Source organism: Ranitomeya imitator, chromosome 4, assembly GCF_032444005.1.
Source record: "Ranitomeya imitator isolate aRanImi1 chromosome 4, aRanImi1.pri, whole genome shotgun sequence".
Lineage (NCBI taxonomy): Eukaryota > Metazoa > Chordata > Amphibia > Anura > Dendrobatidae > Ranitomeya > Ranitomeya imitator.
This window is the reverse complement of record NC_091285.1, coordinates 91,062,785-91,206,963: the sequence shown is the minus strand read 5'-3', so window position 1 is coordinate 91,206,963 and position 144,179 is coordinate 91,062,785. Positions and strand designations below refer to the sequence as shown.

The window sequence follows — 144,179 nt, the reverse complement described above, 5'->3', positions numbered from 1 at the left end:
TGTGTTGTGCCAGCCAGATGTTTCGCTTCCGTTTCAGGTTGAGGTTGATGCCTCTGAGATTGGGGCAGGGGCTGTTTTGTCGCAAAGAAGTTCTGATGGCTCGGGAATGAAGCCATGTGCTTTCTTTTCTAGAAAGTTTTCGCCTGCTGAGCGCAATTATGATGTTGGTAATCGAGAGTTGTTGGCCATGAAGTGGGCATTCGAGGAGTGGCGTCATTGGTTTGAAGGAGCCAAGCATCGCGTGGTGGTCTTGACAGATCACAAAAATTTGACTTATCTTGAGTCATGCCTAACGGTTGAATCCGAGACAGGCTCGATGGGCTTTATTTTTCTCCCGTTTTGATTTTGTGGTTTCGTACCTTCCGGGCTCTAAGAATGTGAAGGCTGATGCCCTGTCAAGGAGTTTTGTGCCTGACTCTCCGGGTGTTTCTGAGCCGGCAGGTATTCTCAAAGAGGGGATAATTTTGTCTGCCATCTCCCCTGATTTGCGGCGGGTGCTGCAGAAATTTCAGGCTGATAAACCTGACCGTTGCCCAGCAGAGAAACTGTTTGTCCCTGATAAATGGACTAGTAGAGTTATCTCTGAGCTTCATTGTTCAGTGTTGGCTGGGCATCCTGGAATCTTTGGTACCAGAGATTTGGTGGCTAGATCCTTTTGGTGGCCGTCTTTGTCACGGGATGTGCGTTCTTTTGTGCAGTCCTGTGGGACTTGTGCTCGGGCTAAGCCCTGCTGTTCTCGTGCTAGTGGGTTGCTTTTGCCCTTGCCGGTCCCGAAGAGGCCCTGGACGCATATTTCTATGGATTTTATTTCGGATCTCCCCGTCTCTCAAAAGATGTCAGTCATTTGGGTGGTTTGTGATCGCTTTTCTAAGATGGTCCATTTGGTACCCTTGTCTAAATTGCCTTCCTCCTCTGATTTGGTGCCATTGTTTTTCCAGCATGTGGTTCGTTTACATGGCATCCCGGAGAACATCGTTTCGGACAGAGGTTCCCAATTTGTTTCGAGGTTTTGGCGATCCTTTTGTGCAAGGATGGGCATTGATTTGTCTTTTTCCTCGGCTTTCCATCCTCAGACAAATGGCCAAACCGAACGAACTAATCAGACGTTGGAAACATATCTGAGATGCTTTGTTTCTGCTGATCAGGATAATTCGGTGTTCTTTTTGCCTTTGCTGAGTTCGCCCTTAATAATCGGGCCAGCTCGGCTGCTTTGGTTTCGCCGTTTTTCTGCAATTCTGGTTTCCATCCTCGTTTCTATTCAGGGCAGGTTGAGTCTTCGGACTGTCCTGGTGTAGATACTGTGGTGGATAGGTTGCAGCAGATTTGGACTCATGTGGTAGACAATTTGACATTGTCCCAGGAAAAGGCTCAACGTTTCGCTAACCGCCGGCGCTGTGTTGGTCCCCGACTTCGTGTTGGGGATTTAGTTTGGTTGTCGTCTCGTTATGTTCCTATGAAGGTTTCCTCTCCTAAGTTTAAGCCTCGTTTCATTGGTCCGTATAAAATTTCGAAGGTTATCAATCCTGTGTCATTTCGTTTGGCCCTTCCTGATTCTTTTGCCATCCATAATGTGTTCCATAGGTCATTATTGCGGAGATACGTGGCGCCTGTGGTTCCATCCGTTGACCCTCCTGCTCAGGTGTTTTGTTAGAGGGGGAGTTGGAGTACGTGGTGGAGAAGATTTTGGATTCTCGTATTTCGAGACGGAAACTCCAGTACTTGGTCAAGTGGAAGGGTTATGGTCAGGAGGATAATTCCTGGGTTTTTGCCTCTGATGTTCATGCTGCTGATCTGGTTCGTGCCTTTCATTTGGCTCATCCTGGTCGGCCTGGGGGCTCTCGTGAGGGTTCGGTGACCCCTCCTCAAGGGGGGGGTACTGTTGTGAATTCTGTTGTCGTGCATCCTCCTGTGGTCATGAATGGTACTTCGGCTGGTTCTGTCCATGGACTTTCTCTGGTGCCTCTGGGTGTTTCTGAGTTTCCTTCCACAGGTGACGAGGCTAATTCGTTAGTGGGCTGCTCTATTTAACTCCACTTAGATCTTTGCCCCATGCCAGCTCCAATGTTGTACTATGGCTCTAGTTCGCTCCTGGATCGTTCTGAGTTCCTGTTGCTCCAGCAGAAGCTAAGTTTCTCTGTGCTATTTTGCTTGTTTGCTATTTTTTCTGTCAAGCTTGCTTTTGTCAATATTGCCTTGCTTGCTGGAAGCTCTGGGACGCAGAGGGGCGCCTCCCGCACAGTGAGTCGGTGCGGAAGGTATTTTTCCCTGCACTCTCTGCGTGGTCTTTTGTAGGTTTTTGTGCTGACCGTAAAGTAACCTTTTCTATCCTCGGTTTGTTCAGTAAGTCGGGCCTCACTTTGCTAAATCTATTTCATCACTGTGTTTGTATTTTCATCATTACTCACAGTCATTATATGTGGGGGGCTGCCTTTTCCTTTGGGGAATTTCTCTGAGGCAAGGTAGGCTTTATTTTTCTATCTTCAGGGCTAGCTAGTTTCTTAGGCTGTGCCGAGTTGCATAGGGAGCGTTAGGCGCAATCCACGGCTATTTCTAGTGTGATTTGATAGGTTTAGGGATTGCGGTCAGCAGAGTTCCCACGTCCCAGAGCTCGTCCTTATTATCAGTAACTATCAGGTCCATTATTTGTCCAAACCACCGGATCATAACAGGATAACCTGGAAAAAGGTGTTCTAGGTTAAGGCCTCCTCTGCCTCCAGTGTTATGATCTGGTGGCCTAGGAGCAGCATGAGACGTACTCTGGAGAAGGTGGTACCTGTACTGACCGCAAACCCTGAACTTAGCAGCGCAACTAGAAGTAGCCATGGGGGGTAACTAACACTCCCTAGACCCCTCGACACAGCCTAAGAACTAACTTCCCCTAAAGACAGAAACGGGAAAACTATCTTGCCTCAGAGAAAATCCCCAAAGGATAGACAGCCCCCCACAAATATTGACTGTGAGAGGAGAGGGAAATAACATACGCAGACATGAAATCAGGATTTAGCATAGGAGGCCATACTAGCTAAAAAGAAAGAATAGGACAGAGTACTATGCGGTCAGTATTAAAACACTAGAAAATATCCACCACAGAAAATACAAATCACCACATCTGACTAAAGACATTGGAGGGTATATCTGCATCTCCAGAGAGACAGCTTGGCTGCAAAAAATCCTTCACAGACAAAGCTGGACAAGACAAAACATGAAAATGCACAGAACTATAAGGTCCACAGCAGGTGGACAGCAAAAACAAAGCCAGAACTTATCTTGGTTGAAAAGAACAGCAGAACAGGAGAGACCAGGTATGGATGTGAATCCTCCAAAAACAATGGACAACTGGCACTGACTAAAGGATAAGCAGGACTAAATAGTCCAGCCCAAATTGCAAAAAAATGGATACACCTGATAAATGCTGCGATCCAACTACCGCAGCACTACCACTCATAACCACTGGAGGAAGCCCAAGAGCAGAATTCACAACAGTACCTCCCCCTTGAGGAGGGGTCACCGAACCCTCACCAGAGCCCCCAGGCCAATCAGGATGAGCCAAATGAAAGGCACGAACCAAATCGTCAGCATGAACATCGGAGGCAACAACTCAAGAATTAACCTCCTGGCCTTAACCCTTCCACTTGACAAGACACTGAAGCCTCCGCCTCGAAAAATGAGAATCCAAAATTTTCTCAACCTCATATTCCAACTCCCCATCAATCAACACCGGGGCCGGAGGATCAACAGAGGGAACAACGGGCACCACATACTTCCACAACAAAGATCTATGGAACACATTATGGATGGAAAAAGAGGCTGGAAGGGCCAAACGAAAAGACACTGGATTGATAATCTCAGAAATCGTATAAGGACCAATAAACCGAGGCTTGAACTTAGGGGAAGAAACCTTCATAGGAACATGACGGGAAGACAACCAGACCAAATCCCCAACCTGAAGCCGGGAACCAACACACCGACGACGGTTAGCAAAACGCTGAGCCTCCTCCTGAGACAACACCAAATTGTCCACCACATGAGCCCAAATCTGCTGCAGCCTGTCAACCACAGAATCCACACCAGGACAATCAGAAGGCTCAACCTGCCCTGAAGAAAAACGAGGATGAAAACCAGAATTACAAAAAAAAGGCGAAACCAAGGTAGCAGAACTGGCCCGATTATTAAGGGCAAACTCTGCCAATGGCAAGAAAGCCACCCAATCATCCTGATCAGCAGACACAAAGCATCTCAAATAAGTTTCCAAAGTCTGATTAGTTCGCTCGGTCTGGCCATTTGTCTGAGGATGAAATGCGGAAGAAAAAGACAAATCAATGCCCAGACTAGCACAAAAGGCCCGTCAAAACCTAGAAACAAACTGGGAACCTCTATCGGACACAATATTCTCCGGAATGCCATGCAAACGAACCACATGCTGAAAAAACAACGGAATCAAATCAGAAGAGAAAGGCAATTTAGGCAAAGGTACCAAATGAACCATCTTAGAAAACTGGTCACAAACCACCCAGATAACCTACATCCTCTGGAAAACCGGAAGATCTGAAATAAAATCCATAGAAATATGTGTCCAAGGTGTCTCAGGGACCGGCAAAGGCAGAAGCAACCCACTAGCGCGGGAACAGCAAGGCTTAGCCCGCGCACAAATCCCACAGGACTGCACAAAAGAACGCACATCCTGCGACAAAGAAGGCCACCAAAAGGACCTACCAACCAAATCTCTGGTACCAAAAATCCCAGGATGGCCAGCCAACACAGAACAATGAACCTCAGAAATCACTTTACTAGTCCATCTATCAGGGACAAACAGTTTCCTCACTGGACAGCGGTCAGGTTTATTAGCCTGAAATTCCTGAAGAACCCGTCGTAAATCAGGGGAGATGGCAGAAAGAATCACCTCTTCCTTCAGAATGCCGACCGGCTCAAGAACCCCAGGGGAATCAGGAAAAAAACTCCTAGAGAGGGCATCCGCCTTAACATTCTTAGTACCAGGAAGGTACGAGACCACAAAATCAAAATGGGAGAAAAACAGAGACCAACGAGCCTGTCTCGGATCAGTCGTTTGGCAGACTCGAGGTAAATCAGATTCTTATGATCGGTCATAACCACAATACGGTGCTTGGCCCCCTTAAGCCAATGACGCCACTCCTCAAATGCCCACTTCATAGCCAACAACTCCCGATTGCCGACATCATAATTGCGTTCCGCAGGCGAAAACTTCGAGAAAAGAAGGCACACGGTTTCATCAAGGAACCATCAGAATTCCTCTGAGACAAAACGGCCCCTGCCCCAATCTTAGACGCGTCAACCTCAACCTGAAATGGAAGAGAAACATCCGGCTGACGCAACACAGGGGCAGAAGTAAATCGGCGTTTAAGCTCCTGAAAGGCAGAAACAGCCGTAGAGGACCAATTCGTCACATCAGCGCCTTTCTTCGTCAAATCGGTCAGAGGTTTAACCACAATGGAGAAGTTGGCAATGAAATGACGATAAAAATGAGCAAAGCCCAAGAATTTCTGAAGGCTCTTCACAGATGTGGGCTGAATCCAATCATGAATGGCCTGAACCTTAACCAGATCCATTTCTATAGATGAGGGAGAAAAAATAAAGCCCAAAAAAGAAACCTTCTGCACTCCAAAGAGGCACTTCGACCCCTTCACAAATAAATCATTATCACGGAGGATCTGAAATACCATCCTGACCTGTTTCACATGAGACTCCCAATCATCGGAAAAAATCTAAATTTCATCCAAATATACAACCATGAATTTATCAAGATAACTCCAAAAGATATCATCCATGAAGGATTGGAACACAGATGGGGCATTAGAGAGTCCGAATGGCATCACAAGGTATTCAAAATGGCCTTCGGGCGTACTAAATGCAGTTTTCCATTCGTCACCCTGTTTAATACGAATAAGATTATATGCCCCTCGAAGGTCAATCTTAGTAAACCAGCTAGCCCCCTTAATCCTAGGAAACAAATCAGTAAGAAAAGGCAAAGGGTATTGAAATTTGACCGTGATCTTGTTCAAGAGGCGATAATCAATACACGGTCTCAAGGAGCCTTCCTTCTTGGCAACAAAAAAAAACCTGCTCCCAATGGTGAAGAAGATGGCCGAATATGCCCCTTCTCCAAAGACTCCTTAATATAGCTCCGCATGGCGGCATGTTCTGGCACAGACAGGTTGAAAAGTCGACCCTTAGGGAACTTACAACCTGGAATCAAGTCAATAGCACAATCATAGTCCCTATGTGGTGGAAGGGAACTGGATTTGGGCTCATCGAATACATCCTGAAAATCTGACATAAACTCAGGAATTTCAGAAGAGGGGGAAGAGGAAATTGACATCAAAGGAACGTGACCATGAACCCCCTGACAACCCCAACTAGTCACAGATATAGATTTCCAATCTAACACCGGATTATGTAGTTGTAACCATGGAAAACCCAGCACAATATCATCATGCAAATTATGCAACACCAGAAAACGACAATCTTCCTGATGGGCTGGCGCCATGCGCATGGTCAGCTGTGTCCAAAACTGAGGTTTATTTTTAGCCAACGGTGTAGCATCAATCCCCCTTAAAGGAATAGGGTTCTGTTATGAACTGGTGGTTTAGGAGCAACATGGGACGAGCTCTGAAGGAGGTGGTACCTGTACTGACCGCAGTTCCTAAGCTTAACAAAACACTAGCAGTAGCCGTGGGATGTTCCTGTCACTCCCTAGACACCTCGTCACAGCCGGAGAACTAACTACCCCTAAAGATAGAAACAGGAAAGCTATCTTGCCTCAGAGAAAATCCCCAAAGGATAGACAGCCCCCCACAAATAATGACTGTGAGTAGAGAGGGAAATGACATACGTAGAATGAAACCAGGATGTAGCAAAGGAGGCCAGTCTAGCTAGATAGATAGAACAGGACAGAATACTGTGCGGTCAGTATTAAAAGAATAGAAAAATCCACACAGAGTTTACAAAAATCTACACACATGACTAAAGGTGTGGTGGGTAAATCTGCTTCCCAGAGCTTCCAGCTTAACTGAATAAATCCATACTGACAAGCTGGACAAAAAACATAGAATGTACAGAACAATAAGTCCACAACATGTGGACAGAAAAGAGCAAAGCAAGGACTTATCTTTGCTGAACTGGTCAGGATATCAGGGAAATCCAAGCAGAGATGTGAATCCAACCAGGAACCATTGACAAGTGGCACTGGCTGAAGGAAAGAGCCAGGCATAAATAGCCGAGCAGAAAGGCAATCAGTGGAAGCAGCTGCAGACTGCTAAATCCAAGGAGCAGCCATTCCACTTAAAACCACCGGAGGGAGCCCAAGAGCGGAATTCACAACAGGGTTCTGCAAAGTCTGCAAGGGGAAACCACAACGTCTGGCAAATTCTAAGTCCATTAACCCCTTCCCAACCTTTGACGCCATGTAGGCGTCATGAAAGTCGGTGCCAATCCGACCCATGACGCCTATGTGGCGTCATGGAAAGATCGCGTCCCTGCAGATCCGGTGAAAGGGTTAACTCCCATTTCACCCGATCTGCAGGGACAGGGGGAGTGGTAGTTTTGCCCAGGGGGGGTGGCTTCACCCCCCCCGTGGCTACGATCACTCTGATTGGCTGTTGAAAGTGAAACTGCCAATCAGAGCGATTTGTAATATTTCACCTATTAAAACTGGTGAAATATTACAATCCAGCCATGGCCGATGCTGCAATATCATCGGCCATGGCTGGAAACACTAATGTGCCCCCACCCCACCGATCGCCCCCCCCCAGCCCTCCGATCTGTCCGGTACACTGCTCCGGCTCCCCTCCGTCCTGTGCTCCGCTCCCCCTGTGCTCTTGTCCGCTCCCCCCAGGCTCCAATCACCCCCCGTGCTCCAATCACCCCCCCTCCTGCACTCCAATCCACCCCCCGTGCTCCGACCCACCCCCCCGTGCTCCGTTCCACCCCCCCATGCTCCGTTCCACCCCCGCGCTCCGATCACAGTGATCAAAATAAAAAAAATAATAAATGACCCCCCCCTTTGTCACCCCCATAGGTAGGGACAATAAAAAAATAAAGAATTTTTTTTTTCCACTAATGTTAGAATAGGGTTAGGGTTAGGGCTAGGGTTAGGGTTAGGGCTACGGTTAGAGCTAGGGTTATGGCTAGGGTTAGGGCTAGGGTTAGGGTTACGGTTAGGGCTAGGGTTAGGGTTTCGGTATGTGCACACGTATTATGGTCTTCTGCGGATTTTTCCGCTGCGGATTTGATAAATCCGCAGTGCTAAACTGCTGCGGATTTATGGCGGATTTACCGCGTTTTTTCTGCGCATTTCACTGCGGTTTTACAACTGCGATTTTCTATTGGAGCAGTTGTAAAACCGCTGCGGAATCCGCACAAAGAAGTGACATGCTGCAGAATGTAAACCGCTGCGTTTCCGTGCAGTTTTTCTGCAGCATGTGTACAGCGATTTTTGTTTCCCATAGGTTTACATTGAACTGTAAACTCATGGGAAACTGCTGCGGATCCGCAGCGTGTGCACATACCTTTAGAATTAGTCTATGTGCACACGGTGCGGATTGGCCGCTGCCGATTTGCAGCAGTGTTCCATCAGGTTTACAGTACCATGTAAACCTATGGAAAACCAAATCCGCTGTGCCCATGGTGCGGAAAATACCGTGCGGAAACGCTGCGTTGTATTTTCCACAGCATGTCAATTCCTTGTGCGGATTCCGCAGCGTTTTACACCTGTTCCTCAATAGGAATCCGCAGGTGAAATCCGCACAAAAAACACTGGAAATCCGCGGTAAATCCGCAGGTAAAACGCAGTGCTTTTTACCCGCAGATTTTTCAAAAATGATGCTGAAAAATCTCACACGAATCCGCAACGTGGGCGCATAGCCTTAGGGTTAGGGTTGGAATTAGGGTTGTGGTTAGGGTTGTGATTAGGGTTGTGGCTACAATTGGGATTAGGGTTAGGGGTGTGGGGGGGTTAGTGTTGGAGGTAGAATTGAGGGGTTACCACTGTTTGGGCACATCAGGGGTCTCCAAACGCAACATGGCGCCACCATTGATTCCAGCCAATCTCGTATTCAAAAAGTCAAATGGTGCTCCCTCAATTCCGAGCCCCGACGTGTGCCCAAACAGTGGTTTACCCCCACATATGGGGTACCAGCATACTCAGGATAAACTGCGCAACAATTACTGGGGTCCAATTTCTCCTGTTACCCTTGTGAAAATAAAAAAATGTTTGCTAAAACATCATTTTTGAGGAAAGAAAAATGATTTTTTATTTTCACGGCTCTGCGTTGTAAACGTCTGTGAAGCACTTGGGGGTTCAAAGTGCTCACCACATATCTAGATAAGTTCCTTGGGGGTCTAGTTTCTAAAATAGGGTCACTTGTGGGGGGTTTCTACTGTTTAGGCACACCAGGGGCTCTGCAAACGCAACGTGACGCCCGCAGACCATTCCATCAAAGTCTGCATTTTAAAAGTCACTACTTCCCTTCTGAGCCCCGACGTGTGCCCAAACAGTGGTTTACCCCCACACATGGGGTATCAGCGTACTCAGGAGAAACTGGACAACAACTTTTGTGGTCCAATTTCTCCTGTAACCCTTGGGAAAATAAAAAATTCTGGGCTAAATAATTATTTTTGAGGAAAGAGAATGTATTAATTTCACGGCTCGGCATTATAAACTTCTATGAAGCACTTGGGGGTTCAAAGTGCTCACCACACATCTAGATAAGTTCCTTTCGGGGTCTAGTTTCCAAAATGGGGTCACTTGTGGGGGGTTTCTACTGTTTAGCCACATCAGGGGCTCTGCAAATGCAACGTGACGCCCACAGAGCATTCCATCAAAGTCTGCATTTCAAAACGTCACTACTTCACTTCCGAGCCCCGGCATGTGCCCAAACAGTGGTTTACCCCCACATATGGGGTATCAGCGTACTCAGGAGAAACTGGACAACAACTTTTGGGGTCAAATTTCTCCTGTTACCCTTGGGAAAATAAAAAATTGCAGGCTAAAAGATCATTTTTGAGAAAATATTTGTTTTTTAATTTTCATGGCTCTGCGTTATAAACTTCTGTGAAGCACTTGGGGGTTCAAAGTCCTCACCACACATCTAGATTAGTTCCTTTGGGGGTCTAGTTTCCAAAATGGGGTCATTTGTAGGGGATCTCCAATGTTTTGGCACACAGGGGCTCTCCAAACCTGACATGGTGTCCGCTAATGATTGGAACTAATTTTCCATTTAAAAAGCCAAATGGCGTGCCTTCCCTTCTGAGCCTTGCCGTGCGCCCAAACAGTGGTTTACCCCCACATATGGGGTATCAGCGTACTCAGGACAAACTGGACAACAACTCTTGGGGTCCAATTTTTCCTATTACCCTTGGCAAAATAGGAAATTCCAGGCTAAAAAATCATTTTTTATTTTCATGGCTCTGCGTTATAAACTTCTGTGAAGCACCTGGGGGTTTAAAGTGCTCAATATGCATCTAGATAAGTTCCATGGGGGGTCTAGTTTCCAAAATGGGGTCACTTGTGGGGGAGCGCCAATGTTTAGGCACACAGGGGCTCTCCAAACGCGACATGGTGTCCGCTAACGATGGAGATAATTTTTCATTCAAAAAGTCAAATGGCGCTCCTTCCCTTCCGAGCCTTACCATGTGCCCAAACAGTGGTTTACCCCCACATGTAAGGTATTGGTGTACTCAGGAGAAATTGCCCAACAAATTTTAGGATCCATTTTATCCTGTTGCCCATGTGAAAATGAAAAAATTGAGGCTAAAATAATTTTTTGTGAAAAAAAAAGTACTTTTTCATTTTTACGGATCAATTTGTGAAGCACCTGGGGGTTCAAAGTGCTCACTATGCATCTAGATAAGTTCCTTGGGGCATCTAGTTTCCAAAATGGGGTCACTTGTGGGGGGGCTCCAATTTTTAGGCACACGGGGGCTCTCCAAACGTGACATGGTGTCCGCTAAAGAGTGGAGCCAATTTTTCATTCAAAAAGTCAAATGGCGCTCCTTCCCTTCCAAGCCCTGCCGTGCGCCCAAACAGTGGTTTACCCCCACATATGAGGTATCAGCGTACTCAGGACAAATTGGACAACAACTTTCGTTGTTCAGTTTCTCCTTTTACCATTGGGAAAATAAAAAAATTGTTGCTAAAAGATAATTTTTGTGACTAAAAAGTTAAATGTTCATTTTTTCCTTCCATGTTGCTTCTGCTGTTGTGAAGTACCTGAAGGGTTAATAAACTTCTTGAATGTGGTTTTGAGTACCTTGAGGGGTGGACTTTTTAGAATGGTATCACTTTTGGGTATTTTCAGCCATATAGACCCCTCAAACTGACTTCAAATGTGAGGTGGTCCCTAAAAAAATGGTTTTCTAAATTTCGTTGTAAAAATGAGAAATCGCTGGTCAAATTTTAACCCTTATAACTTCCTAGCAAAAAAAAATTTTGTTTCCAAAATTGTGCTGATGTAAAGTATACATGTGGGAAATGTTATTTATTAACTATTTTGTGTCACATAACTCTCTGGTTTAACAGAATAAAAATTCAAAATGTGAATATTGCGAAATTTTCAATATTTTCGCCAAATTTCCGTTTTTATCACAAATAAACGCAGAATTTATTGACCTACATTTACCACTACCATGAAGCCCAATATGTCATGAAAAAACAATCTCAGAACCACTAGGATCCGTTGAAGCGTTCCTGAGTTATTACCTCATAAAGGGACACTGGTCAGAATTGCAAAAAACGGCAAGGTCTTTAAGGTCAAAATAGGCTGGGTCATGAAGGGGTTAAGTTCAGAGCGGCGCCTGAATCCACAAATGCCATGACAGAGAATGACGATAATGAGCAGATCAAGGTCACAGATAACAGAAATTTAGGTTGTACAGTAGGGTTGAGCGACCTTGACCTTTTTAGAGTCGAGCCGTGTTTCGCGAAACACGACTATCTTAAAAGTCGAGTCGAGTGGAATCGGCCGATTATCGCGAAAAGTCGGGTATCGACCGAAACACGAAACCCAATGCAAGTCAATGGGGGAGCATAGTCGGCAGTGAGTGGAGGCCAGGAAAACACCTACACTGCCCATTTTAATGGCAAAAACATCCATTCTTGTTACAGAAGCTTGTCAATCGTAATTTAGCTTATAATAATTGGAAGGCATTTGAAATTGGGGGTCATTTGGCTAAAGTTGTGGGGGGTAGGGCTAGTTCAAGTAATTAGTGGGCCCAGTAAATCTGGACCACGTCACGGCAGTGGAGCAGGGAGAGGTAAGTATTTCAACTTTGCAAGTGCTGTGATCCTGAGCAAGCAGGGGGGGCCCACTCGTTGGCATTGGCACTGGCACAGGGCCCCTCAAAGTACAGCGGTGTGTTTGCACGGCGGGGGCGCCTCCCACCGGCAGCAACACTTTTGCGTACTATGAGAGGCCCTGTGCCAGTGACGTCGCCAACTAGTATTCCTCCCCCCCACCTGATGAAGGAACCTGCACTTTCATCTGCACCTTACTCTTTGTCCCCGTGTAAGGTGGTATGGTATGCGGGAAGAGGAACCTGACTTTCAGCAGGGTCACAATCTTGCTGTGTAGCGTGCACGGGGAATGTTGCGTTATGGGTCAATGTACCAGCAGACTCATCTATCACTGGCTGGGCAATGGGCAGAATGAGGAGGAAACACAGATATAGGCCCAAAGAATAAAGTGGGCTAAATGCAGTTAAAAATTGGTAACACAGGACTAACCAGGGGACATTGCAGTGGAGGACAATTGGAATGAGAGGCTGACACAGAGAGTAGGCCCAAATCAGTAAGTAGTAGAAATGCAGTTCAAAATTGGCAACAGTAGTAAACAGGCGGCACAGCTTTGTTCAGTGGAGGAGAACAGCAAGGAGTGGCAGACACCGATAGTAGGCCCCAACCCAACTAGTAGGCCAAATGCAGTCTAACATTAACAACTACTTAACGAGAGCCTGAAAATGGAATTTCAGGACAGGAAACCAGGAGAACAGCAAGGAGCGGCAGACACTGTTAGTAGGCCCCAAACCAACTAGTACGCCAAATGCAGTTGTTCCATTTAACAACTATTTAACAAGAGCCTGAAGATAGAAGCTCAGGAAAGGCAACCTGGAGAACACCTTGGAGCGGAAGACACCGTCTCTACAACCCAGACCCAACTTGTAGGCCTAATGCAGTGTAGTTTTCAACAACAACTAAACGAGAGTAGGAAGATCGAAGCAATGGCGAGGAAACCTGGGGAACACCTTGGAGTGGGACACACCATCTACACCACATACCCAATTTGTAGGTCTAATGCAGTGTAGATTGCAGCAACTACTAAACGAGAGTCGGAAGACCGAAGCAATGGCGAGGAAACCTGGGGAACACCTTGGAGTGGGACACACCGTCTCTACACCCCATTCCTAATTTGCAGGCCTAATGCAGTGTAGTTTGCAACAACTACTAAACGAGAGTCGGAAGACCGAAGCAATGGCGAGGAAACCTGGGGAACACCTTGGAGTGGGACACACCGTCTCTACACCCCATACCCAATTTGTAGGCCTAATGCAGTGTAGTTTGCAACAACTACTAAACGAGAGTAGGAAGATCGAAGCAATGTGGACGAAACCTGGGGAACACCTTGGAGTGTAACACACCGTCTCTCTACACCCCATACCCAATTTGTAGGCCTAATGCAGTGTAGTTTGCAACAACTACTAAACGAGAGTCGGAAGACCGAAGCAATGGCAAGGAAACCTGGGGAACACCTTGGAGTGGGACACACCGTCTCTACACCCCATACCCAATTTGTAGGCCTAATGCAGTTTAGTTTGCAACAACTACTAAACGAGAGTCGGAAGACCGAAGCAATGGCGAGGAAACCTGGGGAACACCTTGGAGTGGGACACACCGTCTCTACACCCCATACCCAATTTGTAGGCCTAATGCAGTGTAGTTTGCAACAACTACTAAACGAGAGTCGGAAGACCGAAGCAATGGCAAGGAAACCTGGGGAACACCTTGGAGTGGGACACACCGTCTCTACACCCCATACACAATTTGTAGGCCTAATGCAGTTTAGTTTGCAACAACTACTAAACGAGAGTCGGAAGACCGAAACAATGGCGAGGAAACCTGGGGAACACCTTGGAGTGGGACACACCGTCTCTACACCCCATACCCAATTTGTAGGCCTAATGCAGTGCAGTTTGCAACAACTACTAAACGAGAGTCGGAAGATCGAAGCAATGGAGAGGAAACCTGGGGCACACCTTGGGGCGGCAGACACCGTTAGTAGGCCCTACCAAAGTAGTAGCCCCAATGCAGTTTTAAAATTCCTAGAGGCTGAAAAGAAGACTATTGAGGCTCTGCTTTTTTCAAAGGAGGACAGCTGTATTGAGTGGCGCAGACAGACACAGGTAGTAGGCCTTAAACCAAAAATGTGGCTCACTGCAGTTTAAAAAAGGTTACAGGGGTACACAGGCAGCATTGCTCTGGGCAGTGGAGGACAATTTCAATAGTGGACCGCAGACAGACTTTGTACGCCTACTATTAAAAAAAGGATGCTCTATGCAATTAAAAATAGGTTCCAGGGGTCCACGGGCAGCAGTGGTGTGGTCAGTGGACGAGTATTGGAAGGAGGGACCGCAGACAGGCTTAGTAGGCCTAACATAACAAAATTAGGTTGTAGGCACTTTAAAATTGGTTCCAGGGGTACACGTGCAGCAGTGGTGTGGTCAGCGGAGGACAATTTGAATTAGGGACTGCAGACAGACTTTGTAGGCTGTCCCCTGTGGACCATGCATCCAACACATTAACCCAGTGCGCCGTAATGGACACGTAACTTTTTGTGGACATGCCTACTCGTCCATGCGTCTCTTGTCAGGTGTGCCTTTCTACTGTTTGATTGCCTGAGTGCTATGACAATGCAGACTTTTTCATGCCGGTGGAGGGCTGGGATGGCTTTTCTCGCAAAAGAAATGATGACTGGGTAGCTTGAACCGTGGTACAGCGTAGTTCATCTGGGCTTTCTAAATATAAAACAAAGAAAAAAAGGAGGCTCCATGCACTTTCAGCTGGGTTCCAGGGGTACACGGCCAGCATTGGTCTGGTCAGTGGAGAACTATTGGAAGGAAGGACCGCAGACAGGCTTTGAACGCCTAACATAATAAAATTGGGCTGTAGGCACTTTATAATTGGTTCCAGGGGTACACGGGCAGCAGTGGTGTGGTCAGTGGAGGAGTAGTAGAAAGGAGGGAACGCAGACAGGCTTCGAAGGCCTAACATAAAAAAATTGGGCTGTAGGCACTTTTAAATAGGTTCCAGGGGTACACGGGCAGCAGTGGTCTGGTCAGTGGAGGAGTAGTAGAAAGAACGGGCCGCAGACAGGCTTCGAAGGCCTAACATATTAAACTATGGCTGTAGGCAATTTTGAATTGGTTCCAGGGGTGCACGGGCAGCAGTAGACTGGTCAGTGGAGGCCTAGTAGAAGGAGTGACCGCAGACAGGCTTCGAAGGCCTAACATAAAAAAATTGGGCTGTAGGCACTTTTAAATAGGTTCCAGGGGTACACGGGCAGCAGTGGTCTGGTCAGTGGAGGAGTAGTAGAAAGAAGGGACCGCAGACAGGCTTCGAAGGCCTAACATAAAAAAATTGGGCTGTAGGCACTTTTAAATAGGTTCCAGGGGAACACGGGCAGCAGTGGTCTGGTCAGTGGAGGAGTAGTAGAAAGAACGGACCGCAGACAGGTTTCGAAGGCCTAACATAATAAAATATGGCTGTAGGCACTTTAGAATTGGTTCCAGGGGTGCACAGGCAGCAGTAGACTGGTCAGTGGAGGCCTAGTGGAAGGAGGGACCGCAGACAGGCTTCGAAAGCCTAACATAAAAAAATTGGGCTGTAGGCACTTTTAAATAGGTTCCAGGGGTACACGGGCAGCAGTGGTCTGGTCAGTGGAGGAGTAGTAGAAAGAAGGGACCGCAGACAGGCTTCGAAGGCCTAACATAAAAAAATTGGGCTGTAGGCACTTTATAATTGGTTCCAGGGGTACACGGGCAGCAGTGGTCTGGTCAGTGGAGGAGTAGTAGAAAGAACGGACCGCAGACAGGCTTCGAAGGCCTAACATAATAAAATATGGCTTTAGGCACTTTAGAATTGGTTCCAGGGGTGCACGGGCAGCAGTAGACTGGTCAGTGGAGGCCTAGTGGAAGGAGGGACCGCAGACAGGCTTCGAAGGCCTAACATAAAAAAAATTGGGCTGTAGGCACTTTTAAATAGGTTCCAGGGGTACACGGGCAGCAGTGGTCTGGTCAGTGGAGGAGTAGTAGAAAGAAGGGACCGCAGACAGGCTTCGAAGGCCTAACATAAAAAAATTGGGCTGTAGGCACTTTATAATTGGTTCCAGGGGTACACGGGCAGCAGTGGTCTGGTCAGTGGAGGAGTAGTAGAAAGAACGGACCGCAGACAGGCTTCGAAGGCCTAACATAATAAAATATGGCTTTAGGCACTTTAGAATTGGTTCCAGGGGTGCACGGGCAGCAGTAGACTGGTCAGTGGAGGCCTAGTGGTAGGAGGGACCGCAGACAGGCTTCGAAGGCCTAACATAAAAAAATTGGGCTGTAGGCACTTTTAAATAGTTTCCAGGGGTACATGGGCAGCAGTGGTCTGGTCAGTGGAGGCCTAGAGGAAGGAGGGACCGCAGACAGGCTTCGAAGGCCTAACATAATAAAATTTGGATGTAAGCACTTTAAAATTGGTTCCAGGGGTACATGGGCAGCAGTAGACAGGTCAGTGGAGGCCTAGTGGAAGGAGGGACCGCAGACAGGCTTCGAAGGCCTAACATAAAAAAATTGGGCTGTAGGCACTTTATAATTGGTTCCAGGGGTACACGGGCAGCAATAGACTGGTCAGTGGAGGCCTAGTGGAAGGAGGGACCGCAGACAGGCTTCGAAGGCCTAACTTTATAAAATTGGGCTGTAGGCACTTTATAATTGGTTCCAGGTGTGCACGGGCAGCAGTAGACTGGTCAGTGGAGGCCTAGTGGAAGGAGGGACCGCAGACAGGCTTCGAAGGCCTAACATAATAAAATTGGGCTGTAGGCACTTCAGAATTGGTTCCAGGGGTGCACGTGCAGCAGTAGACTTGTCAGAGGAGGACTAGTGGAAGGAGGGACCGCAGACAGGCTTCGAAGGCCTAACATAAAATTTGGCTGTGGGCACTTTAAAATTGGTTCCAGGTGTACACGGGCAGCAGTAGACAAGTCAGTGGATGCCTAGTGGAAGGAGGGACCGCAGACAGGCTTCGAAGGCCTAACATAATAAAATTTGGCTGTAGGCACTTTAAAATTGGTTCCAGGGGTACACGGGCAGCAGTAAACAGGTCAGTGGATGCCTAGTGGAAGGAGGGACCGCAGACAGGCTTCGAAGGCCTAACATAAAAAAATTGGGCTGTAGGCACTTTTAAATAGGTTCCAGGGGTACACGGGCAGCAGTGGTCTGGTCAGTGGAGGAGTAGTAGAAAGAAGGGACCGCAGACAGGCTTCAAAGGCCTAACATAAAAAAATTGGGCTGTAGGCACTTTTAAATAGGTTCCAGGGGTACACGGGCAGCAGTGGTCTGGTCAGTGGAGGCCTAGTGGAAGGAGGGACCGCAGACAGGCTTCGAAGGCCTAACATAATAAAATTGGGCTGTAGGCACTTTAGAACTGGTTCCAGGGGTGCACGGGCAGCAGTAGACTGGTCAGTGGAGGCCTAGTGGAAGGAGGGACCGCAGACAGGCTCCGAAGGCCTAACATAATAAAATTGGGCTGTAGGCACTTTATAATTGGTTCCAGGGGTGCACGGGCAGCAAGAGACTGCTCAGTGGAGGCCTATTGGAAGGAGGGACCGCAGACAGGCTTCGAAGGCCTAACATAATAAATTAGGGCTGTGGGCACTTTAACATTGGTTCCAGGGGAACACGGGCAGCAGTAGACTGGTCAGTGGAGGCCTAGTGGAAGGAGGGACCGCAGACAGGCTTTGAAGGCCTAACATAATAAATTATGGCTGTAGACACTTTAACATTGGTTCCAGGGATACACGGGCAGCAGTAGACTGGTCAGTGGAGGCCTAGTGGAAGGAGGGACCGCAGATAAGCTTCGAAGGCCTAACATAATAAATTAGGGCTGTGGGCACTTTAACATTGGTTCCAGGGATACATGGGCAGCAGTAGACTGGTCAGTGGAGGCCTAGTGGAAGGAGGGACCGCAGACAGGCTTTGAAGGCCTAACATAATAAAATTGGGCTGTAGGCACTTTGAATTCTCTTGCAGGGGTACACAGGCAGTGGGCACCATTGGTGTTGTCAGCGGCGGCTGATTGTAATGAGTGTCTGCCAGTTAGTTGTCCCAAAAAATCAATACATGTTCATGTCTCGCATTACAACAAAAAGAAAAACCAAAAGGGTGCAATCATTAGGTACAGGGTTGGGCTCCTCTGCGTAGTTTCAGACCTAGTAATTTTGCACAAAGTATTTACTTGGGTAAATATAGGACACTGCCCCTGACTATGTTAAGTACCATCATACATGTCAACACAATGGTATTGTCAGTGGCAGTAATTTATGGATGTCAGCGCATAGACTAAACATAGGTGTAACTGTGAGAGATAATTGTGCAAGTGGTAGAGCAATGTTTGAGCTGGGGGTGGGTGAACTCTCTTGTGGCCGGCGGTACATGCCCAGGGCCCCTCATGTTACAACAGTGTGTCTGACGTTGGGTGCGCACCACCACCGCCAGAGACAATTTATTGTACTATGAGGGACCCAGTGGCAGTGCCGTAGACCAAAAGCGGGCACACCCACCTCTTCAGACAAACAGCACTCTCACGGGTGCTTGCGCCAAGTGGCAATACCATGGCCCCGTGTGGGGAGTTTGACCATTTAGGGAGGTGTAAACATGTCGTATGCTGGACAATCAGTTGCTGCAAATTACGAGATTGGTTAAGTCATTCAGGGTAGTCCACAGGCAATACCTTTTCATAGGAATGCTAGGTGTCGGCCGGGCAAGGTGGGGCAAAAGAATTCGAAATCCAGTTGTGGTTCATTTTAATGAAGGTTAGATCATCAACATTTTGGGTGGCCAGACGAGTTCTTTTTTCGGTTAATATTGAACCTGCAGCACTGAATACTCTTTCTGATAGGACACTAGCTGCCGGGCAAGCAAGCTCCTGCAATGCATATTCTGCCAATTCTGGCCAGGTGTCTAATTTGGATGCCCAGTAATCAAATGGGAATGACGGTTGAGGTAGAACATCGATAAGTGATGAAAAATAGTTAGTAACCATGCTGGACAAATGTTGTCTCCTGTCACTTTGAATTGATGCAGCAGTACCTGTCCTGTCTGCGATCATAGCAAAATCACTCCACAACCTGGTCAGAAAACCCCTCTGTCCAACGCCACTTCGGATTTCTGCACCTCTAACACTTCTGTTCTGCTGCCCCCTGCTGCTCGTGTGAGAACGATCACGGGCGCTGTGTGCTGGGAATGCCTGAAGCAAACGGTCAACAAGAGTTGATTGTTTGGTTGCTAATATTAGTTCCAAGTTCTCATGTGGCATTATATTTTGCAATTTGCCTTTATAGCGAGGATCAAGGAGGCAGGCCAACCAGTAATCGTCATCGTTCATCATTTTAGTAATGCGTGTGTCCCTTTTGAGGATACGTAAGGCATAATCCGCCATGTGGGCCAAAGTTCCAGTTGTCAAATCTGCGGTTGTGCTGGGTTGAGGGGCAGTTTCAGGCAAATCTATGTCACTTGTGTCCCTCAAAAAACCAGAACCCGGCCTTGCCACGCCACCAATTTCCAGTGGCCCCGGAAAAGCTTCCTCATTAAAAATATACTCATTCCCATCATCCTCCTCGTCCTCCTCCTCATCGCCCGCTACCTCGTCCTGTACACTGCCCTGACCAGACAATGGCTGACTGTCATCAAGGCTTTCCTGTTCCTCTGCTGCAGACGCCTGATTTTTTATGTGCGTCAAACTTTGCATCAGCAGACGCATTAGGAGGATGCTCATGCTTATTATGGCGTTGTCTGCACTAACCAGCCGTGTGCATTCCTCAAAACACTGAAGGACTTGACACATGTCTTGTATCTTCGACCACTGCACACCTGACAACTCCATGTCTGCCATCCTACTGCCTGCCCGTGTATGCGTATCCTCCCACAAAAACATTACAGCCCGCCACTGTTCGCACAGTCTCTGAAGCATGTGCAGTGTTGAGTTCCACCTTGTTGCAACGTCTATGATTAGGCGATGCTGGGGAAGGTTCAAAGACCGCTGAAAGGTCTGCATACGGCTGGAGTGTACGGGCGAACGGCGGATATGTGAGCAAAGTCCGCGCACTTTGAGGAGCAGGTCGGATAACCCCGGATAAGTTTTCAGGAAGCACTGCACCACCAGGTTTAAGGTGTGAGCCAGGCAAGGAATGTGTTTCAGTTGGGAAAGGGAGATGGCAGCCATGAAATTCCTTCCGTTATCACTCACTACCTTGCCTGCCTCAAGATCTACTGTGCCCAGCCACGACTGCATTTCTTTCTGCAAGAACTCGGACAGAACTTCCGCAGTGTGTCTGTTGTCGCCCAAACACTTCATAGCCAATACAGCCTGCTGACGCTTGCAAGTAGCTGCCCCATAATGGGACAACTGGTGTGCAACAGTGGCAGCTACGGATGGAGCGATTGGGTAACTGCGATCTGTGGACGAGCTCTCGCTTCTGCAGGAGGACGAGGAGGAGGAGGAGGGGGTGCGAACGCCTACAGCCAACTGTTTCCTAGACCGTGGGCTAGGCAGAACTGTCCCGAAATTGCTGTCCCCTGTGGACCCTGCATCCACCACATTTACCCAGTGTGCCGTGATGGACACGTAACGTCCCTGGCCATGCCTACTGGTCCATGCATCTGTTGTCAGGTGCACCTTTGTACTCACAGATTGCCTGAGTGCATGGACGATGCGCTCTTTAACATGCTGGTGGAGGGCTGGGATGGCTTTTCTCGAAAAGAAGTGTCGAGTGGGTAGCTCGTATCATGGTACAGCGTAGTCCATCAGGGCTTTGAAAGCTTCACTTTCAACTAACCGGTAGGGCATCATCTCTAACGAGATTAGTCTAGCTATGTGGGCGTTCAAACCCTGTGTACGCGGATGCGAGGATAAGTACTTCCTTTTTCTAACTAGAGTCTCATGTAGGGTGAGCTGGACTGGAGAGCTGGAGATCGTGGAACTAGCGGGTGTGCCGGTGGACATGGCAGACTGAGAGACGGTTGGAGACGGTATTGTTTCCGCCTGTGCCCTAGATGCAGTGTTTCCTACTACGAAACTGGTGATTCCCTGACCCTGACTGCTTTGGCCTGGCAAAGAAACCTGCACAGATACTGCAGGTGGTGCGGAAAATGGTGGCCTTACAGTGACGGCAGGGATGTAGCGTTGGTGACTAGCTTCATTGGCCGAGTGTGCTACAACCTTAAAGGACGTTTGGTAGTTAGTCCAGGCTTGCAAATGCATGGTGGTTAAATGTCTATGCATGCAACTTGTATTCAGACTTTTCAGATTCTGACCTCTGCTTAAGGTAGTTGAACATTTTTGACAGATGACTTTGTGCGGATCAATTGGATGTTGTTTAAAAAAATGCCAGACTGAACTCTTTCGAGCCTCGGATCCCTTTTCAGGCATTGCAGACTGAGCTTTAACCGGATGGACACGCTGTCCTCCAACAGTTTTTGGCTTTGCCACGCTTTTTGTCCCATCTACGGGCCCGGCAGATGGAACCTGTTGCGATGTTGATGCCTGCTGCGGCCCCTCCTCCTCCGCTTCAGAACTACTGCCGCCTGCACCCTGTTCCCCCAATGGCTGCCAATCGGGGTCAACAACTGGGTCATCTATAACCTCCTCTTCTAGCTCGTGCGCAACTTTGTCTGTGTCACCATGTAAGTCAGTGGTAGAGCGTTTGTGACGGGGCAACATAGTCTCATCAGGGTCTGATTCTGGATCAGTACCCTGCGAGGGCAATGTTGTGGTCTGAGTCAAAGGACCAGCATAGTAGTCTGGCTGTGGCTGTGCATCAGTGCACTCCATGTCAGATTCAACTTGTAATGGGCATGGCCTATTAACTGCTTCACTTTCTAAGCCAGGGACGGTGTTATGTCTGCTAATGAAAGGTGTAATGAAGGCAATCCAGAGACACAGTGTGCCTAGCGATCAGAGCGCACACAGTGATCTGACAAATACCCAAAAACAAAAGAACGAGCTCTGAGACGTGGAAACTCTGTAGACTGCACACCTGATCCTATCCTAAACACAACTAAAAGTGGCTGTGGATTGCGCCTAACCACTACCTATGCAACTCGGCACAGCCTAAGAAACTAGCTAGCCTGAAGATAGAAAAATAGGCCTGACTTGCCCCCAGAGAAATACCCCAAAGGAAAAGGCAGCCCCCCACATATAATGACTGTGAGTAAGATGAAAAGACAAAACGTAGGGATGAAATAGATTCAGCAAAGTGGGGCCCGATATTCTTAGACAGAGCGAGGACAGTAAAGCGAACTTTGCAGTCTACAAAAAACCCTAAAGCAAAACCCACGCAAAGGGGCAAAAAAGACCCACCGTGCCGGACTAACGGCACGGCGGTACACCCTTTGCGTCTCAGAGCTTCCAGCAAAACAAAAGACAAGCTGGACAGAAAAAAGGCAACAAAATAGCAAAAAAGCACTTAGCTATACAGGGCAGCAGGTCACAGGAACAATCAGGAGAAGCTCAGATCCAACACTGGAACATTGACTAGGAGCAAGGATAGCAGCATCAGGTGGAGTTAAGTAACGAAGCAGCTAATGAGCTCACCAGAACACCTGAGGAAGGAAGCTCAGAAGCTGCAGTACCACTTGTGACCACAGGAGTGAATTCAGCCACAGAATTCACAACAGTACCCCCCCCTTGAGGAGGGGTCACCGAACCCTCACCAGAGCCCCCAGGCCTACCAGGATGAGCCGCATGAAAGGCACGAACAAGATCGGGAGCATGAACATCAGAGGCAAAAACCCAGGAATTATCTTCCTGAGCATAACCCTTCCATTTAACCAGATACTGGAGTTTCCGTCTAGAAACACGAGAATCCAAAATCTTCTCCACAATATACTCCAATTCCCCCTCCACCAAAACCGGGGCAGGAGGCTCAACAGATGGAACCATAGGTGCCACGTATCTCCGCAACAATGACCTATGGAATACATTATGTATGGAAAAGAAGTCTGGGAGGGTCAGACGAAAAGACACAGGATTGAGAACCTCAGAAATCCTATACGGACCAATAAAACGAGGTTTAAATTTAGGAGAGGAAACCTTCATAGGAATATGACGAGAAGATAACCAAACCAGATCCCCAACACGAAGTCGGGGACCCACACTGCGTCTGCGATTAGCGAAAAGTTGAGCCTTCTCCTGGGACAAGGTCAAATTGTCCACTACCTGAGTCCAGATCTGCTGCAACCTGTCCACCACAGAATCCACACCAGGACAGTCCGAAGACTCAACCTGTCCTGAAGAGAAATGAGGATGGAACCCAGAATTGCAGAAAAATGGAGAAACCAAGGTAGCCGAGCTGGCCCGATTATTAAGGGCGAACTCAGCCAACGGCAAAAAGGACACCCAATCATCTTGGTCTGCAGAAACAAAACATCTCAGATATGTTTCCAAGGTCTGATTGGTTCGTTCGGTCTGGCCATTAGTCTGAGGATGGAAAGCCGAGGAAAAGGATAGGTCAATGCCCATCCTACCACAAAAGGCTCGCCAGAACCTTGAAACAAACTGGGAACCTCTGTCAGAAACAATATTCTCAGGAATGCCATGCAACCGAACCACATGCTGAAAGAACAAAGGTACCAAATCAGAGGAGGAAGGCAATTTAGCCAAGGGCACCAGATGGACCATTTTAGAAAAGCGATCACAGACCACCCAAATGACTGACATCTTTTGAGAAACGGGAAGGTCAGAAATGAAATCCATCGAAATATGTGTCCAAGGCCTCTTTGGGACCGGCAAGGGCAAAAGCAACCCACTGGCACGAGAACAGGAGGGCTTAGCCCTAGCACAAATCCCACAGGACTGCACAAAAGTACGTACATCCCGTGACAGAGATGGCCACCAGAAGGATCTAGCCACTAACTCTCTGGTACCAAAGATTCCAGGATGACCAGCCAACACCGAACAATGAAGTTCAGAGATAAGTTTATTAGTCCACCTATCAGGGACTAACAGTTTCTCCGCTGGACAACGATCAGGTTTATTCACCTGAAATTTTTGCAGCACCCGCCGCAAATCAGGGGAGATGGCAGACACAATGACTCCTTCCTTGAGGATACCCGCTGGCTCAGATAAACCCGGAGAGTCGGGCACAAAACTCCTAGACAGAGCATCCGCCTTCACATTTTTAGAGCCCGGAAGGTACGAAATCACAAAGTCGAAGCGGGCAAAAAATAACGACCAACGGGCCTGTCTAGGATTCAAGCGCTTGGCAGACTCGAGATAAGTCAAGTTCTTATGATCAGTCAATACCACCACGCGATGCTTAGCTCCTTCAAGCCAATGACGCCACTCCTCGAATGCCCACTTCATGGCCAGCAACTCTCGGTTGCCCACATCATAATTACGCTCAGCGGGCGAAAACTTCCTGGTAAAGAAAGCACATGGTTTCATCACTGAGCAATCAGAACCTCTCTGTGACAAAACCGCCCCTGCTCCAATCTCAGAAGCATCAACCTCGACCTGGAACGGAAGAGAAACATCTGGCTGACACAACACAGGGGCAGAACAAAAACGACGCTTCAACTCCTGAAAAGCTTCCACAGCAGCAGAAGACCAATTGACCAAATCAGCACCCTTCTTGGTCAAATCGGTCAATGGTTTGGCAATGCTAGAAAAATTACAGATGAAGCGACGATAAAAATTAGCAAAGCCCAGGAACTTTTGCAGACTTTTCAGAGATGTCGGCTGAATCCAATCCTGGATGGCTTGGACCTTAACTGGATCCATCTCGATAGTAGAAGGGGAAAAGATGAATCCCAAAAATGAAACTTTCTGCACACCGAAGAGACACTTTGATCCCTTCACAAACAAAGAGTTAGCACGCAGGACCTGAAAAACCATTCTGACCTGCTTCACATGAGACTCCCAATCATCTGAGAAGATCAAAATGTCATCCAAGTAAACAATCAGGAATTTATCCAGGTACTCACGGAAGATGTCATGCATAAAGGATTGAAACACTGATGGAGCATTGGCAAGTCCGAACGGCATCACTAGATACTCAAAATGACCCTCGGGCGTATTGAATGCAGTTTTCCATTCATCTCCTTGCCTGATTCTCACCAGATTATACGCACCACGAAGATCTATCTTAGTGAACCAACTAGCCCCCTTAATCCGAGCAAACAAGTCAGATAACAATGGCAAGGGATACTGAAATTTAACAGTGATCTTATTAAGAAGGCGGTAATCAATACACGGTCTCAGCGAACCATCCTTCTTAGCTACAAAGAAGAACCCTGCTCCCAGTGGTGATGACGATGGGCGAATATGTCCCTTCTCTAGGGATTCCTTCACATAACTGCGCATAGCGGCGTGTTCGGGCACGGATAAATTAAATAATCGACCTTTAGGGAATTTACTACCAGGAATCAAATTGATAGCACAATCACAATCCCTATGCGTAGGTAGGGCATCGGACTTGGGCTCTTCAAATACATCCTGATAATCAGACAAGAACTCTGGGACCTCAGAAGGGGTGGATGACGAAATCGACAAAAATGGAACATCACCATGTACCCCCTGACAACCCCAGCTGGATACCGACATGGAATTCCAATCCAATACTGGATTATGGGTTTGTAGCCATGGCAACCCCAACACGACCACATCATGCAGATTATGCAACACCAGAAAGCGAATAACTTCCTGATGTGCAGGAGCCATGCACATGGTCAGCTGGGCCCAGTACTGAGGTTTATTCTTGGCCAAAGGTGTAGCATCAATTCCTCTCAATGGAATAGGACACCGCAAAGGCTCCAAGAAAAACCCACAACGTTTAGCATAATCCAAATCCATCAGATTTAGGGCAGCGCCTGAAACCACAAACGCCATGACAGAAAACGACGACAAAGAGCATATCAAGGTAATGGACAGAAGGAATTTGGACTGTACAGTACCAATGACGGCAGACCTAGCGGACCGCTTAGTGCGCTTAGGACAATCAGAAATAGCATGAGTGGAATCACCACAGTAGAAACATAGCCCATTCAGACGTCTGTATTCCTGCCATTCCACTCTGGTCATAGTCCTATCGCACTGCATAGGCTCAGGTTTAACCTCAGGCAATACCGCCAAATGGTGCACAGATTTACGCTCGCGCAAGCGTCTACCGATCTGAATGGCTAAAGACAAAGACTCATTCAAACCAGCAGGCATAGGAAATCCCACCATGACATCCTTAACCCCTTCCCGACCCATGACGCCACGTAGGCGTCATGAAAGTCGGTGCCATTCCGACCCATGACGCCTATGCGGCGTCATGGAAAGATCGCGTCCCTGCAGATCGGGTGAAAGGGTTAACTCCCATTTCACCCGATCTGCAGGGACAGGGGGAGTGGTAGTTTAGCCCAGGGGGGGTGGCTTCACCCCCTCGTGGCTACGATCGCTCTGATTGGCTGTTGAAAGTGAAACTGCCAATCAGAGCGATTTGTAATATTTCACCCATTATAACGGGTGAAATTTTACAATCCAGCCATGGCCGATGCTGAAATATCATCGGCCATGGCTGGAAATACTAGTGTGCCCCCACCCCACCCCTCCGATCGCCCCCCCACCCCCCCGATCTAGCCGGTACACTGCTCCGGCTCCCCTCCGCCCTGTGCTCCGCTCCCCCCCGTGCTCGTGTCCGCTCCCCCCGTGCTCCAATCACCCCCCCGTGCTCCAATCACCCCCCCTGCACTCCGATCCACCCCCCCCGTGCTCCGTTCCACCCCCCGTGCTCCATTCCAGCCCCCCCGTGCTCCGTTCCACGCCCCCCGCGCTCCGTTCCACACCTCCCGCGCTCCGATTCCCCCCCGTGCTCCGATCCCCCCCCCCGTGGTCCCCCCCCACCCTATCATACTTACCGATCCAGCCGTGGTCCCGTCCGTCTTCTCCCGGGCGCCGCCATCTTCCAAAATGGCGGGCGCATGCGCAGTGCGCCCGCCGAATCTGCCGGCCGGCAGATTCGTTCCAAAGTGCATTTTGATCACTGAGATATAATCTATCTCAGTGATCAAAATAAAAAAAATAATAAATGACCCCCCCCCTTTGTCACCCCCATAGGTAGGGACAATAAAAAAATAAAGAAATTTTTTTTCCACTAATGTTAGAATAGGGTTAGGGTTAGGGGTAGGGTTAGGGTTAGGGGTAGGGTTAGGGTTAAGGTTAGGGCTAGGGGTAGGGGGTAGGGGTAGGGTTAGGGGTAGGGTTAGGGTTAGGGGTAGGGGGTAGGGGGTAGGGGTAGGGTTAGGGGTAGGGTTAGGGTTAGGGGTAGGGTTAGGGGTAGGGGTAGGGTTAGGGTTAGGGGTAGGGTTAGGGGTAGGGTTAGGGTTAGGGCTAGGGTTAGGGTTAGGAATGTGCACACGTATTCTGGTCCTCTGCGGATTTTTCCGCTGCGGATTTGATAAATCCGCAGTGCTAAACCACTGCGGATTTATGGCGGATTTACCGCGTTTTTTCTGCGCATTTCACTGCGGTTTTACAATTGCGATTTTCTATTGGAGCAGTTGTAAAACCGCTGCGGAATCCGCACAAAGAAGTGACATGCTGCGGAATGTAAACCGCTGCGTTTCCGTGCAGTTTTTCTGCAGCATGTGTACAGCGATTTTTGTTTCCCATAGGTTTACATTGAACTGTAAACTCATGGGAAACTGCTGCGGATCCGCAGCGTTTTCCGCAGCGTGTGCACACACCTTTAGAATTAGTCTATGTGCACACGGTGCGGATTTGGCTGCGGATCCGCAGCAGTGTTCCATCAGGTTTACAGTACCATGTAAACATATGAAAAACCAAATCCGCTGTGCCCATGGTGCGGAAAATACCGCGCGGAAACGCTGCGTTGTATTTTCCGCAGCATGTCAATTCTTTGTGCGGATTCCGCAGCGTTTTACACCTGTTCCTCAATAGGAATCCGCAGGTGAAATCCGCACAAAAAACACTGGAAATCCGCGGAAAATCCGCAGGTAAAACGCAGTGCCTTTTACCCGCAGATTTTTCAAAAATGGTGCGGAAATATCTCACACGAATCCGCAACGTGGGCACATAGCCTTAGGGTTAGGGTTGGAATTAGGGTTGTGGTTAGGGTTAGGGGTGTGTTGGGGTTAGTGTTGTGGTTAGGGGTGTGTTGGGGTTAGGGTTGTGATTAGGATTATGGCTACAGTTGGGATTAGGGTTAGGGGTGTGTTGGGGTTAGTGTTGGAGTTAGAATTGAGGGGTTTCCACTGTTTAGGCACATCAGGGGTCTCCAAACGCAACATGGCGCCACCATTGATTCCAGCCAATCTCGTATTCAAAAAGTCAAATGGTGCTCCCTCACTTCCGAGCCCTGACGTGTGCCCAAACAGTGGTTTACCCCCACATATGGGGTACCAGCATACTCAGGACAAACTGCGCAACAATTACTGGGGTCCAATTTCTCCTGTTACCCTTGTGAATCTAAAAAAATGCTTGCTAAAACATAATTTTTGAGGAAAGAAAAATGATTTTTTATTTTCACGGCTCTGTGTTGTAAACGTCTGTGAAGCACTTGGGGGTTCAAAGTGCTCACCACATATCTAGATAAGTTCCTTGGGGGGTCTAGTTTCTAAAATGGGGTCACTTGTGGGGGTTTCTACTGTTTAGGCACACCAGGGGCTCTGCAAACGCAACGTGACACCCGCAGACCATTCCATCAAAGTCTGCATTTCAAAAGTCACTACTTCCCTTCTGAGCCCCGACGTGTGCCCAAACAGTGGTTTACCCCCACATATGGGGTGTCAGCGTACTCAGGAGAAACTGGACAACAACTTTTGGGGTCCAATTTCTCCTGTAACCCTTGGGAAAATAAAAAATTCTGGGCTAAATAATTATTTTTGAGGAAAGAAAACGTATTTATTATTTTCACGGCTCTGCATTATAAACTTCTATGAAGCACTTGGGGGTTCAAAGTGCTCACCACACATCTAGATAAGTTCCTTTCAGGGTCTAGTTTCCAAAATGGGGTCACTTGTGGGGGGTTTCTACTGTTTAGGCACATCAGGGGCTCTGCAAACGCAACGTGACGCCCGCAGAGCATTCCATCAAAGTCTGCATTTCAAAACGTCACTACTTCAATTCCAAGCCCCGGCATGTGCCCAAACAGTAGTTTACCCCCACATATGGGGTATCACCGTACTCAGGAGAAACTGGACAACAAATATTGGGGTCAAATTTCTCCTGTTACCCTTGGGAAAATTAAAAAATTCTGGGCTAAATAATTATTTTTGAGGAAAGAAAACGTATTTATTATTTTCACGGCTCTGCATTATAAACTTCTATGAAGCACTTGGGGGTTCAAAGTGCTCACCACACATCTAGATAAGTTCCTTTGGGGGTCTAGTTTCCAAAATGGGGTCACTTGTGGGGGGTTTCTACTGTTAAGCCACATCAGGGGCTCTGCAAACGCAACGTGACGCCCACAGAGCATTCCATCAAAGTCTGCATTTCAAAACGTCACTACTTCACTTCCGAGCCCCGGCATGTGCCCAAACAGTGATTTACCCCCACATATGGGGTATCAGCGTACTCAGGAGAAACTGGACAACAACTTTTGGGGTCAAATTTCTCCTGTTACCCTTGGGAAAATAAAAAATTGCAGGCTAAAAGATCATTTTTGAGAAAATAATTTTTTTTTTTATTTTCATGGCTCTGCGTTATAAACTTCTGTGAAGCACTTGGGGGTTCAAAGTCCTCACCACACATCTAGATTAGTTCCTTTGGGGGTCTAGTTTCTAAAATGGTGTCATTTCTGGGGGATCTCCAATGTTTAGGCACACAGGGGCTCTCCAAATGTGACATGGTGTCCGCTAATGATTGGAGCTAATTTTCCATTTAAAAAGCCAAATGGCTTGCCATCCCTTCCGAGCCCTGCCGTGCGCCCAAACAGTGGTTTACCCCCACATATGGGGTATCAGCGTACTCAGGACAAACTGGACAACAATATTTGGGGTCCAATTTCTCCTATTATCCTTGGCAAAATAGGAAATTCCAGGCTAAAAAATCATTTTTGAGGAAAGAAAAATTATTTTTTATTTTCATGGCTCTGCGTTATAAACTTCTGTGAAGCACTTGGGGGTTTAAAGTGCTCAATATGCATCTAGATAAGTTCCTTGGGGGGTCTAGTTTCCAAAATGGGGTCACTTGTGGGGGAGCTCCAATGTTTAGGCACACAGGGGCTCTCCAAACGCGACATGGTGTCCGCTAACAATTGGAGCTAATTTTCCATTCAAAAAGTCAAATGGCGCGCCTTCTCTTCCGAGCCCTGCCGAGTGCCCAAACAGTGGTTTACCCCCACATATGAGGTATCGGCGTACTCGGGAGAAATTGCCCAACAAATTTTATGATCCATTTTATCCTACTGCCCATGTGAAAATGAAAAAATTGAGGCGAAAAGAATTTTTTTGTGAAAAAAAATTACTTTTTCATTTTTACAGATCAATTTGTGAAGCACCTGAGGGTTTAAAGTGCTCACTAGGCATCTAAATTAGTTCCTTGGGGGGTCTAGTTTCCAAAATGGGGTCACTTGTGGGGGAGCGCCAATGTTTAGGCACACAGGAGCTATCCAAACGCGACATGGTGTCCGCTAACGATGGAAATAATTTTTCATTCAAAAAGTCAAATGGCGCTCCTTCCCTTCCGAGCCTTACCATGTGCCCAAACAGTGGTTTACCTCCACATGTGAGGTATTGGTGTACTCAGGAGAAATTGCCCAACACATTTTATGATCCATTTTATCCTGTTGCCCATGTGAAAATGAAAAAATTGAGGCTAAAAGAATTTTTTTGCGAAAAAAAAGTACTTTTTCATTTTTACGGATCAATTTGTGAAGCACCTGGGGGTTCAAAGTGCTCACTATGCATCTAGATAAGTTCCTTGGGGCGTCTAGTTTCCAAAATGGGGTCACTTGTGGGGGAGCTCCAATTTTTAGGCACACGGGGGCTCTCCAAACGTGACATGGTGTCCGCTAAAGAGTGGAGCCAATTTTTGATTCAAAAAGTCAAATGGCGCTCCTTCCCTTCCAAGCCCTGCCGTGCGCCAAAACAGTGGTTTACCCCCACATATGAGGTATCAGCGTACTCAGGACAAATTGGACAACAACTTTCGTGGTTCAGTTTCTCCTTTTACCATTGGGAAAATAAAAAAATTGTTGCTAAAAGATAATTTTTGTGACTAAAAAGTTAAATGTTCATTTTTTCCTTCCATGTTGCTTCTGCTTCTGTGAAGCACCTGAAGGGTTAATAAACTTCTTGAATGTGGTTTTGAGTACCTTGAGGGGTGCAGTTTTTAGAATGGTGTCACTTTTGGGTATTTTCAGCCATATAGACCCCTCAAACTGACTTCAAATGTGAGGTGGTCCCTAAAAAAAATGGTTTTGTAAATTTCGTTGTAAAAATGACAAATCGCTGGTCGAATTTTAACCCTTATAACTTCCTAACAAAAAAAAATTTTGTTTCCAAAATTGTGCTGATGTAAAGTAAACATGTGGGAAATGTTATTTATTAACTATTTTGTGTCACATATCTCTCTGGTTTAACAGAATAAAAATTCAAAATGTGAAAATTGCGAAATTTTCAAAATTTTCGCCAAATTTCCGTGTTTATCACAAATAAATGCAGAATTTATTGACCTAAATTTACCACTAACATGAAGCCCAATATGTCACGAAAAAACAATCTCAGAACCGCTAGGATCCGTTGAAGCGTTCCTGAGTTATTACCTCATAAAGGGACACTGGTCAGAATTGCAAAAAACGGCAAGGTCTTTAAGGTCAAAATAGGCTGGGTCTTGAAGGGGTTAAGAGCCTCAGAGAGACCCTTTCTGAACAAAGCTGCCAGCGCAGATTCATTCCACTGAGTGAGTACTGACCATTTCCTAAATTTCTGACAATATACTTCTATATCATCCTGACCCTGGCACAAAGCCAGCAAATTTTTCCCAGCCTGATCCACTGAATTAGGCTCATCGTACAGTAATCCGAGTGCCAGGAAAAACGCATCTACACTACTCAATGCAGGGTCTCCTGGCGCAAGAGAAAATGCCCAGTCTTGAGGGTCGCCGCGCAAAAAAGAAATAATAATCAAAACCTGTTGAATAGGATTACCAGAAGAATGAGGTTTCAAGGCCAGAAATAGCTTACAATTATTTTTGAAACTTGGAAACTTAGTTCTATCTCCAAAAAACAAATCAGGAATAGGAATTCTTGGTTCTAACATAGATTTCTGATCAATAGTATCTTGAATCTTTTGTACATTTATAACAAGATTATCCATTGAAGAGCACAGACCCTGAAAATCCATGTCCACACCTGTGTCCAGAAACACCCAAATGTCTAGGGGAAAAAAAAAAAAAAAAAAGTGAACACAGAGCAGAGAAAAAAAAAAAAATGATGTCAGAACTTTTTCTTTCCCTCTATTGAGAATCATTAGTTGGCTCCTAGTACTGTTATGTCTGCTAATGAAAGGTGTAATGAAGGCAATCCAGAGACACAGTGTGCCTAGCGATCAGAGCGCACACAGTGATCTGACAAATACCCAAAAACAAAAGAACGAGCTCTGAGACGTGGAAACTCTGTAGACTGCACACCTGATCCTATCCTAAACACAACTAAAAGTGGCTGTGGATTGCGCCTAACCACTACCTATGCAACTCGGCACAGCCTAAGAAACTAGCTAGCCTGAAGATAGAAAAATAGGCCTGACTTGCCCCCAGAGAAATACCCCAAAGGAAAAGGCAGCCCCCCACATATAATGACTGTGAGTAAGATGAAAAGACAAAACGTAGGGATGAAATAGATTCAGCAAAGTGGGGCCCGATATTCTTAGACAGAGCGAGGACAGTAAAGCGAACTTTGCAGTCTACAAAAAACCCTAAAGCAAAACCCACGCAAAGGGGCAAAAAAGACCCACCGTGCCGGACTAACGGCACGGCGGTACACCCTTTGCGTCTCAGAGCTTCCAGCAAAACAAAAGACAAGCTGGACAGAAAAAAGGCAACAAAATAGCAAAAAAGCACTTAGCTATACAGAGCAGCAGGTCACAGGAACAATCAGGAGAAGCTCAGATCCAACACTGGAACATTGACTAGGAGCAAGGATAGCAGCATCAGGTGGAGTTAAGTAACGAAGCAGCTAATGAGCTCACCAGAACACCTGAGGAAGGAAGCTCAGAAGCTGCAGTACCACTTGTGACCACAGGAGTGAATTCAGCCACAGAATTCACAACAGGACGGTATGTGTAAAGAGCTCCATGGAGTAACCCGGAACCAAGTGTGAATAGTTGTAATTAAAAACCAGATGGTTAAGGGAGGAGTGCGCAGTCAGTAAGCTAACATAGAAATGACAGAAAAAAGACTGGCACATCCAAACTAGTGTGAATAGTTGCATACCAGGAGCAGCTACCTCCATATACAATATACAAAAAAAGGTTGCACTCTATCATGCCAAAACACGTCAAATATGAAATACATGAAATTTGAATAGCAAAATTGCTTTTTGAACATTAAGAAAAATTTTTTTTTGAGACGCTTAGCATAGAATTTGGCCAAATAGTGGACGATGGTTGATGGGCTCACACTATTTGGCCAAATTCTGTGCTAAGCGTCTCAAAAAACATTTTTTTCCTAATGTTCAAAAAGCAATTTTGCTATTCAAATTTCATGTATTTCATATTTGACGTGTTTTGGCATGATAGAGTGAAACCTTTTTTTGTATATTATATATGGAAGTAGCTGCTCCTTGTATGCACCTATTCACACTAGTTTGGATGTGCCAGTCTTTTTTCTGTCATTTCTATGTTACCTTACTGACTGCGCACTCCTCCCTTCACCATCTGGTTTTTAATTACAACTATTCACACTTGGTTCCAGCCAACCCATATGTAGGCTTTGCTGAGAGAGGTGTCCATATTCACCCAAGCATGCAGACATTAGCCTTCGGTAAGTGTTCACATTTGGACAGGGAAGTCAGGTACCCATCAGTTTTTTAATGAGACCACCTTGACGATGGTTGATAGGCTCACCCTATTTGGCCAAATTCTCTGCTAAGCGTCTCAAAAAAAATATTTTTTCCTAATGTTCAAAAAGCAATTTTGCTATTCAAATTTCATGAATTTCATATTTGACGTGTTTTGGCATGATGGAGTGCAACCTTTTTTTGTATATTATATATGGAGGTAGCTGTTCCTGGTATGCACCTATTCACACTAGTTTGGATGTGCCAGTCTTTTTTCTGTCATTCAAACTTACACGGTGAGCTATAACTTCAGTATGATTTAGATATCCCTTTACAGGTGGGTGAGACCGCAAGGAAAATCAGGCACAATGTTACACACTCTGTTTTCGGTGGCACCAAATGAGAGAGATGCCACACACGCAGGACTGTCACTCAAGCAGAAATGTCAATATTGATCTCCCACTTTTTTTTTTTTATTTGTTCAGGGAGAATTTAGAAACCAAATTAAAAAAAAATAGGCTTTCAATGGCCCACTATTTGAGAGAGAGAGGCACACCCAGGAGTCAAGACTGGCACACAAGCAGAAAGGGCAATATTAATCTCCCACTGATTTTTTTTTTTCAGGGAGACTTTAGAAACCAAATAAAATAAAATGATTTTTTAAGGGAGAATTTAGAAACCAAATAAAAAAAATAGCCTTTCTATGGCCCAGTGCCCACTATTTGAGAGAGAGAGATGGCACACCAAAGGAGTCAAGACTGGCACACAAGCAGAAAGGGCAATATTAATCTCCCACTGATTTATTTTTGATTTTTTCAGGGAAAATTTAGAAACACAATAAAAAAAATAGGCTTTCTATGACCCAGTGCCCACTATTTGAAAGAGAGAGATGGCACACCCAGGAGTCAGGAGTGGCACACAAACAGCAGAAAGGGCAATATTAATCTCCCACTGATTTCTTTTTGATTTTTTCAGGGAGAATTTAGAAACACAATAAAAAAAAAAATAGGCTTTCTATGGCCCACTATTTGAGAGAGAGAGATGGCACACCCAGGAGTCAAGACTGGCACACAAGCAGAAAGGGCAATATTAATCTCCCACTGATTTTTTTTTTTCAGGGAGACTTTAGAAACAAAATAAAAAAAAAATAGGCTTTCTATGGCCCACTATTTGAGAGAGAGAGATGGCACACCCAGGAGTCAAGACTGGCACACAAGCAGAAAGGGCAATATTAATCTCCCACTGATTTTTGTTTTTCAGGGAGAATTTAGAAACACAATAAAAAAAAAAATAGGCTTTCTATGGCCCACTATTTGAGAGAGAGAGATGGCACACCCAGGAGTCAGGAGTGGCACACAAGCAGAAAGGGCAATATTAATCTCCCACTGATTTCTTTTTTATTTTTTCAGGGAGAATTTAGAAACACAATAAAAAAAAATAGGCTTTCTATGGCCCACTATTTGAGAGAGAGAGATGGCACACCCAGGAGTCAAGACTGGCACACAAGCAGAAAGGGCAATATTAATCTCCCACTGATTTTTTTTTTTTCAGGGAGACTTTAGAAACAAAATAAAATAAAATGATTTTTTCAGGAAGAATTTAGAAACCAAATAAAATAAAATGATTTTTTTTAAGGGAGAATTTAGAAACCAAATAAAAAAAAATAGCCTTTCTATGGCCCAGTGCCCAATATTTGAGAGAGAGAGATGGCACCACCATAATGAGCTCACCAGAACACCTGAGGAAGGAAGCTCAGAAGCTGCAGTACCACTTGTGACCACAGGAGTGAATTCAGCCACAGAATTCACAACAGGACGGTATGTGTAAAGAGCTCCATGGAGTAACCCGGAACCAAGTGTGAATAGTTGTAATTAAAAACCAGATGGTGAAGGGAGGAGTGCGCAGTCAGTAAGCTAACATAGAAATGACAGAAAAAAGACTGGCACATCCAAACTAGTGTGAATAGTTGCATACCAGGAGCAGCTACCTCCATATACAATATACAAAAAAAGGTTGCACTCTATCATGCCAAAACACGTCAAATATGAAATACATGAAATTTGAATAGCAAAATTGCTTTTTGAACATTAAGAAAAAATTTTTTTTGAGACGCTTAGCATAGAATTTGGCCAAATAGTGGACGATGGTTGATGGGCTCACACTATTTGGCCAAATTCTGTGCTAAGCGTCTCAAAAAACATTTTTTTCCTAATGTTCAAAAAGCAATTTTGCTATTCAAATTTCATGTATTTCATATTTGACGTGTTTTGGCATGATAGAGTGAAACCTTTTTTTGTATATAATATATGGAGGTAGCTGCTCCTTGTATGCACCTATTCACACTAGTTTGGATGTGCCAGTCTTTTTTCTGTCATTTCTATGTTACCTTACTGACTGCGCACTCCTCCCTTCACCATCTGGTTTTTAATTACAACTATTCACACTTGGTTCCAGCCAACCCATATGTAGGCTTTGCTGAGAGAGGTGTCCATATTCACCCAAGCATGCAGACATTAGCCTTCGGTAAGTGTTCACATTTGGACAGGGAAGTCAGGTACCCATCAGTTTTTTAATGAGACCACCTTGACGATGGTTGATAGGCTCACCCTATTTGGCCAAATTCTCTGCTAAGCGTCTCAAAAAAAATATTTTTTCCTAATGTTCAAAAAGCAATTTTGCTATTCAAATTTCATGAATTTCATATTTGACGTGTTTTGGCATGATGGAGTGCAACCTTTTTTTGTATATTATATATGGAGGTAGCTGTTCCTGGTATGCACCTATTCACACTAGTTTGGATGTGCCAGTCTTTTTTCTGTCATTCAAACTTACACGGTGAGCTATAACTTCAGTATGATTTAGATATCCCTTTACAGGTGGGTGAGACCGCAAGGAAAATCAGGCACAATGTTACACACTCTGTTTTCGGTGGCACCAAATGAGAGAGATGCCACACACGCAGGACTGTCACTCAAGCAGAAATGTCAATATTGATCTCCCACTTTTTTTTTTTTATTTGTTCAGGGAGAATTTAGAAACCAAATTAAAAAAAAATAGGCTTTCAATGGCCCACTATTTGAGAGAGAGAGAGGCACACCCAGGAGTCAAGACTGGCACACAAGCAGAAAGGGCAATATTAATCTCCCACTGATTTTTTTTTTTCAGGGAGACTTTAGAAACAAAATAAAATAAAATGATTTTTTCAGGAAGAATTTAGAAACCAAATAAAATAAAATGATTTTTTAAGGGAGAATTTAGAAACCAAATTAAAAAAATAGCCTTTCTATGGCCCAGTGCCCACTATTTGAGAGAGAGAGATGGCACACCAAAGGAGTCAAGACTGGCACACAAGCAGAAAGGGCAATATTAATCTCCCACTGATTTATTTTTGATTTTTTCAGGGAAAATTTAGAAACACAATAAAAAAAATAGGCTTTCTATGACCCAGTGCCCACTATTTGAGAGAGAGAGATGGCACACCCAGGAGTCAGGAGTGGCACACAAACAGCAGAAAGGGCAATATTAATCTCCCACTGATTTCTTTTTGATTTTTTCAGGGAGAATTTAGAAACACAATAAAAAAAAAAATAGGCTTTCTATGGCCCACTATTTGAGAGAGAGAGATGGCACACCCAGGAGTCAAGACTGGCACACAAGCAGAAAGGGCAATATTAATCTCCCACTGATTTTTTTTTTTCAGGGAGACTTTAGAAACAAAATAAAAAAAAAAAAATAGGCTTTCTATGGCCCACTATTTGAGAGAGAGAGATGGCACACCCAGGAGTCAAGACTGGCACACAAGCAGAAAGGGCAATATTAATCTCCCACTGATTTTTGTTTTTCAGGGAGAATTTAGAAACACAATAAAAAAAAAAATAGGCTTTCTATGGCCCACTATTTGAGAGAGAGAGATGGCACACCCAGGAGTCAGGAGTGGCACACAAGCAGAAAGGGCAATATTAATCTCCCACTGATTTCTTTTTATTTTTTCAGGGAGAATTTAGAAACACAATAAAAAAAATAGGCTTTCTATGGCCCACTATTTGAGAGAGAGAGATGGCACACCCAGGAGTCAAGACTGGCACACAAGCAGAAAGGGCAATATTAATCTCCCACTGATTTTTTTTTTTCAGGGAGACTTTAGAAACAAAATAAAATAAAATGATTTTTTCAGGAAGAATTTAGAAACCAAATAAAATAAAATGATTTTTTTTAAGGGAGAATTTAGAAACCAAATAAAAAAAAATAGCCTTTCTATGGCCCAGTGCCCAATATTTGAGAGAGAGAGATGGCACACCCAGGAGTCAAGACTGGCACACAAGCAGAAAGGGTAATATTAATCTCCCACTGATTTCTTTTTTTTTCAGGGAGACTTTAGAAACAAAATAAAATAAAATGATTTTTTCAGGAAGAATTTAGAAACCAAATAAAATAGAATGATTTTTTAAGGGAGAATTTAGAAACCAAATAAAAAAAATAGCCTTTCTATGGCCCAGTGCCCACTATTTGAGAGAGAGAGATGGCACACCCAGGAGTCAAGACTGGCACACAAGCAGAAAGGGCAATATTAATCTCCCACTGATTTTTTTTTTTCAGGGAGACTTTAGAAACAAAATAAAATAAAATGATTTTTTAAGGGAGAATTTAGAAACCAAATAAAAAAAAAAAATAGCCTTTCTATGGCCCAGTGCCCACTATTTGAGAGAGAGAGATGGCACACCCAGGAGACAAGACTGGCACACAAGCAGAAAAGGCAATATTAATCTCCCACTGATTTTTTTTTTTTTTCAGGGAGAATTTAGAAACACAATAAAAAAAAATAGCCTTTCTATGGCCCAGTGCCCACTATTTGAGAGAGAGAGATGGCACACCCAGGAGTCAAGACTGGCACACAAGCAGAAAGGGCAATATTAATCTCCCACTGATTTCTTTTTGATTTTTTCAGGGAAAATTTAGAAACACAATAAAAAAAAATAGGCTTTCTATGGCCCAGTGCCCACTATTTGAAAGAGAGAGATGGAACACCCAGGAGTCAGGAGTGGCACACAAGCAGAAAGGGCAATATTAATCTCACACTGATTTCTTTTTGATTTTTTCAGGGAGAATTTAGAAACACAATAAAAAAAAAAATAGGCTTTCTATGGCCCAGTGCCCACTATTTGAAAGAGAGAGATGGCACACCCAGGAGTCAGGAGTGGCACACAAGCAGAAAGGGCAATATTAATCTCCCACTGATTTCTTTTTGATTTTTTCAGGGAGAATTTAGAAACACAATAAAAAAAATAGGCTTTCTATGGCCCACTATTTGAGAGAGAGATGGCACACCCAGGAGTCAGGAGTGGCACACAAGCAGAAAGGGCAATATTAATCTCCCACGGATTTTTTTTTTTTCTGGGAGTATTTAGAAACCCAATAAAAAAAAATTAATAGGCTTTCTATGGCCCACTATTTGAGAGAGAGATGGCACACTCAGGACTGGCACACAAGCCCAAAGGCCAATATTAATCTCCCACTGTATTTTTTTTTATCAGGGAGAATTTATAAACCCCACAAAAAAAACAGAAAAATGAAAAGGCTTTCTATGGCCCACTATGTGAGAGAGATGGCACACACAGGGATGGCACTCTAACAGAAATGCCAATCTTAATCTCCCACAAAAAAAAAAAAAAAACAGGGACTGTCTTACAATTACTATCTCCCTGCAGTAATCTCAGCCAGGTATGGCAGGCAGCAATAATGAGTGGACTGATGCACAAATTAAATAAAAAGTGTGGACAAACAAACAAGATAGCTGTGCAGAAAGGAAGGAACAACAGGATTTGTGCTTTGAAAAAAGCAGTTGGCTTGCACAGCGGCGTACACACAGCAATGCAGCTATCAGGGAGCCTTCTAGGGCAGCCCAATGAGCTACAGCGCTGAGGAAAAAAAAATGTAGCTTCCACTGTCCCTTCAAACAAAAGGTGGTGTTGGACAGTGGAAATCGCTACAGCACAAGCGGTTTGGTGGTTAATGGACCCTGCCTAACGCTATCCCTGCTTCTGACGAAGCGGCAGCAACCTCTCCCTAGGCTCAGATAAGCAGCAGTAAGATGGCGGTCGGCGGGAACGCCCCTTTATAGCCCCTGTGACGCCGCAGACAGCAAGCCAATCACTGCAATGCCCTTCTCTAAGATGGTGGGGACCAGGACCTATGTCATCACGCTGCCCACACTGCGTCCTTCATTGGCTGAGAAATGGCGCTGTTCGCATCATTGAAACGCGACTTTGGCGCGAAAGTCGCGTACCGCATGGCCGACCCCACACAAGGGTCGGATCGGGTTTCATGAAACCCGACTTTGCCAAAAGTCGGCGACTTTTAAAAATGAACGATCCGTTTCGCTCAACCCTATTGTACAGTACTGATGGTAACAGAACTAGCGATTCTCTTTGTACGCTTAGGGCAATCAGAAATAACATGAGCAGAATCGCCGCAGTAATAACACAACCTATTCTGATGCCTAAATCCTTGTCGTTCAGCTCTAGACAAAATCCTATCACACTGCATAGGCTCAGGGCTCTGCTTGGAGGACAACACCACAGTGTACACAACTCTGCGCTCGCGCAAGCGCCGATCAATCTGAATGGCCAGAGACATATAATCATTCAGACCAGCAGGCGTTGGGAACCCCACCATAACATCTTTAACGGATTCAGAAAGACCCTTTCTGAAAATTGCCGCCAAGGCATCCTCATTCCATTTAGTCAGTACAGACCATTTTCTAAATTTCTGGCAATACAATTCTGCCGCTTCTTGACCCTGACACAGGGCCAACAAGATCTTCTCAGCTTGATCCACAGAATTAGGCTCATCATACAATGACCCTAATGCTTGAAAGAAAGAATCAACATTAAGCAAAGCAGGATTGCCAGATTCCAGTGAAAATGCCCAATCCTGTGGGTCACCACGCAGCAGGGATATGATGATTTTAACCTGCTGAATGGGATCACCAGAGGACTGGGGTCTCAATGCAAAAAACAGTTTACAGTTATTTTTGAAGCTCAAAAATTTGGATCTATCACCAAAAAATAAATCAGGAGTGGGAATCTTAGGTTCTAAGGCAGGAGTCTGAATAATATAATCTGAAATACCCTGTACCCTAGCAGAAAGCTGATCCACCCGAGAAACTAACTCCTGAACATTCATGTTATTACTAGGTTCCGTAGCCACCCAGAGATTAAGAGGGAGGAAAAGACAAAACAGGCTAAGGAAAAAAAATGGCTCAAAACCTTTCCTCCCTTCTTCTGAGATGCAATTAACTCATTGTGGGCCAGTTGTACTGTTATGATCTGGTGGCCTAGGAGCAGCATGAGACGTACTCTGGAGAAGGTGGTTCCTGTACTGACCGCAAACCCTGAACTTAGCAGTGCAACTAGAAGTAGCCGTGGGGGGTACCTAACACTCCCTAGACCCCTCAACACAGCCTAAGAACTAACTTCCCCTAAAGACAGAAATGGGAAAACTATCTTGCCTCAGAGAAAATCCCCAAAGGATAGATAGCCGCCCACAAATATTGACTGTGAGAGGAGAGGGAAATAACATGCGCAGACATGAAATCAGGATTTAGCATAGGAGGCCATACTAGCTAAAAAGAAAGAATAGGACAGAGTACTATGCGGTCAGTATTAAAACACTACAAAATATCCACCACAGAAAATACAAATCACCACATCTGACTAAAGACATGGAGGGTATATCTGCATCTCCAGAGACACAGCTTGGCTGCAAAAAATCCTTCACAGACAAAGCTGGACAAGACAAAACATGAAAATGCACAGAACTATAAGGGCCACAGCAGGTGGACAGCAAAAACAAAGCCAGAACTTATCTTGGTTGAAAAGAACAGCAGAACAGGAGAGACCAGGAATGGATGTGAATCCTCCAAAAACAATGGACAACTGGCACTGACTAAAGGATAAGCAAGACTAAATAGTCCAGCCCAAATTGCAAAAAATGGATACATCTGATAAATGCTGCGATCCAACTACCGCAGCACTACCACTCATAACCACCGGAGGGAGCCCAAGAGCAAAATTCACAACACTCCAGCCAGCGATGACATATTTGTTTGAGTCTATGAGCATATATCTTAAAAGACACTTCCCCATCACAGGCTAAAGTACTGAGTCCTGTAAGTGTCTGGCGTCACAGCATAATATTCTAGAACAGTCTGTTTAATCGATGCATACTCACAGTTCCCCCGAGGGTCCATAGCTCTATAGGCTTCAGCAGCTCCACCCCCTAAGAGCCCCACAAGATGTTGAACTCGCTCCTTTTCCGGGACTTCCATTAATTGACACTGATGCTCAAAGTCCTGGAAGAAGCCCTCAATGTCGCATGCAGCCTCATTAAAGGGCTTAAAGTCTTTGTGGGACACTCTGGGGAGTTCCCTCATGGTGGGTGCTGAGGTTACAGTCTTTCTGGAGCTTCTAGCTGCTTCCAAAGCAATCTGCCTCTCCAGCAATGCCATCAACTGAGCTCTGTGAATGGCCTCCCTCTTATCGTCTACGGTGGCCTCTTCTCCCAGAAATGCCAACTCCTCCTCATACCACACAACCCACTGACTTTTTTGGGTATTAACCTCTGGCTGCAGTCTTTCCTCCATTTGCTGTGAGGATCCTTCCTCAGCGTCATCTTGCAGGCGAACTCCTTCCAAAGCCTCAATTAGCTGCTCCTCGGAGAGTCCTTTAAAACGGACTCCTACTTCTGCTCTGATCCCACTGCTGCCAACCAGTTTGTGACGGGGTGTACGGCAGAGCAGGAAGGGACAACAGGCCGAGGGACGATCCAACAAGATTTATTAAAGCAGAGAGCATACAACATCAAATATCCATAATGTCCTTTAAGTCCACCAGAAGTCCACAATAAGTCCAAGTAAAGAAACAGATCTGGAGGTGCTTTCCAGTAATCCCACACCCGATAAACGAAACAATAGTCCTTCCACGAGTCCAACAGAACAGATTCGGGGGCACCTCCCGATAATCCTTGTGCCAGCTAACAAAGCAATATTCCGCATGAGTCCAAGGGATCCAAAAACAATCTCACGAACGACGAGATATGTCCTCAGCTCAAGTCTCGCCCAGTTCGCTTCCGCAGTCACAGATGGACGTGAGGTCTTGCCTCAGCTAAGAATCCTCACTCCTTCCCCTTTAAGGATCAACTCACATCTGATCTCAAAAATAAGAATGGATTGTCTGAGCTCCTGGGATCCGCCCATGAAGGGGGGTAGGGGTCACACCTTCTATTCAATGGTTGGGTCCACCTGAAGATTCTAGACTGGTCGGCTCCGCTTAGTCTATCTAGTATGTACATTTGACTAGCCACCTGCTGTGAGGAAGAATGGCTATTCTTTACTAGTGGTGTTAACAAACCTTAATTACATTATAGCTTAGGGCTGCAAGTATTGGGGGAAGGAGACATATTGTTACAGGTGAACTCCCAGCACAAGAAAATACATAAATTACAGCTAATAGAAACCAGAGAACAGTTACATACATCAAATGGCATATTATTCAAATACAGGACAGGGCAAAAGTACATATCATGACAGACTTGTCTCTAAATATTAGGAAAAAACAATAATTCTATCAACTGTTTTTATCTTAACCAGAAAGAAAACTTAAGCAAATACAAAACAAGATTAAAAAACATGTAAGTTTGTATGTTAGCAAAATCATAAGAGTAAGTTCAAAACATTTTCAAGCACATATCATACTGGCAGCAGTGGGATGAAAGCACATGCAAATTTTGTCTGTTATCATAATTATAAGAATAAGATCAAAAGATTTTCAAGAACTCATACTGCTGAGTCATACTCAGCATGATTAAGTATAGGCTTCCTTAGAGTAAATGAAGTACATTTGACAACATTTAAAATTAGTGCATGTTGGAAAAAGGGCATGTCTCTAAACATTAGGAAAAACCAATGATTCTATCAACGGTCTTTATCTTAACTGAAAACCGAAAAATCATACAAATACAAAAGAAGATTAAATCTCATGCTAATGTGCATGTTAGCAAAATCCTAAGAATAAGTACAAAAACATTTCAAGACCTCATAATACTGGCAGCAGTGGGATTAAAGCATATGGTAATTTTGTATGTTAGCATAATTATTAGAATAAGATAACAAGGTTTTAAGGAACTCTTACTACTGGCAGCAGTGGGATTTAAACCTACAGGTCTGTTGTAAAATGGTTGTCTCTAAACAATAGGAAAAACCAATGATTCTATCAACTGTCTATTCCTAAACAGAAACCCACACATTCATGCAAATACAAAATAATAACAATTAGATCAAAAGGTTCTGAAGACCTACTGGCAGCAGTGAGATTTGAACCCACGCCTCAGAAGAGACTGGAGCCTTAATCCAGCGCCTTAGACCGCTCGGCCATGCTACCTTAACATGCTGAATTAAAAAAGCTTCCTTAGAGCAAGTTTAGTGTATTTTCCTACATTTCAACTTCTACAAGGTGGAAAATGGATAGGTCTCTAAGCAAAAAGGAAAAAGCAATGATTCTATCTACTGTCTTTTGCAAAACAGCAAAGCATGCACTCATACAAATACAAAATAATACAGCACATGCTAATTTTTCTATTAGTAAAATCATAAATATAAGCTAAAAAGTTTCAAAGTCAAAAACCAAAGGCAGCAGTGGGATTTGAACCCACACCTCCAAAGAGACTGGAGTCTAAATCCAGCAGCTTAGACCACTCGGCCATGCTACCTTTAACAGAATGAATTTTAAGATTCCTTATCTTAACTGAAAACCGCAAAATTATACAAATTCAAAAGAAGATTAATTCACATGCTAATTTGCATGTTAGCAAAATCATAAAAATAAGTACAAAAACATTTCAAGACCTCATAATACTGGCAGCAGTGGGATTAAAGCATATGCTAATTTTGTATGTTAGCATAATTATAAGAATAAGATAACAAGGTTTTAAGGAACTCTTACTACAGGCAGCAGTGGGATTTAAACCTACAGGTCTGTTGTAAAATGGTTAAGTCTCTAAACAATAGGAGAAACCAATGATTCTATCAACTGTCTTTTCCTAAACAGAAATCCAAATCCAAATCCACTCATGCAAATACAAAATAATAACAATTAGATCAAAAGGTTCTGGCAGCAGTGGTGTTTGAACCCATGCCTCTGAAGAGACTGGAGCCTTAATCCAGCACCTTAGACCACTCGGCCATGCTACCTTACCATGCTACATTAAAAAAGCTTCCTTAGAGCAAGTTTAGTGTATTTTCCTACATTTTAACTTCTACAAGGTGGAAAATGGATAGGTCTCTAAGCAAAAAGGAAAAAGCAATGATTCTATCTTCTGTCTTTTGCAAAACAGCAAAGCATGCACTAATACAAATACAAAATAATAAAGCACATGCTAATTTTTCTATTAGCAAAATCATAAATATAAGCTAAAAAGTTTCAAAGTAAAAAAAAAACTGGCATTTGAACCCATGCATCCAAAGAGACTGGAGCCTAAATCCAGAACCTTAGACCACTCAGCCATACTTCCTCTAACAGCATGATTTTTAAGATTCCTTATCTTAACTGAAAACTGCAAAATTATACAAATACAAAAGAAGATTAAATCACATGCTAATTTGCATGTTAGCAAAATCATAAGAATAAGTATAAAAAGATTTCAAGATCTCATAATACTGGCAGCAGTGGGATTAAAGCATATGCTAATTTTGTATGTTAGCATAGTTATAAGAATAAGATAACAAGGTTTTAAGGAACTCTTACTACTGGCAGCAGTGGGATTTAAACCTACAGGTCTGTTGTAAAATGGTTAAGTCTCTAAACAATAGGAAAAACCAATGATTCTATCAACTGTCTATTCCTAAACAGAAACCCACACATTCATGCAAATACAAAATCATAAGAATTAGATCAAAAGGTTCTGAAGACCTACTGGCAGCAGTGGGATTTGAACCCACGCCTCTGAAGAGACTGGAGCCTTAATCGAGCGCCTTAGACCACTCGGCCATGCTACCTTACCATGCTACACTAAAAAAGCTTCCTTAGAGCAAGTTTAGTTTAAACTTCTGCAAGGTGGAAAATGGATAGGTCTCTAAACAAAAAGGAAAAAGCAATGATTCTATCTACTGTCTTTTGCAAAACAGCAAAGCATGCACTCATACAAATACAAAATATTAAAGCACATGCTAATTTTTCTATTCGCAAAATCATAAATATAAGCTAAAAAGTTTGAAAGTCAAAATACACAGACATTTGAACCCACGCCTCCGAAGAGACTGGAGCCTAAATCCAGCACCTTAGACCACTCGGCCAGCATAATTATAAGAATAAGATTAAAAGGTTTTAAAGATCTCTTACTACTGGCAGCAGTGGGATTTAAAACCTACAGGTCTGTTGTAAAATGGTTAAGTCTCTAAACAATAGGAAAAATCAATGATTCTATCAACTGTCTTTTCCTAAACAGAAATCCACACCCTCATGCAAATACAAAATCATAAAAATTAGATCAAAAGGTTCAGAAGACCTCATAATACTGGCAGCAGTGGGATTTGAACCCACACCTCCGAAAACACTGAAGCCTTAACCCATCACCTTAGACCGCTCAGCCATGCTACCTTAACATGCTACATTCAAAAAGCTTCCTTAGAGTAAGTGAAGAACATAGCATAATGTTCTAGAATAGTCTGTTTAATCGCCGCATACTCACAGTTCCCCCGAGGGTCCATAGCTCTATAGGCTTCAGCAGCTCCACCCTCTAAGAGCCCCACAAGATGTCGAACTCGCTCCCTTTCCGGGACTTCCATTAATCAACACTGATGCTCAAAGTCCTGGAAGAAGCCCTCAATGTCGCCTGCAGCCTCATTAAAGGGCTTAAAGTCTTTGTGGGACACTTTGGGGAGTTCCCTCATGGTGGGTGCTGAGGTTACAGTCTGTCTGGAGCTTCTAGCTGCTTCCAAAGCGATCTGCTCCAGCAATGCCATCTCCTGAGCTCTGTGAATGGCCTCCCTCTTATCGTCTATGGTGGTTTCTTCTCCCAGAAATGCCAACTCCTCCTTGTACCACACAACCCACTGACTTTTTTGGGTATTTACCTCCGGCTGCAGTCTTTCCTCCGTTTGCTGTGAGGATCCTTCCTCAGCGTCATCTTGCAGGCGAACTCCTTCCAAAGCCTCAATTAGCTGCTCCTTGGAGAGTCCTTTAAAACGGACTCCTACTTCATGGGCCTTTGCTTGTAGGTTCATCGCAGTCCAGTTCTTGTACTCTGCGGTGCTGGTTCCCGATGTTGATGGGCCTTTGTCCTCCATTCCTTCTGCTCTGATCCCACTGCTGCCAACCAGTTTGTGACGGGGTGTACGGCAGAGCAGGAAGGGACAACAGGCCGAGGGATGATCCAATGAGATTTATTAAAGCAGGGAGCATACAACATCAAATATCCATAATGTCCTTCAAGTCCACCAGAAGTCCACAATAAGTCCAAGTAAAGAAACAGATCTGGAGGTGCTTTCCAGTAATCCCGCACCCGATAAACGAAACAATAGTCCTTCCACGAGTCCAACAGAACAGATTCGGGGACACCTCCCGATAATCCTTGTGCCAGCTAACAAAGCAATAGTCCACATGAGTCCAAGGGATCCCAAAACAATCTCACGAACGACGAGATATGTCCTCAGCTCAAGTCTCATCCCGTTCGCTTCCGCAGTCACAGATGGACGTGGGGTCTTGCCTCAGCTAAGAATCCCCACTCCTTCCCCTTTAAGGATCAACTCACATCTGATCTCAAAAATAAGAATGGATTGTCTGAGCTCCTGGGATCTGCCCATGAAGTGGGGTAGGGGTCACACCTTCTATTCAATGGTCGGGTCCACCTGAAGATTCTAGACTGGTCGACTCCGCTTAGTCTATCTAGTATGTACATATGACTAGCCACCTGCTGTGAGGAAGAATGGCTATTCTTCACTAGTGGTGTTGACAAACCTTAATTACATTATAGCTTAGGGCTGCAAGTATTGGGGGAAGGAGACATATTGTTACAGGTGAACTCCCAGCACAAGAAAATACATAAATTACAGCTAATAGAAACCACAGAACAGTTACATACATCAAATGGCATATTATTCAAATACAGGACAGGGCAAAAGTACATATCATGACAGACATGTCTCTAAATATTAGGAAAAAACAATAATTCTATCAACTGTTTTTATCTTAACCAGAAAGAAAACACTTAAGCAAATACAAAAGAAGATTAAAAAACATGTAAGTTTGTATGTTAGCAAAATCATAAGAGTAAGTTCAAAACAATTTTCAAGCACATATCATACTGGCAGCAGTGGGATGAAAGCACATGCAAATTTTGTCTGTTATCATAATTATAAGAATAAGATCAAAAGATTTTCAAGAACTCGTACTGCTGAGTCATACTCAGCATGATTAAGTAGGCTTCCTTAGAGTAAGTGACGTACATTTGACAACATTTAAAATTAGTTCATGTTGGAAAAAGGGCATGTCGACGATGGACTCCTCGCCAGAGACGGACTACACCTCAACAAACCTGGGAAACACACATTCGCCAGAAGACTCGCTACACTCATCAGGAGGGCGTTAAACTAGAAGAAGAGGGGACGGGAAGAAAAACATTAGACTTGAACAAAGAAGATCCAGGAAAACATACTCAGAAGGGAGGTAAGAACATTTCTAAAACAATCCACAGCGAGGAGATTGGAACAAAACAAAATCCTCTAAACTGCATGCTCGCAAACGCCAGAAGCCTGACAAACAAGATGGAAGAACTAGAAGCAGAAATATCTACAGGTAACTTTGACATAGTGGGAATAACCGAGACATGGTTAGATGAAAGCTATGACTGGGCAGTTAACTTACAGGGTTACAGTCTGTTTAGAAAGGATCGTAAAAATCGGAGAGGAGGAGGGGTTTGTCTCTATGTAAAGTCTTGTCTAAAGTCCACTTTAAGGGAGGATATTAGCGAAGGAAATGAGGATGTCGAGTCCATATGGGTCGAAATTCATGGAGGGAAAAATGGTAACAAAATTCTCATTGGGGTCTGTTACAAACCCCCAAATATAACAGAAAGCATGGAAAGTCTACTTCTAAAGCAGATAGATGAAGCTGCAACCCATAATGAGGTCCTGGTTATGGGGGACTTTAACTACCCGGATATTAACTGGGAAACAGAAACTTGTGAAACCCATAAAGGCAACAGGTTTCTGCTAATAACCAAGAAAAATTATCTTTCACAATTGGTGCAGAATCCAACCAGAGGAGCAGCACTTTTAGACCTAATACTATCTAATAGACCTGACAGAATAACAAATCTGCAGGTGGTCGGGCATCTAGGTAATAGCGACCACAATATTGTACAGTTTCACCTGTCTTTCACTAGGGGGACTTGTCAGGGAGTCACAAAAACACTGAACTTTAGGAAGGCAAAGTTTGACCAGCTTAGAGGTGCCCTTAATCTGGTAGACTGGGACAATATCCTCAGAAATAAGAATACAGATAATAAATGGGAAATGTTTAAGAACATCCTAAATAGGCAGTGTAAGCGGTTTATACCTTGTGGGAATAAAAGGACTAGAAATAGGAAAAACCCAATGTGGCTAAACAAAGAAGTAAGACAGGCAATTAACAGTAAAAAGAAAGCATTTGCACTACTAAAGCAGGATGGCACCATTGAAGCTCTAAAAAACTATAGGGAGAAAAATACTTTATCTAAAAAACTAATTAAAGCTGCCAAAAAGGAAACAGAGAAGCACATTGCTAAGGAGAGTAAAACTAATCCCAAACTGTTCTTCAACTATATCAATAGTAAAAGAATAAAAACTGAAAATGTAGGCCCCTTAAAAAATAGTGAGGAAAGAATGGTTGTAGATGACGAGGAAAAAGCTAACATATTAAACACCTTCTTCTCCACGGTATTCACGGTGGAAAATGAAATGCTAGGTGAAATCCCAAGAAACAATGAAAACCCTATATTAAGGGTCACCAATCTAACCCAAGAAGAGGTGCGAAACCGGCTAAATAAGATTAAAATAGATAAATCTCCGAGTCCGGATGGCATACACCCACGAGTACTAAGAGAACTAAGTAATGTAATAGATAAACCATTATTTCTTATTTTTAGGGACTCTATAGCGACAGGGTCTGTTCCGCAGGACTGGCGCATAGCAAATGTGGTGCCAATATTCAAAAAGGGCTCTAAAAGTGAACCTGGAAATTATAGGCCAGTAAGTCTAACCTCTATTGTTGGTAAAATATTTGAAGGGTTTCTGAGGGATGTTATTCTGGATTATCTCAATGAGAATAACTGTTTAACTCCATATCAGCATGGGTTTATGAGAAATCGCTCCTGTCAAACCAATCTAATCAGTTTTTATGAAGAGGTAAGCTATAGGCTGGACCACGGTGAGTCATTGGACGTGGTATATCTCGATTTTTCCAAAGCGTTTGATACCGTGCCGCACAAGAGGTTGGTACACAAAATGAGAATGCTTGGTCTGGGGGAAATTGTGTGTAAATGGGTTAGTAACTGGCTTAGTGATAGAAAGCAGAGGGTGGTTATAAATGGCATAGTCTCTAACTCGGTCGCTGTGACCAGTGGGGTACCGCAGGGGTCAGTATTGGGACCTGTTCTCTTCAACATATTCATTAATGATCTGGTAGAAGGTTTACACAGTAAAATATTGATATTTGCAGATGATACAAAACTATGTAAAGCAGTTAATACAAGAGAAGATAGTATTCTGCTACAGATGGATCTGGATAAGTTGGAAACTTGGGCTGAAAGGTGGCAGATGAGGTTTAACAATGATAAATGTAAGGTTATACACATGGGAAGAAGGAATCAATGTCACCATTACACACTGAATGGGAAACCACTGGGTAAATCTGACAGGGAGAAGGACTTGGGGATCCTAGTTAATGATAAACTTACCTGGAGCAGCCAGTGCCAGGCAGCAGCTGCCAAGGCAAACAGGATCATGGGGTGCATTAAAAGAGGTCTGGATACACATGATGAGAGCATTATACTGCCTCTGTACAAATCCCTAGTTAGACCGCACATGGAGTACTGTGTCCAGTTTTGGGCACCGGTGCTCAGGAAGGATATAATGGAACTAGAGAGAGTACAAAGGAGGGCAACAAAATTAATAAAGGGGATGGGAGAACTACAATACCCAGATAGATTAGCGAAATTAGGATTATTTAGTCTAGAAAAAAGACGACTGAGGGGCGATCTAATAACCATGTATAAGTATATAAGGGGACAATACAAATATCTCGCTGAGGATCTGTTTATACCAAGGAAGGTGACGGGCACAAGGGGGCATTCTTTGCGTCTGGAGGAGAGAAGGTTTTTCCACCAACATAGAAGAGGATTCTTTACTGTTAGGGCAGTGAGAATCTGGAATTGCTTGCCTGAGGAGGTGGTGATGGCGAACTCAGTCGAGGGGTTCAAGAGAGGCCTGGATGTCTTCCTGGAGCAGAACAATATTGTATCATACAATTATTAGGTTCTGTAGAAGGACGTAGATCTGGGGATTTATTATGATGGAATATTGGCTGAACTGGATGGACAAATGTCTTTTTTCGGCCTTACTAACTATGTTACTATGTTTGTTACTATGTCTCTAAACATTAGGAAAAACCAATGATTCTATCAACGGTCTTTATCTTAACTGAAAACCGAAAAATCATACAAATACAAAAGAAGATTAGATCACATGCTAATTTGCATGTTAGCAAAATCATAAGAATAAGTACAAAAACATTTCAAGACCTCATAATACTGGCAGCAGTGGGATTAAAGCATATGCTAATTTTGTATGTTAGCATAGTTATAAGAATAAGATTAAAAGGTTTTAAGGAACTCTTACTACTGGCATCAGTGGGATTTGAACCTACAGGTCTGTTGTAAAATGGTTAAGTCTCTAAACAATAGGAAAAACCAATGATTCTATCAACTGTCTTTTCCTAAACAGAAATCCACACACTCATGCAAATACAAAATCATAAAAATTAGATCAAAAGGTTCTGAAGACCTACTGGCAGCAGTGGGATTTGAACCCACGCCTCTGAAGAGACTGGAGCCTTAATCCAGTGCCTTAGACCGCTCGGCCATGCTACATTAAGAAAGCTTCCTTAGAGTAAGTTTAGTGTATTTTTCTACATTTTAACTTCTGCAAGGTGGAAAATGGATAGGTCTCTAAACAAAAAGGAAAAAGCAATGATTCTATCTACTGTCTTTTGCAAAACAGCAAAGCATGCACTCATACAAATACAAAATAATAAAGCACATGCTAATTTTTCTATTAGCAAAATCATAAATATAAGCTAAAAAGTTTCAAAGTCAAAATACACTGGCAGCAGTGGGATTTGAACCCACACCTCCAAACAGACTGGAGCCTAAATCCAGCACCTTAGACCACTCAGCCATGCTACCTTTAACTGCATGATTTTTAAGATTCCTTATCTTAACTGAAAACCGCAAAATTATACAAATACAAAAGAAGATTAAATCACATGCTAATTTGCATGTTAGCAAAATCATAAGAATAAGTACAAAAACATTTCAAGACCTCATAATACTGGCAGCAGTGGGATTAAAGCATATGCTAATTTTGTATGTTAGCATAATTATAAGAATAAGATAACAAGGTTTTAAGGAACTCTTACTACTGGCAGCAGTATGATTTAAACCTACAGGTCTGTTGTAAAATGGTTAAGTCTCTAAACAATAGAAAAAACCAATGATTCTATCAACTGTCTTTTCCTAAACAGAAACCCACACACTCATGCAAATACAAAATCATAAGAATTAGATCACAAGGTTCTGAAGACCTACTGGCAGCAGTGGGATTTGAACCAACATCTCTGAAGAGACTGGAGCCTTAATCCAGCGCTTTAGACTGCTCGTCCATGCTATCTTATTATGCTACATTAAAAAAGCTTCCTTAGAGTAAGTTTAGTGTATTTTCCTACATTTTAACTTCTGCAAGGTGGAAAATGGATAGGTCTCTAAACAAAAAGGAAAAAGCAATGATTCTATCTTCTGTCTTTTGCAAAACAGCAAAGCATGCACTCATACAAATACAAAATGATAAAGCACATGCTAATTTTTCTATTAGCAAAATCATAAATTTTGATCAAATATGATCATGTATGTATGTAAATATCAATATGATCAAAATCATAAAGCAAAAAACATAAAAACTAAAAAGTTTCAAAGTCAAAATACACTGGCAGCAGTGGGATTTGAACCCACACCTCCAAAGAGACTGGAGCCTAAATCCAGCACCTTAGACCACTCAGCCATGCTACCTTTAACTGCATGATTTTTAAGATTCCTTATCTTAACTGAAAACCGCAAAATTATACAAATACAAAAGAAGATTAAATCACAAGTTAATTTGCATGTTAGCAAAATCATAAGAATAAGTACAAAAACATTTCAAGACCGCATAATACTGGCAGCAGTGGGATTAAAGCATATGCTAATTTTGTATGTTAGCGTATGTATAAGAATAAGATAAAAAGGTTTTAAGGAACTCTCACTACTGGCAGCAGTGGGATTTAAACCTACAGGTCTGTTTTAAAATGGTTAAGTCTCTAAACAATAGGAAAAAACAATGATTCTATCAACTGTCTTTTCCTAAACAGAAACCCACACACTCATGCAAATACAAAATCATTTGAATTAGATCAAAAGGTTTTGAAGACCTACTGGCAGCAGTGGGATTTGAACCCACACCTCTGAAAAGATTGGAGCTTTAATACAGCACCTTAGACCGCTCGGCCATGCTACCTTAATATACTACATGAGCGTCAGTGTTGATTAATGGAAATCCCGGAAAGGGAGCGAGTTCGACATCTTGTGGGGCTCTTAGAGGGTGGAGCTGCTGAAGCCTATAGAGCTATAGACCCTCGGGGGAACTGTGAGTATGCGGCGATTAAACAGACTATTCTAGAACATTGTGCTATGTTAAACCTTGTTATCTTATTCTTATAATTATGCTAACATACAAAATTAGTATATGCTTTAATCCCACTGCTGCCAGTATTATGCGGTCTTGAAATGTTTTTGTATTTATTCTTATGATTTTGCTAACATGCAAATTAACTTGTGATTTAATCTTCTTTTGTATTTGTATAATTTTGCGGTTTTCATTTAAGATAAGGAATCTTAAAAATCATGCTGTTAAAGGTAGCATGGCCGAGTGGTCAAAGGTGCTGGATTTAGGCTCCAGTCTCTTTGGAGGTGTGGGTTCAAATCCCACTGCTGCCAATGTATTTTGACTTTTTAGCTTATATTTATGATTTTGCTAATAGAAAAATTAGCATGTGCTTTATTATTTTGTATTTATATGAGTGCATGCTTTGCTGTTTTGCAAAAGACAGTAGATAGAATTATTGCTTTTTCCTTTTTGCTTAGAGACCTATCCATTTTCCACCTTGAAGAAGTTAAAATGTAGGAAAATTCACTAAACTTACTCTAAGGAAGCTTTTTTCATGTAGTATATTAAGGTAGCATGGCCGAGCGGTCTAAGGTGCTGTATTAAAGCTCCAGTCTTTTCAGAGGCGTGGGTTCAAATCCCACTGCTGCCAGTAGGTCTTCAGAACATTTTGATCTAATTCAAATGATTTTGTATTTGCATGAGTGTGTGGGTTTCTGTTTAGGAAAAGACAGTTGATAGAATCATTGTTTTTTCCTATTGTTTAGAGACTTAACCATTTTAAAACAGACCTGTAGGTTTAAATCCCACTGCTGCCAGTAGTGAGAGTTCCTTAAAACCTTTTTATCTTATTCTTATACATACGCTAACATACAAAATTAGCATATGCTTTAATCCCACTGCTGCCAGTATTATGCGGTCTTGAAATGTTTTTGTACTTATTCTTATGATTTTGCTAACATGCAAATTAACTTGTGATTTAATCTTCTTTTGTATTTGTATAATTTTGCGGTTTTCAGTTAAGATAAGGAATCTTAAAAATCATGCAGTTAAAGGTAGCATGGCTGAGTGGTCTAAGGTGCTGGATTTAGGCTCCAGTCTCTTTGGAGGTGTGGGTTCAAATCCCACTGCTGCCAGTGTATTTTGACTTTGAAACTTTTTAGTTTTTATGTTTTTTGCTTTATGATTTTGATCATATTGATATTTACATACATACATGATCATATTTGATCAAAATTTATGATTTTGCTAATAGAAAAATTAGCATGTGCTTTATCATTTTGTATTTGTATGAGTGCATGCTTTGCTGTTTTGCAAAAGACAGAAGATAGAATCATTGCTTTTTCCTTTTTGTTTAGAGACCTATCCATTTTCCACCTTGCAGAAGTTAAAATGTAGGAAAATACACTAAACTTACTCTAAGGAAGCTTTTTTAATGTAGCATAATAAGATAGCATGGACGAGCAGTCTAAAGTGCTGGATTAAGGCTCCAGTCTCTTCAGAGATGTTGGTTCAAATCCCACTGCTGCCAGTAGGTCTTCAGAACCTTGTGATCTAATTCTTATGATTTTGTATTTGCATGAGTGTGTGGGTTTCTGTTTAGGAAAAGACAGTTGATAGAATCATTGGTTTTTTCTATTGTTTAGAGACTTAACCATTTTACAACAGACCTGTAGGTTTAAATCACACTGCTGCCAGTAGTAAGAGTTCCTTAAAACCTTGTTATCTTATTCTTATAATTATGCTAACATACAAAATTAGCATATGCTTTAATCCCACTGCTGCCAGTATTATGAGGTCTTGAAATGTTTTTGTACTTATTCTTATGATTTTGCTAACATGCAAATTAGCATGTAACATAGTAACATAGTAACATAGTTAGTAAGGCCGAAAAAAGACATTTGTCCATCCAGTTCAGCCTATATTCCATCATAATAAATACCCAGATCTACGTCCTTCTACAGAACCTAATAATTGTATGATACAATATTGTTCTGCTCCAGGAAGACATCCAGGCCTCTCTTGAACCCCTCAACTGAGTTCGCCATCACCACCTCCTCAGGCAAGCAATTCCAGATTCTCACTGCCCTAACAGTAAAGAATCCTCTTCTATGTTGGTGGAAAAACCTTCTCTCCTCCAGACGCAAAGAATGCCCCCTTGTGCCCGTCACCTTCCTTGGTATAAACAGATCCTCAGCGAGATATTTGTATTGTCCCCTTATATACTTATACATGGTTATTAGATCGCCCCTCAGTCGTCTTTTTTCTAGACTAAATAATCCTAATTTCGCTAATCTATCTGGGTATTGTAGTTCTCCCATCCCCTTTATTAATTTTGTTGCCCTCCTTTGTACTCTCTCTAGTTCCATTATATCCTTCCTGAGCACCGGTGCCCAAAACTGGACACAGTACTCCATGTGCGGTCTAACTAGGGATTTGTACAGAGGCAGTATAATGCTCTCATCATGTGTATCCAGACCTCTTTTAATGCACCCCATGATCCTGTTTGCCTTGGCAGCTGCTGCCTGGCACTGGCTGCTCCAGGTAAGTTTATCATTAACTAGGATCCCCAAGTCCTTCTCCCTGTCAGATTTACCCAGTGGTTTCCCGTTCAGTGTGTAATGGTGATATTGATTCCCTCTTCCCATGTGTATAACCTTACATTTATCATTGTTAAACCTCATCTGCCACCTTTCAGCCCAAGTTTCCAACTTATCCAGATCCATCTGTAGCAGAATACTATCTTCTCTTGTATTAACTGCTTTACATAGTTTTGTATCATCTGCAAATATCGATATTTTACTGTGTAAACCTTCTACCAGATCATTAATGAATATGTTGAAGAGAACAGGTCCCAATACTGACCCCTGCGGTACCCCACTGGTCACAGCGACCCAGTTAGAGACTATACCATTTATAACCACCCTCTGCTTTCTATCACTAAGCCAGTTACTAACCCATTTACACACATTTTCCCCCAGACCAAGCATTCTCATTTTGTGTACCAACCTCTTGTGCGGCACGGTATCAAACGCTTTGGAAAAATCGAGATATACCACGTCCAATGACTCACCGTGGTCCAGTCTATAGCTTACCTCTTCATAAAAACTGATTAGATTGGTTTGACAGGAGCGATTTCTCATAAACCCATGCTGATATGGAGTTAAACAGTTATTCTCATTGAGATAATCCAGAATAACATCCCTCAGAAACCCTTCAAATATTTTACCAACAATAGAGGTTAGACTTACTGGCCTATAATTTCCAGGTTCACTTTTAGAGCCCTTTTTGAATATTGGCACCACATTTGCTATGCGCCAGTCCTGCGGAACAGACCCTGTCGCTATAGAGTCACTAAAAATAAGAAATAATGGTTTATCTATTACATTACTTAGTTCTCTTAGTACTCGTGGGTGTATGCCATCCGGACCCGGAGATTTATCTATTTTAATCTTATTTAGCCGGTTTCGCACCTCTTCTTGGGTTAGATTGGTGACCCTTAATATAGGGTTTTCATTGTTTCTTGGGATTTCACCTAGCATTTCATTTTCCACCGTGAATACCGTGGAGAAGAAGGTGTTTAATATGTTAGCTTTTTCCTCGTCATCTACAACCATTCTTTCCTCACTATTTTTTAAGGGGCCTACATTTTCAGTTTTTATTCTTTTACTATTGATATAGTTGAAGAACAGTTTGGGATTAGTTTTACTCTCCTTAGCAATGTGCTTCTCTGTTTCCTTTTTGGCAGCTTTAATTAGTTTTTTAGATAAAGTATTTTTCTCCCTATAGTTTTTTAGAGCTTCAATGGTGCCATCCTGCTTTAGTAGTGCAAATGCATTCTTTTTACTGTTAATTGCCTGTCTTACTTCTTTGTTTAGCCACATTGGGTTTTTCCTATTTCTAGTCCTTTTATTCCCACAAGGTATAAACCGCTTACACTGCCTATTTAGGATGTTCTTAAACATTTCCCATTTATTATCTGTATTCTCATTTCTGAGGATATTGTCCCAGTCTACCAGATTAAGGGCATCTCTAAGCTGGTCAAACTTTGCCTTCCTAAAGTTCAATGTTTTTGTGACTCCCTGACAAGTCCCCCTAGTGAAAGACAGGTGAAACTGCACAATATTGTGGTCGCTATTTCCTAAATGCCCAACCACCTGCAGATTTGTTATTCTGTCAGGTCTATTAGATAGTATTAGGTCTAAAAGTGCTGCTCCTCTGGTTGGATTCTGCACCAATTGTGAAAGATAATTTTTCTTGGTTATTAGCAGGAACCTGTTGCCTTTATGGGTTTCACAGGTTTCTGTTTCCCAGTTAATATCCGGGTAGTTAAAGTCCCCCATAACCAGGACCTCATTATGGGTTGCAGCTTCATCTATCTGCTTTAGAAGTAGACTTTCCATGCTTTCTGTTATATTTGGGGGTTTGTAACAGACCCCAATGAGAATTTTGTTACCATTTTTCCCTCCATGAATTTCAACCCATATGGACTCGACATCCTCATTCCCTTCGCTAATATCCTCCCTTAAAGTGGACTTTAGACAAGACTTTACATAGAGACAAACCCCTCCTCCTCTCCGATTTTTACGATCCTTTCTAAACAGACTGTAACCCTGTAAGTTAACTGCCCAGTCATAGCTTTCATCTAACCATGTCTCGGTTATTCCCACTATGTCAAAGTTACCTGTAGATATTTCTGCTTCTAGTTCTTCCATCTTGTTTGTCAGGCTTCTGGCGTTTGCGAGCATGCAGTTTAGAGGATTTTGTTTTGTTCCAATCTCCTCACTGTGGATTGTTTTAGAAATGTTCTTACCTCCCTTCTGAGTATGTTTTCCTGGGTCGTCTTTGTTCGAGTCTAATGTTTTTCTTCCCGTCCCCTCTTCTTCTAGTTTAACGCCCTCCTGATGAGTGTAGCGAGTCTTCTGGCGAATGTGTGTTTCCCAGGTTTGTTGAGGTGTAGTCCGTCTCTGGCGAGGAGTCCATCATACCAGTAATTCACACCGTGGTCCAGGAATCCAAATCCTTGTTGTCTGCACCATCGTCTTAGCCAGTTGTTTGCATCAAGGATCCTGTTCCATCTCCTGGTGCCATGCCCGTCTACTGGAAGGATAGAAGAAAAAACTACCTGTGCATCCAGTTCCTTTACTTTCTTCCCCAACTCTTCAAAGTCCTTGCAGATTGTCGGTAGGTCCTTCCTTGCCGTGTCATTGGTGCCAACATGTATCAGAAGAAATGGGTGGACGTCCTTGGAGCTGAAGAGCTTTGGTATCCTATCGGTCACATCCTTGATCATCGCACCTGGAAGGCAGCATACTTCTCTTGCAGTTATGTCCGGTCTGCAGATGGCTGCTTCGGTGCCTCTCAGTAGTGAGTCTCCCACCACCACCACTCTTCGTTGCTTCTTGGCTGTACTTTTTGCTGTCACTTGTTGCTGTGTGCCCTTTTCTTTTTTGCTTGCTGGTATTGCTTCATTCTTAGGTGTGCCATCTTCATCCTCTACAAAGATTTGATATCGGTTCTTCAGTTGTGTGGTTGGTGATTTCTCCATGGTCTTCTTGCTTCTTTTGGTCACATGCTTCCACTCATCTGCTTTTGGAGGTTCTCTGACACTTTTTGCACCTTCTGTGACCAGTAGAGATGCTTCTGTTCTGTCTAGAAAGTCTTCATTCTCTTTGATGAGTTTCAAAGTTGCTATTCTTTCTTCCAGACCCCGCACCTTTTCTTCTAAAAGGGCCACTAGTCTACACTTCTGACAGGTGAAATTGGATTCTTCTTCTGGTCGATCTGTGAACATGTAGCACATGCTGCAGCTCACCATGTAGGTTGTCACATCTGCCATGTTGCTCCTAGATCCTGCTGACTTGCTGTGTGTTTTCCTTCTTGTGTAATCTACTCAGCCAAGCTCTCTTGCAATAATGTCCTACAGGCAAAAATTACGGCGCGCGGTTTGGTGATGCTTTCGAAGCAGCTGGTCCCGGCTGTACCCAACGATCTTCTAGCTTAGGGAGACTTCGCTTCTCCCAGAAGGCACCTGGAATATGCAAATTAGCCTCCTGAAGCTTGAATCCCTGGTTTGGTGATGCTTTCGAAGCAGCTGGTCCCGGCTGTACCCAACGATCTTCTAGCTTAGGGAGACTTCGCTTCTCCCAGAAGGCACCTGGAATATGCAAATTAGCCTCCTGAAGCTTGAATCCCTGGTTATTTAATTGTGATTTAATCTTCTTTTGTATTTGTATAATTTTGCGGTTTTCAGTTAAGATAAGGAATCTTAAAAATCATGCAGTTAAAGGTAGCATGGCTGAGTGGTCTAAGGTGCTGGATTTAGGCTCCAGTCTGTTTGGAGGTGTGGGTTCAAATCCCACTGCTGCCAGTGTATTTTGACTTTGAAACTTTTTAGCTTATATTTATGATTTTGCTAATAGAAAAATTAGCATGTGCTTTATTATTTTGTATTTGTATGAGTGCATGCTTTGCTGTTTTGCAAAAGACAGTAGATAGAATCATTGCTTTTTCCTTTTTGTTTAGAGACCTATCCATTTTCCACCTTGCAGAAGTTAAAATGTAGAAAAATACACTAAACTTACTCTAAGGAAGCTTTCTTAATGTAGCATGGCCGAGCGGTCTAAGGCACTGGATTAAGGCTCCAGTCTCTTCAGAGGCGTGGGTTCAAATCCCACTGCTGCCAGTAGGTCTTCAGAACCTTTTGATCTAATTTTTATGATTTTGTATTTGCATGAGTGTGTGGATTTCTGTTTAGGAAAAGACAGTTGATAGAATCATTGGTTTTTCCTATTGTTTAGAGACTTAACCATTTTACAACAGACCTGTAGGTTCAAATCCCACTGATGCCAGTAGTAAGAGTTCCTTAAAACCTTTTAATCTTATTCTTATAACTATGCTAACATACAAAATTAGCATATGCTTTAATCCCACTGCTGCCAGTATTATGAGGTCTTGAAATGTTTTTGTACTTATTCTTATGATTTTGCTAACATGCAAATTAGCATGTGATCTAATCTTCTTTTGTATTTGTATGATTTTTCGGTTTTCAGTTAAGATAAAGACCGTTGATAGAATCATTGGTTTTTCCTAATGTTTAGAGACATAGTAACAAACATAGTAACATAGTTAGAAAGGCCGAAAAAAGACATTTGTCCATCCAGTTCAGCCAATATTCCATCATAATAAATCCCCAGATCTACGTCCTTCTACAGAACCTAATAATTGTATGATACAATATTGTTCTGCTCCAGGAAGACATCCAGGCCTCTCTTGAACCCCTCGACTGAGTTCGCCATCACCACCTCCTCAGGCAAGCAATTCCAGATTCTCACTGCCCTAACAGTAAAGAATCCTCTTCTATGTTGGTGGAAAAACCTTCTCTCCTCCAGACGCAAAGAATGCCCCCTTGTGCCCGTCACCTTCCTTGGTATAAACAGATCCTCAGCGAGATATTTGTATTGTCCCCTTATATACTTATACATGGTTATTAGATCGCCCCTCAGTCGTCTTTTTTCTAGACTAAATAATCCTAATTTCGCTAATCTATCTGGGTATTGTAGTTCTCCCATCCCCTTTATTAATTTTGTTGCCCTCCTTTGTACTCTCTCTAGTTCCATTATATCCTTCCTGAGCACCGGTGCCCAAAACTGGACACAGTACTCCATGTGCGGTCTAACTAGGGATTTGTACAGAGGCAGTATAATGCTCTCATCATGTGTATCCAGACCTCTTTTAATGCACCCCATGATCCTGTTTGCCTTGGCAGCTGCTGCCTGGCACTGGCTGCTCCAGGTAAGTTTATCATTAACTAGGATCCCCAAGTCCTTCTCCCTGTCAGATTTACCCAGTGGTTTCCCATTCAGTGTGTAATGGTGACATTGATTCCTTCTTCCCATGTGTATAACCTTACATTTATCATTGTTAAACCTCATCTGCCACCTTTAAGCCCAAGTTTCCAACTTATCCAGATCCATCTGTAGCAGAATACTATCTTCTCTTGTATTAACTGCTTTACATAGTTTTGTATCATCTGCAAATATCGATATTTTACTGTGTAAACCTTCTACCAGATCATTAATGAATATGTTGAAGAGAACAGGTCCCAATACTGACCCCTGCGGTACCCCACTGGTCACAGCGACCCAGTTAGAGACTATGCCATTTATAATCACCCTCTGCTTTCTATCACTAAGCCAGTTACTAACCCATTTACACACAATTTCCCCCAGACCAAGCATTCTCATTTTGTGTACCAACCTCTTGTGCGGCACGGTATCAAACGCTTTGGAAAAATCGAGGATTTTTGTCATCGTGGGATTTCCCATGCCTGCTGGTCTGAATGAGTCTATGTCTTTGGCCATTCAGATCGATTGACGCTTACGTGAGCGTAAAACTGTGCACCATTTGGCGGTATTATCTGAACATAAACCTGAGCCTATGCAATGTGATAGGACTTTGACCAGAGCTGAACGGCAAGAACACAGACGTCGGAATGGGCTGTGTTTTTACTGTGGTGATTCCACTCATGCTATTTCCGATTGTCCTAAGCGCACTAAGCGGTTCGCTAGGTCTGCCACCATTGGTACGGTACAGTCGAAATTTCTTTTGTCCGTTACTTTGATCTGCTCTTTGTCGTCCTATTCTGTCATGGCATTTGTGGATTCAGGTGCTGCCCTGAATTTGATGGACTTGGAGTTTGCTAGGCGCTGTGGGTTTTTCTTGGAGCCCTTGCAGTATCCTATTCCACTGAGAGGAATTGATGCTACGCCTTTGGCCAAGAATAAGCCTCAGTACTGGACCCAACTGACCATGTGCATGGCTCCTGCGCACCAGGAGGATATTCGCTTTTTGGTATTGCATAATCTGCATGATGTGGTCGTGTTGGGGTTGCCATGGCTACAAGTCCATAACCCAGTATTGGATTCGAAATCTATGTCTGTGTCCAGCTGGGGTTGTCAGGTGGTGCATGGTGATGTTCCGTTTCTGTCTGTTTTGTCATCCACCCCTTCTGAGGTCCCAGAGTTCTTGTCAGATTATCGGGGTGTATTTGATGAGCCCAAAGCCAGTGCCCTACCTCCGCATAGGGATTGCGATTGTGCTATCAATTTGATTCCTGGTAGTAAGTTTCCTAAAGGTCGACTGTTTAATTTGTCTGTGCCTGAGCACGCCGCTATGCGGAGTTACGTAAATGAATCCTTGGAGAAGGGTCATATTCGCCCGTCGTCATTACCATTGGGAGCAGGGTTCTTTTTTGTGGCCAAGAAGGATGGTTCGCTGAGACCTTGTATTGATTACCGCCTTATAAATAAAATCACAGTCAAATTTCAGTACCCCTTGCCGCTGCTGTCTGATTTGTTTGCTCGGATTAAGGGGGCTAGTTGGTTCACCAAGATAGATCTTCGAGGTGCGTATAATCTTGTGCGTATTAAACAGGGCGATGAATGGAAAACAGCATTTAATACGCCCGAGGGCCATTTTGAGTACCTGGTTATACCATTCGGGCTTTCTAATGCTCCATCAGTATTTCAGTCCTTTATGCATAACATCTTCCGAGAGTACCTGGATAAATTCCTGATTGTATACTTGGATGATATTTTGGTCTTCTCGGATGATTGGGAGTCTCACGTGAAGCAGGTTAGAATGGTGTTCCAGGTCCTGCGTGCTAATTCTTTGTTTGTGAAGGGGTCAAAGTGTCTCTTTGGGGTTCAAAAGGTTTCATTTTTGGGTTTCATTTTTTCCCCTTCTACTATCGAGATGGACCCTGTTAAAGTTCAGGCCATTTATGAGTGGACTCAGGCAACATCTCTGAAGAGTCTGCAAAAGTTCCTGGGCTTTGCTAATTTTTATCGTCGCTTCATCAATAATTTTTCTAGTATTGATAAACCTTTGACTGATTTAACCAAGAAGGGTGCTGATGTGGTCAATTGGTCTTCTGCTGCTGTGGAAGCTTTTCAGGAGTTGAAGCGTCGTTTTTCTTCTGCCCCTGTGTTGTGCCAGCCAGATGTTTCGCTCCCGTTCCAGGTCGAGGTTGATGCTTTTGAGATTGGAGCAGGGGCTGTTTTGTCGCAATGAAGTTCTGATGGCTCGGTGATGAAACCATGTGCCTTCTTTTCCAGGAAGTTTTCGCCTGCTGAGCGTAATTATGATGTTGGCAATCGAGAGTTGCTGGCCATGAAGTGGGCATTCGAGGAGTGGCGTCATTGGCTAGAAGGAGCTAAGCATCGCGTGGTGGTCTTGACTGATCACAAGAACTTGACTTATCTCGAGTCTGCCAAACGGTTGAATCCGAGACAGGCTCGTTGGTCGCTGTTTTTTCCCGTTTTGACTTTGTGGTTTCGTACCCTCCGGGCTCTAAGAATGTGAAGGCAGATGCCCTTTCTAGGAGTTTTGTGCCCGACTCTCCGGGTTTGCCTGAGCCGGCGGGTATTCTCAAAGAGGGGGTAATTTTGTCTGCCATCTCCCCTGATTTGCGGCGGGTGCTGCAAAAATTTCATGCTAATAGATCTGACCGTTGCCCAGCGGAGAAACTGTTTGTCCCTGATAAATGGACGAGTAGAGTTATCTCTGAGGTTCATTGTTCGGTGTTGGCTGGTCATCCTAGAATCTTTGGTACCAGAGATTTGGTGGCTAGATCCTTTTGGTGGCCGTCTCTGTCGCTGGATGTGCAATCGTTTGTGCAGTCCTGTGGGATTTGTGCTCGGGCTAAGCCCTGCTGTTCTCGTGCCAGTGGGTTGCTTTTGCCCTTGCCGATCCCGAAGAGGCCCTGGACACATATCTCTATGGATTTTATTTCGGATCTCCCCGTCTCTCAAAAGATGTCGGTCATTTGGGTGGTTTGTGATCGCTTCTCTAAGATGGTCCATTTGGTACCCTTGTCTAAATTGCCTTTCTCCTCTGATTTGGTGCCATTGTTTTTCCAACATGTGGTTCGATTACATGGCATTCCGGAGAACATCGTTTCTGACAGAGGTTCCCAGTTTGTTTCGAGGTTTTGGCGAGCCTTTTGTGCTAGGATGGGCATTGATTTGTCTTTTTCCTCGGCTTTCCATCCTCAGACAAATGGCCAAACTGAACGAACCAATCAGACCTTGGAAACATCTGAGATGTTTTGTTTCTGCTGATCAGGATGATTGGGTGTCCTTTTTGCCTTTGGCTGAGTTCGCCCTTAATAATCGGGCCAGCTCGGCTACTTTGGTTTCGCCGTTTTTCTGCAATTCTGGTTTCCATCCTCGTTTCTCTTCAGGGCAGGTTGAGTCTTCGGACTGTCCTGGTGTGGATACTGTGGTGGATAGGTTGCAGCAGATTTGGACTCATGTAGTGGACAATTTGACATTGTTCCAGGAGAAGGCTCAACGTTTCGCTAACCGCAGGCGCTGTGTGGGTCCCCGACTTCGTGTTAGGGATTTGATTTGGTTGTCGTCTCGTTATATTCCTATGAAAGTTTCCTCTCCTAAGTTTAAGCCTCGTTTCATTGGTCCGTATAGGATTTCTGAGGTTCTTAATCCTGTGTCTTTTCGTTTGACCCTTCCAGCTTCTTTTTCCATCCATAATGTATTCCATAGGTCATTGTTGCGGAGATACGTGGCACCTGTGGTTCCATCCGTTGATCCTCCTGCTCCGGTTTTGGTTGAAGGGGAGTTGGAGTATATAGTGGAGAAGATTTTGGATTCTCGTATTTCGAGACGGAAACTCCAGTACCTGGTTAAGTGGAAGGGTTATGGTCAGGAAGATAATTCCTGGGTCTTTGCCTCTGATGTTCATGCTGCCGATCTGGTTTGTGCCTTTCATTTGGCTCATCCTGGTTGGCCTGGGGGCTCTGGTGAGGGTTCGGTGACCCCTCCTCAAGGGGGGGTACTGTTGTGAATTCTGTGGTCAAGCTCCCTCCTGTGGTCATGAGTGGTACTTCGGCTGGTTCTGTCCATGAGCTTCATCTGGTGGATGTGAGTGGGGCTGCGGCTTCTGAGTTTCCTTCCTCAGGTGACAAGGTTAGGTCGTTAGGTGCTGCTCTATTTAACTCCACCTAGTTCTTTGTTCCTGGCCTCCAGTCAATGTTCCAGTATTGGTAACATAGTAACATAGTAACATAGTTAGTAAGGCCGAAAAAAGACATTTGTCCATCCAGTTCAGCCTATATTCCATCATAATAAATACCCAGATCTACGTCCTTCTACAGAACCTAATAATTGTATGATACAATATTGTTCTGCTCCAGGAAGACATCCAGGCCTCTCTTGAACCCCTCGACTGAGTTCGCCATCACCACCTCCTCAGGCAAGCAATTCCAGATTCTCACTGCCCTAACAGTAAAGAATCCTCTTCTATGTTGGTGGAAAAACCTTCTCTCCTCCAGACGCAAAGAATGCCCCCTTGTGCCCGTCACCTTCCTTGGTATAAACAGATCCTCAGCGAGATATTTGTATTGTCCCCTTATATACTTATACATGGTTATTAGATCGCCCCTCAGTCGTCTTTTTTCTAGACTAAATAATCCTAATTTCGCTAATCTATCTGGGTATTGTAGTTCTCCCATCCCCTTTATTAATTTTGTTGCCCTCCTTTGTACTCTCTCTAGTTCCATTATATCCTTCCTGAGCACCGGTGCCCAAAACTGGACACAGTACTCCATGTGCGGTCTAACTAGGGATTTGTACAGAGGCAGTATAATGCTCTCATCATGTGTATCCAGACCTCTTTTAATGCACCCCATGATCCTGTTTGCCTTGGCAGCTGCTGCCTGGCACTGGCTGCTCCAGGTAAGTTTATCATTAACTAGGATCCCCAAGTCCTTCTCCCTGTCAGATTTACCCAGTGGTTTCCCGTTCAGTGTGTAATGGTGATATTGATTCCCTCTTCCCATGTGTATAACCTTACATTTATCATTGTTAAACCTCATCTGCCACCTTTCAGCCCAAGTTTCCAACTTATCCAGATCCATCTGTAGCAGAATACTATCTTCTTGGTCTTGCTCTCTCCTGGATCGTCTTGTGGCCTGTCTGCCCTGCATAAGCTAAATTCTGCTTGTGTTACTTTTGTTTGCTATTTTTTCTGTCCAGCTTGCTATATTGGTTTTTCTTGTTTGCTGGAAGCTCTGGGACGCAGAGGAAGCACCTCCGTGCCGTTAGTCGGTACGGAGGGTCTTTTTGCGCCCTCTGCGTGGTTGTTTGTAGGTTTTTGTGCTGACCGCAAAGCTATCTTTACTATCCTCGGTCTATTCAGTAAGTTGGGCCTCACTTTGCTAATACCTATTTCATCTCTGTGTTTGTATTTTCATCTTTACTCACAGTCATTATATGTGGGGGGCTGCCTTTTCCTTTGGGGAATTTTTCTGAGGCAAGGTAGGCTTATTTTTCTATCTTCAGGGCTAGCTAGTTTCTCAGGCTGTGCCCGAGGCGCCTAGGTCTGGTCAGGAGCGCTCCACGGCTACCTTTAGTGTGGTGTGATAGGATTAGGGATTGCAGTCAGCAGAGTTCCCACGTCTCAGAGCTCGTCCTATGTTATTAGTAACTATCAGGTCACTTTGTGTGCTCTTAACCACCAGGTCCATTGTGTTTCTGAATCACCAGTTCATAACAGCCAACTCCTCCTCGTACCACACAACCCGCTGACTTTTTTGGGTATTTACCTCCGGCTGCAGTCTTTCCTCCATTTGCTGTGAGGATCATTCCTCAGTGTCATCTTGCAGGCGAACTCCTTCCAAAGCCTCAATTAGCTGCTCCTTGGAGAGTCCTTTAAAACGGACTCCTACTTCATGGGCCATTGTTTGTAGGTTCATCGCAGTCCAGTTCTTGTACTCTGCGGTGCTGGTTCCCAATGTTGATGGGCCTTTGTCCTCCATGCCTTCTGTTCTGATCCCACTGCTGCCAACCAGTTTGTGACAGGGTGTACAGCAGAGCAGGAAGGGACAACAGGCCGAGGGATGATCCAATGAGATTTATTAAAGCAGGGAGCATACAACATCAAATATCCATAATGTCTTTCAAGTCCACCAGAAGTCCCCAATAAGCCCAAGTAAATAAACAGATCTGGAGGTGCTTTCCAGTAATCCCGCACCCGATAAACGAAACAATAGTCCTTCCACGAGTCCAACAGAACAGATTCGGGGGCACCTCCCGATAATCCTTGTGCCAGCTAACAAAGCAATAGTCCACATGAGTCCAAGGGATCCCAAAACAATCTCACGAATGACGAGATATGTCCTCAGCTCAAGTCTCATCCCGTTCGCTTCCGCAGTCACAGATGGATGTGGGGTCTTGCCTCAGCTAAGAATCCCCACTCCTTCCCCTTTAAGGATCAACTCCCATCTGATCTCAAAAATAAGAATGGATTGTCTGAGCTCCTGGGATCCGCCCATGAAGGGGGGTAGGGGTCACACCTTCTATTCAATGGTTGGGTCCACCTGAAGATTCTAGACTGGTCGGCTCCTCTTAGTCTATCTAGTATGTACATATGACTAGCCACCTGCTGTGAGAAAGAATGGCTATTCTTCACTAGTGGTGACAAACCTTAATTACATTATAGCTTAGGGCTGCAAGTATTGGGGGAAGGAGACATATTGTTACAGGTGAACTCCCAGCACAAGAAAATACATAAATTACAGCTAATAGAAACCAGAGAACAGTTACATACATCAAATGGCATATTATTCAAATACAGGACAGGGCAAAAGTACATATCATGACAGACATGTCTCTAAATATTAGGAAAAAAACAATAATTCTATCAACTGTTTTTATCTTAACCAGAAAGAAAACACTTAAGCAAATACAAAAGAAGATTAAAACACATGTAAGTTTGTATGTTAGTAAAATCATAAGAGTAAGTTCAAAACAATTTTCAAGCACATATCATACTGGCAGCAGTGGGATGAATGCACATGCAAATTTTGTCTGTTATCATAATTATAAGAATAAGATCAAAAGATTTTCAAGAACTCATACTGCTGAGTCATACTCAGCATGATTAAGTAGGCTTCCTTAGGCCGGCATCACACTTGCGAGTTTTACGGACGTAAGAGCGCAGAAACTACGTCCGTAAAACTCGCAAAAAATACGGCACAATTATTCTCTATGCCCCTGCTCCTATCTGCCGTATTTTACTGATCAGCATTATACGGCTTTCTACGGCCGTAGAAAATCGCAGCATGCTGCGTTTGTCACCGTATTGCGCAAATAAAACGCCAATGAAAGTCTATGGAAGCCCCAAAAATACGGATTACACACGGACCAGCAGTGTGACTTGCGAGAAATACGCAGCGCTGTTACAGAGAAAAGCTGGTAATTCAGTGCGGTGTACAGTAAAATCATACTGACAGCTTACAGTAGAATAGGTAGAATAAATATGTACACATAGAATAGGTATATATATATATATATATATATATATATATGTCAGTGAGACACATATATGTATATATATATTCTTACTTCATACAGCCGCGATATACCAAAAAGCCGGTAATTCAATTACCGGCTTTTGCTTTCTCCTTCCTAAAACCCGACATGATATGAGACCTGGTTTACATACAGTAAACCATCTCATATCACCATTTTTTTTGCATAATCCACACTACTAATGTTAGTAGTGTGTATCTGCAAAATTTGGCCGTTCTAGCTCTTAAAAAAAAGGGTTAAATGGCGGAAAAAATTGGCGTGGTCTCCCGCGCAATTTTCTCCGCCAGAGTAGTAAAGCCAGTGACTGAGGGCAGATATTAATAGCCTGGAGAGGGTCCATGGTTATTGGCCCCCCCCGGCTAAAAACATCTGCCCCCAGCCACCCCAGAAAAGGCACATCTGGAAGATGCGCCTATTCTGGCACTTGGCCACTCTCTTCCCATTCCCGTGTAGTGGTGGGATATGGGGTAATGAAGGGTTAATGCCACCTTGCTATTGTAAGGTGACATTAAGCCTAATTAATAATGGAGAGGCGTCAATTATGACACCTATCCATTATTAATCCAATTGAATGAAAGGGTTAATAAAACACACACACATTATTAAAAATTATTTTAATGAAATAAAAACAAAGGTTGTTGTAATATTTTATTTAACGCCCAATCCAATCACTGAAGACCCTCGTTCTGTAAAAGAAAAAACATAATAAACCAACAATATACTTACCTTCCGCAGATCTGTAAAGTCCAACGATGTAAATCTTTCTGAAGGGGTTAAAACATTTTGCAGCAAGGAGTTCCGCTAATGCAGGCTGCTCCTTGCTGCAAAACCCCGGGGAACGAAGCTAAATATAGGTCAATGATCTATATTTAGCTTCATTTGCGGTGAGGCGCCCTCTGCTGACTGTTCATAGATCGTGGGAACTTTCCTAGAAAGCCTGGGAGCTTTCTAGGAAAGTTCCCACGATCTATGAACAGCCAGCAGAGGGCGCCTTCTACATCATGGTTCTGAAGACCTACTGGCAGCAGTGGGATTTGAACCCACGCCTCTGATAAGACTGGAGCCTTAATCCAGCGCTTTAGACTGCTCGACCATGCTACCTTTAGCAGCATTATTTTTAAGATTCCTTATTTTAACCGAAAACCGCAAAATTATACAAATACAAAAGATTAAATCACATGTTAATTTGCATGTTAGCAAAATCATAAGAATAAGTACAAAAACATTTCAAGACCGCATAATACTGGCAGCAGTGGGATTAAAGCATGTGCTAATTTTGTATGTTAGCGTATGTATAAGAATAAGATAAAAAGGTTTTAAGGAACTCTTACTACTGGCAGCAGTGGGATTTAAACCTACAGGTCTGTTTTAAAATGGTTAAGTCTCTAAACAATAGGAAAAAACAATGATTCTATCAACTGTCTTTTCCTAAACAGAAACCCACACACTCATGCAAATACAAAATCATTTGAATTAGATCAAAAGGTTATGAAGACCTACTGGCAGCAGTGGGATTTGAACCCACGCCTCTGAAGAGACTGGAGCCTTAATCTAGCGCCTTAGACCGCTCGGCCATGCTACCTTAATATACTACATGAAAAAAGCTTCCTTAGAGTAAGTTTAGTGAATTTTCCTACATTTTAACTTCTTCAAGGTGGAAAATGGATAGGTCTCTAAGCAAAAAGGAAAAAGCAATGATTCTATTTACTGTCTTTTGCAAAACAGCAAAGCATGCACTCATACAAATACAAAATAATAAAGCACATGCTAATTTTTCTATTAGCAAAATCATAAATATAAGCTAAAAAGTTTCAAAGTCAAAATACACTGGCAGCAATGGAAATTGAACCCACGCCTCCAAAGAGACTGGAGCCTAAATCCAGCACCTTAGACCACTCGGCAATGCTACCTTTAACAGCATGATTTTTACAATTCCTTATCTTAACTGAAAACCGCAAAATTATACAAATACAAAGATTAAATCACATGTTAATTTGCATGTTAGCAAAATCATAAGAATAAGTACAAAAACATTTCAAGACCGCATAATACTGGCAGCAGTGGGATTAAAGCATATGCTAATTTTGTATGTTAGCATAATTATAAGAATAAGATAACAAGGTTTAATATAGCATAATGTTCTAGAATAGTCTGTTTAATCGCCACATACTCACAGTTCCCCCGAGGGTCCATAGCTCTATAGGCTTAAGCAGCTCCACCCTCTAAGAGCCCCACAAGATGTCGAACTCGCTCCCTTTCCGGGACTTCCATTAATCAACACTGATGCTCAAAGTCCTGGAAGAAGCCCTCAATGTCGCCTGCAGCCTCATTAAAGGGCTTAAAATCTTTGTGGGACACTCTGGGGAGTTCCCTCATGGTGGGTGCTGAGGTTACAGTCTGTCTGGAGCTTCTAGCTGCTTCCAAAGCGATCTGCTCCAGCAATGCCATCTCCTGAGCTCTGTGAATGGCCTCCCTCTTATCGTCTATGGTGGCCTCTTCTCCCAGAAATGCCAACTCCTCCTCGTACCACACAACCCACTGACTTTTTGGGGTATTTACCTCCGGCTACAGTCTTTCCTCCATTTGCTGTGAGGATCTTTCCTCAGTGTCATCTTGCAGGCGAACTCCTTCCAAAGCCTCAATTAGCTGCTCCTTGGAGACTCCTTTAAAACGGACTCCTACTTCATGGGCCTTTGTTTGTAGGTTCATCGCAGTCCAGTTCTTGTACTCTGCGGTGCTGGTTCCCAATGTTGATGGGCCTTTGTCCTCCATTCCTTCTGCTCTGATCCCACTGCTGCCAACCAGTTTGTGACGGGGTGTACAGCAGAGCAGGAAGGGACAACAGGCCGAGGGACGATCCAACAAGATTTATTAAAGCAGAGAGCATACAACATCAAATATCCATTATGTCCTTCAAGTCCACCAGAAGTCCACAATAAGTCCAAGTAAAGAAACAGATCTGGAGGTGCTTTCCAGTAATCCCGCACCTGATAAACGAAACAATAGTCCTTCCACGAGTCCAACAGAACAGATTCGGGGGCACCTCCCGATAATCCTTGTGCCAGCTAACAAAGCAATAGTCCACATGAGTCCAAGGTATCCCAAAACAATCTCACGAACGACGAGATATGTCCTCAGCTCAAGACCTCATAATACTGGCAGCAGTGGGATTAAAGCATATGCTAATTTTGTATGTTAGCATAATTATAAGAATAAGATAACAAGGTTTTAAGGAACTCTTACTATAGGCAGCAGTGGGATTTAAACCTACAGGTCTGTTGTAAAATGGTTAAGTCTCTAAACAATAGGAGAAACCAATGATTCTATCAACTGTCTTTTCCTAAACAGAAATCCACACACTCATGCAAATACAAAATAATAACAATTAGATCAAAAGGTTCAGAAGACCTCATAATACTGGCAGCAGTGGGATTTGAACCCACACCTCCGAAAACACTGAAGCCTTAACCCATCACCTTAGACCGCTCAGCCATGCTACCTTTACATGCTACATTCAAAAAGCTTCCTTAGAGTAAGTGAAGAACATAGCATAATGTTCTAGAATAGTCTGTTTAATCGCCGCATACTCACAGTTCCCCCGAGGGTCCATAGCTCTATAGGCTTCAGCAGCTCCACCCTCTAAGAGCCCCACAAGATGTCGAACTCGCTCCCTTTCCGGGACTTCCATTAATCAACACTGATGCTCAAAGTCCTGGAAGAAGCTCTCAATGTCGCCTGCAGCCTCATTAAAGGGCTTAAAGTCTTTGTGGGACACTCTGGGGAGTTCCCTCATGGTGGGTGCTGAGGTTACAGTCTGTCTGGAGCTTTTAGCTGCTTCCAAAGCGATCTGCTCCAGCAATGCCATCTCCTGAGCTCTGTGAATGGCCTCCCTCTTATCGTCTATGGTGGCCTCTTCTCCCAGAAATGCCAACTCCTCCTCGTACCACACAACCCACAGACTTTTTTGGGTATTTACCTCCGGCTGCAGTCTTTCCTCCATTTGCTGTGAGGATCCTTCCTCAGTGTCATCTTGCAGGCGAACTCCTTCCAAAGCCTCAATTAGCTGCTCCTTGGAGAGTCCTTTAAAACGGACTCCTACTTCATGGGCCTTTGTTTGTAGGTTCATCGCAGTCCAGTTCTTGTACTCTGAGGTGCTGGTTCCCAATGTTGATGGGCCTTTGTCCTCCATTCCTTCTGCTCTGATCCCACTGCTGCCAACCAGTTTGTGACGGGGTGTACAGCAGAGCAGGAAGGGACAACAGGCCGAGGGATGATCCAATGAGATTTAATAAAGCAGGGAGCATACAACATCAAATATCCATAATGTCCTTCAAGTCCACCAGAAGTCCACAATAAGCCCAAGTAAATAAACAGATCTGGAGGTGCTTTCCAGTAATCCCGCACCCGATAAACGAAACAATAGTCCTTCCACGAGTCCAACAGAACAGATTCGGGGGCACCTCCCGATAATCCTTGTGCCAGCTAACAAAGCAATAGTCCACATGAGTCCAAGGTATCCCAAAACAATCTCACGAACGACGAGATATGTCCTCAGCTCAAGTCTCATCCCGTTTGCTTCCGCAGTCACAGATGCGTACAAAAACATTTCAAGACCGCATAATACAGATTTCAAAGTACAAAAACATTTCAAGACCGCATAATACTGGCAGCAGTGGGATTAAAGCATATGCTAATTTTGTATGTTAGCATAATTATAAGAATAAGATAACAAGGTTTAACATAGCATAATGTTCTAGAATAGTCTGTTTAATCGCCGCATACTCACAGTTCCCCTGAGGGTCCATAGCTGTATAGGCTTCAGCAGCTCCACCCTTTAATAAAGCAGGGAGCATACAACATCAAATATCCATAATGTCCTTCAAGTCCACCAGAAGTCCACAATAAGCCCAAGTAAATACACAGATCTGGAGGTGCTTTCCAGTAATCCCGCACCCGATAAACGAAACAATAGTCCTTCCACGAGTCCAACAGAACAGATTCGGGGGCACCTCCCGATAATCCTTGTGCCAGCTAACAAAGCAATAGTCCACATGAGTCCAAGGGATCCCAAAACAATCTCACGAACGACGAGATATGTCCTCAGCTCAAGTCTCATCCCGTTCGCTTTCGCAGTCACAGATGGACGTGGGGTCTTGCCTCAGCTAAGAATCCCCACTCCTTCCCCTTTAAGGATCAACTCACATCTGATCTCAAAAATAAGAATGGATTGTCTGAGCTCCTGGAATCCGCCCTTGAAGGGGGGTAGGGGTCACACCTTCTATTCAATGGTTGGGTCCACCTGAAGATTCTAGACTGGTCGGCTCCTCTAAGTCTATCTAGTATGTACATATGACTAGCCACCTGCTGTGAGAAAGTCATACTCAGCATGATTAAGTAGGCTTCCTTAGAGTAAGTGAAGTACATTTGACAACATTTAAAATTAGTGCATGTTGGAAAAAGGGCATGTCTCTAAACATTAGGAAAAACCAATGATTCTATGAACGGTCTTTATCTTAACCGAAACACGAAAAATCATACAAATACAAAAGAAGATTAGATCACATGCTAATTTGCATGTTAGCAAAATCATAAGAATAAGTACAAAAACATTTCAAGACCTCATAATACTGGCAGCAGTGGGATTAAAGCATATGCTAATTTTGTATGTTAGCATAGTTATAAGAATAAGATAAAAAGGTTTTAAGGAACTCTTACTACTGGCAGCAGTGGGATTTGAACCTACAGGTCTGTTGTAAAATGGTTAAGTCTCTAAACAATAGGAAAAACCAATGATTCTATCAACTGTCTTTTCCTAAACAGAAATCCACACACTCATGCAAATACAAAATCATAAGAATTAGATCAAAAGGTTCTGAAGACCTACTGGCAGCAGTAGGATTTGAACCCACGCCTCTGAAGAGACTGGAGCCTTAATCCAGCCCCTTAGACCGCTCGGCCATGCTACCTTTAGCAGCATGATTTCTAAGATTCCTTATCTTAACTGAAAACCACAAAATTATACAAATACAAAAGATTAAATCACATGTTAATTTGCATGTTAGCAAAATCATAAGAATAAGTACAAAAACATTTCAAGACCGCATAATACTGGCAGCAGTGGGATTAAAGCATATGCTAATTTTGTATATTAGCGTATGTATAAGAATAAGATAAAAAGGTTTTAAGGAACTCTTACTACTGGTAGCAGTGGGATTTAAACCTACAGGTCTGTTGTAAAATGGTTAAGTCTCTAAACACTAGGAAACAAATGATTCTATCAACTGTCTTTTCCTAAACAGAAATCCACACACTCATGCAAATACAAAATCATAAGAATTAGATCAAAAGGTTCTGAAGACCTAGCAATGGGGTTTGAACCCACGCCTCTGAAGAGACTGGAGCCTTAATCCAGCGCCTTAGACCGCTCAGCCATGCTACCCTAATATACTACATGAAAAAAGCTTCCTTAGAGTAAGTTTAGTGAATTTTCCTACAGTTTAACTTCTTCAAGGTGAAAAATGGATAGGTCTCTAAGCAAAAAGGAAAAAGCAATGATTCTATCTACTGTCTTTTGCAAAACAGCAAAGCATGGACTCATACAAATACAAAATAATAAAACACATGCTAATTTTTCTATTAGCAAAATCATAAATATAAGCTAAAAAGTTTCAAAGTAGAAATACACTGGCATTTGAACCCACGCCTCTGAAGAGACTGGAGCCTTAATCCAGCGCCTTAGACCGCTCAGCCATGCTACCCTAATATACTACATGAAAAAAGCTTCCTTAGAGTAAGTTTAGTGAATTTTCCTACAGTTTAACTTCTTCAAGGTGGAAAATGGATAGGTCTCTAAGCAAAAAGGAAACAGCAATGATTCTATCTACTGTCTTTTGCATGCACTCATACAAATACAAAATAATAAAACACATGCTAATTTTTCTATTAGCAAAATCATAAATATAAGCTAAAAAGTTTCAAAGTAAAAATACACTGGCAGCAGTGGGATTTGAACCCACGCCTCCAAAGAGACTGGAGCCTAAATCCAGCGCCTTAGACCACTCGGCCATGCTACCTTTAACAGCATGATTTTTACGATTCCTTATCTTAACTGAAAACCGCAAAATTATACAAATACAAAAGATTAAATCACATGTTAATTTGCATGTTAGCAAAATCATAAGAATAAGTACAAAAACATTTCAAGACCGCATAATACTGGCAGCAGTGGGATTAACCCCTCTGTAACCTTAGACGTACTATCCCGTCGAGGTGCCCTGGGCTTATCTGACCCTGGACGGGATAGTACGTCATAGCCGATCGGCCGCGCTCACGGGGGGAGCGCGGCCGATCGCGGCCGGGTGTCAGCTGCTTATCGCAGCTGACATCCGGCACTATGTGCCAGGAGCGGTCACGGACCGCCCCCGGCACATTAACCCCTGGCACACCGCGATCAAAGATGATCGCGATGTGCCGGCGGTGCAGGGAAGCACCGCGCAGGGAGGGGGCTCCCTGCGGGCTTCCCTGAGCCCCCCGCAGCAACGCGATGTGATCGCGTTGCTGCGAGGGTCTCCTCACCTCCCTCCCTGCTCGAGCCCCGGATCCAAGATGGCCGCGGATCCGGGTCCTGCAGGGAGGGAGGTGGCTTCACAGAACCTGCTCAGAGCAGGCACTGTGAAGGCTGCAGCGCTGCATGTCAGATCAGTGATCTGACAGAGTGCTGTGCAAACTGTCAGATCACTGATCTGTGATGTCCCCCCCTGGGACAAAGTAAAAAAGTAAAAAAAAAATTTTCCAAATGTGTAAAAAAAATAAAAAAAAATATTCCAAAATAATGAAAAAAAAAAAAAATATTATTCCCATAAATACATTTCTTCATCTAAATAAAAAAAAAAAACCAATAAAAGTACACATATTTAGTATCGCCGCGTCCGTAACGACCCGACCTATAAAACTGTCCCACTAGTTAACCCCTTCAGTAAACACCGTAAGAAAAAAAAAAAAAAACGAGGCAAAAAACAACGCTTTATTATCATACCGCCGAACAAAAAGTGGAATAAGACGCGATCAAAAGGACAGATATAAATAACCATGGTACCGCTGAAAGCGTCATATTGTCCCGCAAAAAAAGAGCCGCCATACAGCATCATCAGCAAAAAAATAAAAAAGTTATAGTCCTGAGAATAAAGCGATGCAAAAATAATTATTTTTTCTGTAAAATAGTTTTTATCGTATAAAAGCACCAAACCATAAAAAAATGATATAAATGAGGTATCGCTGTAATCGTACTGACCCGAAGAATAAAACTGATTTATCAATTTTACCAAACGCGGAACGGTATAAATGCCTCCCCCAATAGAAATTCATGAATAGCTGGCTTTTGGTCATTCTTCCTCACAAAAATCGGAATAAAAAGCGATAAAAAAAGTCACGTGCCCAAAAATGTTTTCAATAAAAACGTCAACTCGTCCCGCAAAAAACAAGACCTCACATGACTCTGTGGACCAAAATATGGAAAAATTATAGCTCTCAAAATGTGGTATTGCAAAAAATATTTTTTGCAATAAAAAGGGTCTTTCAGTGTGTGACGGCTGCCAATCATAAAAATCCGCTAAAAAACTCGCTATAAAAGTAAATCAAACCCCCCTTCATCACCCCCTTAGTTAGAGAAAAATTAAAAAAATGTATTTATTTCCATTTTCCCATTAGGGCTAGGGTTAGGGCTAGGATTAGGGTTAGGGTTAGGGCTAGGGTTAGGGCTAGGGTTAGGGCTAGGGTTAGGGTTAGGGCTAGGGTTAGGGCTAGGGCTAGGGTTAGGGCTAGGGTTAGGGCTAGGGTTAGGGCTAGGGTTAGGGCTAGGGTTAGGGCTAGGGTTAGGGCTAGGGTTAGGGTTAGGGCTAGGGTTAGGGCTAGGGCTAGGGTTAGGGTTAGGGTTAGGGCTAGGGTTAGGGTTAGGGCTAGGGTTAGGGCTAGGGTTAGGGCTAGGGTTAGGGCTAGGGTTAGGGTTAGGGTTGGGGCTACAGTTAGGGTTGGGGCTAAAGTTAGGGTTAGGGTTTAGATTACATTTACAGTTGGGAATAGGGTTGGGATTAGGGTTAGGGGTGTGTCAGGGTTAGAGGTGTGGTTAGGGTTACCGTTGGAATTAGGGTTAGGGGTGTGTTTAGATTAGGGTTTCAGTTATAATTGGGGGGTTTCCACTGTTTCGGCACATCAGGGGCTCTCCAAACACGACATGGCGTCCGATCTCAATTCCAGCCAATTCTGCGTTGAAAAAGTAAAACAGTGCTCCTTCCCTTCCGAGCTCTCCTGTGTGCCCAAACAGGGGTTTACCCCAACATATGGGGTATCAGTGTACTCAGGACAAATTGGACAACAACTTTTGTGGACCAATTTCTCCTGTTACCCTTGGGAAAATACAAAACTGGGGGCTAAAAAATAATTTTTGTGGGAAAACAAAAAGATTTTTTATTTTTACGGCTCTGCGTTATAAACTGTAGTGAAACACTTGGGGGTTCAAAGTTCTCACAACACATCTAGATAAGTTCATTGAGGGGTCTAGTTTCCAATATGGGGTCACTTGTGGGGGGTTTCTACTGTTTAGGTACATTAGGGGCTCTGCAAACGCAATGTGACGCCTGCAGACCAATCCATCTAAGTCTGCATTCCAAATGATGCTCCTTCCCTTCCGAGCCCTCCCATGCGCCCAAACGGTGGTTCCCCCCCACATATCGGGTATCAGCGTACTCAGGACAAATTGGACAACAACATTTAGGGTCCAATTTCTCCTGCTAACCTTGGAAAAATACAAAACTGGGGGCTAAAATATAATTTTTGTGGAAAAAAAAATATTTTTTATTTGCATGGCTCTGCGTTATAAAGTGTAGTGAAATACTTGGGGGTTCAAAGCTCTCACAACACATCAAGATGAGTTCCTTAGGGGGTCTACTTTCCAAAATGGTGTCACTTGTGGGGGGTTTCTACTGTTTAGGTACATTAGGGGCTCTGCAAACGCAATGTGACGCCTGCAGACCATTCCATCTAAGTCTGCATTCCAAATGGCGCTCCTTCCCTTCCGAACCCTCCCATGCGCCCAAACGGTGGTTCCCCCCCACATATGGGGTATCAGCGTACTCAGGACAAATTGGACAACAACTTTTGAGGTCCAATTTCTTCTCTTACCCTTGGAAAAATAAAAAATTGGGGGCAAAAATATAATTTTTGTGAAAAAATATGATTTTTTATTTTTACGGTTCTGCATTATAAACTTCTGTGAAGCACTTGGTGGGTCAAAGTGCTCACCACACCTCTAGATAAGTTCCTTAGGGGGTCTACTTTTCAAAATGGTGTCACTTGTGGGGGGTTTCAATGTTTAGGCACATCAGTGGCTCTCCAAACGCAACATGGCGTCCCATCTCAATTTCTGTCAATTTTGCATTGAAAAGTCAAACTGCGCTCCTTCCCTTCCGAGCTCTCCCATGCGCCCAAACAGTGGTTTACTGCCACATATGGGGTATCAGCGTACTCGGGACAAATTGGACAACAACTTTTGAGGTCCAATTTCTTCTCTTACCCTTGGAAAAATAAAAAATTGGGGGCAAAAATATAATTTTTGTGAAAAAATATGATTTTTTATTTTTACGGTTCTGCATTATAAACTTCTGTGAAGCACTTGGTGGGTCAAAGTGCTCACCACACCTCTAGATAAGTTCCTTAGGGGGTCTACTTTCCAAAATGGTGTCACTTGTGGGGGGTTTCAATGTTTAGGCACATCAGTGGCTCTCCAAACGCAACATGGCGTCCCATCTCAATTTCTGTCAATTTTGCATTGAAAAGTCAAACTGCGCTCCTTCCCTTCCGAGCTCTCCCATGCGCCCAAACAGTGGTTTACTGCCACATATGGGGTATCAGCGTACTCGGGACAAATTGGACAACAACTTTTGAGGTCCAATTTCTTCTCTTACCCTTGGAAAAATAAAAAATTGGGGGCAAAAATATAATTTTTGTGAAAAAATATGATTTTTTATTTTTACGGTTCTGCATTATAAACTTCTGTGAAGCACTTGGTGGGTCAAAGTGCTCACCACACCTCTAGATAAGTTCCTTAGGGGGTCTACTTTCCAAAATGGTGTCACTTGTGGGGGGTTTCAATGTTTAGGCACATCAGTGGCTCTCCAAACGCAACATGGCGTCCCATCTCAATTTCTGTCAATTTTGCATTGAAAAGTCAAACTGCGCTCCTTCCCTTCCGAGCTCTCCCATGCGCCCAAACAGTGGTTTACTGCCACATATGGGGTATCAGCGTACTCAGGACAAATTGGACAACAACTTTTGAGGTCCAATTTCTTCTCTTACCCTTGGAAAAATAAAAAATTGGGGGCAAAAATATAATTTTTGTGAAAAAATATGATTTTTTATTTTTACGGTTCTGCATTATAAACTTCTGTGAAGCACTTGGTGGGTCAAAGTGCTCACCACACATCCAGATAAGTTCCTTAGGGGGTCTACTTTCCAAAATGGTGTCACTTGTGGGGGGTTTCAATGTTTAGGCACATCAGTGGCTCTCCAAACGCAACATGGCGTCCCATCTCAATTCCTGTCAATTTTGCATTGAAAAGTCAAATAGCACTCCTTCCCTTCCGAGCTCTCCCATGCGCCCAAACAGTGGTTTACTGCCACATATGGGGTATCAGCGTACTCAGGACAAATTGGACAACAACTTTTTGGGTCCAATTTCTCCTGTTACCCTTGGTAAAATAAAACAAATTGGAGCTGAAGTAAATTTTTTGTGTAAAAAAGTTAAATGTTCATTTTTATTTAAACATTCCAAAAATTCCTATTAAACACCTGAAGGGTTAATAAACTTCTTGAATGTGGTTTTGAGCACCTTGAGGGGTGCAGTTTTTAGAATGGTGTCACACTTGGGCATTTTCTATCATATAGACCCCTCAAAATGACTTCAAATGAGACGTGGTCCCTAAAAAAAAATGGTGTTGTAAAAATGAGAAATTGCTGGTCAACTTTTAACCCTTATAACTCCCTAACAAAAAAAAAAATTGGTTCCAAAATTATGCTGATGTAAAGGAGACATGTGGGAAATGTTACTTATTAAGTATTTTGTGTGACATATCTCTGTGATTTAATTGCATAAAAATTCAAAGTTTGAAAATTGCGAAATTTTCAAAATTTTCGCCAAATTTCCGTTTTTTTCACAAATAAACGCAGGTACTATCAAAGAAATTTTACCACTATCATGAAGTACAATATGTCACGAGAAAACAATGTCAGAATCACCAGGATCCGTTGAAGCGTTTCGGAGTTATAACCTCATAAAGGGACAGTGGTCAGAATTGTAAAAATTGGCCTGGTCATTAACGTGCAAACCACCCTTGGGGGTAAAGGGGTTAAAGCATATGCTAATTTTGTATGTTAGCATAATTATAAGAATAAGATAACAAGGTTTAACATAGCATAATGTTCTAGAATAGTCTGTTTAATCGCCGCATACTCACAGTTCCCCCGAGGGTCCATAGCTCTAAAGGCTTCAGCAGCTCCACCCTCTAAGAACCCCACAAGATGTCGAACTCGCTCCCTTTCCGGGACTTCCATTAATCAACACTGATGCTCAAAGTCTTGGAAGAAGCCCTCAATGTCGCCTGCAGCCTCATTAAAGGGCTTAAAGTCTTTGTGGGACACTCTGGGGAGTTCCCTCATGGTGGGTGCTGAGGTTACAGTCTGTCTGGAGCTTCTAGCTGCTTCCAAAGCGATCTGCTCCAGCAATGCCATCTCCTGAGCTCTGTGAATGGCCTCCCTCTTATCGTCTATGGTGGCCTCTTCTCCCAGAAATGCCAACTCCTCCTCGTACCACACAACCCACTGACTTTTTTGGGTATTTACCTCCGGCTGCAGTCTTTCCTCCATTTGCTGTGAGGATCCTTCCTCAGTGTCATCTTGCAGGCGAACTCCTTCCAAAGCCTCAATTAGCTGCTCCTTGGAGAGTCCTTTAAAACGGACTCCTACTTCATGGGCCTTTGTTTGTAGGTTCATCGCAGTCCAGCTCTTGTACTCTGCGGTGCTGGTTCCCAATGTTGATGGGCCTTTGTCCTCCATTCCTTCTGCTCTGATCCCACTGCTGCCAACCAGTTTGTGACGGGGTGTACAGCAGAGCAGGAAGGGACAACAGGCCGAGGGATGATCCAATGAGATTTATTAAAGCAGGGAGCATACAACATCAAATATCCATAATGTCCTTCAAGTCCACCAGAAGTCCACAATAAGCCCAAGTAAATAAACAGATCTGGAGGTGCTTTCCAGTAATCCCGCACCCGATAAACGAAACAATAGTCCTTCCACGAGTCCAACAGAACAGATTCGGGGGCACCTCCAGATAATCCTTGTGCCAGCTAACAAAGCAATAGTCCACATGAGTCCAAGGGATCCCAAAACAATCTCACGAACGACGAGATATGTCCTCAGCTCAAGTCTCATCCCGTTCGCTTCCGCAGTCACAGATGGACGTGGGGTCTTGCCTCAGCTAAGAATCCCCACTCCTTCCCCTTTAAGGATCAACTCACATCTGATCTCAAAAATAAGAATGGATTATCTGAGCTCCTGGGATCCGCCCATGAAGGGGGGTAGGGGTCACACCTTCTATTCAATGGTTGGGTCCACCTGAAGATTCTAGACTGGTCGGCTCCTCTTAGTCTATCTAGTATGTACATATGACTAGCCACCTGCTGTGAGAAAGAATGGCTATTCTTCACTAGTGGTGTTGACAAACCTTAATTACATTATAGCTTAGGGCTGCAAGTATTGGGGGAAGGAGACATATTGTTACAGGTGAACTCCCAGCACAAGAAAATACATAAATTACAGCTAATAGAAACCAGAGAACAGTTACATACATCAAATGGCATATTATTCAAATACAGGACAGGGCAAAAGTACATATCATGACAGACATGTCTCTAAATATTAGGAAAAAAAGAATAATTCTATCAACTGTTTTTATCTTAACCAGAAAGAAAACACTTAAGCAAATACAAAAGAAGATTAAAACACATGTAAGTTTGTATGTTAGTAAAATCATAAGAGTAAGTTCAAAACAATTTTCAAGCACATATCATACTGGCAGCAGTGGGATGAAAGCACATGCAAATTTTGTCTGTTTTCATAATTATAAGAATAAGATCAAAAGATTTTCAAGAACTCATACTGCTGAGTCATACTCAGCATGATTAAGTAGGCTTCCTTAGAGTAAGTGAAGTACATTTGACAACATTTAAAATTAGCGCATGTTGGAAAAAGGGCATGTCTCTAAACATTAGGAAAAACCAATGATTCTATCAACGGTCTTTATCTTAACCGAAAACCGAAAAATCATACAAATACAAAAGAAGATTAGATCACATGCTAATTTGCATGTTAGCAAAATCATAAGAATAAGTACAAAAACATTTCAAGACCGCATAGTACTGGCAGCAGTGGGATTAAAGCATATGCTAATTTTGTATGTTAGCTTATGTATAAGAATAAGATAAAAAGGTTTTAAGGAACTCTTACTACTGGCAGCAGTGGGATTTGAACCTACAGGTCTGTTGTAAAATGGTTAAGTCTCTAAACAATAGGAAAAACCAATGATTCTATCAACTGTCTTTTCCTAAACAGAAACCCATACACTCATGCAAATACAAAATCATTTGAATTAGATCAAAATGTTCTGAAGACCTACTGGCAGCAGTGGGATTTGAACCCACACCTCTGAAGAGACTGGAGCCTTAATCCAGCGCCTTAGACCGCTCGGCCATGCTACCTTAATATACTACATGAAAAAAGCTTTCTTAGAGTAAGTTTAGTGAATTTTCCTACATTTTAACTTCTTCAAGGTGGAAAATGGATAGGTCTCTAAGCAAAAAGGAAACAGCAATGATTCTATCTACTGTCTTTCGCATGCACTCATACAAATACAAAATAATAAAACACATGCTAATTTTTCTATTAGCAAAATCATAAATATAAGCTAAAAAGTTTCAAAGTAAAAATACACTGGCAGCAGTGGGATTTGAACCCACCCCTCCAAAGAGACTGGAGCCTAAATCCAGCACCTTAGACCACTCGGCCATGCTACCTTTAACAGCATGATTTTTACGATTCCTTATCTTAACTGAAAACCGCAAAATTATACAAATACAAAAGATTAAATCACATGTTAATTTGCATGTTAGCAAAATCATAAGAATAAGTACAAAAACATTTCAAGACCGCATAATACTGGCAGCAGTGGGATTAAAGCATATGCTAATTTTGTATGTTAGCATAATTATAAGAATAAGATAAAAAGGTTTTAAGGAACTCTTACTACTGGCAGCAGTGGGATTTGAACCTACAGGTCTGTTGTAAAATGGTTAAGTCTCTAAACAATAGGTAAAACCAATGATTCTATCAACTGTCTTTTCCTAAACAGAAATCCACACACTCATGCAAATACAAAATCATAAGAATTAGATCAAAAGGTTCTGAAGACATACTGGCAGCAGTGGGATTTGAACCCACGCCTCTGAAGAGAATGGAGCCTTAATCCAGCGCCTAAGACCGCTCGGCCATGCTACCTTTAGCAGAATGATTTTTAAGATTCCTTATCTTAACTGAAAACCGCAAAATTATACAAATACAAAAGATTAAATCACATGTTAATTTGCATGTTAGCAAAATCATAAGAATAAGTACAAAAACATTTCAAGACCGCATAATACTGGCAGCAGTGGGATTAAAGCATATGCAAATTTTGTATGTTAGCATAATTATAAGAATTAGATAACAAGGTTTAACATAGCATAATGTTCTAGAATAGTCTGTTTAATCGCCGCATACTCACAGTTCCCCCGATGGTCCATAGCTCTATAGGCTTCAGCAGCTCCACCCTCTAAGAGCCCCACAAGATGTCGAACTCGCTCCCTTTCCGGGACTTCCATTAATCAACACTGATGCTCAAAGTCCTGGAAGAAGCCCTCAATGTCGCCTGCAGCCTCATTAAAGGGCTTAAAGTCTTTGTGGGACACTCTGGGGAGTTCCCTCATGGTGGGTGCTGAGGTTACAGTCTGTCTGGAGCTTCTAGCTGCTTCCAAAGTGATCTGCTCCAGCAATGCCATCTCCTGAGCTCTGTGAATGGCCTCCCTCTTATCGTCTATGGTGGCCTCTTCTCCCAGAAATGCCAACTCCTCCTCGTACCACACAACCCACTGACTTTTTTGGGTATTTACCTCCGGCTGCAGTCTTTCCTCCATTTGCTGTGAGGATCCTTCCTCAGTGTCATCTTGCAGGCGAACTCCTTCCAAAGCCTCAATTAGCTGCTCCTTGGAGAGTCCTTTAAAACGGACTCCTACTTCATGGGCCTTTGTTTGTAGGTTCATCGCAGTCCAGTTCTTGTACTCTGCGGTGCTGGTTCCCAATTTTGATGGGCCTTTGTCCTCCATTCCTTCTGCTCTGATCCCACTGCTGCCAACCAGTTTGTGACGGGGTGTACAGCAGAGCAGGAAGGGACAACGGGCCGAGGGATGATCCAATGAGATTTATTAAAGCAGGGAGCATACAACATCAAATATCCATAATGTCCTTCAAGTCCACCAGAAGTCCACAATAAGCCCAAGTAAATAAACAGATCTGGAGGTGCTTTCCAGTAATCCCGCACCCGATAAACGAAACAATAGTCCTTCCACGAGTTCAACAGAACAGATTCGGGGGCACCTCCCGATAATCCTTGTGCCAGCTAACAAAGCAATAGTCCACATGAGTCCAAGGGATGCCAAAACAATCTCACGAACGACGAGATATGTCCTCAGCTCAAGTCTCATCCCGTTCGCCTCCGCAGTCACAGATGGACGTGGGGTCTTGCCTCAGCTAAGAATCCCCACTCCTTCCCCTTTAAGGATCAACTCACATCTGATCTCAAAAATAAGAATGGATTGTCTGAGCTCCTGGGATCCGCCCATGAAGGGGGGTGGGGGTCACACCTTCTATTCAATGGTTGGGTCCACCTGAAGATTCTAGACTGGTCGGTTCCTCTTAGTCTATCTAGTATGTACATATGACTAGCCACCTGCTGTGAGAAAGAATGGCTATTCTTCACTAGTGGTGTTGACAAACCTTAATTACATTATAGCTTAGGGCTGCAAGTATTGGGGGAAGGAGACATATTGTTACAGGTGAACTCCCAGCACAAGAAAATACATAAATTACAGCTAATAGAAACCAGAGAACAGTTACATACATCAAATGGCATATTATTCAAATACAGGACAGGGCAAAAGTACATATCATGACAGACATGTCTCTAAATATTAGGAAAAAAACAATAATTCTATCAACTGTTTTTATCTTAACCAGAAAGAAAACACTTAAGCAAATACAAAAGAAGATTAAAACACATGTAAGTTTGTATGTTAGTAAAATCATAAGAGTAAGTTCAAAACAATTTTCAAGCACATATCATACTGGCAGCAGTGGGATGAAAGCACATGCAAATTTTGTCTGTTTTCATAATTATAAGAATAAGATCAAAAGATTTTCAAGAACTCATACTGCTGAGTCATACTCAGCATGATTAAGTAGGCTTCCTTAGAGTAAGTGAAGTACATTTGACAACATTTAAAATTAGTGCATGTTGGAAAAAGGGCATGTCTCTAAACATTAGGAAAAACCAATGATTCTATCAACGGTCTTTATCTTAACCGAAAACCGAAAAATCATACAAATACAAAAGAAGATTAGATCACATGCTAATTTGCATGTTAGCAAAATCATAAGAATAAGTACAAAAACATTTCAAGACCTCATAATACTGGCAGCAGTGGGATTAAAGCATATGCTAATTTTGTATGTTAGCATAATTATAAGAATAAGATAAAAAGGTTTTAAGGAACTCTTACTACTGGCAGCAGTGGGATTTGAACCTACAGGTCTGTTGTAAAATGGTTAAGTCTCTAAACAATAGGAAAAACCAATGATTCTATCAACTGTCTTTTCCTAAACAGAAATCCACACACTCATGCAAATACAAAATCATAAGAATTAGATCAAAAGGTTCTGAAGACATACTGGCAGCAGTGGGATTTGAACCCACGCCTCTGAAGAGACTGGAGCCTTAATCCAGCGCCTAAGACCGCTCGGCCATGCTACCTTTAGCAGAATGATTTTTAAGATTCCTTATCTTAACTGAAAACCGCAAAATTATACAAATACAAAAGATTAAATCACATGTTAATTTGCATGTTAGCAAAATCATAAGAATAAGTACAAAAACATTTCAAGACCGCATAATACTGGCAGCAGTGGGATTAAAGCATATGCAAATTTTGTATGTTAGCATAATTATAAGAATTAGATAACAAGGTTTAACATAGCATAATGTTCTAGAATAGTCTGTTTAATCGCCGCATACTCACAGTTCCCCCGATGGTCCATAGCTCTATAGGCTTCAGCAGCTCCACCCTCTAAGAGCCCCACAAGATGTCGAACTCGCTCCCTTTCCGGGACTTCCATTAATCAACACTGATGCTCAAAGTCCTGGAAGAAGCCCTCAATGTCGCCTGCAGCCTCATTAAAGGGCTTAAAGTCTTTGTGGGACACTCTGGGGAGTTCCCTCATGGTGGGTGCTGAGGTTACAGTCTGTCTGGAGCTTCTAGCTGCTTCCAAAGCGATCTGCTCCAGCAATGCCATCTCCTGAGCTCTGTGAATGGCCTCCCTCTTATCGTCTATGGTGGCCTCTTCTCCCAGAAATGCCAACTCCTCCTCGTACCACACAACCCACTGACTTTTTTGGGTATTTACCTCCGGCTGCAGTCTTTCCTCCATTTGCTGTGAGGATCCTTCCTCAGTGTCATCTTGCAGGCGAACTCCTTCCAAAGCCTCAATTAGCTGCTCCTTGGAGAGTCCTTTAAAACGGACTCCTACTTCATGGGCCTTTGTTTGTAGGTTCATCGCAGTCCAGTTCTTGTACTCTGCGGTGCTGGTTCCCAATTTTGATGGGCCTTTGTCCTCCATTCCTTCTGCTCTGATCCCACTGCTGCCAACCAGTTTGTGACGGGGTGTACAGCAGAGCAGGAAGGGACAACGGGCCGAGGGATGATCCAATGAGATTTATTAAAGCAGGGAGCATACAACATCAAATATCCATAATGTCCTTCAAGTCCACCAGAAGTCCACAATAAGCCCAAGTAAATAAACAGATCTGGAGGTGCTTTCCAGTAATCCCGCACCCGATAAACGAAACAATAGTCCTTCCACGAGTTCAACAGAACAGATTCGGGGGCACCTCCCGATAATCCTTGTGCCAGCTAACAAAGCAATAGTCCACATGAGTCCAAGGGATGCCAAAACAATCTCACGAACGACGAGATATGTCCTCAGCTCAAGTCTCATCCCGTTCGCTTCCGCAGTCACAGATGGACGTGGGGTCTTGCCTCAGCTAAGAATCCCCACTCCTTCCCCTTTAAGGATCAACTCACATCTGATCTCAAAAATAAGAATGGATTATCTGAGCTCCTGGGATCCGCCCATGAAGGGGGGTAGGGGTCACACCTTCTATTCAATGGTTGGGTCCACCTGAAGATTCTAGACTGGTCGGCTCCTCTTAGTCTATCAAGTATGTACATATGACTAACATAGTAACATAGTAACATAGTAACATAGTTAGTAAGGCCGAAAAAAGACATTTGTCCATCCAGTTCAGCCTATATTCCATCATAATAAATCCCCAGATCTACGTCCTTCTACAGAACCTAATAATTGTATGATACAATATTGTTCTGCTCCAGGAAGACATCCAGGCCTCTCTTGAACCCCTCGACTGAGTTCGCCATCACCACCTCCTCAGGCAAGCAATTCCAGATTCTCACTGCCCTAACAGTAAAGAATCCTCTTCTATGTTGGTGGAAAAACCTTCTCTCCTCCAGACGCAAAGAATGCCCCCTTGTGCCCGTCACCTTCCTTGGTATAAACAGATCCTCAGCGAGATATTTGTATTGTCCCCTTATATACTTATACATGGTTATTAGATCGCCCCTCAGTCGTCTTTTTTCTAGACTAAATAATCCTAATTTCGCTAATCTATCTGGGTATTGTAGTTCTCCCATCCCCTTTATTAATTTTGTTGCCCTCCTTTGTACTCTCTCTAGTTCCATTATATCCTTCCTGAGCACCGGTGCCCAAAACTGGACACAGTACTCCATGTGCGGTCTAACTAGGGATTTGTACAGAGGCAGTATAATGCTCTCATCATGTGTATCCAGACCTCTTTTAATGCACCCCATGATCCTGTTTGCCTTGGCAGCTGCTGCCTGGCACTGGCTGCTCCAGGTAAGTTTATCATTAACTAGGATCCCCAAGTCCTTCTCCCTGTCAGATTTACCCAGTGGTTTCCCGTTCAGTGTGTAATGGTGATATTGATTCCCTCTTCCCATGTGTATAACCTTACATTTATCATTGTTAAACCTCATCTGCCACCTTTCAGCCCAAGTTTCCAACTTATCCAGATCCATCTGTAGCAGAATACTATCTTCTCTTGTATTAACTGCTTTACATAGTTTTGTATCATCTGCAAATATCGATATTTTACTGTGTAAACCTTCTACCAGATCATTAATGAATATGTTGAAGAGAACAGGTCCCAATACTGACCCCTGCGGTACCCCACTGGTCACAGCGACCCAGTTAGAGACTATACCATTTATAACCACCCTCTGCTTTCTATCACTAAGCCAGTTACTAACCCATTTACACACATTTTCCCCCAGACCAAGCATTCTCATTTTGTGTACCAACCTCTTGTGCGGCACGGTATCAAACGCTTTGGAAAAATCGAGATATACCACGTCCAATGACTCACCGTGGTCCAGTCTATAGCTTACCTCTTCATAAAAACTGATTAGATTGGTTTGACAGGAGCGATTTCTCATAAACCCATGCTGATATGGAGTTAAACAGTTATTCTCATTGAGATAATCCAGAATAACATCCCTCAGAAACCCTTCAAATATTTTACCAACAATAGAGGTTAGACTTACTGGCCTATAATTTCCAGGTTCACTTTTAGAGCCCTTTTTGAATATTGGCACCACATTTGCTATGCGCCAGTCCTGCGGAACAGACCCTGTCGCTATAGAGTCACTAAAAATAAGAAATAATGGTTTATCTATTACATTACTTAGTTCTCTTAGTACTCGTGGGTGTATGCCATCCGGACCCGGAGATTTATCTATTTTAATCCTATTTAGCCGGTTTCGCACCTCTTCTTGGGTTAGATTGGTGACCCTTAATATAGGGTTTTCATTGTTTCTTGGGATTTCACCTAGCATTTCATTTTCCACCGTGAATACCGTGGAGAAGAAGGTGTTTAATATGTTAGCTTTTTCCTCGTCATCTACAACCATTCTTTCCTCACTATTTTTTAAGGGGCCTACATTTTCAGTTTTTATTCTTTTACTATTGATATAGTTGAAGAACAGTTTGGGATTAGTTTTACTCTCCTTAGCAATGTGCTTCTCTGTTTCCTTTTTGGCAGCTTTAATTAGTTTTTTAGATAAAGTATTTTTCTCCCTATAGTTTTTTAGAGCTTCAATGGTGCCATCCTGCTTTAGTAGTGCAAATGCTTTCTTTTTACTGTTAATTGCCTGTCTTACTTCTTTGTTTAGCCACATTGGGTTTTTCCTATTTCTAGTCCTTTTATTCCCACAAGGTATAAACCGCTTACACTGCCTATTTAGGATGTTCTTAAACATTTCCCATTTATTATCTGTATTCTCATTTCTGAGGATATTGTCCCAGTCTACCAGATTAAGGGCATCTCTAAGCTGTTCAAACTTTGCCTTCCTAAAGTTCAATGTTTTTGTGACTCCCTGACAAGTCCCCCTAGTGAAAGACAGGTGAAACTGCACAATATTGTGGTCGCTATTTCCTAAATGCCCAACCACCTGCAGATTTGTTATTCTGTCAGGTCTATTAGATAGTATTAGGTCTAAAAGTGCTGCTCCTCTGGTTGGATTCTGCACCAATTGTGAAAGATAATTTTTCTTGGTTATTAGCAGAAACCTGTTGCCTTTATGGGTTTCACAGGTTTCTGTTTCCCAGTTAATATCCGGGTAGTTAAAGTCCCCCATAACCAGGACCTCATTATGGGTTGCAGCTTCATCTATCTGCTTTATGACTAGCCACCTGCTGTGAGAAAGAATGGCTATTCTTCACTAGTGGTGTTGACAAACCTTAATTACATTATAGCTTAGGGCTGCAAGTATTGGGGGAAGGAGACATATTGTTACAGGTGAACTCCCAGCACAAGAAAATACATAAATTACAGCTAATAGAAACCAGAGAACAGTTACATACATCAAATGGCATATTATTCAAATACAGGACAGGGCAAAAGTACATATCATGACAGACATGTCTCTAAATATTAGGAAAAAAACAATAATTCTATCAACTGTTTTTATCTTAACCAGAAAGAAAACACTTAAGCAAATACAAAAGAAGATTAAAACACATGTAAGTTTGTATGTTAGTAAAATCATAAGAGTAAGTTCAAAACAATTTTCAAGCACATATCATACTGGCAGCAGTGGGATGAAAGCACATGCAAATTTTGTCTGTTTTCATAATTATAAGAATGAGATCAAAAGATTTTCAAGAACTCATACTGCTGAGTCATACTCAGCATGATTAAGTAGGCTTCCTTAGAGTAAGTGAAGTACATTTGACAACATTTAAAATTAGTGCATGTTGGAAAAAGGGCATGTCTCTAAACATTAGGAAAAACCAATGATTCTATCAACGGTCTTTATCTTAACCGAAAACCGAAAAATCATACAAATACAAAAGAAGATTAGATCACATGCTAATTTGCATGTTAGCAAAATCATAAGAATAAGTACAAAAACATTTCAAGACCTCATAATACTGGCAGCAGTGGGATTAAAGCATATGCTAATTTTGTATGTTAGCATAGTTATAAGAATAAGATAAAAAGGTTTTAAGGAACTCTTACTACTGGCAGCAGTGGGATTTGAACCTACAGGTCTGTTGTAAAATGGTTAAGTCTCTAAACAATAGGAAAAACCAATGATTCTATCAACTGTCTTTTCCTAAACAGAAATCCACACACTCATGCAAATACAAAATCATAAGAATTAGATCAAAAGGTTCTGAAGACCTACTGGCAGCAGTGGGATTTGAACCCACGCCTCTGAAGAGACTGGAGCCTTAATCCAGCGCCTTAGACCGCTCGGCCATGCTACCTTTAGCAGCATGATTTTTAAGATTCCTTATCTTATCTGAAAACCACAAAATTATACAAATACAAAAGATTAAATCACATGTTAATTTGCATGTTAGCAAAATCATAAGAATAAGTACAAAAACATTTCAAGACCGCATAATACTGGCAGCAGTGGGATTAAAGCATATGCTAATTTTGTATATTAGCGTATGTATAAGAATAAGATAAAAAGGTTTTAAGGAACTCTTACTACTGGCAGCAGTGGGATTTAAACCTACAGGTCTGTTGTAAAATGGTTAAGTCTCTAAACAATAGGAAAAAACAATGATTCTATCAACTGTCTTTTCCTAAACAGAAACCCACACACTCATGCAAATACAAAATCATTTGAATTAGATCAAAATGTTCTGAAGACATACTGGCAGCAGTGGGATTTGAACCCAAGCCTCTGAAGAGACTGGAGCCTTAATCCAGCGCCTTAGACCGCTCGGCCATGCTACCCTAATATACTACATGAAAAAAGCTTCCTTAGAGTAAGTTTAGTGAATTTTCCTACATTTTAACTTCTTCAAGGTGGAAAATGGATAGGTCTCTAAGCAAAAAGCAATGATTCTATCTACTGTCTTTTGCAAAACAGCAAAGCATGGACTCATACAAATACAAAATAATAAAACACATGCTAATTTTTCTATTAGCAAAATCATAAATATAAGCTAAAAAGTTTCAAAGTAGAAATACACTGGCAGCAGTGGGATTTGAACCCACGCCTCCAAAGAGACTGGAGCCTAAATCCAGCGCCTTAGACCACTCGGCCATGCTACCTTTAACAGCATGATTTTAACGATTCCTTATCTTAACTGAAAACCGCAAAATTATACAAATCCAAAAGATTAAATCACGTTAATTTGCATATTAGCAAAATCATAAGAATAAGTACAAAAACATTTCAAGACCGCATAATACTGGCAGCAGTGGGATTAAAGTATATGCTAATTTTTCTATTAGCAAAATCATAAATATAAGCTAAAAAGTTTCAAAGTCAAAATACACTGGCAGCAGTGGGATTTGAACCCACGCCTTCAAAGAGACTGGAGCTTAAATCCAGCGCCTTAGACCACTCGGCCATGCTACCTTTTTCAGCATGATTTTTACGATTCCTTATCTTAACTGAAAACCGCAAAAATATACAAATACAAAACATTAAATCACATGTTAATTTGCATGTTAGCAAAATCATAAGAATAAGTACAAAAACATTTCAAGACCGCATAATACTGGCAGCAGTGGGATTAAAGCATATGCTAATTTTGTATGTTAGCTTATATATAAGAATAAGATAAAAAGGTATTAAGGAACTCTTACTACTGGCAGCAGTGGGATTTAAACCTACAGGTCTGTTGTAAAATGGTTAAGTCTCTAAACAATAGGAAAAAACAATGATTCTATCAACTGTCTTTTCCTAAACAGAAACCCACACACTCATGCAAATACAAAATCATTTGAATTAGATCAAAATGTTCTGAAGACCTACTGGCAGCAGTGGGATTTGAACACACGCCTCTGAAGTGACTGGAGCCTTAATCCAGCGCCTTAGACCACTCGGCCATGCTACCTTAATATACTACATAAAAAAAGCTTCCTTAGAGTAAGTTTAGTGAATTTTCCTACATTTTAACTTCTTCAAGGTGGAAAATGGATAGGTCTCTAAGCAAAAAGGAAAAAGCAATGATTCTATCTACTGTCTTTTGCATGCACTCATACAAATACAAAATAATAAAACACATGCTAATTTTTCTATTAGCAAAATCATAAATATAAGCTAAAAAGTTTCAAAGTAAAAATACACTGGCAGCAGTGGGATTTGAACCCACGCCTCCAAAGAGACTAGAGCATAAATCCAGCGCCTTAGACCACTCGGCCATGCTACCTTTAACAGCATGATTTTTACGATTCCTTATCTTAACTGAAAACGGCAAAATTATACAAATACAAAAGATTAAATCACATGTTAATTTGCATGTTAGCAAAATCATAAGAATAAGTACAAAAACATTTCAAGACCGCATAATACTGGCAGCAGTGGGATTAAAGCATATGCTAATTTTGTATGTTAGCATAATTATAAGAATAAGATAACAAGGTTTAACATAGCATAATGTTCTAGAATAGTCTGTTTAATCGCCGCATACTCACAGTTCGCCCGAGGGTCCATAGCTCTATAGGCTTCAGCAGCTCCACCCTCTAAGAACCCCACAAGATGTCGAACTCGCTCCCTTTCCGAGACTTCCATTAATCAACACTGATGCTCAAAGTCCTGGAAGAAGCCCTCAATGTCGCCTGCAGCCTCATTAAAGGGCTTAAAGTCTTTGTGGGACACTCTGGGGAGTTCCCTCATGGTGGGTGCTGAGGTTACAGTCTGTCTGGAGCTTCTAGCTGCTTCCAAAGCGATCTGCTCCAGCAATGCCATCTCCTGAGCTCTGTGAATGGCCTTCCTCTTATCGTCTATGGTGGCCTCTTCTCCCAGAAATGCCAACTCCTCCTCGTACCACACAACCCACTGACTTTTTTGGGTATTTACCTCCGGCTGCAGTCTTTCCTCCATTTGCTGTGAGGATCCTTCCTCAGTGTCATCTTGCAGGCGAACTCCTTCCAAAGCCTCAATTAGCTGCTCCTTGGAGAGTCCTTTAAAACGGACTCCTACTTCATGGGCCTTTGTTTGTAGGTTCATCGCAGTCCAGCTCTTGTACTCTGCGGTGCTGGTTCCCAATGTTGATGGGCCTTTGTCCTCCATTCCTTCTGCTCTGATCCCACTGCTGCCAACCAGTTTGTGACGGGGTGTACAGCAGAGCAGGAAGGGACAACAGGCCGAGGGATGATCCAATGAGATTTATTAAAGCAGGGAGCATACAACATCAAATATCCATAATGTCCTTCAAGTCCACCAGAAGTCCACAATAAGCCCAAGTAAATAAACAGATCTGGAGGTGCTTTCCAGTAATCCCGCACCCGATAAACGAAACAATAGTCCTTCCACGAGTCCAACAGAACAGGTTCGGGGGCACCTCCCGATAATCCTTGTGCCAGCTAACAAAGCAATAGTCCACATGAGTCCAAGGGATCCCAAAACAATCTCACAAACGACGAGATATGTCCTCAGCTCAAGTCTCATCCCGTTCGCTTCCGCAGTCACAGATGGACGTGGGGTCTTGCCTCAGCTAAGAATCCCCACTCCTTCCCCTTTAAGGATCAACTCACATCTGATCTCAAAAATAAGAATGGATTGTCTGAGCTCCTGGGATCCGCCCATGAAGGTGGGGGTCACACCTTCTATTCAATGGTTGGGTCCACCTGAAGATTCTAGACTGGTCGGTTCCTCTTAGTCTATCTAGTATGTACATATGACTAGCCACCTGCTGTGAGAAAGAATGGCTATTCTTCACTAGTGGTGTTGACAAACCTTAATTACATTATAGCTTAGGGCTGCAAGTTTTGGGGGAAGGAGACATATTGTTACAGGTGAACTCCCAGCACAAGAAAATACATAAATTACAGCTAATAGAAACCAGAGAACAGTTACATACATCAAATGGCATATTATTCAAATACAGGACAGGGCAAAAGTACATATCATGACAGACATGTCTCTAAATATTAGGAAAAAAACAATAATTCTATCAACTGTTTTTATCTTAACCAGAAAGAAAACACTTAAGCAAATACAAAAGAAGATTAAAACACATGTAAGTTTGTATGTTAGTAAAATCATAAGAGTAAGTTCAAAACAATTTTCAAGCACATATCATACTGGCAGCAGTGGGATGAAAGCACATGCAAATTTTGTCTGTTTTCATAATTATAAGAATAAGATCAAAAGATTTTCAAGAACTCATACTGCTGAGTCATACTCAGCATGATTAAGTAGGCTTCCTTAGAGTAAGTGAAGTACATTTGACAACATTTAAAATTAGTGCATGTTGGAAAAAGGGCATGTCTCTAAACATTAGGAAAAAGCAATGATTCTATCAACGGTCTTTATCTTAACTGAAAACCGAAAAATCATACAAATACAAAAGAAGATTAGATCACATGCTAATTTGCATGTTAGCAAAATCATAAGAATAAGTACAAAAACATTTCAAGACCTCATAATACTGGCAGCAGTGGGATTAAAGCATATGCTAATTTTGTATGTTAGCATAGTTATAAGAATAAGATAAAAAGGTTTTAAGGAACTCTTACTACTGGCAGCAGTGGGATTTGAACCTACAGGTCTGTTGTAAAATGGTTAAGTCTCTAAACAATAGGAAAAACCAATGATTCTATCAACTGTCTTTTCCTAAACAGAAATCCACACACTCATGCAAATACAAAATCATAAGAATTAGATCAAAAGGTTCTGAATACCTACTGGCAGCAGTGGGATTTGAACCCACGCCTCTGAAGAGACTGGAGCCTTAATCCAGCGCCTTAGACTGCTCAGCCATTCTACCTTTAGCAGCATGATTTTTAAGATTCCTTATCTTAACTGAAAACCAAAAAATTATACAAATACAAAAGATTAAATCACATGTTAATTTGCATGTTAGCAAAATCATAAGAATAAGTACAAAAACATTTCAAGACCGCATAATACTGGCAGCAGTGGGATTAAAGCATATGTTAATTTTGTATGTTAGCGTATGTATAAGAATAAGATAAAAAGGTTTTAAGGAACTCTTACTACTGGCAGCAGTGGGATTTAAACCTACAGGTCTGTTGTAATGATTCTATCAACTGTCTTTTCCTAAACAGAAACCCACACACTCATGCAAATACAAAATCATTAGAATTAGATCAAAATGTTCCGAAGACCTACTGGCAGCAGTGGGATTTGAACCCACGCCTCTGAAGAGACTGGAGCCTTGATCCAGCGCCTTAGACCGCTCGGCCATGCTATCTTAATATACTACATGAAAAAAGCTTCCTTAGAGTAAGTTTAGTGAATTTTCCTACATTTTAACTTCTTCAAGGTGGAAAATGGATAATCATAGTAACATAGTAACATAGTTAGTAAGGCCGAAAAAAGTCATTTGTCCATCCAGTTCAGCCTATATTCCATCATAATAAATACCCAGATCTACGTCCTTCTACAGAACCTAATAATTGTATGATACAATATTGTTCTGCTCCAGGAAGACATCCAGGCCTCTCTTGAACCCCTCGACTGAGTTCGCCATCACCACCTCCTCAGGCAAGCAATTCCAGATTCTCACTGCCCTAACAGTAAAGAATCCTCTTCTATGTTGGTGGAAAAACCTTCTCTCCTCCAGACGCAAAGAATGCCCCCTTGTGCCCGTCACCTTCCTTGGTATAAACAGATCCTCAGCGAGATATTTGTATTGTCCCCTTATATACTTATACATGGTTATTAGATCGCCCCTCAGTCGTCTTTTTTCTAGACTAAATAATCCTAATTTCGCTAATCTATCTGGGTATTGTAGTTCTCCCATCCCCTTTATTAATTTTGTTGCCCTCCTTTGTACTCTCTCTAGTTCCATTATATCCTTCCTGAGCACCGGTGCCCAAAACTGGACACAGTACTCCATGTGCGGTCTAACTAGGGATTTGTACAGAGGCAGTATAATGCTCTCATCATGTGTATCCAGACCTCTTTTAATGCACCCCATGATCCTGTTTGCCTTGGCAGCTGCTGCCTGGCACTGGCTGCTCCAGGTAAGTTTATCATTAACTAGGATCCCCAAGTCCTTCTCCCTGTCAGATTTACCCAGTGGTTTCCCGTTCAGTGTGTAATGGTGATATTGATTCCCTCTTCCCATGTGTATAACCTTACATTTATCATTGTTAAACCTCATCTGCCACCTTTCAGCCCAAGTTTCCAACTTATCCAGATCCATCTGTAGCAGAATACTATCTTCTCTTGTATTAACTGCTTTACATAGTTTTGTATCATCTGCAAATATCGATATTTTACTGTGTAAACCTTCTACCAGATCATTAATGAATATGTTGAAGAGAACAGGTCCCAATACTGACCCCTGCGGTACCCCACTGGTCACAGCGACCCAGTTAGAGACTATACCATTTATAACCACCCTCTGCTTTCTATCACTAAGCCAGTTACTAACCCATTTACACACATTTTCCCCCAGACCAAGCATTCTCATTTTGTGTACCAACCTCTTGTGCGGCACGGTATCAAACGCTTTGGAAAAATCGAGATATACCACGTCCAATGACTCACCGTGGTCCAGTCTATAGTTTACCTCTTCATAAAAACTGATTAGATTGGTTTGACAGGAGCGATTTCTCATAAACCCATGCTGATATGGAGTTAAACAGTTATTCTCATTGAGATAATCCAGAATAACATCCCTCAGAAACCCTTCAAATATTTTACCAACAATAGAGGTTAGACTTACTGGCCTATAATTTCCAGGTTCACTTTTAGAGCCCTTTTTGAATATTGGCACCACATTTGCTATGCGCCAGTCCTGCGGAACAGACCCTGTCGCTATAGAGTCACTAAAAATAAGAAATAATGGTTTATCTATTACATTACTTAGTTCTCTTAGTACTCGTGGGTGTATGCCATCCGGACCCGGAGATTTATCTATTTTAATCTTATTTAGCCGGTTTCGCACCTCTTCTTGGGTTAGATTGGTGACCCTTAATATAGGGTTTTCATTGTTTCTTGGGATTTCACCTAGCATTTCATTTTCCACCGTGAATACCGTGGAGAAGAAGGTGTTTAATATGTTAGCTTTTTCCTCGTCATCTACAACCATTCTTTCCTCACTATTTTTTAAGGGGCCTACATTTTCAGTTTTTATTCTTTTACTATTGATATAGTTGAAGAACAGTTTGGGATTAGTTTTACTCTCCTTAGCAATGTGCTTCTCTGTTTCCTTTTTGGCAGCTTTAATTAGTTTTTTAGATAAAGTATTTTTCTCCCTATAGTTTTTTAGAGCTTCAATGGTGCCATCCTGCTTTAGTAGTGCAAATGCTTTCTTTTTACTGTTAATTGTCTGTCTTACTTCTTTGTTTAGCCACATTGGGTTTTTCCTATTTCTAGTCCTTTTATTCCCACAAGGTATAAACCGCTTACACTGCCTATTTAGGATGTTCTTAAACATTTCCCATTTATTATCTGTATTCTCATTTCTGAGGATATTGTCCCAGTCTACCAGATTAAGGGCATCTCTAAGCTGGTCAAACTTTGCCTTCCTAAAGTTCAATGTTTTTGTGACTCCCTGACAAGTCCCCCTAGTGAAAGACAGGTGAAACTGCACAATATTGTGGTCGCTATTTCCTAAATGCCCAACCACCTGCAGATTTGTTATTCTGTCAGGTCTATTAGATAGTATTAGGTCTAAAAGTGCTGCTCCTCTGGTTGGATTCTGCACCAATTGTGAAAGATAATTTTTCTTGGTTATTAGCAGAAACCTGTTGCCTTTATGGGTTTCACAGGTTTCTGTTTCCCAGTTAATATCCGGGTAGTTAAAGTCCCCCATAACCAGGACCTCATTATGGGTTGCAGCTTCATCTATCTGCTTTAGAAGTAGACTTTCCATGCTTTCTGTTATATTTGGGGGTTTGTAACAGACCCCAATGAGAATTTTGTTACCATTTTTCCCTCCATGAATTTCAACCCATATGGACTCGACATCCTCATTCCCTTCGCTAATATCCTCCCTTAAAGTGGACTTTAGACAAGACTTTACATAGAGACAAACCCCTCCTCCTCTCCGATTTTTACGATCCTTTCTAAACAGACTGTAACCCTGTAAGTTAACTGCCCAGTCATAGCTTTCATCTAACCATGTCTCGGTTATTCCCACTATGTCAAAGTTACCTGTAGATATTTCTGCTTCTAGTTCTTCCATCTTGTTTGTCAGGCTTCTGGCGTTTGCGAGCATGCAGTTTAGAGGATTTTGTTTTGTTCCAATCTCCTCACTGTGGATTGTTTTAGAAATGTTCTTACCTCCCTTCTGAGTATGTTTTCCTGGGTCGTCTTTGTTCGAGTCTAATGTTTTTCTTCCCGTCCCCTCTTCTTCTAGTTTAACGCCCTCCTGATGAGTGTAGCGAGTCTTCTGGCGAATGTGTGTTTCCCAGGTTTGTTGAGGTGTAGTCCGTCTCTGGCGAGGAGTCCATCATACCAGTAATTCACACCGTGGTCCAGGAATCCAAATCCTTGTTGTCTGCACCATCGTCTTAGCCAGTTGTTTGCATCAAGGATCCTGTTCCATCTCCTGGTGCCATGCCCGTCTACTGGAAGGATAGAAGAAAAAACTACCTGTGCATCCAGTTCCTTTACTTTCTTCCCCAACTCTTCAAAGTCCTTGCAGATTGTCGGTAGGTCCTTCCTTGCCGTGTCATTGGTGCCAACATGTATCAGAAGAAATGGGTGGACGTCCTTGGAGCTGAAGAGCTTTGGTATCCTATCGGTCACATCCTTGATCATCGCACCTGGAAGGCAGCATACTTCTCTTGCAGTTATGTCCGGTCTGCAGATGGCTGCTTCGGTGCCTCTCAGTAGTGAGTCTGTGACCAGTAGAGATGCTTCTGTTCTGTCTAGAAAGTCTTCATTCTCTTTGATGAGTTTCAAAGTTGCTATTCTTTCTTCCAGACCCCGCACCTTTTCTTCTAAAAGGGCCACTAGTCTACACTTCTGACAGGTGAAATTGGATTCTTCTTCTGGTCGATCTGTGAACATGTAGCACATGCTGCAGCTCACCATGTAGGTTGTCACATCTGCCATGTTGCTCCTAGATCCTGCTGACTTGCTGTGTGTTTTCCTTCTTGTGTAATCTACTCAGCCAAGCTCTCTTGCAATAATGTCCTACAGGCAAAAATACGGTGCGCGGTTTGGTGATGCTTTCGAAGCAGCTGGTCCCGGCTGTACCCAACGATCTTCTAGCTTAGGGAGACTTCGCTTCTCCCAGAAGGCACCTGGAATATGCAAATTAGCCTCCTGAAGCTTGAATCCCTGGTTTTGGATAGGTCTCTAAGCAAAAAGGAAAAAGCAATGATTCTATCTACTGTCTTTTGCATGCACTTATACAAATACAAAATAATAAAACACATGCTAATTGTTCTATTAGCAAAATCATAAATATAAGCTAAAAAGTTTCAAAGTAAAAATACACTGGCAGCAGTGGGATTTGAACCCACGCCTCCAAAGAGACTGGAGCTTAAATCCAGCGCCTTAGACCACTCGGCCATGCTACCTTTTCAGCATGATTTTTACGATTCCTTATCTTAACTGAAAACCGCAAAATTATACAAATACAAAAGATTAAATCACATGTTAATTTGCATGTTAGCAAAATCATAAGAATAAGTACAAAAACATTTCAAGACCGCATAATACTGGCAGCAGTGGGATTAAAGCATATGCTAATTTTGTATGTTAGCTTATGTATAAGAATAAGATAAAAAGGTTTTAAGGAACTCTTACTACTGGCAGCAGTGGGATTTAAACCTACAGGTCTGTTGTAAAATGGTTAAGTCTCTAAACAATAGGAAAAAACAATGATTCTATCAACTGTCTTTTCCTAAACAGAAACCCACACACTCATGCAAATACAAAATCATTTGAATTAGATCAAAATGTTCCGAAGACCTACTGGCAGCAGTGGGATTTGAACCCACGCCTCTGAAGAGACTGGAGCCTTAATCCAGCGCCTTAGACCACTCGGCCATGCTACCTTAATATACTACATGAAAAAAGCTTCCTTAGAGTAAGTTTAGTGAATTTTCATACATTTTAACTTCTTCAAGGTGGAAAATGGATAGGTCTCTAAGCAAAAAGGAAAAAACAATGATTCTATCTACTGTGTTTTGCATGCACTTATACAAATACAAAATAATAAAACACATGCTAATTGTTCTATTAGCAAAATCATAAATATAAGCTAAAAAGTTTCAAAGTAAAAATACACTGGCAGCAGTGGGATTTGAACCCACGCCTCCAAATGGACTGGAGCCTAAATCCAGCGCCTTAGACCACTCGGCCATGCTACCTTTAACAGCATGATTTTTACGATTCCTTATCTTAACTGAAAACCGCAAAATTATACAAATACAAAAGATTAAATCACATGTTAATTTGCATGTTAGCAAAATCATAAAAATAAGTACAAAAACATTTCAAGACCGCATAATACTGGCAGCAGTGGGATTAAAGCATATGCTAATTTTGTATGTTAGCATAATTATAAGAATAAGATAACAAGGTTTAACATAGCATAATGTTCTAGAATAGTCTGTTTAATCGCCGCATACTCACAGTTCGCCCGAGGGTCCATAGCTCTATAGGCTTCAGCAGCTCCACCCTCTAAGAACCCCACAAGATGTCGAACTCGCTCCCTTTCCGGGACTTCCATTAATCAACACTGATGCTCAAAGTCCTGGAAGTAGCCCTCAATGTCGCCTGCAGCCTCATTAAAGGGCTTAAAGTCTTTGTGGGACACTCTGGGGAGTTCCCTCATGGTGGGTGCTGAGGTTACAGTCTGTCTGGAGCTTCTAGCCGCTTCCAAAGCGATCTGCTCCAGCAATGCCATCTCCTGAGCTCTGTGAATGGCCTTCCTCTTATCGTCTATGGTGGCCTCTTCTCCCAGAAATGCCAACTCCTCCTCGTACCACACAACCCACTGACTTTTTTGGGTATTTACCTCCGGCTGCAGTCTTTCCTCCATTTGCTGTGAGGATCCTTCCTCAGTGTCATCTTGCAGGCGAACTCCTTCCAAAGCCTCAATTAGCTGCTCCTTGGAGAGTCCTTTAAAACGGACTCCTACTTCATGGGCCTTTGTTTGTAGGTTCATCGCAGTCCAGCTCTTGTACTCTGCGGTGCTGGTTCCCAATGTTGATGGGCCTTTGTCCTCCATTCCTTCTGCTCTGATCCCACTGCTGCCAACCAGTTTGTGACGGGGTGTACAGCAGAGCAGGAAGGGACAACAGGCCGAGGGATGATCCAATGAGATTTATTAAAGCAGGGAGCATACAACATCAAATATCCATAATGCCCTTCAAGTCCACCAGAAGTCCACAATAAGCCCAAGTAAATAAACAGATCTGGAGGTGCTTTCCAGTAATCCCGCACCCGATAAACGAAACAATAGTCCTTCCACGAGTCCAACAGAACAGATTCGGGGGCACCTCCCGATAATCCTTGTGCCAGCTAACAAAGCAATAGTCCACATGAGTCCAAGGGATCCCAAAACAATCTCACGAACGACGAGATATGTCCTCAGCTCAAGTCTCATCCCGTACGCTTCCGCAGTCACAGATGGACGTGGGGTCTTGCCTCAGCTAAGAATCCCCACTCCTTCCCCTTTAAGGATCAACTCACATCTGATCTCAAAAATAAGAATGGATTGTCTGAGCTCCTGGGATCCGCCCATGAAGGTGGGTAGGGGTCACACCTTCTATTCAATGGTTGGGTCCACCTGAAGATTCTAGACTGGTCGGCTCCTCTTAGTCTATCAAGTATGTACATATGACTAGCCACCTGCTGTGAGAAAGAATGGCTATTCTTCACTAGTGGTGTTGACAAACCTTAATTACATTATAGCTTAGGGCTGCAAGTATTGGGGGAAGGAGACATATTGTTACAGGTGAACTCCCAGCACAAGAAAATACATAAATTACAGCTAATAGAAACCAGAGAACAGTTACATACATCAAATGGCATATTATTCAAATACAGGACAGGGCAAAAGTACATATCATGACAGACATGTCTCTAAATATTAGGAAAAAAACAATAATTCTATCAACTGTTTTTATCTTAACCAGAAAGAAAACACTTAAGCAAATACAAAAGAAGATTAAAACACATGTAAGTTTGTATGTTAGTAAAATCTTAAGAGTAAGTTCAAAACAATTTTCAAGCACATATCATACTGGCAGCAGTGGGATGAAAGCACATGCAAATTTTGTCTGTTTTCATAATTATAAGAATAAGATCAAAAGATTTTCAAGAACTCATACTGCTGAGTCATACTCAGCATGATTAAGTAGGCTTCCTTAGAGTAAGTGAAGTACATTTGACAACATTTAAAATTAGTGCATGTTGGAAAAAGGGCATGTCTCTAAACATTAGGAAAAACCAATGATTCTATCAAGGTCTTTATCTTAACTGAAAACCGAAAAATCATACAAATACAAAAGAAGATTAGATCACATGCTAATTTGCATGTTAGCAAAATCATAAGAATAAGTACAAAAACATTTCAAGACCTCATAATACTGGCAGCAGTGGGATTAAAGCATATGCTAATTTTGTATGTTAGCATAGTTATAAGAATAAGATAAAAAGGTTTTAAGGAACTCTTACTACTGGCAGCAGTGGGATTTGAACCTACAGGTCTGTTGTAAAATGGTTAAGTCTCTAAACAATAGGAAAAACCAATGATTCTATCAACTGTCTTTTCCTAAACAGAAATCCACACACTCATGCAAATACAAAATCATAAGAATTAGATCAAAAGGTTCTGAAGACCTACTGGCAGCAGTGGGATTTGAACCCACGCCTCCAAAGAGACTGGAACCTAAATCCAGCGCCTTAGACCACTCGGCCATGCTACCTTTAACAGCATGATTTTTATGATTTCTTATCTTAACTGAAAACCGCAAAATTATACAAATACAAAAGATTAAATCACATGTTAATTTGCATGTTAGCAAAATCATAAGAATAAGTACAAAAACATTTCAAGACCGCATAATACTGGCAGCAGTGGGATTAAAGCATATGCTAATTTTGTATGTTAGCATAATTATAAGAATAAGATAACAAGGTTTAACATAGCATAATGTTCTAGAATAGTCTGTTTAATCGCCGCATACTCACAGTTCCCCCGAGGGTCCATAGCTCTATAGGCTTCAGCAGCTCCACCCTCTAAGAACCCCACAAGATGTCGAACTCGCTCCCTTTCAGGGACTTCCATTAATCAACACTGATGCTCAAAGTCCTGGAAGAAGCCCTCAATGTCGCCTGCAGCCTCATTAAAGGGCTTAAAGTCTTTGTGGGACACTCTGGGGAGTTCCCTCATGGTGGGTGCTGAGGTTACAGTCTGTCTGGAGCTTCTAGCTGCTTCCAAAGCGATCTGCTCCAGCAATGCCATCTCCTGAGCTCTGTGAATGGCCTTCCTCTTATCGTCTATGGTGGCCTCTTCTCCCAGAAATGCCAACTCCTCCTCGTACCACACAACCCACTGACTTTTTTGGGTATTTACCTCCGGCTGCAGTCTTTCCTCCATTTGCTGTGAGGATCCTTCCTCAGTGTCATCTTGCAGGCGAACTCCTTCCAAAGCCTCAATTAGCTGCTCCTTGGAGAGTCCTTTAAAACGGACTCCTACTTCATGGGCCTTTGTTTGTAGGTTCATCGCAGTCCAGCTCTTGTACTCTGCGGTGCTGGTTCCCAATGTTGATGGGCCTTTGTCCTCCATTCCTTCTGCTCTGATCCCACTGCTGCCAACCAGTTTGTGACGGGGTGTACAGCAGAGCAGGAAGGGACAACGGGCCGAGGGATGATCCAATGAGATTTATTAAAGCAGGGAGCATACAACATCAAATATATATAATGTCCTTCAAGTCCACCAGAAGTCCACAATAAGCCCAAGTAAATAAACAGATCTGGAGGTGCTTTCCAGTAATCCCGCACCCGATAAACGAAACAATAGTCCTTCCACGAGTCCAACAGAACAGATTCGGGGGCACCTCCAGATAATCCTTGTGCCAGCTAACAAAGCAATAGTCCACATGAGTCCAAGGGATGCCAAAACAATCTCACGAACGACGAGATATGTCCTCAGCTCAAGTCTCATCCCGTTCGCTTCCGCAGTCACAGATGGACGTGGGGTCTTGCCTCAGCTAAGAATCCCCACTCCTTCCCCTTTAAGGATCAACTCACATCTGATCTCAAAAATAAGAATGGATTGTCTGAGCTCCTGGGATCCGCCCATGAAGGGGGGTGGGGGTCACACCTTCTATTCAATGGTTGGGTCCACCTGAAGATTCTAGACTGGTGGGCTCCTCTTAGTCTATCTAGTATGTACATATGACTAGCCACCTGCTGTGAGAAAGAATGGCTATTCTTCACTAGTGGTGTTGACAAACCTTAATTACATTATAGCTTAGGGCTGCAAGTATTGGGGGAAGGAGACATATTGTTACAGGTGAACTCCCTGCACAAGAAAATACATAAATTACAGCTAATAGAAACCAGAGAACAGTTACATACATCAAATGGCATATTATTCAAATACAGGACAGGGCAAAAGTACATATCATGACAGACATGTCTCTAAATATTAGGAAAAAAACAATAATTCTATCAACTGTTTTTATCTTAACCAGAAAGAAAACACTTAAGCAAATACAAAAGAAGATTAAAACACATGTAAGTTTGTATGTTAGTAAAATCATAAGAGTACGTTCAAAACAATTTTCAACCACATATCATACTGGCAGCAGTGGGATGAAAGCACATGCAAATTTTGTCTGTTTTCATAATTATGAGAATAAGATCAAAAGATTTTCAAGAACTCATACTGCTGAGTCATACTCAGCATGATTAAGTAGGCTTCCTTAGAGTAAGTGAAGTACATTTGACAACATTTAAAATTAGTGCATGTTGGAAAAAGGGCATGTCTCTAAACATTAGGAAAAATCAATGATTCTATGAACGGTCTTTATCTTAACCGAAAACCGAAAAATCATACAAATACAAAAGAAGATTAGATCACATGCTAATTTGCATGTTAGCAAAATCATAAGAATAAGTACAAAAACATTTCAAGACCTCATAATACTGGCAGCAGTGGGATTAAAGCATATGCTAATTTTGTATGTTAGCATAGTTATAAGAATAAGATAAAAAGGTTTTAAGGAACTCTTACTACTGGCAGCAGTGGGATTTGAACCTACAGGTCTGTTGTAAAATGGTTAAGTCTCTAAACAATAGGAAAAACCAATGATTCTATCAACTGTCTTTTCCTAAACAGAAATCCACACACTCATGCAAATACAAAATCATAAGAATTAGATCAAAAGGTTCTGAAGACCTACTGGCAGCAGTAGGATCTGAACCCACGCCTCTGAAGAGACTGGAGCCTTAATCCAGCCCCTTAGACCGCTCGGCCATGCTACCTTTAGCAGCATGATTTTTAAGATTCCTTATCTTAACTGAAAACCACAAAATTATACAAATACAAAAGATTAAATCACATGTTAATTTGCATGTTAGCAAAATCATAAGAATAAGTACAAAAACATTTCAAGACCGCATAATACTGGCAGCAGTGGGATTAAAGCATATACTAATTTTGTATATTAGCGTATGTATAAGAATAAGATAAAAAGGTTTTAAGGAACTCTTACTACTGGCAGCAGTGGGATTTAAACCTACAGGTCTGTTGTAAAATGGTTAAGTCTCTAAACAATAGGAAAAAACAATGATTCTATCAACTGTCTTTTCCTAAACAGAAACCCACACACTCATGCAAATACAAAATCATTTGAATTAGATCAAAATGTTCTGAAGTGCAGCAGTGGGATTTGAACCCATGCCTCCAAAGATACTGGAGCCTAATTTCAGCGCCTTAGACCACTCGGCCATGCTACCTTTAACAGCATGATTTTTACGATTCCTTATCTTAACTGAAAACCGCAAAATTATACAAATACAAAAGATTAAATCACGTTAATTTGCATGTTAGCAAAATCATAAGAATAAGTACAAAAACATTTCAAGACCGCATAATACTGGCAGCAGTGGGATTAAAGCATATGCTAATTTTGTATGTTAGCATAATTATAAGAATAAGATAACAAGGTTTAACATAGCATAATGTTCTAGAATAGTCTGTTTAATCGCCGCATACTCACAGTTCCCCTGAGGGTCCATAGCTCTATAGGCTTCAGCAGCTCCACCCTCTAAGAACCCCACAAGATGTCGAACTCGCTCCCTTTCCGGTACTTCCATTAATCAACACTGATGCTCAAAGTCCTGGAAGAAGCCCTCAATGTCGCCTGCAGCCTCATTAAAGGGCTTAAAGTCTTTGTGGGACACTCTGGGGAGTTCCCTCATGGTGGGTGCTGAGGTTACAGTCTGTCTGGAGCTTCTAGCTGCTTCCAAAGCGATCTGCTCCAGCAATGCCATCTCCTGAGCTCTGTGAATGGCCTTCCTCTTATCGTCTATGGTGGCCTCTTCTCCCAGAAATGCCAACTCCTCCTCGTACCACACAACCCACTGACTTTTTTGGGTATTTACCTCCGGCTGCAGTCTTTCCTCCATTTGCTGTGAGGATCCTTCCTCAGTGTCATCTTGCAGGCGAACTCCTTCCAAAGCCTCAATTAGCTGCTCCTTGGAGAGTCCTTTAAAACGGACTCCTACTTCATGGGCCATTGTTTGTAGGTTCATCGCAGTCCAGCTCTTGTACTCTGCGGTGCTGGTTCCCAATGTTGATGGGCCTTTGTCCTCCATTCCTTCTGCTCTGATCCCACTGCTGCCAACCAGTTTGTGACGGGGTGTACAGCAGAGCAGGAAGGGACAACAGGCCGAGGGATGATCCAATGAGATTTATTAAAGCAGGGAGCATACAACATCAAATATCCATAATGTCCTTCAAGTCCACCAGAAGTCCACAATAAGCCCAAGGAAATAAACAGATCTGGAGGTGCTTTCCAGTAATCCCGCACCCGATAAACGAAACAATAGTCCTTCCACGAGTCCAACAGAACAGATTCGGGGGCACCTCCAGATAATCCTTGTGCCAGCTAACAAAGCAATAGTCCACATGAGTCCAAGGGATCCCAAAACAATCTCACGAACGACGAGATATGTCCTCAGCTCAAGTCTCATCCCGTACGCTTCCGCAGTCACAGATGGACGTGGGGTCTTGCCTCAGCTAAGAATCCCCACTCCTTCCCCTTTAAGGATCAACTCACATCTGATCTCAAAAATAAGAATGGATTATCTGAGCTCCTGGGATCCGCCCATGAAGGGGGGTAGGGGTCACACCTTCTATTCAATGGTTGGGTCCACCTGAAGATTCTAGACTGGTCGGCTCCTCTTAGTCTATCTAGTATGTACATATGACTAGCCACCTGCTGTGAGAAAGAATGGCTATTCTTCACTAGTGGTGTTGACAAACCTTAATTACATTATAGCTTAGGGCTGCAAGTATTGGGGGAAGGAGACATATTGTTACAGGTGAACTCCCAGCACAAGAAAATACATAAATTACAGCTAATAGAAACCAGAGAACAGTTACATACATCAAATGGCATATTATTCAAATACAGGACAGGGCAAAAGTACATATCATGACAGACATGTCTCTAAATATTAGGAAAAAAACAATAATTCTATCAACTGTTTTTATCTTAACCAGAAAGAAAACACTTAAGCAAATACAAAAGAAGATTAAAACACATGTAAGTTTGTATGTTAGTAAAATCATAAGAGTAAGTTCAAAACAATTTTCAAGCACATATCATACTGGCAGCAGTGGGATGAAAGCACATGCAAATTTTGTCTGTTTTCATAATTATAAGAATAAGATCAAAAGATTTTCAAGAACTCATACTGCTGAGTCATACTCAGCATGATTAAGTAGGCTTCCTTAGAGTAAGTGAAGTACATTTGACAACATTTAAAATTAGTGCATGTTGGAAAAAGGGCATGTCTCTAAACATTAGGAAAAACCAATGATTCTATCAACGGTCTTTATCTTAACCGAAAACCGAACAATCATACAAATACAAAAGAAGATTAGATCACATGCTAATTTGCATGTTAGCAAAATCATAAGAATAAGTACAAAAACATTTCAAGACCTCATAATACTGGCAGCAGTGGGATTAAAGCATATGCTAATTTTGTATGTTAGCATAGTTATAAGAATAAGATAAAAAGGTTTTAAGGAACTCTTACTACTGGCAGCAGTGGGATTTGAACCTACAGGTCTGCTGTAAAATGGTTAAGTCTCTAAACAATAGGAAAAACCAATGATTCTATCAACTGTCTTTTCCTAAACAGAAATCCACACACTCATGCAAATACAAAATCATAAGAATTAGATCAAAAGGTTCTGAAGACCTACTGGCAGCAGTGGGATTTGAACCCACGCCTCCAAAGAGACTGGAACCTAAATCCAGCGCCTTAGACCACTCGGCCATGCTACCTTTAACAGCATGATTTTTACGATTCCTTATCTTAACTGAAAACCGCAAAATTATACAAATACAAAAGATTAAATCACATGTTAATTTGCATGTTAGCAAAATCATAAGAATAAGTACAAAAACATTTCAAGACCGCATAATACTGGCAGCAGTGGGATTAAAGCATATGCTAATTTTGTATATTAGCGTATGTATAAGAATAAGATAAAAAGGTTTTAAGGAACTCTTACTACTGGCAGCAGTGGGATTTAAACCTACAGGTCTGTTGTAAAATGGTTAAGTCTCTAAACAATAGGAAAAAACAATGATTCTATCAACTGTCTTTTCCTAAACAGAAACCCACACACTCATGCAAATACAAAATCATTTGAATTAGATCAAAATGTTCTGAAGACCTACTGGCAGCAGCGGGATTTGAACCCACGCCTCTGAAGAGACTGGAGCCTTAATCCAGCGCCATAGACCGCTCGGCCATGCTACCCTAATATACTACATAAAAAAAGCTTCCTTAGAGTAAGTTTAGTGAATTTTCCTACAGTTTAACTTCTTCAAGGTGGAAAATGGATAGGTCTCTAAGCAAAAAGGAAAAAGCAATGATTCTATCTACTGTCTTTTGCAAAACAGCAAAGCATGGACTCATACAAATACAAAATAATAAAACACATGCTAATTTTTCTATTAGCAAAATCATAAATATAAGCTAAAAAGTTTCAAAGTAGAAATACACTGGCAGCAGTGGGATTTGAACCCACGCCTCCAAAGAGACTGGAGCCTAAGTCCAGCGCCTTAGACCACTCGGCCATGCTACCTTTAACAGCATGATTTTTACGATTCCTTATCTTAACTGAAAACCGCAAAAATATACAAATACAAAAGATTAAATCACATGTTAATTTGCATGTTAGCAAAATCATAAGAATAAGTACAAAAACATTTCAAGACCGCATAATACTGGCAGCAGTGGGATTAAAGCATATGCTAATTTTGTATGTTAGCATAATTATAAGAATAAAATAACAAGGTTTAACATAGCATTATGTTCTAGAATAGTCTGTTTAATCGCCGCATACTCACAGTTCCCCCGAGGGTCCATAGCTCTATAGGCTTCAGCAGCTCCACCCTCTAAGAACCCCACAAGATGTCGAACTCGCTCCCTTTCCGGGACTTCCATTAATCAACACTGATGCTCAAAGTCCTGGAAGAAGCCCTCAGTGTCGCCTGCAGCCTCATTAAAGGGCTTAAAGTCTTTGTGGGACACTCTGGGGAGTTCCCTCATGGTGGGTGCTGAGGTTACAGTCTGTCTGGAGCTTCTAGCTGCTTCCAAAGTGATCTGCTCCAGAAATGCCATCTCCTGAGCTCTGTGAATGGCCTTCCTCTTATCGTCTATGGTGGCCTCTTCTCCCAGAAATGCCAACTCCTCCTCGTACCACACAACCCACTGACTTTTTTGGGTATTTACCTCCGGCTGCAGTCTTTCCTCCATTTGCTGTGAGGATCCTTCCTCAGTGTCATCTTGCAGGCGAACTCCTTCCAAAGCCTCAATTAGCTGCTCCTTGGAGAGTCCTTTAAAACGGACTCCTACTTCATGGGCCTTTGTTTGTAGGTTCATCGCAGTCCAGCTCTTGTACTCTGCGGTGCTGGTTCCCAATGTTGATGGGCCTTTGTCCTCCATTCCTTCTGCTCTGATCCCACTGCTGCCAACCAGTTTGTGACGGGGTGTACAGCAGAGCAGGAACGGACAACAGGCCGAGGGATGATCCAATGAGATTTATTAAAGCAGGGAGCATTCAACATCAAATATCCATAATGTCCTTCAAGTCCACCAGAAGTCCACAATAAGCCCAAGGAAATAAACAGATCTGGAGGTGCTTTCCAGTAATCCCGCACCCGATAAACGAAACAATAGTCCTTCCACGAGTCCAACAGAACAGATTCGGGGGCACCTCCAGATAATCCTTGTGCCAGCTAACAAAGCAATAGTCCACATGAGTCCAAGGGATCCCAAAACAATCTCACGAACGACGAGATATGTCCTCAGCTCAAGTCTCATCCCGTACGCTTCCGCAGTCACAGATGGACGTGGGGTCTTGCCTCAGCTAAGAATCCCCACTCCTTCCCCTTTAAGGATCAACTCACATCTGATCTCAAAAATAAGAATGGATTATCTGAGCTCCTGGGATCCGCCCATGAAGGGGGGTAGGGGTCACACCTTCTATTCAATGGTTGGGTCCACCTGAAGATTCTAGACTGGTCGGCTCCTCTTAGTCTATCTAGTATGTACATATGACTAGCCACCTGCTGTGAGAAAGAATGGCTATTCTTCACTAGTGGTGTTGACAAACGTTAATTACATTATAGCTTAGGGCTGCAAGTATTGGGGGAAGGAGAGATATTGTTACAGGTGAACTCCCAGCACAAGAAAATACATAAATTACAGCTAATAGAAACCAGAGAACAGTTACATACATCAAATGGCATATTATTCAAATACAGGACAGGGCGAAAGTACATATCATGACAGACATGTCTCTAAATATTAGGAAAAAAACAATAATTCTATCAACTGTTTTTATCTTAACCAGAAAGAAAACACTTAAGCAAATACAAAAGAAGATTAAAACACATGTAAGTTTGTATGTTAGTAAAATCATAAGAGTACGTTCAAAACAATTTTCAACCACATATCATACTGGCAGCAGTGGGATGAAAGCACATGCAAATTTTGTCTGTTTTCATAATTATGAGAATAAGATCAAAAGATTTTCAAGAACTCATACTGCTGAGTCATACTCAGCATGATTAAGTAGGCTTCCTTAGAGTAAGTGAAGTACATTTGACAACATTTAAAATTAGTGCATGTTGGAAAAAGGGCATGTCTCTAAACATTAGGAAAAACCAATGATTCTATGAACGGTCTTTATCTTAACCGAAAACCGAAAAATCATACAAATACAAAAGAAGATTAGATCACATGCTAATTTGCATGTTAGCAAAATCATAAGAATAAGTACAAAAACATTTCAAGACCTCATAATACTGGCAGCAGTGGGATTAAAGCATATGCTAATTTTGTATGTTAGCATAGTTATAAGAATAAGATAAAAAGGTTTTAAGGAACTCTTACTACTGGCAGCAGTGGGATTTGAACCTACAGGTCTGTTGTAAAATGGTTAAGTCTCTAAACAATAGGAAAAACCAATGATTCTATCAACTGTCTTTTCCTAAACAGAAATCCACACACTCATGCAAATACAAAATCATAAGAATTAGATCAAAAGGTTCTGAAGACCTACTGGCAGCAGTAGGATTTGAACCCACGCCTCTGAAGAGACTGGAGTCTTAATCCAGCCCTTTAGACCGCTCGGCCATGCTACCTTTAGCAGCATGATTTTTAAGATTCCTTATCTTAACTGAAAACCACAAAATTATACAAATACAAAAGATTAAATCACATGTTAATTTGCATGTTAGCAAAATCATAAGAATAAGTACAAAAACATTTCAAGACCGCATAATACTGGCAGCAGTGGGATTAAAGCATATGCTAATTTTGTATATTAGCGTATGTATAAGAATAAGATAAAAAGGTTTTAAGGAACTCTTACTACTGGCAGCAGTGGGATTTAAACCTACAGGTCTGTTGTAAAATGGTTAAGTCTCTAAACAATAGGAAAAAACAATGATTCTATCAACTGTCTTTTCCTAAACAGAAACCCACACACTCATGCAAATACAAAATCATTTGAATTAGATCAAAATGTTCTGAAGTGCAGCAGTGGGATTTGAACCCATGCCTCCAAAGATACTGGAGCCTAATTTCAGCGCCTTAGACCACTCGGCCATGCTACCTTTAACAGCATGATTTTTACGATTCCTTATCTTAACTGAAAACCGCAAAATTATACAAATACAAAAGATTAAATCACAATAATTTGCATGTTAGCAAAATCATAAGAATAAGTACAAAAACATTTCAAGACCGCATAATACTGGCAGCAGTGGGATTAAAGCATATGCTAATTTTGTATGTTAGCATAATTATAAGAATAAGATAACAAGGTTTAACATAGCATAATGTTCTAGAATAGTCTGTTTAATCGCCGCATACTCACAGTTCCCCCGAGGGTCCATAGCTCTATAGGCTTCAGCAGCTCCACCCTCTAAGAACCCCACAAGATGTCGAACTCGCTCCCTTTCCGGGACTTCCATTAATCAACACTGATGCTCAAAGTCCTGGAAGAAGCCCTCAATGTCGCCTGCAGCCTCATTAAAAGGCTTAAAGTCTTTGTGGGACACTCTGGGGAGTTCCCTCATGGTGGGTGCTGAGGTTACAGTCTGTCTGGAGCTTCTAGCTGCTTCCAAAGTGATCTGCTCCAGCAATGCCATCTCCTGAGCTCTGTGAATGGCCTTCCTCTTATCGTCTATGGTGGCCTCTTCTCCCAGAAATGCCAACTCCTCCTCGTACCACACAACCCACTGACTTTTTTGGGTATTTACCTCCGGCTGCAGTCTTTCCTCCATTTGCTGTGAGGATCCTTCCTCAGTGTCATCTTGCAGGCGAACTCCTTCCAAAGCCTCAATTAGCTGCTCCTTGGAGAGTCCTTTAAAACGGACTCCTACTTCATGGGCCTTTGTTTGTAGGTTCATCGCAGTCCAGCTCTTGTACTCTGCGGTGCTGGTTCCCAATGTTGATGGGCCTTTGTCCTCCATTCCTTCTGCTCTGATCCCACTGCTGCCAACCAGTTTGTGACGGGGTGTACAGCAGAGCAGGAAGGGACAACAGGCCGAGGGATGATCCAATGAGATTTATTAAAGCAGGGAGCATTCAACATCAAATATCCATAATGTCCTTCAAGTCCACCAGAAGTCCACAATAAGCCCAAGGAAATAAACAGATCTGGAGGTGCTTTCCAGTAATCCCGCACCCGATAAACGAAACAATAGTCCTTCCACGAGTCCAACAGAACAGATTCGGGGGCACCTCCAGATAATCCTTGTGCCAGCTAACAAAGCAATAGTCCACATGAGTCCAAGGGATCCCAAAACAATCTCACGAACGACGAGATATGTCCTCAGCTCAAGTCTCATCCCGTACGCTTCCGCAGTCACAGATGGACGTGGGGTCTTGCCTCAGCTAAGAATCCCCACTCCTTCCCCTTTAAGGATCAACTCACATCTGATCTCAAAAATAAGAATGGATTATCTGAGCTCCTGGGATCCGCCCATGAAGGGGGGTAGGGGTCACACCTTCTATTCAATGGTTGGGTCCACCTGAAGATTCTAGACTGGTCGGCTCCTCTTAGTCTATCTAGTATGTACATATGACTAGCCACCTGCTGTGAGAAAGAATGGCTATTCTTCACTAGTGGTGTTGACAAACGTTAATTACATTATAGCTTAGGGCTGCAAGTATTGGGGGAAGGAGAGATATTGTTACAGGTGAACTCCCAGCACAAGAAAATACATAAATTACAGCTAATAGAAACCAGAGAACAGTTACATACATCAAATGGCATATTATTCAAATACAGGACAGGGCGAAAGTACATATCATGACAGACATGTCTCTAAATATTAGGAAAAAAACAATAATTCTATCAACTGTTTTTATCTTAACCAGAAAGAAAACACTTAAGCAAATACAAAAGAAGATTAAAACACATGTAAGTTTGTATGTTAGTAAAATCATAAGAGTATGTTCAAAACAATTTTCAACCACATATCATACTGGCAGCAGTGGGATGAAAGCACATGCAAATTTTGTCTGTTTTCATAATTATGAGAATAAGATCAAAAGATTTTCAAGAACTCATACTGCTGAGTCATACTCAGCATGATTAAGTAGGCTTCCTTAGAGTAAGTGAAGTACATTTGACAACATTTAAAATTAGTGCATGTTGGAAAAAGGGCATGTCTCTAAACATTAGGAAAAACCAATGATTCTATGAACGGTCTTTATCTTAACCGAAAACCGAAAAATCATACAAATACAAAAGAAGATTAGATCACATGCTAATTTGCATGTTAGCAAAATCATAAGAATAAGTACAAAAACATTTCAAGACCTCATAATACTGGCAGCAGTGGGATTAAAGCATATGCTAATTTTGTATGTTAGCATAGTTATAAGAATAAGATAAAAAGGTTTTAAGGAACTCTTACTACTGGCAGCAGTGGGATTTGAACCTACAGGTCTGTTGTAAAATGGTTAAGTCTCTAAACAATAGGAAAAACCAATGATTCTATCAACTGTCTTTTCCTAAACAGAAATCCACACACTCATGCAAATACAAAATCATAAGAATTAGATCAAAAGGTTCTGAAGACCTACTGGCAGCAGTGGGATTTGAACCCATGCCTCCAAAGAGACTGGAACCTAAATCCAGCGCCTTAGACCACTCGGCCATGCTACCTTTAACAGCATGATTTTTAAGATTCCTTTTCTTAACTGAAAACCAAAAAATTATACAAATACAAAAGATTAAATCACATGTTAATTTGCATGTTAGCAAAATCATAAGAATAAGTACAAAAACATTTCAAGACCGCATAATACTGGCAGCAGTGGGATTAAAGCATATGTTAATTTTGTATGTTAGCGTATGTATAAGAATAAGATAAAAAGGTTTTAAGGAACTCTTACTACTGGCAGCAGTGGGATTTAAACCTACAGGTCTGTTGTAATGATTCTATCAACTGTCTTTTTCTAAACAGAAACCCACACACTCATGCAAATACAAAATCATTTGAATTAGATCAAAATGTTCCGAAGACCTACTGGCAGCAGTGAGATTTGAACCCACGCCTCTGAAGAGACTGGAGCCTTGATCCAGCGCCTTAGACCGCTCGGCCATGCTATCTTAATATACTACATGAAAAAAGCTTCCTTAGAGTAAGTTTAGTGAATTTTCCTACATTTTAACTTCTTCAAGGTGGAAAATGGATAATCATAGTAACATAGTAACATAGTTAGTAAGGCCGAAAAAAGACATTTGTCCATCCAGTTCAGCCTATATTCCATCATAATAAATACCCAGATCTACGTCCTTCTACAGAACCTAATAATTGTATGATACAATATTGTTCTGCTCCAGGAAGACATCCAGGCCTCTCTTGAACCCCTCGACTGAGTTCGCCATCACCACCTCCTCAGGCAAGCAATTCCAGATTCTCACTGCCCTAACAGTAAAGAATCCTCTTCTATGTTGGTGGAAAAACCTTCTCTCCTCCAGACGCAAAGAATGCCCCCTTGTGCCCGTCACCTTCCTTGGTATAAACAGATCCTCAGCGAGATATTTGTATTGTCCCCTTATATACTTATACATGGTTATTAGATCGCCCCTCAGTCGTCTTTTTTCTAGACTAAATAATCCTAATTTCGCTAATCTATCTGGGTATTGTAGTTCTCCCATCCCCTTTATTAATTTTGTTGCCCTCCTTTGTACTCTCTCTAGTTCCATTATATCCTTCCTGAGCACCGGTGCCCAAAACTGGACACAGTACTCCATGTGCGGTCTAACTAGGGATTTGTACAGAGGCAGTATAATGCTCTCATCATGTGTATCCAGACCTCTTTTAATGCACCCCATGATCCTGTTTGCCTTGGCAGCTGCTGCCTGGCACTGGCTGCTCCAGGTAAGTTTATCATTAACTAGGATCCCCAAGTCCTTCTCCCTGTCAGATTTACCCAGTGGTTTCCCGTTCAGTGTGTAATGGTGATATTGATTCCCTCTTCCCATGTGTATAACCTTACATTTATCATTGTTAAACCTCATCTGCCACCTTTCAGCCCAAGTTTCCAACTTATCCAGATCCATCTGTAGCAGAATACTATCTTCTCTTGTATTAACTGCTTTACATAGTTTTGTATCATCTGCAAATATCGATATTTTACTGTGTAAACCTTCTACCAGATCATTAATGAATATGTTGAAGAGAACAGGTCCCAATACTGACCCCTGCGGTACCCCACTGGTCACAGCGACCCAGTTAGAGACTATACCATTTATAACCACCCTCTGCTTTCTATCACTAAGCCAGTTACTAACCCATTTACACACATTTTCCCCCAGACCAAGCATTCTCATTTTGTGTACCAACCTCTTGTGCGGCACGGTATCAAACGCTTTGGAAAAATCGAGATATACCACGTCCAATGACTCACCGTGGTCCAGTCTATAGCTTACCTCTTCATAAAAACTGATTAGATTGGTTTGACAGGAGCGATTTCTCATAAACCCATGCTGATATGGAGTTAAACAGTTATTCTCATTGAGATAATCCAGAATAACATCCCTCAGAAACCCTTCAAATATTTTACCAACAATAGAGGTTAGACTTACTGGCCTATAATTTCCAGGTTCACTTTTAGAGCCCTTTTTGAATATTGGCACCACATTTGCTATGCGCCAGTCCTGCGGAACAGACCCTGTCGCTATAGAGTCACTAAAAATAAGAAATAATGGTTTATCTATTACATTACTTAGTTCTCTTAGTACTCGTGGGTGTATGCCATCCGGACCCGGAGATTTATCTATTTTAATCTTATTTAGCCGGTTTCGCACCTCTTCTTGGGTTAGATTGGTGACCCTTAATATAGGGTTTTCATTGTTTCTTGGGATTTCACCTAGCATTTCATTTTCCACCGTGAATACCGTGGAGAAGAAGGTGTTTAATATGTTAGCTTTTTCCTCGTCATCTACAACCATTCTTTCCTCACTATTTTTTAAGGGGCCTACATTTTCAGTTTTTATTCTTTTACTATTGATATAGTTGAAGAACAGTTTGGGATTAGTTTTACTCTCCTTAGCAATGTGCTTCTCTGTTTCCTTTTTGGCAGCTTTAATTAGTTTTTTAGATAAAGTATTTTTCTCCCTATAGTTTTTTAGAGCTTCAATGGTGCCATCCTGCTTTAGTAGTGCAAATGCTTTCTTTTTACTGTTAATTGCCTGTCTTACTTCTTTGTTTAGCCACATTGGGTTTTTCCTATTTCTAGTCCTTTTATTCCCACAAGGTATAAACCGCTTACACTGCCTATTTAGGATGTTCTTAAACATTTCCCATTTATTATCTGTATTCTCATTTCTGAGGATATTGTCCCAGTCTACCAGATTAAGGGCATCTCTAAGCTGGTCAAACTTTGCCTTCCTAAAGTTCAATGTTTTTGTGACTCCCTGACAAGTCCCCCTAGTGAAAGACAGGTGAAACTGCACAATATTGTGGTCGCTATTTCCTAAATGCCCAACCACCTGCAGATTTGTTATTCTGTCAGGTCTATTAGATAGTATTAGGTCTAAAAGTGCTGCTCCTCTGGTTGGATTCTGCACCAATTGTGAAAGATAATTTTTCTTGGTTATTAGCAGAAACCTGTTGCCTTTATGGGTTTCACAGGTTTCTGTTTCCCAGTTAATATCCGGGTAGTTAAAGTCCCCCATAACCAGGACCTCATTATGGGTTGCAGCTTCATCTATCTGCTTTAGAAGTAGACTTTCCATGCTTTCTGTTATATTTGGGGGTTTGTAACAGACCCCAATGAGAATTTTGTTACCATTTTTCCCTCCATGAATTTCAACCCATATGGACTCGACATCCTCATTCCCTTCGCTAATATCCTCCCTTAAAGTGGACTTTAGACAAGACTTTACATAGAGACAAACCCCTCCTCCTCTCCGATTTTTACGATCCTTTCTAAACAGACTGTAACCCTGTAAGTTAACTGCCCAGTCATAGCTTTCATCTAACCATGTCTCGGTTATTCCCACTATGTCAAAGTTACCTGTAGATATTTCTGCTTCTAGTTCTTCCATCTTGTTTGTCAGGCTTCTGGCGTTTGCGAGCATGCAGTTTAGAGGATTTTGTTTTGTTCCAATCTCCTCACTGTGGATTGTTTTAGAAATGTTCTTACCTCCCTTCTGAGTATGTTTTCCTGGGTCGTCTTTGTTCGAGTCTAATGTTTTTCTTCCCGTCCCCTCTTCTTCTAGTTTAACGCCCTCCTGATGAGTGTAGCGAGTCTTCTGGCGAATGTGTGTTTCCCAGGTTTGTTGAGGTGTAGTCCGTCTCTGGCGAGGAGTCCATCATACCAGTAATTCACACCGTGGTCCAGGAATCCAAATCCTTGTTGTCTGCACCATCGTCTTAGCCAGTTGTTTGCATCAAGGATCCTGTTCCATCTCCTGGTGCCATGCCCGTCTACTGGAAGGATAGAAGAAAAAACTACCTGTGCATCCAGTTCCTTTACTTTCTTCCCCAACTCTTCAAAGTCCTTGCAGATTGTCGGTAGGTCCTTCCTTGCCGTGTCATTGGTGCCAACATGTATCAGAAGAAATGGGTGGACGTCCTTGGAGCTGAAGAGCTTTGGTATCCTATCGGTCACATCCTTGATCATCGCACCTGGAAGGCAGCATACTTCTCTTGCAGTTATGTCCGGTCTGCAGATGGCTGCTTCGGTGCCTCTCAGTAGTGAGTCTCCCACCACCACCACTCTTCGTTGCTTCTTGGCTGTACTTTTTGCTGTCACTTGTTGCTGTGTGCCCTTTTCTTTTTTGCTTGCTGGTATTGCTTCATTCTTAGGTGTGCCATCTTCATCCTCTACAAAGATTTGATATCGGTTCTTCAGTTGTGTGGTTGGTGATTTCTCCATGGTCTTCTTGCTTCTTTTGGTCACATGCTTCCACTCATCTGCTTTTGGAGGTTCTCTGACACTTTTTGCACCTTCTGTGACCAGTAGAGATGCTTCTGTTCTGTCTAGAAAGTCTTCATTCTCTTTGATGAGTTTCAAAGTTGCTATTCTTTCTTCCAGACCCCGCACCTTTTCTTCTAAAAGGGCCACTAGTCTACACTTCTGACAGGTGAAATTGGATTCTTCTTCTGGTCGATCTGTGAACATGTAGCACATGCTGCAGCTCACCATGTAGGTTGTCACATCTGCCATGTTGCTCCTAGATCCTGCTGACTTGCTGTGTGTTTTCCTTCTTGTGTAATCTACTCAGCCAAGCTCTCTTGCAATAATGTCCTACAGGCAAAAATACGGTGCGCGGTTTGGTGATGCTTTCGAAGCAGCTGGTCCCGGCTGTACCCAACGATCTTCTAGCTTAGGGAGACTTCGCTTCTCCCAGAAGGCACCTGGAATATGCAAATTAGCCTCCTGAAGCTTGAATCCCTGGTTTTGGATAGGTCTCTAAGCAAAAAGGAAAAAGCAATGATTCTATCTACTGTCTTTTGCATGCACTTATACAAATACAAAATAATAAAACACATGCTAATTGTTCTATTAGCAAAATCATAAATATAAGCTAAAAAGTTTCAAAGTAAAAATACACTGGCAGCAGTGGGATTTGAACCCACGCCTCCAAAGAGACTGGAGCTTAAAACCAGCGCCTTAGACCACTCGGCCATGCTACCTTTTTCAGCATGATTTTTACGATTCCTTATCTTAACTGAAAACCGCAAAATTATACAAATACAAAAGATTAAATCACATGTTAATTTGCATGTTAGCAAAATCATAAGAATAAGTACAAAAACATTTCAAGACCGCATAATACTGGCAGCAGTGGGATTAAAGCATATGCTAATTTTGTATGTTAGCTTATGTATAAGAATAAGATAAAAAGGTTTTAAGGAACTCTTACTACTGGCAGCAGTGGGATTTAAACCTACAGGTCTGTTGTAAAATGGTTAAGTCTCTAAACAATAGGAAAAAACAATGATTCTATCAACTGTCTTTTCCTAAACAGAAACCCACACACTCATGCAAATACAAAATCATTTGAATTAGATCAAAATGTTCCGAAGACCTACTGGCAGCAGTGGGATTTGAACCCACGCCTCTGAAGAGACTGGAGCCTTAATCCAGCGCCTTAGACCACTCGGCCATGCTACCTTAATATACTACATGAAAAAAGCTTCCTTATAGTAAGTTTAGTGAATTTTCATACATTTTAACTTCTTCAAGGTGGAAAATGGATAGGTCTCTAAGCAAAAAGGAAAAAGCAATGATTCTATCTACTGTCTTTTGCATGCACTTATACAAATACAAAATAATAAAACACATGCTAATTGTTCTATTAGCAAAATCATAAATATAAGCTAAAAAGTTTCAAAGTAAAAATACACTGGCAGCAGTGGGATTTGAACCCACGCCTCCAAAGGGACTGGAGCCTAAATCCAGCGCCTTAGACCACTCGGCCATGCTACCTTTAACAGCATGATTTTTACGATTCCTTATCTTAACTGAAAACCGCAAAATTATACAAATACAAAAGATTAAATCACATGTTAATTTGCATGTTAGCAAAATCATAAAAATAAGTACAAAAACATTTCAAGACCGCATAATACTGGCAGCAGTGGGATTAAAGCATATGCTAATTTTGTATGTTAGCATAATTATAAGAATAAGATAACAAGGTTTAACATAGCATAATGTTCTAGAATAGTCTGTTTAATCGCCGCATACTCACAGTTCGCCCGAGGGTCCATAGCTCTATAGGCTTCAGCAGCTCCACCCTCTAAGAACCCCACAAGATGTCGAACTCGCTCCCTATCCGGGACTTCCATTAATCAACACTGATGCTCAAAGTCCTGGAAGTAGCCCTCAATGTCGCCTGCAGCCTCATTAAAGGGCTTAAAGTCTTTGTGGGACACTCTGGGGAGTTCCCTCATGGTGGGTGCTGAGGTTACAGTCTGTCTGGAGCTTCTAGCCGCTTCCAAAGCGATCTGCTCCAGCAATGCCATCTCCTGAGCTCTGTGAATGGCCTTCCTCTTATCGTCTATGGTGGCCTCTTCTCCCAGAAATGCCAACTCCTCCTCGTACCACACAACCCACTGACTTTTTTGGGTATTTACCTCCGGCTGCAGTCTTTCCTCCATTTGCTGTGAGGATCCTTCCTCAGTGTCTCTTGCAGGCGAACTCCTTCCAAAGCCTCAATTAGCTGCTCCTTGGAGAGTCCTTTAAAACGGACTCCTACTTCATGGGCCTTTGTTTGTAGGTTCATCGCAGTCCAGCTCTTGTACTCTGCGGTGCTGGTTCCCAATGTTGATGGGCCTTTGTCCTCCATTCCTTCTGCTCTGATCCCACTGCTGCTAACCAGTTTGTGACGGGGTGTACAGCAGAGCAGGAAGGGACAACAGGCCGAGGGATGATCCAATGAGATTTATTAAAGCAGGGAGCATACAACATCAAATATCCATAATGTCCTTCAAGTCCACCAGAAGTCCACAATAAGCCCAAGTAAATAAAGAGATCTGGAGGTGCTTTCCAGTAATCCCGCACCCGATAAACGAAACAATAGTCCTTCCACGAGTCCAACAGAACAGATTCGGGGGCACCTCCCGATAATCCTTGTGCCAGCTAACAAAGCAATAGTCCACATGAGTCCAAGGGATCCCAAAACAATCTCACGAACGACGAGATATGTCCTCAGCTCAAGTCTCATCCCGTACGCTTCCGCAGTCACAGATGGACGTGGGGTCTTGCCTCAGCTAAGAATCCCCACTCCTTCCCCTTTAAGGATCAACTCACATCTGATCTCAAAAATAAGAATGGATTGTCTGAGCTCCTGGGATCCGCCCATGAAGGTGGGTAGGGGTCATACCTTCTATTCAATGGTTGGGTCCACCTGAAGATTCTAGACTGGTCGGCTCCTCTTAGTCTATCAAGTATGTACATATGACTAGCCACCTGCTGCGAGAAAGAATGGCTATTCTTCACTAGTGGTGTTGACAAACTTTAATTACATTATAGCTTAGGGCTGCAAGTATTGGGGGAAGGAGACATATTGTTACAGGTGAACTCCCAGCACAAGAAAATACATAAATTACAGCTAATAGAAACCAGAGAACAGTTACATACATCAAATGGCATATTATTCAAATACAGGACAGGGCAAAAGTACATATCATGACAGACATGTCTCTAAATATTAGGAAAAAAACAATAATTCTATCAACTGTTTTTATCTTAACCAGAAAGAAAACACTTAAGCAAATACAAAAGAAGATTAAAACACATGTAAGTTTGTATGTTAGTAAAATCTTAAGAGTAAGTTCAAAACAATTTTCAAGCACATATCATACTGGCAGCAGTGGGATGAAAGCACATGCAAATTTTGTCTGTTTTCATAATTATGAGAATAAGATCAAAAGATTTTCAAGAACTCATACTGCTGAGTCATACTCAGCATGATTAAGTAGGCTTCCTTAGAGTAAGTGAAGTACATTTGACAACATTTAAAATTAGTGCATGTTGGAAAAAGGGCATGTCTCTAAACATTAGGAAAAACCAATGATTCTATCAACGGTCTTTATCTTAACCGAAAACCAAAAAATCATACAAATACAAAAGAAGATTAGATCACATGCTAATTTGCATGTTAGCAAAATCATAATAATAAGTACAAAAACATTTCAAGACCTCATAATACTGGCAGCAGTGGGATTAAAGCATATGCTAATTTTGTATGTTAGCATAGTTATAAGAATAAGATAAAAAGGTTTTAAGGAACTCTTACTACTGGCAGCAGTGGGATTTGAACCTACAGGTCTGTTGTAAAATGGTTAAGTCTCTAAACAATAGGAAAAACCAATGATTCTATCAACTGTCTTTTCCTAAACAGAAATCCACACACTCATGCAAATACAAAATCATAAGAATTAGATCAAAAGGTTCTGAAGACCTACTGGCAGCAGTAGGATTTGAACCCACGCCTCTGAAGAGACTGGAGCCTTAATCCAGCCCCTTAGACCGCTCGGCCATGCTACCTTTAGCAGCATGATTTTTAAGATTCCTTATCTTAACTGAAAACCACAAAATTATACAAATACAAAAGAATAAATCACATGTTAATTTGCATGTTAGCAAAATCATAAGAATAAGTACAAAAACATTTCAAGACCGCATAATACTGGCAGCAGTGGGATTAAAGCATATGCTAATTTTGTATATTAGCGTATGTATAAGAATAAGATAAAAAGGTTTTAAGGAACTCTTACTACTGGCAGCAGTGGGATTTAAACCTACAGGTCTGTTGTAAAATGGTTAAGTCTCTAAACAATAGGAAAAAACAATGATTCTATCAACTGTCTTTTCCTAAACAGAAACCCACACACTCATGCAAATACAAAATCATTTGAATTAGATCAAAATGTTCTGAAGTGCAGCAGTGGGATTTGAACCCATGCCTCCAAAGATACTGGAGCCTAATTTCAGCGCCTTAGACCACTCAGCCATGCTACCTTTAACAGCATGATTTTTACGATTCCTTATCCTAACTGAAAATCGCAAAATTATACAAATACAAAAGATTAAATCACGTTAATTTGCATGTTAGCAAAATCATAAGAATAAGTACAAAAACATTTCAAGACCGCATAATACTGGCAGCAGTGGGATTAAAGCATATGCTAATTTTGTATGTTAGCATAATTATAAGAATAAGATAACAAGGTTTAACATAGCATAATGTTCTAGAATAGTCTGTTTAATCGCCGCATACTCACAGTTCCCCTGAGGGTCCATAGCTCTATAGGCTTCAGCAGCTCCACCCTCTAAGAACCCCACAAGATGTCGAACTCGCTCCCTTTCCGGTACTTCCATTAATCAACACTGATGCTCAAAGTCCTGGAAGAAGCCCTCAATGTCGCCTGCAGCCTCATTAAAGGGCTTAAAGTCTTTGTGGGACACTCTGGGGAGTTCCCTCATGGTGGGTGCTGAGGTTACAGTCTGTCTGGAGCTTCTAGCTGCTTCCAAAGCGATCTGCTCCAGCAATGCCATCTCCTGAGCTCTGTGAATGGCCTTCCTCTTATCGTCTATGGTGGCCTCTTCTCCCAGAAATGCCAACTCCTCCTCGTACCACACAACCCACTGACTTTTTTGGGTATTTACCTCCGGCTGCAGTCTTTCCTCCATTTGCTGTGAGGATCCTTCCTCAGTGTCATCTTGCAGGCGAACTCCTTCCAAAGCCTCAATTAGCTGCTCCTTGGAGAGTCCTTTAAAACGGACTCCTACTTCATGGGCCATTGTTTGTAGGTTCATCGCAGTCCAGCTCTTGTACTCTGCGGTGCTGGTTCCCAATGTTGATGGGCCTTTGTCCTCCATTCCTTCTGCTCTGATCCCACTGCTGCCAACCAGTTTGTGACGGGGTGTACAGCAGAGCAGGAAGGGACAACAGGCCGAGGGATGATCCAATGAGATTTATTAAAGCAGGGAGCATACAACATCAAATATCCATAATGTCCTTCAAGTCCACCAGAAGTCCACAATAAGCCCAAGGAAATAAACAGATCTGGAGGTGCTTTCCAGTAATCCCGCACCCGATAAACGAAACAATAGTCCTTCCACGAGTCCAACAGAACAGATTCGGGGGCACCTCCAGATAATCCTTGTGCCAGCTAACAAAGCAATAGTCCACATGAGTCCAAGGGATCCCAAAACAATCTCACGAACGACGAGATATGTCCTCAGCTCAAGTCTCATCCCGTACGCTTCCGCAGTCACAGATGGACGTGGGGTCTTGCCTCAGCTAAGAATCCCCACTCCTTCCCCTTTAAGGATCAACTCACATCTGATCTCAAAAATAAGAATGGATTATCTGAGCTCCTGGGATCCGCCCATGAAGGGGGGTAGGGGTCACACCTTCTATTCAATGGTTGGGTCCACCTGAAGATTCTAGACTGGTCGGCTCCTCTTAGTCTATCTAGTATGTACATATGACTAGCCACCTGCTGTGAGAAAGAATGGCTATTCTTCACTAGTGGTGTTGACAAACCTTAATTACATTATAGCTTAGGGCTGCAAGTATTGGGGGAAGGAGACATATTGTTACAGGTGAACTCCCAGCACAAGAAAATACATAAATTACAGCTAATAGAAACCAGAGAACAGTTACATACATCAAATGGCATATTATTCAAATACAGGACAGGGCAAAAGTACATATCATGACAGACATGTCTCTAAATATTAGGAAAAAAACAATAATTCTATCAACTGTTTTTATCTTAACCAGAAAGAAAACACTTAAGCAAATACAAAAGAAGATTAAAACACATGTAAGTTTGTATGTTAGTAAAATCATAAGAGTAAGTTCAAAACAATTTTCAAGCACATATCATACTGGCAGCAGTGGGATGAAAGCACATGCAAATTTTGTCTGTTTTCATAATTATAAGAATAAGATCAAAAGATTTTCAAGAACTCATACTGCTGAGTCATACTCAGCATGATTAAGTAGGCTTCCTTAGAGTAAGTGAAGTACATTTGACAACATTTAAAATTAGTGCATGTTGGAAAAAGGGCATGTCTCTAAACATTAGGAAAAACCAATGATTCTATCAACGGTCTTTATCTTAACCGAAAACCGAAAAATCATACAAATACAAAAGAAGATTAGATCACATGCTAATTTGCATGTTAGCAAAATCATAAGAATAAGTACAAAAACATTTCAAGACCTCATAATACTGGCAGCAGTGGGATTAAAGCATATGCTAATTTTGTATGTTAGCATAGTTATAAGAATAAGATAAAAAGGTTTTAAGGAACTCTTACTACTGGCAGCAGTGGGATTTGAACCTACAGGTCTGTTGTAAAATGGTTAAGTCTCTAAACAATAGGAAAAACCAATGATTCTATCAACTGTCTTTTCCTAAACAGAAATCCACACACTCATGCAAATACAAAATCATAAGAATTAGATCAAAAGGTTCTGAAGACCTACTGGCAGCAGTGGGATTTGAACCCACGCCTCCAAAGAGACTGGAACCTAAATCCAGCGCCTTAGACCACTCGGCCATGCTACCTTTAACAGCATGATTTTTACGATTCCTTATCTTAACTGAAAACCGCAAAATTATACAAATACAAAAGATTAAATCACATGTTAATTTGCATGTTAGCAAAATCATAAGAATAAGTACAAAAACATTTCAAGACCGCATAATACTGGCAGCAGTGGGATTAAAGCATATGCTAATTTTGTATATTAGCGTATGTATAAGAATAAGATAAAAAGGTTTTAAGGAACTCTTACTACTGGCAGCAGTGGGATTTAAACCTACAGGTCTGTTGTAAAATGGTTAAGTCTCTAAACAATAGGAAAAAACAATGATTCTATCAACTGTCTTTTCCTAAACAGAAACCCACACACTCATGCAAATACAAAATCATTTGAATTAGATCAAAATGTTCTGAAGACCTACTGGCAGCAGTGGGATTTGAACCCACGCCTCTGAAGAGACTGGAGCCTTAATCCAGCGCCATAGACCGCTCGGCCATGCTACCCTAATTTACTACATAAAAAAAGCTTCCTTAGAGTAAGTTTAGTGAATTTTCCTACAGTTTAACTTCTTCAAGGTGGAAAATGGATAGGTCTCTAAGCAAAAAGGAAAAAGCAATGATTCTATCTACTGTCTTTTGCAAAACAGCAAAGCATGGACTCATACAAATACAAAATAATAAAACACATGCTAATTTTTCTATTAGCAAAATCATAAATATAAGCTAAAAAGTTTCAAAGTAGAAATACACTGGCAGCAGTGGGATTTGAACCCACGCCTCCAAAGAGACTGGAGCCTAAGTCCAGCGCCTTAGACCACTCGGCCATGCTACCTTTAACAGCATGATTTTTACGATTCCTTATCTTAACTGAAAACCGCAAAATTATACAAATACAAAAGATTAAATCACATGTTAATTTGCATGTTAGCAAAATCATAAGAATAAGTACAAAAACATTTCAAGACCGCATAATACTGGCAGCAGTGGGATTAAAGCATATGCTAATTTTGTATGTTAGCATAATTATAAGAATAAAATAACAAGGTTTAACATAGCATTATGTTCTAGAATAGTCTGTTTAATCGCCGCATACTCACAGTTCCCCCGAGGGTCCATAGCTCTATAGGCTTCAGCAGCTCCACCCTCTAAGAACCCCACAAGATGTCGAACTCGCTCCCTTTCCGGGACTTCCATTAATCAACACTGATGCTCAAAGTCCTGGAAGAAGCCCTCAATGTCGCCTGCAGCCTCATTAAAGGGCTTAAAGTCTTTGTGGGACACTCTGGGGAGTTCCCTCATGGTGGGTGCTGAGGTTACAGTCTGTCTGGAGCTTCTAGCTGCTTCCAAAGTGATCTGCTCCAGCAATGCCATCTCCTGAGCTCTGTGAATGGCCTTCCTCTTATCGTCTATGGTGGCCTCTTCTCCCAGAAATGCCAACTCCTCCTCGTACCACACAACCCACTGACTTTTTTGGGTATTTACCTCCGGCTGCAGTCTTTCCTCCATTTGCTGTGAGGATCCTTCCTCAGTGTCATCTTGCAGGCGAACTCCTTCCAAAGCCTCAATTAGCTGCTCCTTGGAGAGTCCTTTAAAACGGACTCCTACTTCATGGGCCTTTGTTTGTAGGTTCATCGCAGTCCAGCTCTTGTACTCTGCGGTGCTGGTTCCCAATGTTGATGGGCCTTTGTCCTCCATTCCTTCTGCTCTGATCCCACTGCTGCCAACCAGTTTGTGACGGGGTGTACAGCAGAGCAGGAAGGGACAACAGGCCGAGGGATGATCCAATGAGATTTATTAAAGCAGGGAGCATTCAACATCAAATATCCATAATGTCCTTCAAGTCCACCAGAAGTCCACAATAAGCCCAAGGAAATAAACAGATCTGGAGGTGCTTTCCAGTAATCCCGCACCCGATAAACGAAACAATAGTCCTTCCACGAGTCCAACAGAACAGATTCGGGGGCACCTCCAGATAATCCTTGTGCCAGCTAACAAAGCAATAGTCCACATGAGTCCAAGGGATCCCAAAACAATCTCACGAACGACGAGATATGTCCTCAGCTCAAGTCTCATCCAGTACGCTTCCGCAGTCACAGATGGACGTGGGGTCTTGCCTCAGCTAAGAATCCCCACTCCTTCCCCTTTAAGGATCAACTCACATCTGATCTCAAAAATAAGAATGGATTTTCTGAGCTCCTGGGATCCGCCCATGAAGGGGGGTAGGGGTCACACCTTCTATTCAATGGTTGGGTCCACCTGAAGATTCTAGACTGGTGGGCTCCTCTTAGTCTATCTAGTATGTACATATGACTAGCCACCTGCTGTGAGAAAGAATGGCTATTCTTCACTAGTGGTGTTGACAAACGTTAATTACATTATAGCTTAGGGCTGCAAGTATTGGGGGAAGGAGAGATATTGTTACAGGTGAAGTCCCAGCACAAGAAAATACATAAATTACAGCTAATAGAAACCAGAGAACAGTTACATACATCAAATGGCATATTATTCAAATACAGGACAGGGCGAAAGTACATATCATGACAGACATGTCTCTAAATATTAGGAAAAAAACAATAATTCTATCAACTGTTTTTATCTTAACCAGAAAGAAAACACTTAAGCAAATACAAAAGAAGATTAAAACACATGTAAGTTTGTATGTTAGTAAAATCATAAGAGTAAGTTCAAAACAATTTTCAAGCACATATCATACTGGCAGCAGTGGGATGAAAGCACATGCAAATTTTGTCTGTTTTCATAATTATAAGAATAAGATCAAAAGATTTTCAAGAACTCATACTGCTGAGTCATACTCAGCATGATTAAGTAAGCTTCCTTAGAGTAAGTGAAGTACATTTGACAACATTTAAAATTAGTGCATGTTGGAAAAAGGACATGTCTCTAAACATTAGGAAAAACCAATGATTCTATCAACGGTCTTTATCTTAACCAAAAACCGAAAAATCATACAAATACAAAAGAAGATTAGATCACATGCTAATTTGCATGTTAGCAAAATCATAAGAATAAGTACAAAAACATTTCAAGACCTCATAATACTGGCAGCAGTGGGATTAAAGCATATGCTAATTTTGTATGTTAGCATAGTTATAAGAATAAGATAAAAAGGTTTTAAGGAACTCTTACTACTGGCAGCAGTGGGATTTGAACCTACAGGTCTGTTGTAAAATGGTTAAGTCTCTAAACAATAGGAAAAACCAATGATTCTATCAACTGTCTTTTCCTAAACAGAAATCCACACACTCATGCAAATACAAAATCATAAGAATTAGATCAAAAGGTTCTGAAGACCTACCGATAAACGAAACAATAGTCCTTCCACGAGTCCAACAGAACAGATTCGGGGGCTTTGATTCGTGGGATTTGAACCCACGCCTCCAAAGAGACTGGAACCTAAATCCAGCGCCTTAGACCACTCGGCCATGCTACCTTTAACAGCATGATTTTTACGATTCCTTATCTTAACTGAAAACCGCAAAATTATACAAATACAAAAGATTAAATCACATGTTAATTTGCATGTTAGCAAAATCATAAGAATAAGTACAAAAACATTTCAAGACCGCATAATACTGGCAGCAGTGGGATTAAAGCATATGCTAATTTTGTATATTAGCGTATGTATAAGAATAAGATAAAAAGGTTTTAAGGAACTCTTACTACTGGCAGCAGTGGGATTTAAACCTACAGGTCTGTTGTAAAATGGTTAAGTCTCTAAACAATAGGAAAAAACAATGATTCTATCAACTGTCTTTTCCTAAACAGAAACCCACACACTCATGCAAATACAAAATCATTTGAATTAGATCAAAATGTTCTGAAGACCTACTGGCAGCAGTGGGATTTGAACCCACGCCTCTGAAGAGACTGGAGCCTTAATCCAGCGCCATAGACCGCTCGGCCATGCTACCCTAATTTACTACATAAAAAAAGCTTCCTTAGAGTAAGTTTAGTGAATTTTCCTACAGTTTAACTTCTTCAAGGTGGAAAATGGATAGGTCTCTAAGCAAAAAGGAAAAAGCAATGATTCTATCTACTGTCTTTTGCAAAACAGCAAAGCATGGACTCATACAAATACAAAATAATAAAACACATGCTAATTTTTCTATTAGCAAAATCATAAATATAAGCTAAAAAGTTTCAAAGTAGAAATACACTGGCAGCAGTGGGATTTGAACCCACGCCTCCAAAGAGACTGGAGCCTAAGTCCAGCGCCTTAGACCACTCGGCCATGCTACCTTTAACAGCATGATTTTTACGATTCCTTATCTTAACTGAAAACCGCAAAATTATACAAATACAAAAGATTAAATCACATGTTAATTTGCATGTTAGCAAAATCATAAGAATAAGTACAAAAACATTTCAAGACCGCATAATACTGGCAGCAGTGGGATTAAAGCATATGCTAATTTTGTATGTTAGCATAATTATAAGAATAAAATAACAAGGTTTAACATAGCATTATGTTCTAGAATAGTCTGTTTAATCGCCGCATACTCACAGTTCCCCCGAGGGTCCATAGCTCTATAGGCTTCAGCAGCTCCACCCTCTAAGAACCCCACAAGATGTCGAACTCGCTCCCTTTCCGGGACTTCCATTAATCAACACTGATGCTCAAAGTCCTGGAAGAAGCCCTCAATGTCGCCTGCAGCCTCATTAAAGGTCTTAAAGTCTTTGTGGGACACTCTGGGGAGTTCCCTCATGGTGGGTGCTGAGGTTACAGTCTGTCTGGAGCTTCTAGCTGCTTCCAAAGTGATCTGCTCCAGCAATGCCATCTCCTGAGCTCTGTGAATGGCCTTCCTCTTATCGTCTATGGTGGCCTCTTCTCCCAGAAATGCCAACTCCTCCTCGTACCACACAACCCACTGACTTTTTTGGGTATTTACCTCCGGCTGCAGTCTTTCCTCCATTTGCTGTGAGGATCCTTCCTCAGTGTCATCTTGCAGGCGAACTCCTTCCAAAGCCTCAATTAGCTGCTCCTTGGAGAGTCCTTTAAAACGGACTCCTACTTCATGGGCCTTTGTTTGTAGGTTCATCGCAGTCCAGCTCTTGTACTCTGCGGTGCTGGTTCCCAATGTTGATGGGCCTTTGTCCTCCATTCCTTCTGCTCTGATCCCACTGCTGCCAACCAGTTTGTGACGGGGTGTACAGCAGAGCAGGAAGGGACAACAGGCCGAGGGATGATCCAATGAGATTTATTAAAGCAGGGAGCATTCAACATCAAATATCCATAATGTCCTTCAAGTCCACCAGAAGTCCACAATAAGCCCAAGGAAATAAACAGATCTGGAGGTGCTTTCCAGTAATCCCGCACCCGATAAACGAAACAATAGTCCTTCCACGAGTCCAACAGAACAGATTCGGGGGCACCTCCAGATAATCCTTGTGCCAGCTAACAAAGCAATAGTCCACATGAGTCCAAGGGATCCCAAAACAATCTCACGAACGACGAGATATGTCCTCAGCTCAAGTCTCATCCAGTACGCTTCCGCAGTCACAGATGGACGTGGGGTCTTGCCTCAGCTAAGAATCCCCACTCCTTCCCCTTTAAGGATCAACTCACATCTGATCTCAAAAATAAGAATGGATTTTCTGAGCTCCTGGGATCCGCCCATGAAGGGGGGTAGGGGTCACACCTTCTATTCAATGGTTGGGTCCACCTGAAGATTCTAGACTGGTGGGCTCCTCTTAGTCTATCTAGTATGTACATATGACTAGCCACCTGCTGTGAGAAAGAATGGCTATTCTTCACTAGTGGTGTTGACAAACGTTAATTACATTATAGCTTAGGGCTGCAAGTATTGGGGGAAGGAGAGATATTGTTACAGGTGAAGTCCCAGCACAAGAAAATACATAAATTACAGCTAATAGAAACCAGAGAACAGTTACATACATCAAATGGCATATTATTCAAATACAGGACAGGGCGAAAGTACATATCATGACAGACATGTCTCTAAATATTAGGAAAAAAACAATAATTCTATCAACTGTTTTTATCTTAACCAGAAAGAAAACACTTAAGCAAATACAAAAGAAGATTAAAACACATGTAAGTTTGTATGTTAGTAAAATCATAAGAGTAAGTTCAAAACAATTTTCAAGCACATATCATACTGGCAGCAGTGGGATGAAAGCACATGCAAATTTTGTCTGTTTTCATAATTATAAGAATAAGATCAAAAGATTTTCAAGAACTCATACTGCTGAGTCATACTCAGCATGATTAAGTAAGCTTCCTTAGAGTAAGTGAAGTACATTTGACAACATTTAAAATTAGTGCATGTTGGAAAAAGGACATGTCTCTAAACATTAGGAAAAACCAATGATTCTATCAACGGTCTTTATCTTAACCAAAAACCGAAAAATCATACAAATACAAAAGAAGATTAGATCACATGCTAATTTGCATGTTAGCAAAATCATAAGAATAAGTACAAAAACATTTCAAGACCTCATAATACTGGCAGCAGTGGGATTAAAGCATATGCTAATTTTGTATGTTAGCATAGTTGTAAGAATAAGATAAAAAGGTTTTAAGGAACTCTTACTACTGGCAGCAGTGGGATTTGAACCTACCGGTCTGTTTTAAAATGGTTAAGTCTCTAAACAATAGGAAAAAACCAATGATTCTATCAACTGTCTTTTCCTAAACAGAAATCCACACACTCATGCAAATACAAAATCATTTGAATTAGATCAAAATGTTCTGAAGTGCAGCAGTGGGATTTGAACCCACGCCTCCAAAGATACTGGAACCTAATTTCAGCGCCTTAGTCCACTCGGCCATGCTACCTTTAACAGCATGATTTTTACGATTCCTTATCTTAACTGAAAACCGCAAAATTATACAAATACAAAAGATTAAATCACATGTTAATTTGCATGTTAGCAAAATCATAAGAATAAGTACAAAAACATTTCAAGACCGCATAATACTGGCAGCAGTGGGATTAAAGCATATGCTAATTTTGTATGTTAGCATAATTATAAGAATAAGATAACAAGGTTTAACATAGCATAATGTTCTAGAATAGTCTGTTTAATCGCCGCATACTCACAGTTCCCCCGAGGGTCCATAGCTCTATAGGCTTCAGCAGCTCCACCCTCTAAGAACCCCACAAGATGTCGAACTCGCTCCCTTTCCGGGACTTCCATTAATCAACACTGATGCTCAAAGTCCTGGAAGAAGCCCTCAATGTCGCCTGCAGCCTCATTAAAGGTCTTAAAGTCTTTGTGGGACACTCTGGGGAGTTCCCTCATGGTGGGTGCTGAGGTTACAGTCTGTCTGGAGCTTCTAGCTGCTTCCAAAGTGATCTGCTCCAGCAATGCCATCTCCTGAGCTCTGTGAATGGCCTTCCTCTTATCGTCTATGGTGGCCTCTTCTCCCAGAAATGCCAACTCCTCCTCGTACCACACAACCCACTGACTTTTTTGGGTATTTACCTCCGGCTGCAGTCTTTCCTCCATTTGCTGTGAGGATCCTTCCTCAGTGTCATCTTGCAGGCGAACTCCTTCCAAAGCCTCAATTAGCTGCTCCTTGGAGAGTCCTTTAAAACGGACTCCTACTTCATGGGCCTTTGTTTGTAGGTTCATCGCAGTCCAGCTCTTGTACTCTGCGGTGCTGGTTCCCAATGTTGATGGGCCTTTGTCCTCCATTCCTTCTGCTCTGATCCCACTGCTGCCAACCAGTTTGTGACGGGGTGTACAGCAGAGCAGGAAGGGACAACAGGCCGAGGGATGATCCAATGAGATTTATTAAAGCAGGGAGCATTCAACATCAAATATCCATAATGTCCTTCAAGTCCACCAGAAGTCCACAATAAGCCCAAGGAAATAAACAGATCTGGAGGTGCTTTCCAGTAATCCCGCACCCGATAAACGAAACAATAGTCCTTCCACGAGTCCAACAGAACAGATTCGGGGGCACCTCCAGATAATCCTTGTGCCAGCTAACAAAGCAATAGTCCACATGAGTCCAAGGGATCCCAAAACAATCTCACGAACGACGAGATATGTCCTCAGCTCAAGTCTCATCCAGTACGCTTCCGCAGTCACAGATGGACGTGGGGTCTTGCCTCAGCTAAGAATCCCCACTCCTTCCCCTTTAAGGATCAACTCACATCTGATCTCAAAAATAAGAATGGATTTTCTGAGCTCCTGGGATCCGCCCATGAAGGGGGGTAGGGGTCACACCTTCTATTCAATGGTTGGGTCCACCTGAAGATTCTAGACTGGTGGGCTCCTCTTAGTCTATCTAGTATGTACATATGACTAGCCACCTGCTGTGAGAAAGAATGGCTATTCTTCACTAGTGGTGTTGACAAACGTTAATTACATTATAGCTTAGGGCTGCAAGTATTGGGGGAAGGAGAGATATTGTTACAGGTGAAGTCCCAGCACAAGAAAATACATAAATTACAGCTAATAGAAACCAGAGAACAGTTACATACATCAAATGGCATATTATTCAAATACAGGACAGGGCGAAAGTACATATCATGACAGACATGTCTCTAAATATTAGGAAAAAAACAATAATTCTATCAACTGTTTTTATCTTAACCAGAAAGAAAACACTTAAGCAAATACAAAAGAAGATTAAAACACATGTAAGTTTGTATGTTAGTAAAATCATAAGAGTAAGTTCAAAACAATTTTCAAGCACATATCATACTGGCAGCAGTGGGATGAAAGCACATGCAAATTTTGTCTGTTTTCATAATTATAAGAATAAGATCAAAAGATTTTCAAGAACTCATACTGCTGAGTCATACTCAGCATGATTAAGTAAGCTTCCTTAGAGTAAGTGAAGTACATTTGACAACATTTAAAATTAGTGCATGTTGGAAAAAGGACATGTCTCTAAACATTAGGAAAAACCAATGATTCTATCAACGGTCTTTATCTTAACCAAAAACCGAAAAATCATACAAATACAAAAGAAGATTAGATCACATGCTAATTTGCATGTTAGCAAAATCATAAGAATAAGTACAAAAACATTTCAAGACCTCATAATACTGGCAGCAGTGGGATTAAAGCATATGCTAATTTTGTATGTTAGCATAGTTGTAAGAATAAGATAAAAAGGTTTTAAGGAACTCTTACTACTGGCAGCAGTGGGATTTGAACCTACCGGTCTGTTTTAAAATGGTTAAGTCTCTAAACAATAGGAAAAAACCAATGATTCTATCAACTGTCTTTTCCTAAACAGAAATCCACACACTCATGCAAATACAAAATCATTTGAATTAGATCAAAATGTTCTGAAGTGCAGCAGTGGGATTTGAACCCACGCCTCCAAAGATACTGGAACCTAATTTCAGCGCCTTAGTCCACTCGGCCATGCTACCTTTAACAGCATGATTTTTACGATTCCTTATCTTAACTGAAAACCGCAAAATTATACAAATACAAAAGATTAAATCACATGTTAATTTGCATGTTAGCAAAATCATAAGAATAAGTACAAAAACATTTCAAGACCGCATAATACTGGCAGCAGTGGGATTAAAGCATATGCTAATTTTGTATGTTAGCATAATTATAAGAATAAGATAACAAGGTTTAACATAGCATAATGTTCTAGAATAGTCTGTTTAATCGCCGCATACTCACAGTTCCCCCGAGGGTCCATAGCTCTATAGGCTTCAGCAGCTCCACCCTCTAAGAACCCCACAAGATGTCGAACTCGCTCCCTTTCCGGGACTTCCATTAATCAACACTGATGCTCAAAGTCCTGGAAGAAGCCCTCAATGTCGCCTGCAGCCTCATTAAAGGGCTTAAAGTCTTTGTGGGACACTCTGGGGAGTTCCCTCATGGTGGGTGCTGAGGTTACAGTCTGTCTGGAGCTTCTAGCTGCTTCCAAAGCGATCTGCTCCAGCAATGCCATCTCCTGAGCTCTGTGAATGGCCTTCCTCTTATCGTCTATGGTGGCCTCTTCTCCCAGAAATGCCAACTCCTCCTCGTACCACACAACCCACTGACTTTTTTGGGTATTTACCTCCGGCTGCAGTCTTTCCTCCATTTGCTGTGAGGATCCTTCCTCAGTGTCATCTTGCAGGCGAACTCCTTCCAAAGCCTCAATTAGCTGCTCCTTGGAGAGTCCTTTAAAACGGACTCCTACTTCATGGGCCTTTGTTTGTAGGTTCATCGCAGTCCAGCTCTTGTACTCTGCGGTGCTGGTTCCCAATGTTGATGGGCCTTTGTCCTCCATTCCTTCTGCTCTGATCCCACTGCTGCCAACCAGTTTGTGATGGGGTGTACAGCAGAGCAGGAAGGGACAACGGGCCAAGGGATGATCCAATGAGATTTATTAAAGCAGGGAGCATACAACATCAAATATATATAATGTCCTTCAAGTCCACCAGAAGTCCACAATAAGCCCAAGTAAATAAACAGATCTGGAGGTGCTTTCCAGTAATCCCGCACCCGATAAACGAAACAATAGTCCTTCCACGAGTCCAACAGAACAGATTCGGGGGCACCTCCAGATAATCCTTGTGCCAGCTAACAAAGCAATAGTCCACATGAGTCCAAGGGATGCCAAAACAATCTCACGAACGACGAGATATGTCCTCAGCTCAAGTCTCATCCCGTTCGCTTCCGCAGTCACAGATGGACGTGGGGTCTTGCCTCAGCTAAGAATCCCCACTCCTTCCCCTTTAAGGATCAACTCACATCTGATCTCAAAAATAAGAATGGATTGTCTGAGCTCCTGGGATCCGCCCATGAAGGGGGGTGGGGGTCACACCTTCTATTCAATGGTTGGGTCCACCTGAAGATTCTAGACTGGTGGGCTCCTCTTAGTCTATCTAGTATGTACATATGACTAGCCACCTGCTGTGAGAAAGAATGGCTATTCTTCACTAGTGGTGTTGACAAACCTTAATTACATTATAGCTTAGGGCTGCAAGTATTGGGGGAAGGAGACATATTGTTACAGGTGAACTCCCTGCACAAGAAAATACATAAATTACAGCTAATAGAAACCAGAGAACAGTTACATACATCAAATGGCATATTATTCAAATACAGGACAGGGCAAAAGTACATATCATGACAGACATGTCTCTAAATATTAGGAAAAAAACAATAATTCTATCAACTGTTTTTATCTTAACCAGAAAGAAAACACTTAAGCAAATACAAAAGAAGATTAAAACACATGTAAGTTTGTATGTTAGTAAAATCATAAGAGTACGTTCAAAACAATTTTCAAGCACATATCATACTGGCAGCAGTGGGATGAAAGCACATGCAAATTTTGTCTGTTTTCATAATTATGAGAATAAGATCAAAAGATTTTCAAGAACTCATACTGCTGAGTCATACTCAGCATGATTAAGTAGGCTTCCTTAGAGTAAGTGAAGTACATTTGACAACATTTAAAATTAGTGCATGTTGGAAAAAGGGCATGTCTCTAAACATTAGGAAAAACCAATGATTCTATGAACGGTCTTTATCTTAACCGAAAACCGAAAAATCATACAAATACAAAAGAAGATTAGATCACATGCTAATTTGCATGTTAGCAAAATCATAAGAATAAGTACAAAAACATTTCAAGACCTCATAATACTGGCAGCAGTGGGATTAAAGCATATGCTAATTTTGTATGTTAGCATAGTTATAAGAATAAGATAAAAAGGTTTTAAGGAACTCTTACTACTGGCAGCAGTGGGATTTGAACCTACAGGTCTGTTGTAAAATGGTTAAGTCTCTAAACAATAGGAAAAACCAATGATTCTATCAACTGTCTTTTCCTAAACAGAAACCCACACACTCATGCAAATACAAAATCATTTGAATTAGATCAAAATGTTCTGAAGACCTACTGGCAGCAGTGGGATTTGAACCCACGCCTCTGAAGAGACTGGAGCTTTAATCCAGCGCCGTAGACCGCTCGGCCATGCTACCCTAATATACTACACAAAAAAAAGCTTCCTTAGAGTAAGTTTAGTGAATTTTCCTACAGTTTAACTTCTTCAAGGTGGAAAATGGATAGGTCTCTAAGCAAAAAGGAAAAAGCAATGATTCTATCTACTGTCTTTTGCATGCACTCATACAAATACAAAATAATAAAACACATGCTAATTTTTCTATTAGCAAAATCATAAATATAAGCTAAAAAGTTTCAAAGTAAAAATACACTGGCAGCAGTGGGATTTGAACCGTGGGATTTGAGCAGTGGGGCTGAACTGGATGGACAAATGTCTTTTTTCGGCCTTACTAACTATGTTACTATGCCTCCAAAGAGACTGGAGCCTAAATCCAGCGCCTTAGACCACTCGGCCATGCTACCTTTAACAGCATGATTTTTACGATTCCTTATCTTAACTGAAAACCGCAAAATTATACAAATACAAAAGATTAAATCACATGTTAATTTGCATGTTAGCAAAATCATAAAAATAAGTACAAAAACATTTCAAGACCGCATAATACTGGCAGCAGTGGGATTAAAGTATATGCTAATTTTGTATGTTAGCATAATTATAAGAATAAGATAACAAGGTTTAACATAGCATAATGTTCTAGAATAGTCTGTTTAATCGCCGCATACTCACAGTTCGCCCGAGGGTCCATAGCTCTATAGGCTTCAGCAGCTCCACCCTCTAAGAACCCCACAAGATGTCGAACTCGCTCCCTTTCCGGGACTTCCATTAATCAACACTGATGCTCAAAGTCCTGGAAGAAGCCCTCAATGTCGCCTGCAGCCTCATTAAAGGGCTTAAAGTCTTTGTGGGACACTCTGGGGAGTTCCCTCATGGTGGGTGCTGAGGTTACAGTCTGTCTGGAGCTTCTAGCTGCTTCCAAAGCGATCTGCTCCAGCAATGCCATCTCCTGAGCTCTGTGAATGGCCTTCCTCTTATCGTCTATGGTGGCCTCTTCTCCCAGAAATGCCAACTCCTCCTCGTACCACATAACCCACTGACTTTTTTGGGTATTTACCTCCGGCTGCAGTCTTTCCTCCATTTGCTGTGAGGATCCTTACTCAGTGTCATCTTGCAGGCGAACTCCTTCCAAAGCCTCAATTAGCTGCTCCTTGGAGAGTCCTTTAAAACGGACTCCTACTTCATGGGCCTTTGTTTGTAGGTTCATCGCAGTCCAGCTCTTGTACTCTGCGGTGCTGGTTCCCAATGTTGATGGGCCTTTGTCCTCCATTCCTTCTGCTCTGATCCCACTGCTGCCAACCAGTTTGTGACGGGGTGTACAGCAGAGCAGGAAGGGACAACAGGCCGAGGGATGATCCAATGAGATTTATTAAAGCAGGGAGCATACAACATCAAATATCCATAATGTCCTTCAAGTCCACCAGAAGTCCACAATAAGCCCAAGTAAATAAACAGATCTGGAGGTGCTTTCCAGTAATCCCGCACCCGATAAACGAAACAATAGTCCTTCCACGAGTCCAACAGAACAGGTTCGGGGGCACCTCCCGATAATCCTTGTGCCAGCTAACAAAGCAATAGTCCACATGAGTCCAAGGGATCCCAAAACAATCTCACAAACGACGAGATATGTCCTCAGCTCAAGTCTCATCCCGTTCGCTTCTGCAGTCACAGATGGACGTGGGGTCTTGCCTCAGCTAAGAATCCCCACTCCTTCCCCTTTAAGGATCAACTCACATCTGATCTCAAAAATAAGAATGGATTGTCTGAGCTCCTGGGATCCGCCCATGAAGGGGGGTGGGGGTCACACCTTCTATTCAATGGTTGGGTCCACCTGAAGATTCTAGACTGGTCGGTTCCTCTTAGTCTATCTAGTATGTACATATGACTAGCCACCTGCTGTGAGAAAGAATGGCTATTCTTCACTAGTGGTGTTGACAAACCTTAATTACATTATAGCTTAGGGCTGCAAGTTTTGGGGGAAGGAGACATATTGTTACAGGTGAACTCCCAGCACAAGAAAATACATAAATTACAGCTAATAGAAACCAGAGAACAGTTACATACATCAAATGGCATATTATTCAAATACAGGACAGGGCAAAAGTACATATCATGACAGACATGTCTCTAAATATTAGGAAAAAAACAATAATTCTATCAACTGTTTTTATCTTAACCAGAAAGAAAACACTTAAGCAAATACAAAAGAAGATTAAAACACATGTAAGTTTGTATGTTAGTAAAATCATAAGAGTAAGTTCAAAACAATTTTCAAGCACATATCATACTGGCAGCAGTGGGATGAAAGCACATGCAAATTTTGTCTGTTTTCATAATTATAAGAATAAGATCAAAAGATTTTCAAGAACTCATACTGCTGAGTCATACTCAGCATGATTAAGTAGGCTTCCTTAGAGTAAGTGAAGTACATTTGACAACATTTAAAATTAGTGCATGTTGGAAAAAGGGCATGTCTCTAAACATTAGGAAAAACCAATGATTCTATCAACGGTCTTTATCTTAACTGAAAACCGAAAAATCATACAAATACAAAAGAAGATTAGATCACATGCTAATTTGCATGTTAGCAAAATCATAAGAATAAGTACAAAAACATTTCAAGACCTCATAATACTGGCAGCAGTGGGATTAAAGCATATGCTAATTTTGTATGTTAGCATAGTTATAAGAATAAGATAAAAAGGTTTTAAGGAACTCTTACTACTGGCAGCAGTGGGATTTGAACCTACAGGTCTGTTGTAAAATGGTTAAGTCTCTAAACAATAGGAAAAACCAATGATTCTATCAACTGTCTTTTCCTAAACAGAAATCCACACACTCATGCAAATACAAAATCATAAGAATTAGATCAAAAGGTTCTGAAGACCTACTGGCAGCAGTGGGATTTGAACCCACGCCTCTGAAGAGACTGGAGCCTTAATCCAGCGCCTTAGACCACTCGGCCATGCTACCTTAATATACTACATGAAAAAAGCTTCCTTAGAGTAAGTTTAGTGAATTTTCATACATTTTAACTTCTTCAAGGTGGAAAATGGATAGGTCTCTAAGCAAAAAGAAAAAAGCAATGATTCTATCTACTGTCTTTTGCATGCACTTATACAAATACAAAATAATAAAACACATGCTAATTGTTCTATTAGCAAAATCATAAATATAAGCTAAAAAGTTTCAAAGAAAAAATACACTGGCAGCAGTGGGATTTGAACCCACGCCTCCAAAGAGACTGGCGCCTAAATCCAGCGCCTTAGACCACTCGGCCATGCTACCTTTAACAGCATGATTTTTACGATTCCTTATCTTAACTGAAAACCGCAAAATTATACAAA

The 144,179-nt window shown here is 42.2% G+C and overlaps 25 non-coding genes across 25 annotated transcripts; 3 read left to right on the top strand and 22 right to left on the bottom strand.

Annotated features, from left to right (window-relative positions):
• Nucleotides 1–53,575: 53,575 nt before the first annotated feature.
• On the bottom strand, nucleotides 53,576–53,657 carry TRNAL-UAG (transfer RNA leucine (anticodon UAG)). The gene has a single exon. It is a non-coding gene; the product is annotated as a tRNA-Leu (tRNA).
• An 881-nt stretch (nucleotides 53,658–54,538) lies between these two features.
• Nucleotides 54,539–54,620, top strand: TRNAL-UAG (transfer RNA leucine (anticodon UAG)). Its single transcript has one exon. It is a non-coding gene; the product is annotated as a tRNA-Leu (tRNA).
• A 238-nt stretch (nucleotides 54,621–54,858) lies between these two features.
• TRNAF-AAA (transfer RNA phenylalanine (anticodon AAA)) lies at nucleotides 54,859–54,940 on the top strand. The gene has a single exon. It is a non-coding gene; the product is annotated as a tRNA-Phe (tRNA).
• A 402-nt stretch (nucleotides 54,941–55,342) lies between these two features.
• On the top strand, nucleotides 55,343–55,424 carry TRNAL-UAG (transfer RNA leucine (anticodon UAG)). The gene has a single exon. It is a non-coding gene; the product is annotated as a tRNA-Leu (tRNA).
• A 21,247-nt stretch (nucleotides 55,425–76,671) lies between these two features.
• On the bottom strand, nucleotides 76,672–76,753 carry TRNAL-UAG (transfer RNA leucine (anticodon UAG)). The gene has a single exon. It is a non-coding gene; the product is annotated as a tRNA-Leu (tRNA).
• A 7,967-nt stretch (nucleotides 76,754–84,720) lies between these two features.
• Nucleotides 84,721–84,802, bottom strand: TRNAL-UAG (transfer RNA leucine (anticodon UAG)). Its single transcript has one exon. It is a non-coding gene; the product is annotated as a tRNA-Leu (tRNA).
• An 8,076-nt stretch (nucleotides 84,803–92,878) lies between these two features.
• On the bottom strand, nucleotides 92,879–92,960 carry TRNAL-AAG (transfer RNA leucine (anticodon AAG)). The gene has a single exon. It is a non-coding gene; the product is annotated as a tRNA-Leu (tRNA).
• Nucleotides 92,961–93,680: 720 nt separating this feature from the next.
• Nucleotides 93,681–93,762, bottom strand: TRNAL-UAG (transfer RNA leucine (anticodon UAG)). The gene has a single exon. It is a non-coding gene; the product is annotated as a tRNA-Leu (tRNA).
• A 228-nt stretch (nucleotides 93,763–93,990) lies between these two features.
• TRNAL-UAA (transfer RNA leucine (anticodon UAA)) lies at nucleotides 93,991–94,072 on the bottom strand. Its single transcript has one exon. It is a non-coding gene; the product is annotated as a tRNA-Leu (tRNA).
• Nucleotides 94,073–94,786: 714 nt separating this feature from the next.
• Nucleotides 94,787–94,868, bottom strand: TRNAI-UAU (transfer RNA isoleucine (anticodon UAU)). Its single transcript has one exon. It is a non-coding gene; the product is annotated as a tRNA-Ile (tRNA).
• Nucleotides 94,869–102,086: 7,218 nt separating this feature from the next.
• Nucleotides 102,087–102,168, bottom strand: TRNAL-UAA (transfer RNA leucine (anticodon UAA)). The gene has a single exon. It is a non-coding gene; the product is annotated as a tRNA-Leu (tRNA).
• Nucleotides 102,169–102,566: 398 nt separating this feature from the next.
• Nucleotides 102,567–102,648, bottom strand: TRNAL-AAG (transfer RNA leucine (anticodon AAG)). The gene has a single exon. It is a non-coding gene; the product is annotated as a tRNA-Leu (tRNA).
• A 233-nt stretch (nucleotides 102,649–102,881) lies between these two features.
• On the bottom strand, nucleotides 102,882–102,963 carry TRNAL-UAG (transfer RNA leucine (anticodon UAG)). The gene has a single exon. It is a non-coding gene; the product is annotated as a tRNA-Leu (tRNA).
• A 2,483-nt stretch (nucleotides 102,964–105,446) lies between these two features.
• Nucleotides 105,447–105,528, bottom strand: TRNAL-UAG (transfer RNA leucine (anticodon UAG)). Its single transcript has one exon. It is a non-coding gene; the product is annotated as a tRNA-Leu (tRNA).
• A 5,522-nt stretch (nucleotides 105,529–111,050) lies between these two features.
• TRNAL-UAG (transfer RNA leucine (anticodon UAG)) lies at nucleotides 111,051–111,132 on the bottom strand. Its single transcript has one exon. It is a non-coding gene; the product is annotated as a tRNA-Leu (tRNA).
• A 727-nt stretch (nucleotides 111,133–111,859) lies between these two features.
• On the bottom strand, nucleotides 111,860–111,941 carry TRNAL-UAG (transfer RNA leucine (anticodon UAG)). The gene has a single exon. It is a non-coding gene; the product is annotated as a tRNA-Leu (tRNA).
• Nucleotides 111,942–117,463: 5,522 nt separating this feature from the next.
• TRNAL-UAG (transfer RNA leucine (anticodon UAG)) lies at nucleotides 117,464–117,545 on the bottom strand. The gene has a single exon. It is a non-coding gene; the product is annotated as a tRNA-Leu (tRNA).
• A 4,905-nt stretch (nucleotides 117,546–122,450) lies between these two features.
• Nucleotides 122,451–122,532, bottom strand: TRNAL-UAA (transfer RNA leucine (anticodon UAA)). The gene has a single exon. It is a non-coding gene; the product is annotated as a tRNA-Leu (tRNA).
• A 399-nt stretch (nucleotides 122,533–122,931) lies between these two features.
• TRNAL-AAG (transfer RNA leucine (anticodon AAG)) lies at nucleotides 122,932–123,013 on the bottom strand. Its single transcript has one exon. It is a non-coding gene; the product is annotated as a tRNA-Leu (tRNA).
• A 233-nt stretch (nucleotides 123,014–123,246) lies between these two features.
• Nucleotides 123,247–123,328, bottom strand: TRNAL-UAG (transfer RNA leucine (anticodon UAG)). Its single transcript has one exon. It is a non-coding gene; the product is annotated as a tRNA-Leu (tRNA).
• A 5,521-nt stretch (nucleotides 123,329–128,849) lies between these two features.
• Nucleotides 128,850–128,931, bottom strand: TRNAL-UAG (transfer RNA leucine (anticodon UAG)). The gene has a single exon. It is a non-coding gene; the product is annotated as a tRNA-Leu (tRNA).
• A 727-nt stretch (nucleotides 128,932–129,658) lies between these two features.
• TRNAL-UAG (transfer RNA leucine (anticodon UAG)) lies at nucleotides 129,659–129,740 on the bottom strand. The gene has a single exon. It is a non-coding gene; the product is annotated as a tRNA-Leu (tRNA).
• A 3,346-nt stretch (nucleotides 129,741–133,086) lies between these two features.
• On the bottom strand, nucleotides 133,087–133,168 carry TRNAL-UAG (transfer RNA leucine (anticodon UAG)). Its single transcript has one exon. It is a non-coding gene; the product is annotated as a tRNA-Leu (tRNA).
• A 7,604-nt stretch (nucleotides 133,169–140,772) lies between these two features.
• TRNAF-AAA (transfer RNA phenylalanine (anticodon AAA)) lies at nucleotides 140,773–140,854 on the bottom strand. Its single transcript has one exon. It is a non-coding gene; the product is annotated as a tRNA-Phe (tRNA).
• A 2,869-nt stretch (nucleotides 140,855–143,723) lies between these two features.
• TRNAL-AAG (transfer RNA leucine (anticodon AAG)) lies at nucleotides 143,724–143,805 on the bottom strand. The gene has a single exon. It is a non-coding gene; the product is annotated as a tRNA-Leu (tRNA).
• Between the last annotated feature and the right edge of the window lie 374 nt (nucleotides 143,806–144,179).